General features: G+C 38.3%; 2 protein-coding genes across 2 annotated transcripts; both read right to left on the reverse strand.

The window, feature by feature from the left end:
* Positions 1-2348: 2348 nt before the first annotated feature.
* TRIT1 (tRNA isopentenyltransferase 1) lies at positions 2349-68577 on the reverse strand. Its single transcript, XM_023500212.2, is given in 12 exon segments — positions 2349-3377; positions 3379-3467; positions 6022-6139; positions 8113-8222; positions 14267-14344; positions 14681-14793; positions 15525-15636; positions 22241-22383; positions 28152-28318; positions 29398-29496; positions 32923-33063; positions 68329-68577. Coding segments are annotated over 12 exon segments (1485 nt in total). The 5' UTR covers positions 68563-68577; the 3' UTR covers positions 2349-3296.
* A 21928-nt stretch (positions 68578-90505) lies between these two features.
* On the reverse strand, positions 90506-99991 carry MYCL (MYCL proto-oncogene, bHLH transcription factor). Its single transcript, XM_031962238.1, has 3 exons — positions 99850-99991; positions 98739-99273; positions 90506-93526 (listed from the first exon to the last, which is right to left on the reverse strand). Exons 1-3 carry the CDS (start codon positions 99940-99942, stop codon positions 92913-92915), a joined length of 1242 nt encoding a protein of 413 aa, XP_031818098.1. The 5' UTR covers positions 99943-99991; the 3' UTR covers positions 90506-92912.
* Positions 99992-144179: the final 44188 nt, after the last annotated feature.

A 144179-nucleotide genomic window follows, 5' to 3' on the forward strand; every position in this document is an offset into this window, starting at 1 on the left:
AAACACATTTGAAAAAGAGCTCTAAAAAGACATTAGCAATTCAAGTTAAGTGAGTGTAGAAGCAGTGTGGGATAGCAGGCAGAACCCTGAGTTTGCTCAAGTACCCAAGGGATTCCAAAAAGTCAAGGATGACCTTGGACAAGTCTCATTTATAAAACATGTGGGCTGAACTAGCTGCACTCTGGAAGGAGCTGAGACTCTGGAAGGAGGCCCTGAAGCATTCTGGCCTGGACAGGGTGGGGACAAGCTAGAGATAACATTAGCTGGGGAAATGGAGAGCCCAGATGCTCAAGTGCAAGGATGGGGGCAGGGGGAAGAGGGGAGGGATGAGTGCCTGGACTCCATTTTATCACCTGACTCCCAAAGACAGAGATCTGGTTTAGCAGACAAGTAGAAATTGGGGGGATGCTGAACAAGGTATATGAATATGATGGAATAAGAAATGACGATCGTTTCAAAGACATCTGGGAAGACTTACATGAAATGAACCAGAGTGCAGTGAATATAACCAGAACAAGTTGTAGCAAAACGATTTTATAAAGATGAAGGCAACTTTGAAACTGACCAACACAATGATCAATCATAATTTGAACAGGCTGCAAGATGAAACATCCTATGCAACTCTAGCCCAAGAGCTGACAGACTCAAGAGAGTGACTGAAGCATTTTTTTTTTCATTCTTTTGCTGAGTGGATGGGAGAGGGTAGTAGCAGCAATTAAGTAAATACTATATTTGTAATGGATTTTGTTTTTTGTCTTCCCAATGAGTGGAAGGAGTGAAAAATTCAGAACTGAAAATAAAATTGGAATTTTGAAAAAAAAAAAAAGACCTGCCTGATCTGAAGCCAAAAGCTCCGAGTTCAAATGTTGATTTTGTCATTTAACAGTTGTGTGGGCTGGTGTAATCAAAAATTTTATTGGAGAGTCTTATTTTTCCTCTCTGTTAAAAAAGAATATTACTTTCAATATTGATCTCCCCAGAGGTTCAAAAGAAAAGATGCATCAAAGGCGCTTTAAGCTAAACTGCTACATAAATATCAGCAATATGAATTACACAGGAATCCCTGGAGATTCTAAAGTTAAATTACAATTCTTTTACTTCACTGTAAGTAACATAATACAATATAATAAATACCAGGGCTATGTACCTTACAGAATTGTTGGGAAGCAAGCATTTTGTAACCTTCAAGAATTAAAGGAATCAGAATAATTCTTCTTACTGTTCACCCCCAAAACAGGAGATAAGGGAGTATGCCCAGAGCTAAATTCCCAGCCCCAAAGGGCTCTTTTCTAGGTGTTCCATAAAATCCATGGGCTAGCAGTCATGATTTCACTTGGAGTAATCTTCACAATTTGGGAATCCTGAAATAGTTACCAAACTGGTTAGGAAAATTTAACCCATTTCTAACATGAAGAACAAGATGGGGCTGATCCAGTGATAAATTCTTCCCTCTTTCACAGAGCTTGGACTTGGCTTGTCCCTGACATTTAAATCTGCCACTGGAGCTGGAGGAGGCATGGAAGTCTGAAATCTAGTGTCATAGCTCAATACTTGACTTCTTTATTCTAACACCATCTCTCAAAAACCAAGGTGGATAAAGTACTGAAAATTTCTATCAGTCAGGCCCCATTTTCTTTTTCAGAATGTTAAGCAATGCATTGTTTTTCTCTTCTCTCCACCCTTCAACAAGCCTTTATTGAGCATCCATTGGGTGCCAAGATATTGTACTGGTTCCTACGGATACAAAGACTCAGCCTGCCTATACTCTTTATTCACCCAATGCCTTTGCATAGCCTATTTCCTGTGCCTTAAGACAATATACTGCATTTCCCAAATGTACTCAAGATGGGGAGGAGTTCAACACACTCCTGAAAGAGTTTTTAACTGGATATAATTTTGTACTTGAGCCAAACTACTGGTTCTCCTTTGCTTAAAACAAATAAAAGAAACCCCTAATCCCTAATCCTAGCATTCAAGACTCCAATGTATTACCCAGAGATCCTGTTCTCATCCTGCTCTCTCCCATCTTTCTGGCTTTACTCATACTACTCCCACATCTGAAATGAACTCCATTCTCCCAGATTCCATCAACTGGGTGTTGATGCCTTTCTTTTTCTTCAAGGCCCAATTTGGGTGCCATCTCTTCAGAAGCCTTCCTTCAGATACCACCCATTGTGCTGCTTATAGCACTTTGCCCAGACCTGTCCTTTGCATGTACCTCATTGTTCCTCATCACAAACTGCTAAGAATGGGCTTTGTGTCCTATGTGTATTCCCCAGTACCCTCAACAGCTGCTTAATAAATGTATGCTGGATGCATAAAACTTCCAATATCTGCATAATAGAAAGTCCAGTGAAAATTAATTTTATTCCTAAACCAACACAAACAAGAGGCTATCATATAAACTACAAACAGTTCACAACAGCAATGGAAATAAACATACATTTAAACAAAAAAGAGGATTTTGCATTATCTGTAGGGCTTCCTTTATTCAATTTGTGGAACCAGACTCTCAGTGTGATAATGAGACAACTTTTATTGGGCTACATCTCACATGCACACATATTTGTATTTCAAGTCTTTATAATCAAGGATCTAGGTCCTTCCCATCTAAATAATGAAACAGCTTTTAATAGCCAAAGTTTCATAAATATAAATAGCCCTATTTCCTGGCCTTTGCTTAATTTTCTTGATTGCACTGATTCCAGTCTGATTTCCATAACCATGGTCAATCAAATGTTCCCAGTTAAAATACTAGAAACTGGTTCAGATAACTCTACAATTGACTATAAGACACCATAGGGCCCTGGATATATATAATATATATAGTAAGCACTCAAATGTTGAATGAATGAATGTTTAAACACCTCTGATTAGGAAGACTGAGTGTCCCAATCACTTTCCTGACCAAACCTTTGATTTGTAGGTATTCAGTCTTTGTCTGGTAAAAACCAGATGCAGCTTCACAGGAGTTTCTGAAAAGTGAAGAAAACATTCTCTGTATCTTTTCAAAAAGAGAATCTCTATAAAAACAAAAACCCTTCTTCAGTCATAATTGCACCTATACCCTTCTGCCCCTAACCCCAAGCCCTCCATTACCAGCCCCCCTGTGGAGGGGCCAACATGAACAGCCAGGGTTAGCAAGCCAGTCCATCTGAAGCTTTCTGACCAAAGGGGCCCATCAGTTCTGGAAGGACATGCTCTTGACAGCCCCTCCCGCCTTCCTCTCTCATAGTAGGCACTGCTTTCTGGCTGCTGAGGTCAATCAGCCTGTGACCTGGCTGGCCACCTGCTTCTCAAATGGGAAATATAATCCCTTGATCCCTCTGCCCTGGGGAACCCTTCTCATGGAGTTCTTTCATCAGGTTTGGGGAAATGGCTTTGACTTGTCGAGGTGGTAACAGCATCAGGATCCAATTTTCTTCTTTTCTTCAGCTGGTGCAGGTGTGACTTGGACTTTGTATGTGCTGGGGACAATAGAAAGAAAAATAAAAGGACCTCAATAAAACTTTCTAAGGGGTTGGAACATCCCCATCCATGTTTCCCTCTAGAAGCAACAGGGCTAACTCGAGACTTGGGGGGGGGAAGAGGGGGAGAGAGGAAGGGAAGGAGATCTGGACTCATTACCTAACACAAACAAGAAAAAAAAGTATCTTTCCCTATTTGTTATTCTGCTTCGTGTGGCTCCGTCAAGCCTCTTCTGAAAGAGACAGGGCTCTGCTCCACCTCCTTCTTCCAGGAACATTTCAACCCTTCAGAAGGCAGGACTGCAAACTGTAGAAACCCTACCAGCTACCAAACACAGTACTTTTCAACAATGAAAAGAGGTCATCTGTTTATGCTGGGAGGACTGCAGATCGTCTTTTCTACTCAGCCATCCTAGAACCCTCTGGCAACTATGCTGCCCCTTCTGTGTCTCTCAGACTGCTTCCTGGGTCTGTCCCCAATCCAGATTTGTAGTTCAGGCTATCAAAAGCCAAAAGTATAGTCCTTCTTCCTGTGTCCAGCAAGCTGACCATTTAGGGCTGGAGTTTTCCAAATAAACAAAGCATCCTGGAATACACCGCAAGTATGAATCTCCTTCTAAGGAAAAAATAGCAGGGATCTGAAATCCCACTGAAAGCCTCAAATGCAAAAGTCTCAATCACCTGGTCTTATTTCAGGCCACTATACTGAATTAGTTCAAGGAGCCACATTTTTAACTGCTTGTGTATTAGCAAAGAAAGACGATCTGAGAAGGACAGAGACATATGTTCCAGTGATCAATTTTCCTGTGCAGGTACCACAAACTGATCATTAGCAATGGTTTGAAAGAAATCCATAATGTTTAAAAAAAAAAAAAAAGATTAGGAAGTTCAGTTATCATCATTCTCAATCCAGGCCTTGTGGAAAAGCAGGGTTCTGGCTTCTCTTTCCACTGGCAACAAGAGAAGAAAGAAGGGGATCGACAGATGGTGCTATAGAATGTCTTACACAACCCACCCTCACAAAGCCTCACAAGTATGTTTCTATAAGAGGAATGGAGACAATCCCAGAAGCACTTTTTGCAGGTGGTACAACTGAGTTTCTCTTTATCAGCTACATTCTCCTCTCTTCCTCCCCCCCCCCCCTCCCCCCCATATGGCTTGTGTAAAACCTGAATACAGCCTGTAACTGGTGATATTTTTAAGTGTAAATGTACAGATTTGGAGACCTCACTTTCAGAGGGTGGTCTGTATTCAGGAGCTACTTCTATTAGCACCAATACGATATTCTCTTTTCCCCATCAACACCACAGACCAATTACAATTGGGACTGCTACTGGCAACAGAATACCCTGCTAGACAGTAGAGGGTCTGACCCCATATGGCAATTCCTGTATCTTGACAATAGAGTGATTTATTAAATTACCACTTAGGAGAACAAGCAACTTAGTCAAGTCAACATGAGCAAAACAATCTAAATTTCACTATTCTCACATTTTAATAGTGGTTGTAATAGAAGGATTTCCTGGGGGGGGAGAGGAGGGGAAGAAGGAACAGTTTCTAGTAACCTTACCTATCAAAGTTCAGTATAAAAGAAACTGCTGTGAATCTGGAAGATTAGAGTTCAAGTCTCAGCTTTGTCTGCTGCTGTGGAGCTGTGTGAGCTTTGGCAATTACAGAATGTGTGTTCCTAGAAAGATTCATCTACTTCATTCCTCTTATTTTACAGAGAAAAAACTGAGACCCACAGGGGGGTCAAATGGCTTTTCCACAATCCAAAACAGCAAAAAGACCCATAGTGACTTTAAATGAATTTAAGTCTTCTGGAAAGATAATAATTTGGGGTAGTACCCAGTCACACAGTATCTGTGCTAGAAGATAAGTTCTAAAGGGCATCAACACCAAAGGACATCTCCAACTAAACAGTAATTCTCTCTAAAACAAGTTTTGAATGTTCATCCAGGGTCCAAGTGAACACTCAAATATTGGAAAACTCATTACTCCTCTCTGGATACTCAGTTTCTCCAAATGTAAATGAGATGTTTACATTAACTTCTCTTGTTTAAATTAACTTCTCTCTTCTGGCTTTGATATACCTATGATTATAATTTCTTTAAACTTAAAAGTCCATCTTCTTGTAGAGAGGTGGGACTTAAAGTACATATGGACAGTCTGGTTCAATGAGTTCAAAATGAAATTACTGCCGGTTTATAGAGTAGAATTAACTGTCCAATAAGTCTCTGTGATCTTGTCCAGAAGCTCTTCGTGAAATTACATAGAGGAAATTATTAGAAGCTATTCTCTGCTTTCTTCTCTATTATCTACTTCATCTCAAACCTGAAGTGACTTTTGAGTTTTTTGAAATTCCAGATAAATTAGTAGCTCTCCCAAGAAAGACTCCTTTTAATTAAATCATGTATCATTAGAACCAAAGTACAATTTTCAGAAAAGATTTCAATGAGCAAAAACTATTGTTTTACCAAAAGTCTTGAAAAAAGACCCAAATTAAAAACTCTTCCAAACCCTCTGCACCCTTCAATTCTTTCACTAGATTTACCTGCCCATTCTCGGTCCCCAATGATGATTCTATCACACAGTTCACATCTGTGATGACTCCTTTTATTCTCAGTTATATCACATTGCAACCTTATGGGAGCGGCTACAGGTTGCTTGCCCTGGGGAAAGCAAATCAATTAAAAAAAATTTGACAGAAATTTCTATTTTATTCTCATTTCTCTGAGATAAAGCTTTGATTTCTATAGTGCTTTACAGATTATAGAACATCTTCACAACTAGTCTGTTAAAAAGGTGGTAATCAATCTGCATATTAATTATTATCCCCATTTTACAGGTAAAGTAACAGGCTCAGAGAAAAATAAATTACCCCTAATTACACAAGCCAGTTTGCTACTAAGAGGCAGCCTAGTAGAATAGAAAGGATACCAGGTATTGAGTCATAGCCCAATGCATTACTGAAGACAGGTCTCTCTGTCTCTCTCTTCCTTTTCTCTCCCTTTCTCCCTCTCTTTTTCTTAATCTTTAAAATGGGGATAATACTTGAATTTTAGTCTTCTTGTGAACAAATCATTTTTAATCACCTTTTGAAATTAAGTTATTAATAAGTCTTACAAGTTCTACATAAATGTGAAGTCACTGTTCATTTATTATCCTGGGTCAGAGACATGGTGAGAGCACTGGTTCTGGCAATATTTTTACAAGTATGAAAAGTAGGCAAAACCTAAAACAAGTCTGTTCAGAGGAAAGACAGAGGAATCTCCAAAGTAATGTTTTGTTTCCTTATTAAATAAGAGACTGATATGATCATAAAAAATAAAATGGACAATTTTAATTACATGAAATTAAAAAGCTTTTAAACAAACAGAATTGACACAGATGTAATAAGAGAAATGATCAGTTAAGGGACAGAACTTCAGCACATGTATCTGGTAAAACACAGGAAATTTGTAATATAGAAGAAAAAGAGCTGCTATCCAATTGATAAGTGAACAAAGGTTAAGAACCAACACCTTTCCAAAGAGAAAAACAAAGGAAGGCTCTAAAACATTAATGGAGGAAAGCAAATGAAGACACTTTAAGGTTTCTTCTCAAAACAACCCGACTTCTAAAGATGATGGAAGACAGAGATGAGCCACCTGAGAAAGGCTTAAGGAAAACAATCGAGGACTATCAGTCTCCATTGATGGAACTACGAATGAATTCAAATGTTCTGAAAAACCATTTGGAACAATACTAGAAAAGTCTCTGATCATTTCCTTGCTGCAGTGACACCATTAGTGGGCACACCTTGCAGTAAGATCAAAGATGGAAACAAAGACCCAATCACTACCAGAATATTCACAGCAATACCTTTTTGCAGTAGCAAAGAAACTGAAGAAGTGGGTTTTTATCCTGGGAAAATGACTGAACAAATTGTGTTATAGGACAGTCACAAAACATTAAGAAAGAGTGTAAGAAACAATGACTGTGAAGAATGCAGAGAAATTTTTATGAACTTTATGCGCTGATGCAGAGCGAAGCAAGCAGAATCAAAAGAATAATTTAGATAAGGTTCACAATAACATAAAGAAAAACAATCTTGAATTCTGATTAATAGAATGACTAATCTTGATCTCAGAGAACTGAATTAGAAACATACCTCTCCTCCAATGACAGATTTAAAATGCTAAATGATACAAACATTTTCTGAGCATGGCCAATGTTTAAGAATTTGTTTTACTGTTTTAATTTTTTACCATTCAATTTGGGGTAGGGGAAAAATTGAGAGGGAGAGGAAATAAGTACTTGTTAACGTTAAAAACAAAATTAAATTTTCCTTTCCCCAAAAAACTTTTAAATATAAAGATCTTTTTTGTCTCAATGAAAATGTATGCATCAATTTTTTTTAATTAAAAAAGAAACATGCCTCCTTTTTCCAAGCAAAGAAGTGACACGATTACAGATGCAGAATAAGATACAGCCATAGACTGTGTTTAACAATATACTTTTTGGTTATGAGAAAAGGCTGAGAAAGACCCTGGAAAGTAAAAACAAGTAAACAAAGTTTGGTGCCTCAGAGGCAGGTTCAAGGCAACAAACATCTCTCCTGAGGAAAGAACCTTATCCAGACAGTACAGCACCTGGAAGGTACCTGGATGAAGCTTCCCACAATCTGCAGAGCAGGTCCCAGAACTGACTCATCCCATTTTAAGGCATCAGTTACCTCCAAACCATAAATCGGGGGCACATTGGGTCCAGGGCCTAACAAAAAAGAGAAACTATTAGTTGACAGAATCTAAGCCCAAACTAAATTTGCTTCAAATATTCTGTAGCTTGATAACGCTAAAACTTCAAAGACACCACATTCACTGTTTAGAATCCAATTCTCACCTGATGATAAACATGCTACCTTGTCTCTAGGCCAAAAGGATAGTCCCAAGTGTTTTTGGTCTACTTTGGCAATCTTGACAGCAATAACAATGATTGTAAAAATTCAAAACAGTCTGACTGACAGTAGCCCCAGCTGCCTAACTCTTAAAAGATGAAGAAGCAACTGAACAAGAAATGGGTACTGGAATTCCTCAAGAAATCTGTGACTAATATATGCACACATAGGAAGCAATGCCAACCCACCATAGCAGGAAACCCAGCATTAGCTTTTCTTTCTTTTTTTTTTTGGCCAAAAGCAGTGTCTGGCAGAGGAAAAAAAAACAGACTCGGAATAAGAAGATATGGTTTGAATTCTAGATCCATCACTTACTATATACCCAACTCTATACCAGTCCCTTTCCTTTGATTTGCCCCTGTTTATCTCACAAAGGCTACTGTGGAGCCAATGAAATAATGTATGTATGTATGTGTAGGTATCATATCAGTGTGAGCTATTGTAATAAAGTAGGTGTTTTTCCTGTAGCCTTAAACCAGAACATATATAAGAAATAGTCCCTGGAAAACACCTGCAAATGCCTTTTACCATCATTTCTAAGCAGATGATTCCCAAATGTAAATCTTCTGTCCTGAACTCTTCCAAGTTCTAGAGTTGAGTAACTTAATTGCAGATAGGATGCTTTTGTCTCACTGGCACCTCAAATTCAGGATATCCCCAACCACCTTATTATTCATTCTCCTAAACCTATTTCTTTTAGACACCATTCTGTCTGTAACACCACCAATGCCCCTCTATGCCCTGGCGTTAGCCTTGACTTCCTCTCTATTGACAAAAGTCCTACTGACTCCACCATGGCAATCCCTTGCATGAATTGCAGCCACTGTCTCAACCACAGTAAAGAGGTGCTCATCACCACCCTTACAAGTAACAGAAAGTATCATTACATTATTAAAGAATCTTCCTATCTTAAGGTATAGCCCTTCCATTTATCTTTCCTATTTTTTGTCAAAGGTAATCGTCTGCATAGATCTAGATCATGTCACTTCTGGTCAGAAACTTCTTGTCTTTTCCTACTGTCCATGAAACAAAACTCATTCTCTCTGATATTTAAAGCCCTCCAGAATGTGACCTTTCTAATCTCATCTCACATTATTCTCTCTATATAGTTTAGGTACCAATTAGAATGGACCACAATTTTCCCTAGTGCCTTGAATTTTTTTATATCAGCATCTTTATATTTCCATTTCGCTTAGTGCCTGGGGACATAGTTTGCTGTTATTCACTTGTTTCCAACTCTTTGTGACTTCATTTTGTAGTTTTCTTGCAAAAGCACTTGAGTTTTTGCCATTTCCTTTAGTTGGTTGTGAAGATAAGGAAACAGAGGCAAACTGGGTTAAGTGACTTGCCCAGGGTCACATAACAAGTAACTGCTTCATTTTATCTACTTACACACACACACTCCCAACTCCCCCCCTCCAATCAGAGTTAGTGCTTAATAAATGCTTACTGAGTGACGGACTACCTTTCTGTTAGGTACTTCCCCAGGCCTGGAATGTCCTCCCTCTCTTTTCTTCTGTTAAATCCCTACCAATACTTTAAATCTTGAAATCTTAAATGTCACCACTAACATGTCCTTCAACATAACCTCGCAGTTATTTCTAATGCACCCACTACTACCCTGTAATTCTCATAAGAAAGGTCTTTAAATATCCCCTTGCACTATCACTTAATAAAAAAGGCAAACGGGACTTGGAGTGGCAGAAAGTATGCTTCCATTTTTATGATGTTAAAACCCCCTATGCCCAGTAACGAGCAAAAGTTTAGTGCTAATGAAGACTGAAGCACCCAGCTACATTAGGAGAGGTGGAGGCGGGCATCCTAGCACAATGCAGCTAAAGACAGGTAAAGAGCATCAAGCCCTGGACAAAAACATCAAAGGCCACAGCATGCCAACGGCTGGCAGGTGCTGGCCTTTTTACTGTGCCCACCACAAAATGAGCTTCTTCAGAGAGAAGTCTGAGCTGCACCTGCCCTCCACCTGCCCTTCCAGGGAAAGGTGAGACTGGGAGGTATGGGCAGTGCCCACAGTCCACCTGGCTTGGTGGTAAGCTCTGCACCTGTTTCAGGGCCACTCTACACTCTGCTCTCCTCCAAGGCCTTTGTTCGGTTTCTGTGTCTGCCCTCAGCCCCTTTCCACAAGTGCTCAGCTCCCAGCTGCTTTCGATGGCTTAGATCCAAGGCTGAGCTCGGCTGGGGAAGTCCCTCTGGCTTCTTGCCAAAGCGATGTCTCCCCAGCAGAAGAGGCCCAGGCCAATCGGATAGGCTCCTGATGGGGAAGGCGGCCGTGCCTCTCACTCGAGCACTGCATGTGTTTGTGTGCAGGAGAAGCAGACATATGACATGCTACGCCATCAGTTCCATATGCTTCTGGAGGGGGCAGGCAGTGCCAGAACTCTGTGGCAAGATTACCAAGTTCCAACAATGAAAAGTGTTGTCTGTTAGAAAATACTTATTTCGGGAAGGCAAGGGGGAAGAGAAACAACATCAAGGGTTTGTGGCACACCCAGTCTTCATCTTGGCTGAGGATCAAATTTCTCTTAAGTGGACAAGCAATGAAAGAGAGTGCCCAGTTGTGCTGCTAGGGCCAAAGACCCCCTAACTCCAGTCTACAAAGATGGCCTCACTCACCTGGGCAGCCTCAAGGAGTGCCTCCAAGAGTGTGAGGCTCAGGTGCTCAGAGAGAAGATGCTCTGGCACCACAGCCCTGTAGCCCAAAAGAATACATTTGTTTTGCTAGCGTTTATGAAGATGAGGGACTCAAGCAGAGGAAGGAAGGCCCCGTGCTCATTGGCAGAGTTCCTGGAGTCCAGAAGCCTGTGATCTAAGGGAGAGGTTTGTGGAGAGAGAGGGTAATGACAAGGAGGTGTGCTATGAGGGAGGATGTGGCAGGGCAAAGAACATTCAGGCTCAAGCTCCAAGAAAGTCCAAGGGGGGAAAGCTAATGAAAGCCATGCCTGCTGGGCTGGGCCTCTAAGGAAAAGAAAGGTTGTCAAGAGATAAAAATGTATTCCCTCAGCTGTCCTTTTCTGCAAAAGAAAACTCACTGCCCAAAGCCACAGAGGTTCTTTACCCAGAAACAATCCCAGCACACCCACCCCCACTTTTTCAGGTGTCTCTTGACGAGCTGCACTTCTTTTGGCCCCCAGCCATATTCGTTGCTCCTTCTACCGCCACACAGATGCTGCTCAGGTAACTGAGTGCTTGGCAGGGTGCAACTACAATCTGTTACCTGAACACCAGACAGACTCAAAAGGCCTAGTGTCGGCGTGAATGGGGAAGGGGAAACCTATAGCAGATTCCAAAGGCTAGACAGCTTAAATTTATATTTTATAATCTTACTAAGGACTGTTTCCTCTTGACTTTGGAAAGGAATTCCTCAGCAAAGAGGAAATGCTATTGGGTAAGAATGAGATATCAAGTTGTGGTTTTTTTAAGCTTAAGCTGATAACCAGGTACATGTTTTCCTATGTCTTTCCTACACCTTTCTGCAGAATGCTCATATCTGTATCACGATGAGGCAGACCTCACCTATGAGATAGTTTTTCCAGAGACAACAAAGGGGAGAGAATGCCAGAGAGTGAAAATGTTTCACTTATGTATATGTCGTCTCACCTGGTCCTCAGCTACCTTATCCATGTGATGGCTGAGGAGACAATCTCAGAGAGGTAAAGAACTGGAATGTAACATGGCTGGTAAGCCTTTGTTCCTTCCTCTCTCGGTCACCTCTGGTGAGCCATCCAATTGCCTTGGATCTCAGGCTCCTCATCTATGAAATGAGAGGGTTGGATTAGATGGCCATTATGATCCCTTCAGTTTTTGATCTGATTTTGATTTCAATCCAGTTCTTCTGACTCCAAATGATATCACATTTGTCTTAACTACTTCAACAATGGCTTTCCCATCTAACTCAGGAGACAATGTGGTACAATGGAATGATTGGCCTCCATTCCCATTCTTTCACCCAAAATTCCAATCAAATCCCAACCAGCCCTTTCACTAATTCCATTAGGATGCCTATTCCACAGGCAATAAAGTTCTCTTCATCCTAAGTATTTTTCTCTTCCATACCTTAAATTTCCTAGCTAGCCTGGTTCTCTCCTGATGACAAACCTTCAATATTTTCACCCTTTCCAGCACTGGCTCCCCTTGACTCACTGGTCAAGGAATAATCCTTGTTTCCCACTACCATTTCCAAGTTCTCTTCCTACCTCAACCACTCTATAACGTTTCCTCATTTGAGAATGACGCAATTTATTACTATTACCCAGTCAAAATCTTCACTTAAACTTTCCATTCCTGCTATTATCCTATATATCTTCTACCATTTGTTGCTAAACTCCTTAAAAAGACCATCTATATAAAGCACTTTTTTCTCTCTTACTCTTACAATATGACTTCTGAGTCATTATTCTACCAAAACTGTTTTTCAGAGGTACCAATGCTCTTTTAATTGCCAAATCTAATGGCCTTTTCTCAATCATCACTGTACTCAACTTCTTTGCAGCCTTCTTCTTGATTCTTCTCTAAGTTTTTGGGACATAGTTATCTTCTGGTTTTCTTCCTACTAACTGCTCTTTCCCTGTCTTCCTCTTCAGATCATGCCCTTTTAACTGTGGGTATTTGATACAGGGCTCTGCGCTGGGAGTTTTTTCCTTCTCCCACTATACAACTTGTTAAGCTCATCAGCAAGCATAGATTTAATTACCATCTGATGCCAATGTTTCTCAAATCTATTTATCCTAACCCAACCTCTCTGCTAACCAATCTCACCCCCTTTCAGACATGTCAAGCAAGATGTTTAGTTGATATCCTAAACTCAACATATCCAAAACAGATTATTTCCTCCACTTCACCTTCCTCTCCCCAATCAATGCCTGGACTATTGCAATAGCCTACTGGTGGGTCTACTTATCTCAATTCAAGCCTCTCCACTCTCACATCTTCCCTTCAGTCATCAAAGTGATGTTCCTAAAGCACAGGTAAAATACCTTCCTTTCCCTTCCCCCTCAATAAATTTTGCATCTCACTGCAACTAGGATCAAAAGCAAAACACCGCCTAACCTTCAAAAACTTTACAACCTATCCTTGCTCATACCTTTCCAGGCTTTTTATACTTCACTCCCCATTATGTACTCCGATTCAGTGACACTGACCTCTTTTGACATTCTATTCAATCTCTCCACTCTGGTCATTTTCACTGGCTGTCCCCAGGCTTGGAATGCTCTCCAACCTCACATCCCCCTAAGTGACTTCCCTGGCTTCCTTTAAGCTCCAACTAAAATTCCATATTCCACAATATACCTTTTCCAAGCCTTCTTAATTTTATTGCCTTTCCTCTTTTAATTATTTATCCTATACATAGGTCACTTTGTACATATTTGCTTGCATGTTGTCTTCTCCATTATTCTGTAAGTTCCCTGAGAGGAAGGATTGTATTTTTGCCTCTTTTTGAATCCTCAGAACTTTGCAGTATCTACTGTATAGAAGGTTCTAAATAAATGCTCACTAAATGACTGATTGACAGCAGGAATCAGGAGACTCAAGATTTAGATTCAAATACCAGCTCTAACACTTAGTACCTACTGACTACAGAAAATCACTAATCTCTCTGAGCCTCAGTTTTACCATCAATAAATTCAAGATAACACTTATATATCTACATATGTGATACACACATCTCACAGGATTGTTGTGAGGAAAACACATAAATCTTAATGTGCTTTAGAAGCAAGTTGTTACATTTCACAAAAAATTGCAGAAACCAAATTTCATTTACTAGGGTCCCCTAAAATTAGGGAAAACTAATTTTTCAGTATGAAAGAAAAGATTATAGGAAAGGCTGATCTAGGGAACTTACGACTTAAGAAGCGGTTTTTAATCCACTTGTTTTGTTTCCGAGCATATCTCTTGGTCACTTGTTTTAGCGCTTCAATACCTGAAAACAAAGAAGGCATAATAAACCAAATGATTAGCATCAATGTCCTCAGATCCTGTTAAACAGAGTCTTAAAACTTGAGATTGGAGAGCAGACAGTCCATGGACAGCAGAAAAGAACATCTGAGCTTTGCTATGAACCCACAGGTCCAAGGACATGACTGCTTTGACAGATTAGAGAAATGTCAAGGGCAATGAGTCACAGACTTTGAGGAAAGGACTTAGTTCAAAACAGGAGGGAATTATTACTATTAATGTCTCACCCTGGGCTATCAAGTTTGTACTTGTACTATCAATTGTACTATCAATCCCTAGGAATGAATAAAAAATTTCATACCTTTTGTAAGGAGAAGGTTACTGGCTTCTGGACTGCACTGATCATTACTTATCAGGTATTCATGGAACTCTTTGAAGCCAATGGACTGAAAAATGCCATGCTGATAGTTCTGACTGGTTTAAAAAAAAAAAAAAGCAAAAAACAAAAGATGAGCCATCCAATTCTCTGAACTGAGATTCCCACCCCCCAACCCCTACTTTAAAAAAAAACAACATTCCTTAGAATCTCTTTCATTAGTATCACAGAAGCTTAAGAATTGAAAAAGAGCTAAGAGACCATCTGGTTGGACAACTGTATAGGGGATGGCCTCTAAAGCAGCCTGAGAAGTAGCCAGGTAGTCACTGCTGTACCTAATGATAAGGACCCCACTATTTCTGGTATTTGTACATTTGACTTCTGTACAGCATTGTCAGCATATTATTCCCTAAATCTGCCTCTCTGCAATTTCCCTTCATTGCTCTTGGAACACACACAAAAAAGAAGAACAAGTCTAATCCCTCTTTAAATATTTAAAGGCAGCTAGCATGTCTCTCTCCCCCTCAAACCTCCAAGTATCCCCTTCTTCTGGCTGAATACCCTCAGATTCATTCAAGGAATCTTTAAATGGCAGAGTCTCCAATTCATTCATTAAACTGGTCACCCTTCACTCAGTCAATACTCTTCTCAAATGTGGTACCAGAACTGAAAATAATAATCCAGATATGGTCTGAAGAGGAAGGCTATATGCCATAACCCTCTTCCAGCAGACAACAGAGTAAGACTGACAGAAACTAGTTTTCAGTCTATTAACTGAGACACAATTGAAAGAGACTGAAGAGCAAAGTTAATGAGCCTAAATACTCACCAATTCTCGGCAACTTTCTCCTGATTGTAGCGTCTATGAAACTCTTTTAGCTCCTCCAAAAGTCCAGAAGCTATCATTTCATCCACCCTCTTATCCAGGCGCTGGTCTAGCACTTGAATTGAAATCAATCAATCAATAAGGCTATATTGACTTGGGATCTTCCTTTATATGATCAGTATTAAATTCATACAAAATCAATTACATAAAATTAGAACTACTAACAAGGCAGTAAAATGGCCAATGAATACCATGCTGGGCCTGGAGTCTGGAAGCTTAAATTTAATTTCAGATATTTATTAGCTGTACGACCCTGAACAAGTCACTTAATCCTTTTGGCTACTGCTTTCTCATCTATAAAATGAGGATGTTAAAAGCACCTACCTCCCACGGTTGTTATGAGGACAAAATGAGGTAATATTTATAAAATGCTTTGCAAATCTTAAAACAATATAAAATGCTAGCTGTTATTATTATTACTTCACATTGCCACACCAGACCAAAACAGGAGAGCATAAATGCAAAAAAACGATGTGCTGCTGGCATACAGCTCTAATCATGTCAGGTGAAGAATTTCAAACAGCATATTTTTAATTTACTGGAAGCCAAATGCATTAGTCTAAAAATTAAACTTTTTTTTTCTGAGATTTTTAGACTCTCAGAAACCATATAATCCAACTCCTACACTGCATATAAAGGGAAACAGTAACTTCTATTTCTGAAGTGTATCAAGCATTTTCCTAACAATACTTTAATGGGATAACACAAATATCATTAATTCCCTCTTACAAGTAAAGACATTAAGGTACAAAAAGGTTCAATGCTTTTTCCACCACACAACTAGAAGGTCTGGATTCCAAGTCTAGTGGTAAGAAGCTAAAGCCCAGATGTTAAAATAAATCATCCCAGAATACAAAAGAACAAATGAAAGAGCTGGTATTCTTTGGGGACAAGTAGTCTATTCTAATTCTAAGTAAATCTATCATCCTATAACTATTTATTCGTCTAATTCAAGTTATACTTCTTTTCTCCTATGATGTATTCACTCTTTTGTCATTTATTTCATTTGCCATTCTCACCTAGATAAATTATCTCAAGAGTTTCAGGATTTGTCACCTTGAGGAAGAAAGTAGTGTTAAATATCTACTATTCTATCTGATAATGGCATGATGAATAGGCAAGCCTCCATAAAGTCTTAATGAGACAACTCAATCTAGTGCAGAAGTGACTCTGGACCCAAATGCAAAATATAAGTTTTAGCACATTCTCTCCTGTTGGAAAAACTTCTGAGTATAGTTCAGGCAAAAGACAATGTCTGATTTTTCTAGGCCAACCTACCTAAATACAGAAAAACTCTTTTATCTTTGGCCACTTTGTGAAAAATTCTTTGACCACAGCAACTCAAGAAATAAAAAAAAAAAAAGATTTTAAAACTTCTGCAGAGAAGGAAGTCTAGAGGTCGACACAGAAAAGCAAGACAATTTTTAAAACACACACTGTGTATAGATGTCCATGGATTAGGGAAGGCACAAACATCATGGTACCCGAATGTAATGAAATAATATTGTGCTGTAAAAATCAACAGACATGATGAATGCTGAAATTTGGATGCTGTATTTGGAAAAATAAAATACTACTAAAAATTTTTTTAAAAGAAAAAAAAAGAACCAACAAATATTACAGCTGCTCTCTTTGTGGTAGCAAAGAACTGGAAATTGAGGGAATGCCCATTAATTGAGGAATAACTGAATAAATTATGGTATATGAATGTAATGAAATACTACTGTTCTATAAGAAATGAGGAGCAGGTGGATTTCAGAAAAACTTGAAAAGACATGTAAACTAATGTTGAGTGAATTGAGCAGAACTAGGAAAACATTATGCAGCAACACTGTGCAATGATCAAGTTTCAGAGACTTTGCTCTTCTGAGCAATACAATGATCCAATACAATTCCAAAAGATTTACAATGGGAAAATGCTGTCCACATCCAGAAAAAGAACTATGGAATCTGAGCGCAGATTGAAGAATACTATTTTCACTTTTTTTGTTTTGCTTTTTCTTTTTTGTGGTTTTTCCCCTTTTGTTCTGATTTTTCTTTCACTACATGACTAATGTGGAAATGTATTTAATATGACTGACTGAACATATATAACTAGTATCAGATTGTTTGCCACCTTGAGGAGGGAAGAAAAAAAGAAAATCAAAAGCTTATAAAAGTAAATACTAAAAATTAAAAATATATACAAAAAAGACTAATATGGAAATAGGTTTAACACGATTGCACAGGTATAGCCATCACATTGCTTGCTATCTTTGGAAGGGGAAAGGGAAAAGAAGGAGAGAGAAAAACCTAAAACTCAAAATCTTACAAAAATTAATGTTGAAACCTATCTAGGTGTAAAATTTTATTTGAAATAAAATCTGTAGATGACATAAAGCTGAGAGGAATACTCAATATTCAGGATGACAGAATCAGGATTCAAAAAGACTGATCAGCAGGTATGTCACAAAATGAGATTTAATAAGCATTGCTAAATTTAAGGTTCAAAAAATAAAAAGACTAAATACAGAAGACATGACTAGAGGGCAACTTAAGTAAAAGACTTAAAGTTAGTAATTCCAGCTTCAACATCAATCAGCATAATTAGGTAGCTGCCAAAAAAGCTGATCCATTCTTATTCTGCATTAAGGGACAAATGTCCAAGAAGAGGGAAGTGACAGTCCCTACTGTATTCTGCATCAATCAGATTACAATTGGGGTACTAGAGGGACACTGACCCTTACTCTATGCCCCAGGACACAGTCCTTTCTGCTGGGACACAATTTCCTGACTGGGAGCATTTCCATTGGCTGTTGATAATTGCCTTGAATGCTCTCCCTTCTGGTCTCTCTCTCTACTGGCTTCCTTCCAATCCCAGCTACCTTCTGCAACAATCCATTTTTGGTCTCCCTTGATGTTAGTGCCTTATACCTCCAATTTATCCTGTACGTATTTTGAAGTCCAGTCAATAAGCATTTATTAAGCACTTACTATATGCCAAACACTCTGTTAAGCAATGAATGCAAATACAAGCAGACAGTCCTGTTCTCAAGGAGCTGCCATTAGTCTAAGAGGAGAAGTAAGCTAAAAGGAGCAAGGAGATTTGGGGGTGGGGGAGGAGAGGGAAGGAAAAGACTCAGAGCAAGGCACTGCAGAGGAAGCCCGGGAAGGTAAGGAGAGCAACCTGGAGAGGAATGAAAAATGGTTGGCCTGGGGGACAGCTAGATAGCACAGTGGATAAAGCACCAGCCCTGAAGTCAGGAGGACCTGAGTTCAAATCTGGCCTCAGACACTTAATACTTCCTAGCTGTGTGACCCTAGCTAGCAAGTCACTTAACCCAAACTGCCTCAGGAAAAAAAGAGAGAGAGAAAGAAATGGTTGGCCTGGGCACCTTCCTTAAATGGAGATTCTGCAAAAACCCAACCAAGCAAAGAAGAGACTGCAGAGGTAATGTTGAAAGATATTCTCCATCACTAGAATACAAATTCCTTGAGGGTAAGGTCTGTTTTTGCCTCTTTGTATCCCCAGTGCTAGCACAGCATAAAGACTTAATATGAGCCTCCTGACTTAAATGTGACAAATCAGAGCACATTTAGAAGACAAGTATGGTGAAAAGAATAGAAATCATGTTATAAAAGGATCTGTTGAAAAGAATTATCTTGATGATCACAAATCAAGAGCAAAGGGCAGCTGATGGACAGACAGACTCTACATACATATTATCTACGGATATAGAGGCAGGCCCCACAGAGTCAGGATCTCATCAGGGAGATCCCACCAAATTCTTCAGTCTCAGTAATGTACTCTTAACTTTCCATAACTTCTGCCTAGTCAATTGCTAAATCTTGTCAATTCTGCCTTATTAGCATTTCTCACATCCTTTCTTTGGAGGCAATCAGGTGAGGTGCAGAGGACAGAGAGTTGAGTCTAGAGTCAAGAAAGGCCTGAGTTCAAATCCAGACTCAGATACTTATTAGCTCTGGGCAAGTCACTATACTTCTGGCTGCCTGTTTCTTCATCTGTAAAATGGAGATAATTATAGCACTGACCTTCCAGCATTGTTATGAGGATCAAATGAGATAATAACTCTGCTTAGCACAGTCCCTGGCACACAAGAGATGCTTAATAAATAATATTTCTTCCCTACTCACACAGCCACTATTCAAAGTCAGATTGCACGCCCTCTCAGCTGAACTATTGGATGCCTTCCTAACTGGCTTTCCAGTCCCATTCTCCCCCTTTTCAGTCTCTCAGGCACATTAATTTTTAATTTTTCTATAGTCCAAATTGGACCATATCACTCCTTTGCCATGGTTTCCCCCCCCCCAAAAAAAAATACATAGTTTTCAATATTCACCCTTGCAAAACCTTGTGTTCCAAATTTTTTTCTCCCTCCCTTCCCCCACCTCCTCCCCTAAACAGCAAGAAATCCAATATATGTTAAACATGTGCAGTCCTTCTATACATATTTCCAAATTATGCTTCTGCCATGAACTTTCAGTGATTATGCATTTCTACTGGGATAAATGAAGAATTTCTCAATTTGGCATTTTATACTGTGGCTTGAGTTTGCCTTTTTAGGAATCATGCAAATTATGCTTATTAACAAATTCTCTTTTCCAGCCAAACTAACACTTGCCATTTCATGAACTCACCCTGGCCTCTCTTCTTTGTGCCTTTGCCTAAGCAACACCCCAAGTCTAGAATGTACTTCCTCTCAGTTCTGCCTTTTAGAATTGCTCACTTCTTTCAATACTCAGGTCTTCTGCAATCCATAGTTTTTGGATCTTTCCAAACACTCTCTTCATCTTCAAATTATTACACACAATCATCTCTTTATGTGTTTTAACAACAGAATGTAAGCTCCTTGTGGACAGGAACTTCTTTCTTTTTATATCCTTAGGGCAAGGTTCTGCACCTATTTTTATATACATATAAAAATAATAAATGCTTAACTCTCTTTAAACATATAAGTTGGTAGGGAAGAATTGGCTATCTTTATTCTCTTTTGCTGCAGAGGGCAGAACTAGGATCAGTAGTTAAAAGATTACAGGAAGCTAAATTCCAGCTCATATAGACATGTGTGAAGTAGTGGATTCAGAAACCCATGTCTGAATAGTGAGTCTAGCACTTACTACTTAACCTTGGCAAGTAACAGCCTTTATAGATCTCATTATAGATCATTATAGATCTTCTTGTTTGTGAAAAATCAGAGGGTTGAACCAGATGATTTTGAGTTCTAAATTCTAAATAAACTTTTCTGATAATTAGAACTATCAACAAGTGTTCTGAGCTGCCTGATGAGGTTCTGTATAACTTTTCACTGAAGCTGGTCAAAGAGAAACTATATCATCTCTTGTAAAGAATAATGTAGAAGGAAATGTATGATTCAGGAGTAGATTGGCCAAGACAACCTTCCAAAGTCCCTTCCTTCCACCTCTGAGATTCTCTGATTCCTATCTGGCAGTCAGACACAAAACTACCTGGTGAGCCTGGCATCATAATCTAATGTTGCCATTTGGGCCTTAAGTTTTTTTAGAATGTTCACCATTAGAGAGCTACTTCTTTCCAAACAAGGACATAATTGACATCAATTTGAAAACAGCTTTTCCTAATATCTTCTACATTTTTCCTTTTGTATGGCAACTATATTTCTGGATGAGATAAATTTGGGAATTTTCTTCTGGAAGGATCTGTACTGTCTCTCAAGCTATACTATGTCTTATCTTTATCATGTTCTAGCAATTTCCTCATAGCATTTCCTTAATGTATTCTGGGCATCATGGTGAAAGAATACTAGATTTGGTATAAGATGATCTGGGATGCCTACTAGCCTCTTGCTTCTTTTTGACCAGAGCCACTGATGTGGAAATGAGGTGGCATGGTATATGTAGTGCTGAGGTATCAAATTTGGCTCCCAATAGTGTCCCAATTGATTAAAATTAGGAAACATTTAACTAAAAATACAATTCAACAAAGATAGTGTTAATTTGTGTTTCATACTACAGGTACAGCTGATAGAGAGGTCTGAGAGCCAGAGTCCTGCCTCTGATATATGCTGGCTGAGAGACAATCATGTCATCCTCTCAGTGCTCCAGGGGACTCTTTAAGACTATCAGCTGTAAAGAAGACACTTAATTGTATTGATAGAGGGCATTTTCTCAGCAATGATACCACAGATCTATTCCCTTCACTTATCTAGTGAAGTGAAGCCCATAACCTTAAGGTCCTTTCCAGTTCTAAATATACAGCCCTACAATCTTTTCCCTCTGTAAGGCCTAACTATGGTATCTGAGTTTCCATTGTGCCCTCACAATTTCAAAGTCTGCTAGCAGGTATTCACCAAGTAAGTTATCTAATCCATCTTGACTCTAACCCTTCCAGATTAACTGAAGATCCAACTAGTCTGTTGTCATTTTCCACCAAGACCCTCCCCTCTCTGTACCTTTATCACATCTTTCACAGGCCCCATTCTGTCTTCCTCTCCTCTTTTCATATAAAGCTGATGACTTGAACTTACTTCCCTATCACCTGGAAAATGGATTCTCTAGAATAGGGACAGAATTATTTTTCTTTTGGTCAATGGATACTGGACATATGGAAACCATGTGATATGGAGTCTATATATCTCAGAACAACACATTTTAAGAAAAATCTTTAGGAACTATTTGCTTACCTGCTTGATCTGCATGTAACCAGAAGATACAAGGGTTAGGGAACTTCAAGGGACCCCCTAGAGGGCCCCCACCCTCTTCTGCATGTTGACGACTGAGAAGTTCACTATGTGAGATTCCCGTTTCTTCAAACACTTGTAAACTCCTAAAACATTCAAAAAAAAAGATGGACACTTCCTGAAAGACCAATAGGAAACAGATGTTTAGTCTGTGTTAATGGGCCCAGCCAAGAGGGAAGCTGTTAGAAAACAGGCAAACTTGTTCTCACAATATAATTATGACTAAATGTCTTGTTGGTACAGAAACTCAAAGCTAATCCAAAACTGCCTAGTTTCTCAAAAAGCAGAGAAAAATGGTCAGAGATATGACTAAGCTTTTAAATCTATTATCTCTCTCTTCCCCCTTCCTTCCTCCCTCTCTTTCTACCCCTTTCTTCTCCCTCCCTTCCCTTGACTCCCCTCTCTCCTTTTATTTATAGATAGGCACAATTATTTATAAATCTCCTATTCTCCCTTCTCTAAAATATCCCTTCAGATTGCTATCCCCCAAATCTTCCTAATCCACAAGTCTACTGCTCAAAAACCTTCCATGGCTCCCTCCCTGTTGCCTGTAGTATAAATTTATAAGTAGAAATTGGAGTAGACCTCCAATTACCTTTCCTGTCTTCTTATACCTTACTCCCCCAATACACTCTTCCATTTATTAACACTGGTCTCTTGGTTGTTGCATGAACAAGAGCCTCCATCTCTCCACTCCAACCATTTGTTCTGGCTATCCTCCATGCCTAGGACATTCTCCCTTTTCCTCTCCAACTAAGGATGTCTTTTAGCTTCCTTTAAGTTCCAATTAAAATACCATTTTCTAAAGAAAGCCTCCCCCCCCCCCCCCCCAGTCTAGTGCCTTCCCTCAGTTACTTCCTATTTATCCTGCTTTGCATTATCTGTTTGCACACTGTCTTTCCCATTACACTATAAGCTTCTTGAAGGCAGGGGCTATCTTTTGCTTCTTTTTTGTATTCCCATTGGCTTAATATGCCTGACATAAAGTAGGTGCTTTATAAAAGTTTAATAATTGATTATTCAAAAAACTCCAGTGATTCAGTATTATCTTTAGGGTCAAATACAAGTATGCTCTGGAATATTTACAACGTGAGTCTAATGTAAACTTTTAGGCTTAGACTACTTGCAAACAATTCCTAGCACATAGTATATGCTTAATCAATGTTTTTTCATTCATTCCTTCAGTCAAACAGAATTGCCTTTTTGTTATTCTTTATATCCATCATTCTATTTCCTCCTTCTTTAGTCCTCACTCTTCTGATGTTACCAGCACTCACTCTGGTAACAAGGAAGTCTGCAGATCCCTCCTCCTATTGAGGAATACCTAGTGGGACCTTCATTTGTGAAAGCAACAGGTGAGCCAAACTTCATTCCTCTCTTGGTTCTGCCCTAAAACTTTGGATTTTACTACCGTCCTCTCACAAGATTCCTTCCCCCTCAACCCCTTGTTATGTTCTTTTTAGTGTTGTCTTCCTGCATAAAAATGTAAACTCCCGGGCAGCTAGGTAATACAGCAGATAGAGCACCAGCCCTGAATCCAGGAGGATCTGAGTTGAAATGTGACCTTCAGACACTTAACACTTCCTAATAACCCTAGGCAGGTCACTTCACCCCAATTGTCTCCGGAAAAAAAAAAAGTAAGCTCCTTGAGGTACTAGCTTAAGACAGTGCCTAATACAAGACAAGGACTTAATAAGTGCTACTAGATTTGACTGATTGCACTGATTGCATTCTTTTGTACACATTGTCCCAGATCCCCAGAATAGAGACTGCTCATTGATTGTCTGAAAGTTTATAAAGCTTTTATCATAGAAAACCTTATTTGAGTTAAGAATGAGAAATACTTCTTTGACACTTTCAATCTGACTGATGTTTAAGATCTCATACCTTTTCATCACCTCAGACCTGTTTCCATGACATTCTGTAAATCCCATTGAAGGGGTCTAGACACTGACCAAGCGTTCCTCTGGGTCCCTTGATATTGTAGAGATACCAGTGTTGCACAGAGGCTAGTCACTGGTTCATTTTGCTCTTGTTAAAGGAGGGAATACAGTGTAGTGGAGAAGACAGTAGATTTAAGAGGTGGGAAAACCTGCATTCAAATCCCAAGTACTTACTGGGTATTTGATCCAGAGCACTCACTTTAACTCTCGAGTCTGTTTACTACTCTGTAAATGAGGTCAAGACCTTCAGGGATCCTTCCAACTTCAAATCTATGATTCTGGGATCATAGATTCTGTGATTCCTTTTCCCACCCCAAGGTATTATGCTCTTCAGAGCAAAGAGGCATAGAAAATAGAGTGCTGGGCCTAGTCAGGAAGATCTGAATTCAAATCTGGCCTCAGATACTTACTAAGCTATGTGAACCTGGGTAAGTCACTTAATCCTGTATGCCTCAGTTCCTCATATATAAAAATGAGCTGGAGAAGGAGATGGCAAATGACACTAGTATCTTTGCCAAAAAAAACCCTCCAAATTAGGTCATGAAGAATCACACACAACAATTATAACCTTCATTTTTCTAAATGTAGAAACTAGATTCAGAGAGCTAAGTAAATTGGTCATTCTTATGCAGTTAAGTGTCAGAAGCCATTTCTTTCTGACTGCAAGTCCACTGCCCTCTACCCACCATACCATGTTACAGCCCTTTGTCACACAAAAACACAAATTTCTTCATTAGTTTGCAGACTCTTCATGATCTGTTTCCACCCAGTCCCTCATCCCTCTGAAGATTATAGCACCTCATGTTGAAAAGAGTCTGTATCAGAACCAAGCCATTACTGACAAGTAGTCATCAAGCCTACTACTTGAAGAACACTAGTGAATGAGAACCATTCCATTAAACCTATTGAGGCAGCATATTTCACTTTCAAAAAGCTTTATTACAAATTGTTTTCTTAAATGAAGTCAAAATATTTCTATTTATTCTCTCTTTTCCGCCCTTTATCCACGCTACATTTTAGGCAAACTGAACTCTTAAGTATACCATGATCTTATCTTGTACTCTCCCACCTCATACATTTTAACAAGTTGTTTTGTATACCTAGAACATACTATTTCCTCACCACCACCATTGGAATCCTCCTCTTTCTTTAAAGCTGAAAGACCATCTCCTCTAACATGCAGCTCTTCCTGGTGTTCCCTAACAGAAAGCCCTGTTTTTGTACCTAATCAGTTATCATGCTCATCTGTATGTGTACCTGTCATCTTATTTCTCCTTTAGATTTTAAGTTCCTTGAGAACAGGAACTGACTTTTTTCATATTTTAATCTCAAGTGACATGGTAGTCACTTAATACATTTGTTAAAAATACATTTTGGAAAGTTTATTCTAAAACCAAGTTATGTCTTTCTAGATTACTTTTTCCATAGCCCAAAGGTGTATTCATATGTCCACCAAACTTCAAAAATATTTGAATGAATAAAGGATATGGTTGGACTGTGTATATACATGCTCTTATATTATCATCTTCTGAAGGCATTATCTGCCTTCATTAATGAAGTCAGAATCAGAAAATTCAACTTCTATAGCCATACTCAAATCATTTAGGTAACTACATTTTTGGGGCTTAAATAAAATTCTCCCTCATCCTCTCTTTCCATTTCCTGAACCTAGTTTATTAAAAGATCTCTTATTATTTATTATTTGTTTTCCTAGTTTCATTTAATTATTTGTTTTATTAAAAGATCTTTTCAAATTAGCGATAACTGATCGAAATGACAAAATAATACAGCACCTACCACCTCACTTGCAAAGAGATCACAATTGTTCAGATCTCCTCATAGAGCCTTCTACCTTGAAAACAATGAAAATGAAAACAAAACAAAAAACCTCTGAGCATACTTAGCACTACCTATATTTAATACATTCTATATTAAGCCAACCAATTTTCTCCACATAAGAGAGGCTCTAAGACCAGTTTCTGGCACAGAGCTTTAGTAAATTAAGCACACAATTCAAGTAGACCTAGTTTTCAGATTAACACCAACAAACTAGAAGTGATGGGTAGACATCAAAAGCAACTATTTATGCATACAGTAGATCAAACAATCCTCCAGTAAAAAAAAAAAAAGTTTCAATATGAAAGGAAATAAATTCTAGATTTGCCATGTATATGCATAAAAGGAAGAAAGATTTTTTTTCCACAAAGAAAGCTTGTATTCTGCATAACTTTTCTTCTTCTTTTTTAAACTACTGCTATATTTGGAATATTTTAATAGGACAGCAATTACTTACCAAACATGCCCCATACTCTGTGGACAGGCTCCACATAGCCAGTGCCCAGGTTAAGAATCTCTGTTCTGGCCAATGAAAACTACTCACTGTGCCCCAAATGTGAATTGCACTTTTCACCTTTCTTAATTGTTCCTTATGCTCACTTCCATCAGGAATGATCTCCCTGCAACTTATTTTCTTCAAGTACTAGATTCCTAGGCACTTTCTGAATATTATCAATGTTATCTCTTCCTTCCTTAAAGCCCCACACAAAACCTTTTCTTATACAACCCTTATAAAATTCATATCACTCTAACCATCATCTATACATTCTAAGAGGGTGGGCACTGTAGTTATCTAAAATTTGTTGTATCTTTCCCAGCAGCTAACACAGTGTTACTTCTATTAGTATGATGCTTAATTAAACATTTACTGAATTGAATTCCGCCAGTAAAAAGTGGTAGGTAGAACTTTAGTACAAGAAAATCTAAAAATAAGCAGTATGCATATAGTAAAGTTATCTATTATTTCAACAATTACTTAATACAAAACTAATATATATATATTTTTTTGCTCAAGAAGGGAAGGAAAGATTTTTGAAAGATTTCTGTCCCAATTAAAAGTCACAATTGTGATCTCAGAAGTGGTCATTGTCTTTTAGTTAGTATATTCACTTATATAGAATAAAAACACAATGCCTGAAGAGACTGCTATGTGAGGCAACTCTCCAGTAATAAGAATATAAAATAGTCAATCTTTCCTTTTCTACCATGATGATAATTTGCTATCACCTATAGTTAGCGTGGTCACATACCAAAATGTCACACTGACTCTTAGTCTTCAGTTTCTAGTTGAACCTGACTTTAGTTCATAGTGTCCAAGGAAGTTGTGGAATTTGCCACTATGTATGAGACCTTGCCTGGTCACCCCAATATTAGGAAGAAGATTCCCCTAAGATTCCAAATCCAACTCATTCACCACTAATACACTGCTGCCTCATCCCTTAGGGAGAATTTGAATATAGAAGATGAGCAGGCAGAAGGTTTTAAAAATTCACCTCCCACACACCCTTCTGATGTGAAAGATGTTTAGTATAGAACCTGGTATTGCACAAATGATTAAGGAAAACAAATAAAATTCCAATGTAAATGGACTAGATGCCAGAAAGAAAAAGACATGAAAACTGTTATTCAAGCAAAGATCAAATAGAAAATGAACCAAGATTACAGAGGCCCTAGGGAATTGTGCTATAGTGTACCAATAAAATAGGGCGCAGCTTTTTATGGGGGAGTGGTATTGAGACAATAGCCCAGGGCTCCCTAACAGGTCTATCAGGATCAACCAGTCAATCTTGAAGCATCAATTTGAACAGCTTCCATGCAATCTTCCCACTGGTCCATGGGGATTTCCACAATTCTTTCTATCCCATCCCCCAAATGACTTGCACTGTCAGCATCCCCTACTCCTGCCCCATTCTCCCCCAAAAGAGCTGTCAAAATCCGGCAAATCTCTTGCAATCTTTTTTCTTCACCCTCCCCCAACTTCTACACCTGAATTTCTCTTTTGGAAAAAGTTAAGAACTGCCACAAAAATTTTCCCAAGAACCTGAAATCAGCTGGTCTTGGTCAGGACATCTCACCTGGCTACTTTGCGTTTATCATGTGGGTGCAACTTGGCTGCCATCTCTGGGTCCACCTGGCTTAGCCGGTGATGCAATTCAAAGCCATCCATTTTCTCCAATTCCATTTTCCTGTCGATCACTTTCTCTTCCTTACACATTTCCTCTGAAGAATGAAGAGCTTTTCCCTGGGGTCACCAAAAAATAGTTTTAAAGTGAAGACAGCCTGCTTTCTGGTCCAAAAAAAAAAAAAAGAGAGAGACCTAGGACTACCCCCATCATGCCAAGGGCTTTAATCTTGACAGCACTACCTATAAACAACAGAGCTGCTATTATATTAGAACATTTAGAAAAGCCTCACATTAATCAAGTCCCCCCCTAAGAAAGAAAAGATTGAAATAGTTTAATAGCATCCACAGCTCCAGATTTCTAAGGCCAGCTATCAAGTGATGATTAAGCCTTTCTTATTCAGAAATCTGGTAATATCTACTCTGCTAAAGAAAATACTTAAAGGCTCCCTAAATACTTACAATATATTGTTCAAATTCCTCAGCCTGGCATTTAAGGCTGAAGTCATTCTATCCATCTAGTCCTAATTCTTACTAGTCTCCCTCACTGTATATTACTCTCCAGGCAAACTGGTCTATGTGTTGTTTGTTGAATGCTCCATTCCCTCCCAACTCTATATTTTTTTATTTATGGCTATATCTCATACACAGAAGGTGTCTCTTCTCCTATCAAAATTCTACCAATCTATTAAAGCCAAACTCAAATGCTACTTCTTTCAGGAGGCCTTTCTAAAGAGCTAGTTTATCATGACTTTGCCTCACTTAGAACACAGTACTTTCTGAAGTGCTTCTCTAAAGCACTTATCATATAATATTTTGTTCAAGCTATTTATATATGTGCTATATCTCCCAATAAACCATTAGAGCCACAAAGGAAGTTTCATCTAAAGATCTTCTTAATCACTACCCAAAGTTCCACGCTTTATACAGTAGGCATTATTTATTGAATTGCATTATAAAAACTATAGTAAACTTATACAAGATGCTAATCTAACCTTAGGAAAGACAGTTTGCCCCCACATGTCCTGCCCTTAGGTCAGCCAGGAGAAACTGCACACATGCAGCTGGTATTTCCTTCAGAATATTAAATGGGAAAATGACAGCTGCTATTAATAACAAAAAAAAGACTTGTAAAGGGTATACTTCCTCCTAATAAAATTCACTGTGGGAGAAAGAAGAAATCTTTAAACCACCATTACCTTGGTATTGATCAGAACTTTCCAAAGCAAGGATTCAATATAATAATTAGTACCTCCCACAACAATTGGGATCTTTTCTCGAGCAAATATATCTTCAATGTTAACATTAAGAAATATAGCACCAAACTGTATTATCAGAAAGTTTTTTTTTTAAGTCGGAGACAATCCCTACTTTTACAGAAGAGGACACAGTGGATCAAAGCTTTTTGTTATTGTTTGCTTGCATTTTATTTTCTTTCTTTTTTTTTCCTTTTTCAATCTGATTTTTCTTGTGCAACAATATAATTGTGTAAATATGTATGCATATATTGGATTTAATATTTATTTTTACCATGCTTCACATATATTGGATTACCTGCCATCTAGGGGAGGGAGTGAGGATGATATGGATGTAGTCCCTTTAAGATTCCTTTCTTTCCCACTCACAACCCACCCCCCCACCCCCACCCCCAGTTAATGTAATTACCCTTTGACTCACAAATCCTGGTCCCTTTGTATTCCAATAGAAGATCTGGACCTGTCCCAGACCCCACCGGAATCTGAGCCAACTCGGGGCTACATCCAAAGGCCCCTCTAGCTAAATCTCCCATTATAAAAGGGCCACACGGGGACCCCCTCTTTGCAGAGGTCCCAAACATTCTAGCCATGTCAGGACTCTCTGTCCACTGGACCCTCTGTATGGTGCCCTCCTTATTTCTACCTTCGCCTATTTCCTTAACTATGCTTTAAACTTGCTTTCAAACCTCATAATAAACCTTTTTTATCAATCTAGCTTTTCGGGCCGATAAATGCTTTTATTGGGGACTTGTGCTGTTACTTAGACCTCATTTACTGCCATATCCTTGCACCGAATCCAGGGGGGTTTCAGAGGAGCTCCATTTGACTCCCTGTACTCCGAATCTGCCACTAGACCTCAACTAAACCCTAATTTCATTTAGGTACCCCATATCTAAACCTCATAGGGGGAAGAAGGGGAAAACTCAAGGTTTTGCAAGGGTCAATGTTGAAAAGTTATCCATTTTATTTTGAAAATAAAATGCTTTAATTAAAAAATAAATGAATTAAAATTAAAAAAAAAAAAAAAAAGAAGAAGAAGAGGACACAAGTCAAGAACCAGACAAATTTTAAGGTCACACCAGTTAGTAGCAGAACTTGAATTAGAATCCAGACGTCTTGACCTTGTGTCTAAGGCTTCTCCATTAAATCCTGCATCAGTATACTCTCTCTTCTTGTCTTATCTGGGAATGATGATAATTAAAAAAACCCATATTCTTCTGCTCAGGAGGCTGGAGGGAAAAGGTAAAGTACAGAGACCTTGTTCTACCAGAAGACCACAGGGGAAGTTAATCAACCTAGAACAACATATATATTTAAGAAAGGAGTTTGAACTTCAGGACAACTACTTTGTAAACATCTTCCAGTTCCCTACTATGTAGTCAGCCTTTGCTGCCTAAACATATGCAGCTTGGACCACTCTTTTCAAAAAAAAAAAAAAAAAAAAAAAAAAAAAAAAAAAAAAGGACAAAAACAGATCTATTTCTTATAGAACAACAAACATCTGCTACTTGGAGTCACAGATTATTAGATTGGAAGAAGAATTTAGAGAGCATTTAAGAAGATTCATTTTAAGACCTTATTTTAAGAGGAAAATGAAAAACCTACAAGAAAACGTGACTTGCTTCAAGTCATACATGAAATCAGTATTTGGCCAAGGCTTAAAGCCAGTTCTTGCCACTCTGATTTCTACCATCCTTATACCATACCAAGATGGAAGCATAAGGGATAACATATTAAATGTTACTAAGCAATCAGTTACTTTTAGAATACCTCATCCAAATGAACACAAATGTGTTCTAATCCACAGAGAAAAAACTAGATCTACCTGGGATATTTGAATTGCTATCTCCACAATGACTATGGAACAGGTCATTTGCTCTACAGAGTGCCTTATACCCAAAGGCACTAGATAAAGAAGTCTTTCAACACCCAGATAAAGGATTATTTATAAAGTCTTCCCAGGAATCCCTGGATAGCAAAGCCTAGAGGGCAGGGGTAGAAATTCTTTTTTCTTTTGGAGGACCACAGAGGGAAATAAGCAATCTAAAACCACACAAATGTTAAAAAGAAACAAAGACCTCACCCAAATAAAAAGTTGTTTGTTCCAAGAGAAATGTTCCAACAGCATGTATCATAAGAAAGATTAAAAAACGAAAAACAAAAACCCCTTGTGAACAACTAAAATTCTTAAAATGTTCTGCTTTTAAAATTCTGAGACTAAAAAAGGAGATGGAGAAGAATGCTAAATAGGCTGCTGGTGAGACCTGTCAGACTCTCCATGACCCCTTTTGGTGTTTACTTGGCAGAGACAGTTGAGCATTTTGCCATTCCCTTCTTCAGTTCATTTTACAGATGAGGACCTGAGCCAAACAGGGTTAGGTGATTTGCCCAAAGTCACTTAGCTGCTAAGTATGTGAGGATGCATTTGATTCCTGGACAGGTGCTGTTTTCTACCTCAGTGGAATGCTCACCTTCAATGCCCAATGCTCAGGTTGGTCAGTGACTAAATTATTCCTCCTATTGTGTTCACTAAAGTGTGTGTGTGTGTGTGTGTGTCCCCATATAAATAACCAATTGTCCAAAAAAGAGTTGACCATGCTTTTGATTTCTTGTTACAACTCCTGTTTGAAATATCTTTCTTCACTAAAAATCCTCTGCTTAACAATATATTAGATTTTAAAAATACTTCATAGTTAATGAAGTGCTTTCACAGATATAAACTCATCTTATTTTTAATAGATACCATCATTCCTATATTATGGTCCAAAGAAACAGCTTTCCAGGTGAGAAAGACTTAAGAGATTATTTAGTCTAACTCCCTAATTTTGTAAATGAGGAAAGGGGGAAGGGGGAAGGAGAGGCAGGAAATGACAACTCTAAAGCCACATCACAATAGAGGATATTAATGTTTCTGCTCGGTTCAGCTTTTTTCCATTTTATTACTTTTGGTACTTTGAAAGATAAACCCTATTTCATCAATAATTTTATTTCAGAAAAGAAAGTTTGAAAAAGACATTTAATTCATTGCGTTATATTTACCTTTTCCAAACAATTCAAAACCATTTTGTTTTGTCTGGGACTGCGGGTGTAGAAGGGGTTAATGGGTCCTGCTAAGGGTGGTATGAAGTAAAAACAATCTTCATGAATAAATGGCTTATTTACTATTCACAACTCTGTAATTGCTCTTCTTAAAGCTTTGGGGATCTGAATGGAATCTGAAGGGGTAGCCTGCCGAGGAGGGTAAAAGGATTGCACACTGTGTTTGCATCTAAGAAATATCAATTCTTGCTTTTAGTCAAAGAATTTAGAATCAGAAGGGTCTTTCAAATCTTCTAGTCCAAGACCCTATGTCCTCTTGGTTCGAGATACAAGGAACCAGGAGACATTTTTTCCTGTGTCTGGTTATTGTTACCCTGCCCCCCCCTTCTCCTTCCTCCAAAACCAGCTGTCTGCTTTCTCGAAGGATATTAGGGCAGTTGCTTTGTTCCTGAAGTCCACCACAGTGTAATTCATCACAAGAGGATCCACAAAGCTGATCATATGGTGTTGGCAGAGTCTCTGTTCTTGGGGGGAGACCTTGTTGGTGATGATATTTAGACCCTCATACACCTACAGAACAGAAAATTAAAAACAGAAAATTAAATTGTCCTCTCATAATCAAATAATATAGATCAAACACCAATGAGGTGGGGGAGAAAGGGAAAGGAGGAAGCTAGAGCAGATTGGGCCTTTCTGGGCACTAAAGACTTCCACTTATATAAGACTTAGGACCAGGGATTCTTAACAGTTTTTATATCAGCAACCTTTTTGGCAAAGTTGTGAAGCCAATGGACCCTTTCTCAAAAGGTTTTTAAATATAAAAGAAAACCAATTACACTGAAATAGTTATCAAAATAGTTTTAAAAAACAACTTTATAGATTTTCAAGTTAAGAAATTCTGTTCTAATCAGGCCATCCTCAGCAACAAGATCAACCAAATCATTTCTAATGGAGCAGTAATGAACTGAACTAGCTATACCCAGAAAAAGAACTCTGGGAGATGACTAAAAACCATTACATTGAATTCCCAATCTCTATATTTATACACACCTGCATTTTTGATTTCCTTCACAAGCTAATTGTACAATAATTCAGAGTCTGATTCTTTTTGTACAGCAAAATAATGTTTTGGTCATGTATACTTATTGTGTATCTAAGTTATATTTTAATATATTTAACATCTACTGGTCATCCTGCCATTTAGGGGAGGGGGTGGGGGGGGTAAGAGGTGAAAAATTGGAACAAGAGGTTTGGCAATTGTTAATGCTGTAAAGTTACCCATGTATATATCCTGTAAATAAAAGGCTATTAAATAAAAAAAAAAAAAAGAAATTCTGTTCTAGTCAGACTGGAAGTAGACACAAATAAGGATTTTTCTATGAAAGACCATTAGCTCTAACGATATAAGCAGAAATGAGTTTTTAAAAGGTTCTCAAAGATAGTATTTAAAAGTACCTGATAATGAATTCTTTGTTTTGTTTATTCAGTTTATCATAAGGCAAACTTAAGGTGAAATTCTGCATTGCTAATAACTCTCCTTCAAAAATGTTGACATTTCAATTGTTTGTTAATGGTAGTAAAAATTTAGTCAATTTTCAGATACATCTGCTTCTCTGATCTATCACTCACTTGCCTACATTATCCCCTATATATTACTGAATCTACTAATCTGATGCTGAAATCCCAAATAATAACAATTCATAACTCTACAATTCCTTACAATGTACTGCTTTCACCAAAAACCAATAATCTCTCAGTTTTGCTAAATCTGATGGCCTATATTCTCAGTCCTTTTCCTGTTTCACATCTCAAAAGCATTAAAGCAAAGGCATAATGGGGAGATGCTTAGGAAGGGAAGGGGACGAAATAAGTATTTATCTAGCACTTATAATGAATGTAATAAATAATCTCATTTGCTCCTCATAACTAGTGAAAGTAGGCGTTATTACTACCAGGCTCAGTTTACAGATGAGGAACTTTAAACAAATAAAGGTCAAGTGACTTGCCCAAGGTGACACAGCTGTCTGAAGCTGACTCTAAGATCCTTCTATCGTGCAACTAGCTGTATTAGACATGCTGAATCACTCTTTCTTACATTCTCATGACACTGTTCTCTCCTAGCTGTCTGACCACTACTGAGACTCATAATGGGTACCCACTCCCACACCCCCTCCTGGATCCTTGTTTCTGTCTCTCTCTGACCTGTTTTTTGTGTGTGTGTGTGTGATTCTATCTGTTCTAATGGGATAAATAATCAATCACCTTAAGTCAGATGATTCCTATATCTATAGTCTCAATTCCTCTATTGAACCCCAGTCCCCTTATCAGCAGCTGCCCACTAGGCATCTCTAAATGAATGTCCTAAAAACTTTTCAAATACAACAAGCCCAATCAGTTTTTATTTTTTCCCTCTAAACCCTCTTCCTCATCAAAAAATTTGTATTTCTTCTGAGAGTACCACCATCCTCACAACTACATAAATTTGCAACCTTAGAATTATACTGCCCTCTTTACTTTGCATCATCTCTCTTCCTATATCCAGGTGATTCTCCAGTCTTGTCCATTTACTCCATCAACATCTTTGGCATCAATCTCTTTCCATTCACAAAGTTAATCAGTAACCCTACTTTGACTCCTCACATTCTCACCTTTCAGTCTCTTCTCTCTCCAATTCTTCAAAGAACTGCCAAAACAATTCTCATAAAGCACAAGACTGATACAATATTAGTTCTGCTTCAGAACCTTTAGTGGCTCCTTCCTGCCCCGGAAACTCAATTTGACATTTAATAATTATCACAAAATCTACCTCCAGCTTACATTATCAGGCTCATTTCATATTACTTACTCCTATTCACACTAGTTTATTATTATTACACTATTTCCTTACAAAATCACCTCACTTCCTACCTATGTGAAATGAGACCTTTTCATTAGTGGTCCTCTGTGCCCGAAATGCACTCCCTCCTCACCTCTTCCTAGCTCCCTTCTATGCTCAATTCATATGCCATCTGTTTTTGGAAACTTTCCCTGATCATCTTAGTGCTCTGTCCTTTTTCCTCAATTTATCCATTATTTACTTAAATTTGTTCACATAGAACGAATCCAACCATTTTGGAGAGTAGTTTGGAACTATGCTCAAAAAGTTATCAAACTGTGCATACCCTTTGATCCAGCAGTGTTACTACTGGGATTATATCCCAAAGAGATTATAAAGAAGGGAAAGGGACCTGTATGTGCACGAATGTTTGTGGCAGCCCTTTTTGTTGTGGCTAGAAACTGGAAACTGAATGGATGTCCATCAGTTGGAGAATGGCTGAATAAATTGTGGTATATGAAAATTATGGAATATTACTGTTCTGTAAGAAATGATCAACAGGATGATTTCAGAAAGGCCTGGAGAGACTTACACGAACTGATGCTGAGTGAAACGAGCAGGACCAGGAGATCATTATATACTTCAACAACAATACTAGATGATGACCAGTTCTGATGGATCAGGCTATCCTCAGCAACGAGATCAACCAAATCATTTCTAATGGAGCAGTAATGAACTGAACTAGCTATGCCCAGAAAAAGAACTCTGGGAGATGACTAAAAACCATTACATTGAATTCCCAATCCCTATATTTATGCACACATGCATTTTCGATTTCCTTCACAAGCTAATTGTACAATAATTCAGAGTCTGATTCTTTTTGTACAGCAAAATAATGTTTTGGTCATGTATACTTATTGTGTATCTAAGTTATATTTTAATATATTTAACATCTACTGGTCATCCTGCCATCTAGGGGAGGGGGTGGGGGGGGTAAGAGGTGAAAAATTGGAACAAGAGGTTTGGCAATTGTTAATCCTGTAAAGTTACCCATGTATATATCCTGTAAATAAAAGGCTATTAAATAAAAAATTAAAAAAAAAAAAAATTTGTTCACATATCATATCCCTCCCACCCAGCCCCTTCCCAGCAACCTCAGGCAAGAGCTTTGGAGGGCCAGGAATGATATTCCATTTTGTCTTATCACTAGGACCTAGCACAGTACGTTGAATAAAATAACAATTAGTACTTTTTAGACTGGGGCACAAAGTGCTTTCTTCACAACCACTCAGCCAGGTAAGTAGTATGGTATCATTATCCCTATTTTTACAGCTAAGGAAACTGAGGCTAAGAAAGACTAACTTACTTACCCATTATCATATAGGTTAGTAGTATAGTCAGGCCTTGAAACCATAGCATTCCGCACCAATACAAAAAGAAATGTTTGATTTTCATAAACTCTACTTTGAAGGTCACTTAAGCAAAAGTCTGACTACCCAAACAGGAACATCTTGTCTGCAGGCTCTTTACCTGTCATTCTGACTAGTAAAAGTTCAGGTCACCCTTTTCCAGACACAGGAAAAGACATGCCTGAAAATATTTGTTAGAAAACGATTAATCCTTCAAGATACATAGTTACCTGCCAATAGTAAAAGCTTTTCTTACTCTATATTTTTCTTTGCTTCTAAATTTTCTAGTAACCAAAGAAGAAGAAAAGACTGAAAACATCACTGAGATCACTCCGGTGACATCAATCGCAAGAAGAACATCAACCAAGATTTATGTCCTAAATGTTAAGAGGTGAAAAACAAAAAGATGAATAACAAATTGTACTTGCAAGGAAGTGACTATTAGGATAATCCAAATGGAGAAGACAAGTACACATAAGTAAATAGAGATTAAATACAAATAAATACAGGATAGTTTGGAGAAGGGGTCCTAGCAGTTGGGGAAATCAAGGAAAGGCTTTATGCAGAAGATGTTTGGACTTCATTGGAAAGGAAAGAGAGGGATCCTCTGAGAAGTGAGAAGGGAGAACATACTAAAGACATGAAGGATGGACAATTAATTTATTTATGCAATTTATTTTTTTAATAATTTTTTAAATTTTTAAAAAATTTTTAATTTTTAATAACTTTTTATTTACACGTTATATGCATGGGTAATTTTACAGCATTGACAATTGCCAAACCTTTTGTTACAATTTTCCCCTCCTTCCCCCGTCCCCTCCCCTAAATGGCAGGATGACCAATACATGTTAAATATGTTAAAGTATAAATTAAATACAAAATAAGTATACAGGTCCAAACTGTTATTTTGCTGTACAAAAAGAATCGGACTCTGAAATAGTGTACAATTAGCTTGTGAAGGAAATAAAAAATGCAGGCGGGCAAAAATATAGGGATTGGGAATTCTATGTAATGGTTCTTTGTCATCTCTCATAGTTCTTTCGCTGGGTGTAGCTGGTTCAGTTCATTACTGCTCCATTGGAACTGATTTGGTTCATCTCATTGCTGAAGATGATCAGGTCCAAGGGATGGACAATTTAAAGGCACAGAGAAGGGAGAGTAAATGTTAAGAGAGAAAGAAAGAAACCAAACTGAGATGGCTAACAATGAAGATAACAAAGGGAGTGATGTTCACTGAGGCTAGAAAAAGCCAGAAGCCAGATTATGAAGGTTTAGAAAACTAAACAAAAGTTTATAGTTTATTCTAGGGGCAATAAGGGACCACTGGAATTGAATGAGTACATAAGTGACAGGGTAAAATCTGCAGTAAGGAAAATCACTTGGATAGCAGTGTGGGATGGACTGGAGAGGAGAGGGACTTGAAGCAGAGAGCATTCACAAGACCATTAAGAATAATGCTGGTGGCATATATACCAAAGAAATACTAAAAAAAGGAAAGGGACCTGTATGTGCCAAAATGTTTGTGGCGGCCCTTTTTGTAGTGAATAGAAACTGGAAAATGAATACCCATCAATTGGAGAATGATTGGGTAAATTGTGGTATATGAATGTTATGGAATATTATTGTTCTGTAAGAAATGACCAGCAGGATGAATACCGAGAGGCTTGGAGAGACTTACATGAACTGATGTTAAGTGAAATGAGCAGAACCAGGAGATCATTATATATTTCAACAACGATACTGTATGAGGATGTATTCTGATGGAAGTGGATATCTTCGACAAAGAGATCTAACTCGGTTCCAATTGATCAATGATGGACAGAAGCAGCTACATCCAAAGAAAGAACACTGGGAAATGAATGTAAACTGTTTGCATTTTGGTTTTTCTTCCCGGGTTATTTTTACCTTCTGAATCCAATTCTCCCTGTGCAACAAGAGAACTGTACGGTTCTGCACACATATATTGTATCTAGGATATACTATAACATATTTAACATGTATAAGACTGCCTTCCATCTACAGGAGGGGTTGAAGGAGGGAAGGGAAAAGTCAAAACAGAATTGAGTGCAAGGGATAATGTTGTAAAAAATTACCCAGACATATGTTCTGTCAATAAAAAGTTATTTAAAAAAAAAAAAGAAGAATCCAGGTGGGGAGTACACCCTGAGCTAAGTAGAGAGAAGGGAGTTAGTGATGAAAGATATTAGAGAGATAGAAATGGCATGATTTGACAAACGACAGATTATGTGAAGTGAGAAAGGCGGAAAAGTTGAACATACTATGAAGATTACAAACCTGGGATACTAGAAAGGTGACCTCTCTGGAAATACAGAAGTTTAGAATAGGGGTGAGGGTTTGGAGGGAAGGCATAATGGGGTTTTATTCTGGACACTCTGATCTTTAGGTGCCTTGAAGACATTCAGTTAGGAATGTCTAACAGGCAATTGGTAACAGGATTAAAGCATATGGGAAAGTGATTGTTGATGAATACACAGTGGATGTGTGAGTCACCTTAATATTGTTCCTTGTTTGTTTCAAAGAAAACCAATGACATCACAGGGTGATGTCCTGACTTGTGTATGAACTGGATTTAAGTGAAGCAATGTTGTGCAAAGTCATCAGCCTCATCTTCTCTTCCATAATCATCAAAGTCCAATGACAGAACAAACATCAGGATGACTAGCAATGACCCTAGATGAAATAGATGACCTTGGTGTCTTTGATTTCTGACAAAGCTCTAAGGGCTCCACAGAGCATGCTTCATGGCTGCTGAAACAAACTGTTCTCATCTGCTCATTCTGTCTGGGGAAATTTTCACATGCTTGGGATAGACATCCCCAGAACTCACCAATGGGGGCCGGCCCTCAATACATTCTATCCTATCTGTCAAGATAATTGTACCACATACCAAGATGAGGTCAAAATGGATACATGCTTTAGACATAAAGGTATCATACTTTATGTCATATGCACAGAGAAAAGTACTAAATTCCTGGGACTTGATGCAGTTTTAAAAAGTGTCTCAGGAAGAGGAGAGGGTGCACAATAGAACTTAGAACATTCAATTCAGCAACTATTAGTCTCCAGTTCTACAATCTCCAAGGAGAATTTGAAAGCTACCAAATAAAGGAAGGGTTTTAATTACAGAATAATAGGGGCAAAAAAGAGCTTGGAGGACATCCATTTCAGGTATAGAGCATGCTCTAAAGAAGACAAGGAGATTATAGAGGGAAGGACAATATTAGATATAAAAGAGTCTACTTTGGCTGGAACAAAAGAGAATAGAATGACATAATGCTGGATAGATCAGCTAGAATCCTAGACACAAAATCAGGAGTTAATGTTTTATTTGGTAGGTAACAGGTAATCTGAAGTTTTTGGAAGAGTAATGACATGATGACAGCAGGGAACTGGTTAAGATTTTCTGGGCAGAAAATGTTTGTGGTTTCTAGCTCATCAAGTGGAGAATGGTTAGGTAAATTGTGGTATATGAATGTTATGGAATATTACTGTTCTGTAAGAAATGACCAGCAGGATGAATACAGAGAGGCTTGGAGAGACTTACATGAACTGATGCTAAGTGAAATGAGCAGAACCAGGAGATCATTATATACCTCAACAATAATACTGTATGAGGATGTATGCTGATGGAAGTGGATTTCTTTGACAAAGAGATCTAACTCAGTTTCAACTGATCAAGGATGAACAGAAGCAGCTACACCCAAAGAAACATTGGGAAATGAATGTAAACTGTTTGCATTTTTGTTTTTCTTCCCAGGTTATTCTTTATCTTCTGAATCCAATTCTTCCTGTGCAACAAGAGAACTGTACGGTTCTGCACATATATATTGTATCTAGGATATATGGTGACATATTCAACATGTATAGGACTGCTTGCCATCTGGGAAAGGGGGTGAAGGGATGGAGGGGAAAAGTCGGAACAGAAGTGAGTGCAAGGGATAATGTTGTAAAAAAATTACCCAGGCATGGGTTCTGTCAATAAAAAGTTATAATAATAACAATAATAATAATAATAAAATAAAAAAAGAGAGAGAAAAAAAAAGATTATCTGGGCAGGCTATGGGTAATAGACTGGATAGACATGTGGGGCAGTCTTATTAGAATATTCCCAAAATGTTGGTAAGAAAAGATGAAGGCATTACCTAGATTTCAATAGTGCTATTTCTAAAAGCAGCAGAAAAACAATAAAATAAATTATTGCTGGATTTAAAATAATAAAAAGAACAAACTTCTCCAACAGAAATAAAGTAAGAAAATGGGAAAATAAGAAATACAATAAATAAAAATAGAGACAAAGTTTCAATAAGAAAAAGATCAGATTCCAACAAGTTATCTTGTGCTTGATAGTGTTATTGCATCTCACCATAGTGAACTATGGTATTATTTTTTTTCTATTGTTGTTGGGCATAGTCTTTTTTTCCCATTTACTTATTTGTTTTTAATTTTCAATAGTATTTTATTTCCCAAATACATGTAAAAATAGTTTTCAATATTCATTCTTATAAGATCTTGTGTTCCAATTTTTTCTCCTTCTATCTCTTACTTCCCCTTTCCCCAAGACAGCAAGCAATCCAACATAGGTTAAATTCGTTTTAAACACAGTTCCATATTTGTCATGTTGTGCCCCCCCCCCAAAAAAAAAGACCAAAAGGAAAAAACCATGAGAAAGAAAATTATTTTCTCTTTGGATGCAGATGCCATTTTCCATCCAGAATCTATTGGAACTGCTTTGAATCACTGCATTGTTGAAAAGTCAAATCCATCAGAGTAAATCATGACATAATGCTGTTATTACTGTATACAATGTTCTCCTGGTTCTACTTGCTTCACCTAGCACCAGTTCATACTATAAAACTTTCCAGACTTTTCTGAAATCAAGCTGCTCATCATTCCTTACCAAACAATAGTATTCCATTACATTTATGTACCATAACTTAATTCCCCAAATGATGGGCATCTCAGTTATATCTCTTTTAATAGACTTCAACAACTGTTCAAAAAATGCTAACTATGCTAAATGAACTATATGGCTCTTTGAAAACTTTCAAAGCAAAAAATGGTCGGATGAAAGACAAGTACACTCAAGAGAGCTGGGAATCAGGCTACTTATTAGCCATATGATCTTGGATATTCTGCTTTTCTAAGAGTCTTGGTTTTCTCTTCTGTAACAAGAATGGCTTAAATTTAAAAAGATCCCACTCATTTTTGACATTGTTTGACTTTATCTGGAAGTCAAAAAGAAAAAGTAAACACAGTTAGAATCTCATTCTCTTTTTTCTTGTCTCTCCTCTTCCTTCAACAATAACTATTCCTATCTTTTTTTTTTATTTAACAAAAATCTTTTTCTCTCCCTTATACTTTTCCCTACTGGGGGTTAAAAAGGATAACAAACATCCCTGCAGAAAACAGGCATAACCAACTAAAGAAATTCCCATGCTGATTATGTCCAAAAACCTTATGTCTCATTCTGCAACTGAGTCTATCACTTCTATAAAGTGAATGGAATTTTTTATCAGTCCTCTAGAACAGGGGGCAGCAAACTAAGGCTCTAGGGTCAACTCTCACAAATCCCACCAAGCTGTTTGTTTACTGTATGTGAGCCAAGAATGTACCTATTCCTGTTTTAGAATGCTGGTTGGTCAGAGTTCTTCAATCTTTCAAGGCAACTAGGTGGCACAGTGAACAGAGCAATTAGGAAATGCTGATCTCAAATCCAGCCTCAGACCCTTGGTAGCTACATAATCCCAGGCAAATCAATGAGCTTCCATTTGCCTCCATTTCCTCAGCTTTAAAATAGTAATAATAACAATATCTACCTCAAAGTAACTATAAAATCTTAGCACAGAGCCGTACACATTGCACTTGATATAAATACTTATTCCCTTCTCTTTCCCTTCTTCCTCATTACTTCTTACAACCCAAAGTAGGACATGCATTCACTATAGTTTGGTCATCACTCAATGCATGAGTACAATTCTTTTCTACTACAAAACAAGCTGCTATAAATATTTTTGTATCTATAGGTCCTCTTCCTCTTTCTGTGATCTCTTTAAGATATAGGCCTAGTAGGAGATATAGCCAGGAGATAATACAATTTAGCAATTTTGGTGACACAGCTCCAAAATGCTTTCCCAAACAGCTGGACCAATTCAAAGCTCCACCAACATTGCATTTAGTTTGCCTGTTTTCCTGCAGCATACCTTCAACACTTTCTTTATTTGTTAACTTCACCAAAAGTCCAGTGCATTCTTTAACTACACCATGATGTCAAGCTGAAAGATTTTTACTTTAAGCTCATTTAAGCTCATTTGGCTTCTTCATTTTCCTGATGAGAAACATGTCAGATTCAGACTTGTTGGGACTACTTAGTATTAAATTCTGAGCTAGTCATTTCATCTCTCTAGACCTCAGCTTCTTCATTTATAAAAATAGATGTAATATCTGAACTAATAAAATTCAAAGGAAAGTAGTTCATAAACACAAAAATGTAGATTATTTTTCACATACCTTCTAATGTCTATATGCTATCTCATCTTGGCATGAAGGTTTTGTGGATGTTCAAAGGCTACATCAACAGTATAGGATCTGACAAGTTTTCCCAAGCAAGAAATCAAAGGAACCTTCTAATAAAGTTTGGTAACTTTCTGTGGTTCAAAATTTCAAATGATACCATAATCTAAATTACAGAAATTTGAACAGGCAATTTAACTGAACTAACTAGTGACTGACTAGAAGTCATCAATTTCCCAGGGAAACAAGACTTTCCTATAAGGACATTTCTCCACTCCAACAGCACATTCAAAAGGAAATATGAGCTACAAATGTCTATCTAGTTATACCAAATGCTCCTAGAAGAGAGAGCAGCTAGAAAACATGTAACTTTCTTTATGTCTATTATCAGATGGCTTTTTAGAGTTAGGTTAAATTTCCATATGAACTGACTTGTCTATAGGTTTAATATTTAACTGATTATGAAAATGCAGGGGGAAAAAATTAAAGTTAAAAAAAATGTAGGGTAGATAAGTAGATTCAGGAAGAGAAAAATGGCTAAACTATTTTCACTCCCACCCCCAATAATCCTAATTGTTTAATAAAAGGAAGGAATGGTTTCAATTTTCCCTGGTCTCCAAAATGTTCAAGTAATTCACAGATCGATGCAAAGAATTTGTCAGCTCAAAAAAAAAAAAAAAAAAAAAAAAAAAAAAAGCAGAAATTCACAGCTTATTTCTGAAACTGTCAAACTAAAAGCTTTACAACAATACAACAAACAACAACAACAACAACAAAAATTTCTCAAACCTTACTTAGATGTAAAGCTAAATAAATGCCTGATGCTGTATTCCTAGTCTCACTGAGAAGACTAGAAATCAGATTCCATGTGAATTAAAGAAAAAAAACGAACAAACAAACAAACAAACAAAAAAAACACCTCGGCTCTTCAGATATATGATAACTATTGGCAATAAAGGAACTTTATAAAACCAACCCATAGATTTAGAACTGAGAATGGGCTTAGAGGCCATCTAATTCAATAACCTCATTCTATAAAGGAAGAGGTGAAGTTTTACTCAGGTTGTAAGAAAATCAATTTCCAAGTACAATATGGGAGAAACAGTTCTACAAAAATTTAAACAAGATTTGGAAGTATTAGGGAGCTTTCAGCTCAGTGAATTTGTGGCGAGCTGATAAGACTTAGTCCTGCATTAACAGCAGCACAACTTTCAAGCTCTAAAGAAACCACAGTGTTTGCAGTTTACTCTGGTCACACCACATCTAAAGAATGAATTTAGCTGTAAGGGCCACAGCTCAGCAAGGACAAGGATAAGTTGGAGATCATCCAGAAGAGCAACCCAGATGCTGAAAGGGCCTTGAGTCTCAACTATATGAAAATTAGTTAAAGGAATAGGCTGAAAAGGTAGCTCAGGGGGATATGACAGCTGTTTTAAAGTATTTGAAGAGTTGTTATGATGAGGACAAATTAGACTGGTCTGTTTGGTTCCAAAGAACAGAAACAGGATAAGGTTCAAAGCCAAATTGCAGACTTTAAAGAATTTTTTAAAAAAAGTTTTTTGGTTTGTTTTGTTTTGTTTTTGCTTAATAGCATATTATTTTTCCAATTATATGTAAAGATAGTTGTCAACATTAGTTTTTATAAGATGTAAGATTTTGTGTTTCAAATTTTTTTTTCCCTCTATCTCTTCCTTCCCCCCTCCCCAAAACAGCAGGCAATTTGATATTGGTTATACATGTACAATCACTTTAAATATATAGGATAAAGGAGAGGGGAGAAAGGAGAGAGAAAAATTTTGGAACACAAGATTTTACAAGGGTAAAATGTTAAAAACTGCATATATTTTGAAAATAAAAAGCTAAAAAAAAATGAAAACAAACAAACAAACATACAGAAAAAGTTTTTCCCACAGAGGGATGTTTTGTAGATGGCCTTCATGGGGGCCTCAAAAGAGATGAGAGATGAGGAATCATCAGATCATGTATTATGTTTTGTTTTGTTTTAATGGGGAAGACACAGATAACTTTCTAGACAGAAGGAAGTAGTCCACTGACAGATGAATAAGCAGATACAAAAGAGAAGCCAACCTTTTGGAGAAGATGAAATGGAATGGGATCACTTGTACCAGAAGGGTGAGCCTTACCGAGGAGAAAGGGCACTTCTTTATGCGAAACAGGTGAAAAAGGAGATAACAGCAGAAGGCATCTAAGTGAAATGAAAAGAGAGGAGAATAACCTTTCTGAGAATAATCCAATTTATTCAACAAAATATGAGACAAGGCTCTCTCAGTTGAGAAGAGGAAGGAACTGTGTAAAGTTTGAGAAGGGATGAAAAGGTATAGAAAAGTTACTGTGCTGAATGGATAGTGTATCTACTAGAAAGGTATAAAAAAATAGCCTTGCAGCAGTGAGGGCCCAATTGAAGTTATGTAACATCAACTTATAACGTGTAGAGATTCATGATTTTTTTCCCTACTTTGTTTAGCAGCCCAGAAACAAGAGGAAAAGGAATAGATTGTGGGAATAATCTAAGGCTGGGATCTGGAAGGGCAAGATAGAAAGGGCCTGGGAAAGAACTGAGAGGATAAGTGATTAGAGAAATATCAGTATGAACAAAGAGTTTAGAGTTGTAGGAAATGGAGAGGTAGAAAGACAAAGAGATTAAAGGTTGTCAAATTAGATCAATAAGATTTTAGAGCTGGAAGGGACTGACCAAATTAATCTAGTTCAACTCTTCTGGGTTTTACAGCTATGCAAATCGAGTCTCAGCTCAGAAAGTTCTATGCCTTGCCCATGGACATACAGCTACTCCAAGGAGCACCAGTGAGATCTGAACCCCCAGGCCCTGACTCCCATGCCAGGGCTATTTTTTTGAATCTGTCACTCAGCATCTTTATAAGTAAGCAGGTCATCAAGAGCAGATTTTTTTTTTTTTTTTTTAAGGAAGAAGTTAAGAACTATTTCCAGCACCCACAGAATGAAATCACAATTCTGTGAAGTTTTATAATAAAAGTCTCTGCTTTTCCTCACCTATTCCAAGAAAAAGAAACACATATGCAAATACCAAGCATTTATGAAGGGAACTTTTTGCACTAACTGCAGCTGTTTCAGAGAGCCATTTGCCTTGATCCAAGGAACACAAAAAGATAAGTCTCTGAATATGAAGAAACCAACAAATTGAGTAAATATCAGAACTAAGCCCAGATCTATATGCTGGGGCAGTAAACAGCAGAAGCAATTTTGCTGTTTTAATATTTTGTAGAACACTCAGTTCTACCAAGACAAAGAGTTTCCTAAAGCAAATTATGTTCACCCTACTTTAATAACCTCAATCCAAACAAGTGATCCCATTCCATTATTACTTTCCCTCTCCATGAGTCCCATAATCTAGACCAGGGCTTCTTAAACTTTTTCCATTCCCGACCCCTTTTTTGCCCAAGAAATTCTTAAAGGATGCCAAGTATGTAGGTATATAAAACAGGTATACAAACAAAACAATTATTGATGACAAATCATAATTCTGTGATCCCCATATGGGATGGGTAAACCACAGTTTAAGAAGCTGGGTTCCAGACAAATTGGGGTAGATAGTGAACTACTATGACCTAGTCTCATCATGAGCTTTCCCACCTTGTGTAGTCTCACAGGCTGCCCGCCCCTCAAACACTCCTTTTTACTACATTTTTCAGAATCACACATAGTGCCATAAGTGTCATACTTCAAACAGCCCAATTATATAATACAGATATAGTACAGATTATAGAGAAACTACTGCTTCCCTCAATCAAGACACTCTACCTCTTTTAATGTGGTAGAAGGGAACACAATCTTTATTATCAAGTCAAATAATCAATGTATAACCCCAAACAGCCTGTGAAAACCCTCCAACTTCCCCAAAAGACTCTACTCTCCTGGTTCTATCTAGAGTCAGCCTCATGTTATATTTATGAAGCTAATTTTTTGGAATTTAATAGAAATTCATTTTTCCAATTAATTTCTCTAATGCAGCTCTATGTTTGTTTCTAACTATTCTGGTAAGCATTGTGTCAACTATCCAACTCAAAAACAAACATTTTGAACAGCAAAGGGTTATGAAGGAGAGAACCCTAGGCACATCAGTAAAAAGCCCTTCAACAATTCATTAAGGACAACTTTCCAGATCTACCAACCAATCTAGAACCAACCCAACAACCATACTATCAGTTAACCCAATGGTGTCAAAAACAATTAGAAAGAGCCGCCTGTTTGCCACATATTGACTTAGAAATCCATAAATTAACATTATCTCTGTTGTACTATATTACTTCTTGCTGTCTCGTGGTCTTTAGCTTTCACTTGCCCAATTCTAACTTTTAAAGAGTTGTTTTTCCTCAGTTAGCTTCTGCACTTCCTTTATCATTTGGCCAACTGTTCTTTTTATGGATTTGTTTTCTTCAGTGGATTATTCTATCTCCTTTCTCATTTGGCCAATTCTACTTTATAAAGTAATTGTTTTTCTTTTTCTAGGCTGTAGACTGTCTTATTAATTCTCTTGAATCACTCATTTCTTTTCCCAATTTTTCTTCTATTTTTTTATATGAAACGAACAATTCTTAAAGCTCTAAGTTGCAGTACAGTCACATAGGTATTAAGCAGAGGCAGGCTTCAAACTCAGATCATCAGATTTCAAAGCCAGCATCCTATAAATGTAGCCTGCTGCCCTTCAAACATGTATGCAGTGGACAATAATGAACAAAAGACAGACCCAAATAAGTGCTTTATAAAAATGTGAGCAAGAAACAGAAAACTTAAAGGGAAAGCACAAGTAATATTACCCCATTTTACAGATGAAAACACTGATATTTTCCAGGGACAACATATACAATGATAGTAATTATCAGATTTGGGGGATAAGAAGCAAAGGGTAAAGAAGAGAAGAAATCTGAATCTCTGGTTTCATCTGTACACAAAATTCCCAGTTCAAAAACATTTTATAGCAATGAAGTTCTGTGAGTATACTACAACTTATAGTCTTAAAGACTTGTTCAGACAATGAAAAATTCAGTAACTTGCTCAGGATCACATAAGTATATATCACTAGGAGGACTTGAATATAAGCCTTTCTAAATCCAAGTTCTTTTCCCTTATCAACTATTCAATCATCTCCAGAAAGGGCATGTTAGAAATGCCATGAATATGGAAACCCTGAGTTACTTACAACTTAGGTCTTATCCAATATCAAATAATTCATACTGCTGAGAAACCCTTAAAAATGCAAGGAATGTGAGAAAGTCTTAAATCAGATTAATATTCCATGCTAAACATAAACTCAACCAAGGAAAAATCCTTGAACTAAAAGGTTTGGGTGGTATAGCTAGCCCCTTGCTCCCAAGCAAAGGGAGGATCTTGAGAACTCTGTTCATGTACATCCTAGATCCAGATAGTCTGCTTCTAAAACACTGCTGCCACTCAATCAACCCAGAATGTACATCCTTAAAAATTTTTTTAATCTTTCTAAATGTCTTGTGCTCTGCCCTTCTGGCCAATGGTCACTTCCTTTTCTGTGATCTGTTCATGTAGCACCAGTGCGGGATAGCACTAAGATCAGTGTACTGTAAGTCTGTAGACCTGGATTCTTGTATCAGCTCTATCTCTGGCTGGCTATTTTATCTTGATCCCTTCACTCTCAAATTCTATAATTCAAAGAAGTAGCTCTCAAACGGCTTTTATTACCAACTGAATGCTTCTCCCCAATTTTATCATAAAATATCAGAGACAGTGAAAGAGTTTAGAGGAAGTGGAACCCCAGCATGAGCAGAAGAGAAGTCACAACCCTCCTTCAAAATTCTCCTAGGAACACTTGTTCTGTGATCCTGAGAGGCCCTTCCCCCAAAATTAGAAACCTGGAAAAAGAATGCTGTGTCAGTACGCTGCTGAGAGTAAAACAAAGGGGTCCTTTGAAGACAGTGAAATAAAATGAACAATTAAGTTTCATTCTGTGGCCATCGCCTGTGCCTCAAGTTTGAAACATCTTTGATAATATTTGTGGCAGCTTGCCTTCTCTCCACCCCACCATGTGCCAAGTGTGATAACAATAGGATATAATTATGCTGATGTTTGTATATTTATGCTTAAAAATAAAGCTGTGCAACTCACTGGTAGTGGATAAACAGAATAGCTCTCAGACTTTCCCAATGGGACCCCTGGGCTACCCCACCTGAGTGAAAAGGATCACAAAAACAAAGAACATGAGAACTGGAAGTAACCTTAGATTCTATTGAGTGGAAATGGGGTGGAGATTTGGTTCTAACTCATTTTTGGAGGGAGACAGGAGGTGTCAAGCACAATTCCTACGCCAGGCTTTTGAAATCTCTGGTTCCTTTTTATGACTGTTTTTAAATAATTAAAAGACATTTCACTTAGGAGGTCAGGAAAAATAAAGATGTAATTTTTTCTTCATCCAATTTCACAGACTCTTGAAATCTATCCAACTCCTTGGAGGTCCTTAGAGCCCAGGTTCTAGTTCACTATCACTTTAAGAGAAGAAAACCCAAGATCCAGAAAAGGGACAAAATTTCCCCAAAGTCACATAGTGAAGGGATGAAAGAGCTGGGCCTATAACAAGATCTGTTGATTGCTAAATTACATGCTATTTCTACAACACAATATACTGATCAAAAGTTCATGAGATAAGGAATATGTTTCATGGGAGGCAGACAGGAAGAAGGAATCTGGCATATTCCAGATCAGCAGCAGATCTGCAGCAGAAAAACATACTTCAAAAGTTAGCAGGCAAAATCAATTAATCAACATATTTATTAACAGAGAATTTCATACTTATTGAGGGACTTTTAATAACAGTCTAAATAATAACTTCCTTTTTACTGGCATCAGTTTCCTCACCTGTAAAACAGAAGGAGAGAGGAAGGTTGATTAAAGAAGCCATGCAGGCTCTAAATCTTACAATCACATTAAGAATGGTTAATGCATGGATGCAAGTATACCTTGTTAAGTCCAAATACAGACTGTACCCCTAAAGTTAGGTCTCTTTGAAAGGGGAGAATCCCAACTTTGCAGGCATATCGAACAGTCAGGTTTTATAAACCAGATTTGGAGGGAAAAAATGTGGCTTATATTCCAACTAATACCACTGTCTGTGGCCTCAAATAACCCTGGCATCATCAGTAATTTTTGTTGAACTCTATGAGTGGTCTGAGAGTATATGCAGCTGTTCTGAAAACCACCAAGGAGTCTAGGAGATAAGGAGGAAGGCTCTGTTCCCAAGGTCATAACTGAAAGCAAGAGCCCCAAACCCTTAGGTGGTGGCTGAGCTGCAAGCAAGCTATGGGCTTATTTCCATCTCATCAAAGATTCTAAACTTCAAATTATGTTAAGAAAAATTTTTAGATTTTAAAAAGTTTATTTTAAAATGTAAAAACCATTCTCAACTCAATAGCCAGTACAAACCAGTGGCATTGGAGTCTGCTGACAGGAGAATACTTTTTACAACATTCTAGACAAATCAACATCCAGTAATCAAACTGAAGATTTCCAATTTCCACTATCCTAGAAAGTGTCCCCCTGCATGTGCTCTCCCCCCCCCCTTTTCTTCCCCCTCTTTCCCTCCCTCTCTCTCTGTCTCTGTCTCTCTCTCTCTCTCCCTCCCTCTCTTCCTTTCTCCCTCCCCTTCTCCTTCTCCCTCTCCCTCTCATTTTACATACTAATTCTACATATGCCTTCTAATGCCAAGCAGAGTAAGTTTTCGCTCTTTCCCATGATAAACCTTTCAATTGCCTGAGGAGAATGAACAGTCTTCTTCAAGAAAATAATTCTTCAAGAAAAATACAGCATAGTTTCAGGCCTTGATAAGTGGGACTCTGGACCCAATCCAATTTGTTAAGGTCTTTCCTAAAACATGACACTCAGATTTCTACACAATACCTCTAGATGTGGTCTAACCAGGAAGGAGAACAATAAGATCATTACCTCTCTGGCTTGGGATTCTATATTTCTATTAATGCAGCCTAAGATCAGGCTTTAGTTTCCAAACCCTCTGAAAAATGAGAGGATGAGACTAGACAATCTCTCTGATCTTATAATTAATTTCTTCACCAGCCAAGTCTCAGAGACTCTTCCTGCCTACACTGAATAGATCAAACCAAATCTGATTGGATTTCACTTTAGCACATATAGAATACCATGTACAAGTTTCCAGACACCTAAAATAAATTGTATACAACTAATCCAACTAATCCTAGATCCAGATAGTCTGCTTCTAAAACACTGCTGCCACTCAATCAACCCAGAATGTACATCCTTAAAAATTTTTTTAATCTTTCTAAATGTCTTGTGCTCTGCCCTTCTGACCAACGGTCACTTCCTTTTCCAAAGAAACTATAGTACTTGAGATCTATCTCTAATTCCCTTTCTTTAAAGTACTAAAAGGAGAGTCACAGAATACAGGCACCCCATTCCACACAATCCAGGAACCTCAGAGCTCACACATTTTTCACACAGCAGAAGGGGCCCAAAGAGCTCAGAAGCTCAGTAAAGATTAGGCTAGTCAAACATGTTGTTTTTTCTCTCACTTTGTCAAGCTGCTAAAAACTCAGTCCTTTGAACAGGACTGTCTCTACTACCTGTGGCATATGTCCCCATCACACTGTAGATGATGAGGGTCTTTACTCGTGCCTTTTGTTTTCCATCCGACTTATGGGATTCTGTATTTTCACATTCCCTTTCTCTTTCCTGGAACAACATAGGATAGACCTGCTTCTGATACAAAATCCTGCTTCTAGAGGATGAATCCAAGCAGACACAAAGAAAACCTAGCTTTATGATTACATCCATGATACCCAGTCAGACTGCAGTGAGGAGCACAGAACTTATCTGATATTCTCTCCAATGCTTTATTCAAAAACAAAGCAGACTATGCCCCAATGCAGAATGGGCTAAAAACATTGATGCTTCCTCTCTGTAGAAATCACAATGCTGCACTTGTTTATTTTCCTTAACTTACAGTTGAGAATCTGTAATATTACACTATCTTTGGATGTCTTTTGCCAAGTGCCTTCAAGTTTCTCAGTGCAGCACTTCATCTAGTTACTAAGGCCTTGAACATATACAGAGAACATGCTCAGGATTCTTCCTGAAATACCTCAGGCATTACAAAATACCCTGAAAACCCGATTTAGTTCCAAACTCTGCCATTTGACCAATTGTACAACCTCTCATTTTTCTGTGCTTCAGTTTTTCCATCTGGAAAAAAGGGGAGGGGGGAGAAATAACATTAACTGCTTACTATAGAAATATCAGGATGAACGAGCACATCCATGATTCACTGATTTAATGTGAAGCATTTGGGGTTTGAGGGAAAAAAAATTAAAGCAAAGCAACAATAGTACAATAGAAACACCAATGTTTCCCGTGCAAGGCTTTGAGAACAGATTAGAGGGCCCTTACATTTGCCCTGTCAGCTGTGCAGGAATCCACAGCTCAGCCTTGCAGGGGACCATCTGTCTTCACCCGAAAATGAGCAATGCCTCATAGACAGAGGATGTCAACTCCCCATAGAGACTGCTTATGCTGAACAAGCAGGAGACTGAAAGCCTAAATCAGAATAATTGGGTATCTGAGCTACAGTGGGGAGGGTTAGTCCAGTACTCTCTGGGCTCTGTGACTCTACTGCTTAGCTACAGAAGGATTCCATTAATAAAGGGGTCACTGTGTACCAGGCCTCATGCCTACATTATCACAACAGGTGGTCTCTGGAACCCCCTCACCCTCACATACTCCCCACCCCACCATGATTTCTACTCCAACAGCTGCCCAAACACTGCCAGCATTTGTCTGATGTTTGCAAAACCAGGACCAGGCATTTCCCATGAATGGACAGAGGGTTGGAACTTAGCCTCTGTCAAATGGTACAGAATGATAAGCTGACAGAGCAAATTGTAAGGGCATTATACTCTATAAACACTCACAGAATCACAGGATATCAGAACTGGGAGGGACCTTTGAGTCCTCATCTAAACCAATCTCATTTTACAAAGAAGTAAACGAGGGTTCAGAGAAAAGGGACTAATCCAAGGTCAAACCACTAGCAAGGAGTAGAGACAAAACAAAAACAAGTCTTCTGACTCAATCCCAGGACTCTTAGTCTTGTGCTTTTTACACTATCCCCAATCTGCCTATTCAAATCCCTGTAGGGAAAAAAAAAAAAAGACAACAAATCTCTGTAGATATAATGCACATCGTTAATATGAACTTGATTAATTTGAGTGTCCTCTTAATAAAGGGAAAGAAATATTGAGAAAAGAGGAAACAAGGAATCCCAGATTTTTTTGAGGGCAAGGATTGTGTCATTTTCATTTCTGTAAACCTAGCTCTTAGCAACAAACTGAAAACAGGAAAATAAAACTTTTTGAGACATACATCTGGTAGATTACATAGTTCTGTTCTACATTTTTCCAGTATCTGCTAAATTTCATTGAAGATGCTAGAATAGATTTATAATGACCTGAATGTAAATCCGGCTTCCAATTGTAATGACAGTGGGAATCTAAACCAATCACTTAATCACACAGCCTCAATTTCCTCATGTGTAAAATGAAACTAATAACAGCACCTACTTCACATGGGTGCTGTGATAATCGAGTGAGAGAACATGAAATGTTTTACAAACTTTCAAGCACTGTATGAAATGTTAACTATTATAATTTTGAGTAAGACAACAATTCAAATGCCAGTAAATGTTAAGTATTAAATAAGTACATTTTGGGAGCTCTTTCACCTCCATTTAAAGCTGAACAACACTTCACCAAAGCAAATCACAATTAAGATCCAAGAACAAAGAAAAAAGAACCAAGCCTCTTCTGAATCAAAATAGATGTCACAGTAAGCACTAAGACTGTACACACAGAATACTTTATTCATAGGGGACCCTTTCAAATTCTTAAGATCCAGCTTACTCTTACTTTACATATATTCCTAATGGACTTCATTAGCTGGTTCCTAAACCCACAACAGGATTATACACAGCAACTAAGGGGAAGTGAGGAAGAGAAAGAACCAAAGTTTCCAGGTATGTTTGAGAGAACATTGGGCCTGGTTGGCAGTGTAGAGTACAGCTGAAGAGCTAATTTTTTAATACAAATGGAAGTTTGAGAGTCAATGACTGAAGTCAATAAAAATGGATATAAGTGAAGAAGATTTATGACCAGGAGGGAACAAGAAAAAGCTTAAGGGCAGAATCTTGGAGGGTATTTACACAGAGGGGGTGGAAAGAAAGGGGACAAGTGAAAGAAATCAAAGAATGATCAAGGAAGAGAAATAACCAAGAAAGAAGTGTTTCAGAAATCAAAGGAGAAAACGTCAATAACAGATTACATTTCCCAAATAAATAAATTTCATACTTCTATTTGGCCTTTAACTCAATCTAAATTCAATTTAAGCATAACTATACTTACTAAAAACATACAATTTGCAAATGGGATGGGGGAATCAAAGCATGTTCATAGTATATAGCCTATTAGAACTCAGAAGTGATTTTGTTAAAGATGATTAGCAGAAATTACTTGTCACTATACAGTATATAGCCACAGCTAACCTGCCTGGAATGGAATGCTGATTATTGATTACATTAATATGCTAATTTGGTTTTTTTTTGGGGGGATTCAACACTTAAGGTAAAGCATGGCACAAAAGACCTGGATTTGGAGTTAAGACAAAGATTAGCATCCTGGCTCTGCCTTTTATTATCCTGTGTGACCTTAAACAAGTCTCTTAACATCTCTTGACTCTCAGTTTCCTCATCTGTATAATGAAAAGACTGGAAGAAAAGACCTCTGGAGTCCCTTCCAACTCTATATGTATGTTCCTAAGATCAGTCAGTTATACTTGATATAATATGGATAAACAAGGAGCTCATGAACTCTGATAGGGGAAAAAAATTCTAATTGAAAATTAATATTTCCAAAAAATAAAAAAGTAATATTTCCTTCAGTTATGAATGAAAAACCCAAATAATAGTACCTGTGATTTAACAAGAGAAATCAAATAATTTTATCACATTACATTATCTTTGTTGCAAATAGTTCAAAATGTTTCTATTCTTCAGTACTTCAGGTCTTCCCTTCCCTCCTATCGACTGTATGTAATCTTCTCAATCTTCCCATCTACAGAATGGATTTCAATACAACTGGCTTCCAGATTTTATTCATTTAAAACAACCTGAGAAGGGATTCATACGCTTGAGCAGAATGTAAAAGGGGTCCATGACAAAAAAAAAGGTAAAGAACTTCTGATCTGAATCGGAAGTAGGCAAACTATAGGCAAATTAAGGATGGTTTTTAAATTTTTTAAGTTTTATTGTATTTTTAAAATATAAATATCACTCAATTTAGAGTTATAGAAAATTTACAATTAGCAGGTTGTAGCTTGCAGACCTTGGTTCTAAAGATTTCAGGACTTAAAGTTCTTTTTAAAATCTTTAACTAGAGAAAATCAGGTGGCTCTTTAAAGGATAAAGCACTGGCTAAGGGTCAGGAATTTAAATCTAGCTTCGGATACTACCTGTGTCTCTGGGCAAGTCCATTAACTCCTCAATTTCTCAACTGAAAAATGGGGGCACTGAATTCCTAGACTTGTGAAAATCAAATGAGATAGTATTTGCACAGTGCTTATTTCATTTTCTTCCTCTTCCCTTCTTTGGAATGGATAAAAAGGGAAAGGTTAGGAAAACTGTGTTCCATAGTCAAGAAAAAAAAAAAAGAATGAGGAAGGAAAAAAGATATGTTAACTTTCAATTCATAAGCTCTCCCTAATAACAATAGCTGACATTTATTTACTCAAGGTAGTTTAAGGTTTACAGCACTTGACATAAACTGTCTAATTTGAGCCTCTCAAGATGAGGAAACTTAGGTTCATAAAAGGTTAAATAAAGAGTTTGTGGTCAGAGGAATTTTTCTAAAAATATCTTATTTTCCCCCAATTATATGTAAAAATTATTTTAAATACCTTTTGTTTATCTTTTTTTAAAGTTTTCAGTACTAAAGTCTATCCCTTCCTCCCTCCCCACCCCTTTCCTTGAGAGAGTAAGCAATCTGATATAGGTTATACATGTACAGTCGTGTAAAACATTTCCATATTAGTCATTTTGTGTAAGAAGACTTAAAAAGAAAAACAATATGCTTCAATCTGTATTCAGACAACATCTGTTCTTTCTCTGGAAGGAATAGCATTCTTCATCATGAATCCTCTGGGACTGTCTTGGGTAACTATTACTGAGAATAGCTAAGTCATTTACAGTTGTTTGCTGGATGATATTGCTATTATTGTTTACAATGTTCTCCTGGTTCTACTCACTTCACTTTGTATCAGTTCATATAAGTCTTTCCAGATTTTTCCAAAACTATCCTGTCCTTCATTTCTTACATCAAAATAATATTCCATTATAATCCTATACCACAACTTGGTCTGCCATTCTCCAATTTATGGGCATCCTCTCCATTTACAATTCTTAGCTACCATAAAAAGAACTGCTGTAAACATTTTTGTATAAATAGGTTCTTTCTCCTTTTTAAAAAAATCTCTTTGGGATGCAGATCTAGCAGAGAGGAGGGAAAAACAGTCACTGTGGGATTGGGAAGTGTAATTTCATTCAGTCAATAAGCATTTTTTAAAGATTTACTGTCAGTCAGTTGGTCCATGAGCTGAAAGTACTAAAGATAAGTAAGGCTACAGAGAAGGGCAGAGAAGACAGTGATACTGTGCCCCAAAGGCAGAATTCAAACATAAAATGTTTTAGGCCTTACAAAATGTTTCACACACCAGAGGTGTAAAATGAGACAGTTTTTGACCTTGGACAATGCAAGAATTTGTTTTGCTTGACTATGAATATTTGTTACAATTGTTTGGGGGCAGCGAGGTGGTGTAGTGGATATAACACTAGCCCTGAGGTCAGGAGGACTTGAGTTCAAATGTGGCCTCAGATATTTAACACTTCCTAGCTATGGCCTGGGCAAGTCATTTAACCCCATTGCCTCAGCCAAAAAAAAAAAAAAAAAAAAAAAAAAAGTTTGTCTAATGAGAAGCAGAAGTAGGGAAAAATAAAATAATTTTCTGTAATTGAAAAAAATTAAATTAAAAAATTTCCCCCAAAAAAATCCAAAGTGTTTTGCATAGCACAAATGATCTTGACAATAGCTCCATCCATGAGGTGAGCAGCAGAGATATCATTAGCTACATTTACAAATGAGGAAAAGAGGTGACTTGCCATAGTCACATAGTTTATAAATAGAGAATTTGAATCTGAGCCTTTTAAACACAGAATTCTCTGTCCACTACATCATACTGCCTCCCAAATTCTGGAACTGTTCAATAGCTTAATCCAATTCTTATTAAGCCATTTTTCAGTCCTGTCTGATTCTTTATGACCTCATTTGGGGTTTACTTGGCAAAGATATTGGAGTGATTTGCTATTTCCTTCTCCCAGCACATTTTTAGAGATTAAGAAACTAAGGCAAAAAGAGTTAATGACTTGCCCAGGGTCAAACAACTAGTAAACTTTTGAAGGCAGATTTGAAACCCGAAAATAAGTCTTCTTGACTCCAGACCCAGCACTCTAACCACTCTAACACAAAGCTGCTTAATCCAGTAACTCTAATCAATTTATATTCAAATTAACCAGATATAAATGATTTTCATACTGGGAAAAAGCAATCTTTTGACCAAAATGCCATTTTGGTTTAAAGTTACACAACAGAATGTTAGCAGAAAGCGTTAAGAATTAAAAACATGTTCTCTCAGTGGTCTAAAATAAGACAAGAGTAGCACAAGATGAAGTTTGGAAAGTAGAAATACAAAAAACAGCAGAGTTCCCCTGCTCTAGATGGCCCCAGTGAATCAGACCAAATTATTTTCACTGAGTTGAAAAATTACACGACACTCAAGGTATTATTAAGAATAAATGCCAACTAGCAAGTCCAAAAGTTTAATAATCTTTAAAGAACATATATATATATGTGTGTGTGTGTGTATATATATGTATATATATATATTAATCTCTGGCATAGGAAAGAACCCTAACTTTGCTTTCCATATTGTTCATGGTTTCCTCATTTTTAAAAACTCTTGTTCAAACTCTAACTACCTCCCTATATCTTTCTTCTCTTTTATACTTAAATTCCCGTTTCCCTTCAAAACTAAATGCACCTTCAAAATTTAGGTACAAGGCTTCTGCATGAAGCACTTCCTGATCTTCTGCTACCAGTAGTCTAGTCTCCCCCAAAATCTTTTTTTTAATGTGTCATTATATTATATTTTACTATATTTGTATAATATAATATAATATTTTGTAAGAACTTGTATAAATATTATCTCCCATGGCAGTGAATTTCAGTTCACTGACTACAAGGGAGAAGTCTTGCTAAACTATGTGTGGATGGACATTAATACCTTAATATAATAATTGAAACTGTAACAGTAACACAAATGGGTTCTAAACGTCACTGCAATATTTGAAAAAGGCCTCCTTCACCTACTCTGTTAGCTTTTCCCCATGACTTTGTGGTCAATTACCTCAACCCTCCCTGGATATTATAAACTCTCACACCAACTATCATGCCCCCTGCTGTACCAATTCCCAGAGACATATCATTCCCAGTGTATCTTTTATTCTTCTTTTAGGCTAAATAACACAGCTGAAGAAAAACTACAAGAATTTCTTCCAGACAAGTGGTAAAAGGATAAGAATATGCAGTTTTCAAAGCAATCCAAGCTATCAATAACAATAGTTAACACATACCATTTGCTATATGCCAGGACATGTGCTAAGTGCTTTACATTCATCTATTTTGATCCTTCTGAGAGGTCAATGCTATTATTACAGATTAAATCCCATTTTACAGATGAGGAAACTGAGTTGAACAGAAAATTCTGATCTTCCTGACTCCAAGTCCAGAGTTCTATGCATTGAACCATGAAAAATGCTCCAAAACATAAAGAGAATAAATTAAAGCAACTCTGGGGACCTACCTTAAATCCATCAGACTGATAAAATGATAAAAAGAAAAATGACAAATGTTGCAAAGGGTTTCTAGGAAATAAGCACATTGTTGCACTCTTGATGAGGATATGAACTGGACCAATATTCTGGAAAACAATTTGAAACCATAAACAAAAATTCACTAAACTATGCAAACCCTTTGACCCAAGACAAAACTCTTTATAGCTTTTCCTTTTGAAGTGGCAGAGAACTGAAAACTAAAAGGGTGTCCATCAATTGGGGAAGAGACCAATTTGTACATATGAATATCAAAAAATTATTACAGCTACATAAATAATGATGGAATGGACTGTTTCAGAGAAAACCAGGAAGACATATAAAGCCATAAAGTACAGTGAATGCAATGAAAACAATTTATACAAAAGACAAAAAAACCCTGAAAAACTTAACTAAGATAAATGTAGTGACTAACCCCTATTCCAACTAACTCACTAATGAAAAACGTTATCCCTTCTCTCAGAGAAATAATGGAACAAAGATGTAAAATAAGACAGACATTTTTGGATGTGGTTAATGTGGGGATGTTTTGCTTGATTGTGCATATTCATTTTTCTTTTTCAAAGGGAGAAAACGGGAGGGAAAGAGAAGAAAGGATTAGGTTCCTCTTCCCCCAACTAAGAAGTGAATGGAGGAAAGGGAAATCCAGAAGGAATAATGCCTGGCACATAGTAGGTTCTTAATAAACGCCTGCTGCCTTGATTTGGCAGACAAACAGGACAGCTCTGAAAGTTACATACTGAATTTATTAAAGAAAGAAAAGCAAGTGCTACCTAACAGATTTGCGGTTTCATGAATAATCTTCTGTCATTCTATATATATACGGAAATGCTCATTTTATTTGGTACTTAAAGCAACTAAGAGATTGCATTCCAACCATAAATTTAAGTTTGGTATGAAACATATATAAGTATATACATAAATATATATATTTATAATATATATGGACATATATATTTATAAATATATATATAAAATAGTCCATTACTATTGCATCCTGGCCAACTTCAGCTGAGCCCTTGCCACTACACAACAATACTTTTATTCATCTTTCGTTGATTTCCCAAGATATACAGGTCTTCATAGTTTAAAAAAAAAAAAGAAAGTAAGAAAAAGAAAAGAAAGTACATCTTATTTCAGACTACAGCCCTCTTTTTCTAAAATTCAATTTTCCTCAATTCTCTCAAGGGAAAATTTCTAATACAAGTATTTACAACCAAGTACCACATCTGTTACCTTCTAGTTACTATTAGAAATAAAAATGTTCTTTTCAAAGGCCTTTGAAATTGCCAAAATCCAATGATTTGTTTATCTTTTCTCAGGACTTATTCTTCTTGGCTTCTTTGATACTGTTAATCAGTCCAATTCATTCGCCTGTTGCTTCCCAGCTATGAGTGTTCTCCAAAGGATAGTCCTTGCACTCCTTCCTTTCTCTTTCCTTACATTCTCTCCTAAGAAAAGCTCATCCAATCTTTTCTATGATGATGATTTCCAAATATTTATTACCAGACTCATTAACCAAAATCTAGTACATACCTCCAAATAACAATAAAATATTTCTTATGGCCAAAAACTAGGTCCCTAAAAACTAAATTCCACCTCTTTATTCCCCTGTGTATACCAATTTGATTCAAATTCAATAGACGTTTATAATAATCATCTATTGTTTGCAAAACACCACACAAGTTGCTGGAAGAGATGAAAGGTTTAGATAATGGAGTTTAGAGTTTAGATGAGAGATAATGACAAAAACATGGATACACAACACAAAATATCATGAAAGATCAGCATGTCTCAAACTGTTTAAAACCAAGTGCTTTTCAAGATACAAAAGAAAAGATAATTACTGAAAGGGAGATCATGGAAGAGACTTCATGTAGTAAATGTCATTTGGATTGGGCTTTAAAGGAAAGCTAGGAATTAAGTAGACTACCTTTAAGCTCTATTAGAATCTCAGGGAAAAGTATAAAAAGAGACCACTGATCAAAGATCACCTTTAAGAAAACTCAAAAGGAAAACTTCCAGAAAGCAGAGTTCATACATCAAAGAAAAAATACAGTAAGCATCCAGAAAAAAGCAGTTCAAGTGCTCAAGGAATCACAGATTGTCAAGATCACATTAAGACCTAGCAGCTTCTACTAAAAAGGAAAGCTCTTAAAATATGGTATTTCAAAAGGAAAAAAAAAAAAGCACAGAAGAATGAAGGGAAGTTTTGAAAGTAATGTGGAGTGTATGTGTGTGTGTGTATATATATTTAAACAAAAGCAAACACATGAAATGTAGATTCAGTTTCAAAAGCAATCCTATTTTTATGTTTTTATATATATAAGAAAAAATTAGAAAAAGATATTTAAGTTCAGAATTTTTTTTTAGAAAAAATTAAAAAACATTCAAGCAGGAGGAACAGCAGGAGCAAAAGATAAATAGATGCAGCAAAAAAAAAAAAAAAAAAAAAAAAAAAGCTTGCTTGGAAAACAGAATATTTGTAAAAGAACAAAATGAAATAAAACTGGAAAGGAAAGTTGGCATCAGACATGCAAGGGCCTTGACTATTAGGATAAAAAATTTAAACTTAACTTGCCAGGCAATAAGGAGCAATTAAAGATCAATTTAGAGAGGGATGACATGTCTAGATCAAAGCACAAGGAGAATTAATTTAGTGGGGCTAGAGATGTGAGGATAAAAAAGAAAAAGCCCTGGCCCCCAGGGAGCTTGCATTCTAAAGGGGGAGACAACATGTATATAAACAGTACAGGACAATTAGAGCGAGGAACACATTTACTAACTAAGGATATGGTAAAAGCTTCTTGTAGATGGAATTCTTGATCACTGAGCTGAGTCCTGAAGGGAATGAAGGATTCTAAGATAGAAAAGGGAGGAGAGAAGCCATTCCAGATACAAAGGTCAGTCAGTACAAAGGCACAAGGACAGAAGGAAAAATGTCACATATGAAGAAAAGTAAGAAGGCCAATGGGCTGAACCACAGAATGCACATAGGGAAGTAACATATAATAAAGGTACCTACCAGGTATGAGGCCAGGTATTAAAGGGTTTTAAAGAATAAAGTGAGAATGAGCCACTAGAGCAAGGTTTTTAACCTTCTCTGTAACAATCCCCTGGAAGTTTGGTGAAGTTTATGAACTCCTTCTTTGAATGTTTTTAACTGCATAAAATGAAATGCCTAAGATTACAAAAGAAATCAATTGTAGTGAAATACAGTTATCACTTCCAAATGAAAACTCTGAAGAACATCTTAGTCAAAATTTGGACCCTACATGTCAAAAACAAAACAAAACATACAAAGACCCCCCCAAACTCCTAAAATTGCAATCTTCCAGAAAGAAATTCAAATACCAAGGAAGCCACAGTCAGGATTACATATGAATTAGCAATCACCACTTCAAAGGAGTGGAAAGATTGGAAAGTGATATTTAAAAGAAAAAAGAAGCCTACAGCCAAGATTAACTTATCTAGCAAAACTGGGCATAATCCTAAAGGGGGAAAAAAAAAGAATCTTTAATGAAATAAAGAACTTTCAAGCATTTCTGATGAAAAGACCAGAATTTAATAGATACTTTTTTGCTCAAACATAGGAATTAGGAATTCAGAAAAACATAAAAATATACAATTGTAAAGAAATAAGAATAAACTATTTACATTCAAATACAGAAGGATGATACACGTGTTCTCTCAACACTATCAACTGGTGACAGAAAGGAAGTCCAATTAAGCAAGGTCTGAGAATGTTTCTATTATACCTTGATCATCTTATGAGAAAAATGGAAAGAGAAAGAAAGAGGAATACTCTAGGAATGAAAGGGAAGGAAGGTTAGGAATATTATCCCACATAAGCAGGATGAGCAAATAAGCATCTATAACAAATAAGGAAAAAGAGAATAAGGGGAAATGGTTGATGCTTGGTCCTCATCCTCAACTGAAATGTTCAAAAGAAAAAAGAATACATATAAACAAAACTCATTCAAAAGGGAAAATAAGAGGATAGATATGAAAGAAGATTTAATTAGAGAGAAGGTAGATTAAGGCATAGATTAGTCCTAAGCAAAACCAACACTTTACTAAGGTCATACAAAAATATGTACAGCTCTTTTTGAGGTAGAAAAGGATCAGAATCTGAGAGGGTATCCATAAATTGAGGAATGTATGAACAAGTTATAATATTGTGATGGGATTGTTACTGTGCTGTATGAAATGATGATAGGGTGGTTTCAGAGACCACTGTTAAGACTTGTATGAAGTGATGCAGTAAAGAGAACAAAACCAAAAAAAAATAATAATAATAATAATTTATACAAAGGCAACATTATGAGAAAGACAAACAAGTTCAAAAAAATTAGGGACCCTCAAAGGATAGAGAGACAACTTTCAGTTGAAGAAATTAAAGCCTTTTATAGTCATGAAAAAATGCTCTAAATCACTATTGATTACAGAAATGCAAATTAAGACAACTCTGAGGAATCACTTCACATCTCTCAGATTAGCTAAAATGAAAGGAAAAAATAATGATAAATGTTAGAGGGATTAGGAAAATTGGAACACTAATGCATTGTTGGTGGAGTTGTGAAATAACTCAACTATTCTGGAGAGCAATTTGGAACTATGCTCAAAAGGCTACAAAACTGTATGCTTTTTGATGCAGTCTCACTACTGAGTATGTATCCCAAAGAGATCACAAAAGAAGGAAAAGAACCCACAGGTGCAAAAATGCTTGTAGGAGCCCTTTTTGTGAAAGAAACTAGAGGGTACAGCTAGGTGGCCCAATGGATAGAGCATCAGCCCTGAAATCAGAAGGACCTGAGTGACCCGAGTTCAAATCTGGCCTCAGACATTTAACACTTCCTAGCTGTATGACCCTGGGCAAGTCACTTAACCCCAATTACTTCAGGAAAAAAAAAAACCTAGAAATTGGGTGGATGCCCATCATTTGGGGAATGGCTAAATAAGTTATGGCATATTAATGTAATGGAATACTTTGTCCTATAAGAACTGATAAGCAGGCTGATTTCATGATTTCAGAAAAATCTGTAAAGATTTATATGAGCTGATGCTAAGTAAACTGAGCAGAACCAGGAGAACATTACACGCAATAAAAACAACATTATATGATGATCAATAAATGTTAAAAACTACCTTAACATGTATTTGGAAAAATATTATTGAGGGAAAAAAAGAAAATAACAGTTATCAAATATAGGAAACTAGGTCAATAGTAACCAAAGCACATAAAAAGAAGGCAGTCTGCAGTGGATAGACCAACGACCTGAAGTCAAAAGGACCCGAGTTCAAATTTGACCTCAGACACTTAATACTTCCAACTGTGTGACCCTGGCAAGTCACTTAACCCCAACCACCTTAGCCAAAAAAAAAGAAAGAAAGAAAGAAAAAGAAAGCAGCCAAGGGGAGCAATTAGGAGGAAATATAAAAAACCTGTTTTAGACAGGTTGAGTCTGAAGTTGTCAGGTAGGATGTCCTGAGAGTAATGGAGTTGTAGGCCAGGAGAAAATCATCAATAAGTCATGTGCACAGAGGAAACAGTTAAAGGCCACCTCAGGAAACAGAAGAGCAAGTCAGCTTACTTCCCTGCACCAGTTTCCTTATCTATATAAGGAGAGAGTAAGACTAAGTGATCTCAAAGATCTCTTTCAGCTCTATGCCTAAGAATTTCTTTATGATCTTAAGGCTAAGTTATATGCAGTGTGTTGGCTGAGAGGAGAGGAAAAAGGGAAGACAGTCAACAAGAACAGAAAAGCTGATAATCAGCAGCAAATATGAGGTTGCGTACCATCAATTTATAGTGGGTAAAATCAGCTCAATTTCTTGCCTTTCTTCAGCAATAATCTGCAACCCAGAATTAAGAAGTAGTAGAAAAATCATACAGTTATGTAAAGGGCTGAAACTCTTAAAAGATGTGCTTGAATCAGACAACCAAGCACTTAAAGCTAATTACCCATTGGACAATAACTCTATTAGCATATCTTGGAAAAATGGCCCTTCTCACTATTTCATACTGGCTAGATCTTTTGGTGTATACAGATAATCATAGGAGGGATAAGAGGGTGGAGTGAGATGGGCCAGACTCACTTGGTGGCAGGACCGACAGGAGAAAAGTATGGAAATTCTGAACTCTAGATCTTTCGCAAAACTCCTGGCAGTTTTGTCCATCTCCTTCACTCCTCCCTCTAATGACCAAGGACTTACTTATCCTGACTCTGGCTGACCCTGAGGCCTCCAGGGAGCTAGTCCAGATTTTACATAGTATTATTTAATCAGGAATGAGGTTTACCTGTAATACTGAAAAATCTGGCGATTAAGTACAAAGGACGCTAGGACAGCAGTCCATGAAATGTTAAAATGACAGACCATGGGATCAAAGCTGAAAACGAAAGAAAAGGTAAAACAGGATAAAAAAAAAAAAAAGTCTAAGATAAGATAGGTCAAAGCCCTGATATAGTGACGGGGGCAAAGAATAAGTTTAGTATAAAGGAACAGAAGAGATAAAAAGAGATCAAGCTGCAGTTGGAGAAATTTCAATCCTTAAACTCTTGGGACATATGACTTCATGTGTAATCTTGCCTTCTCTATAGGTAAGGAGGAGAGGAAAGGGCAGAGAATTTGGATCTGAAAATAAAAATACAACTTAGAGGGGAAAAAAAAACTTGGGCATAGTGAAATTACAAGAAGTTTTAATCATGAGTATAACAGAGTACAGCTGAAATTGGGTTGAGTAAGTCACTGGAATCAAAGCATTATGTGGTCAGGGATGTGAGAGAAGTCTTCAGTATGAACTATGAAGTCTATGAGGATGATAACAAGGAATTAGATAGATATTAAAGTCACTGAGAAAAGCTCAAAAAGTTACCTGGAAACTGACAAAGACATGGATGGGGAGAAGGAAAGGTAGACAGATTGAGTGGACCTGAAAAGAGAAGTCATAGAAGTATGGTAATAGAACAATATGGAAGCAGCAATGGAAAGAAGAGGAAAAGAACTGAACTACACAAACTCTGCTTTCTATTCATGAATCCAAGTAATAGGAACAACATTCTCCAATGGAATGTTTTAGTTATGTCTTTAAGAAAGAATAAGCTTTCCTTATTTTATCTTCCTACTTTCTAGGTCAGTCAATGAGCATTTATTAAGTACCTACTATGTTTCAAGCACTAAAGAGCTAGGATATAAAGAAAAGCAAAAAATAATCCTTGTTCTCCAAAAGATCAGTCTAATGGGGGTGGTGGGGGGTGGTTACAATATGCAAATAACTATGTATAAAAAAACTATCTGCAGAATAAATTGGAAATCGTCAAGAGGGAAGGCACTAGAATGAATGAGGAAATCAAACTTCATACTCTGTACCTTCTACCAAGGCTTTTCAGAATTTATCCCTCTAAATCTACTGTAGGGTTAATCTAAATCTCTCCACACATAAAATGGTTTTTGTCCTCTTTCTTACAAAATAAAGTCTCTTCTCTACTCATTCAAACATTACAAGTTCATATTTTTTCTTCAAGCTTTTACTCCCCATAATCTCCAAACCTGTCCTCCTTTACATGGCCTTTCCTTTTCCTATTCTAATGGTACAACCCAAATTCTACTTCCCATATGAAACTTCCTTAACTTACTTTTCACTTCTCCGACTTGGACAGAACTCAGTTTCCCCTTTAAAATTTAGCATAATTCTACATTGTCATAGTCTTTGGTCAGGATCTCTTGTCTAGTCTGCCCACTTAATGATCTTTGTGAGGTTCCAAATCATAGCTTTTAATTCTTCTCTAATCCCCATTTTAGCATCAGGCATATCCCAACATTCACCCGTCAACAGACTACTTCAAAATCAGTAATAGTTTACTTTCATCCTTCTATCATTTCTCACTTTTAAAAGAACACTCAAATAAGAAAACACTCCCCTAAGAAAAGCAATCTAAAGTAATTCTCCACATTCTACCAGATCTAAAGGATAGGTTCCTTCCCAATAAAAAAGAAATTTAAATATCTGTTTGCTCTCTATCACCAAAAGATTTTTAAAATACAGGTCTACGTGTCCATTCCCCTTCCACCCCAACAGTTGCACCTAACATGCAGCGGGTATAGAGGAGTCATTTAATATTTACTGAATGCTTGTAGAATGCTCTTTCTAAAAACACCCCAGAACCTAGCGTTCCTGTCCTGTATAGGGAGAAGAAAGAGATATGAATGCCTATAATCTTGGGTAAGGAGGAAAAAGGAAAGGGGGAGAGATAAGGAGCAGAAAGAATCACTGATTTAGAGCTGGAAAAGAACTTTGGAGAGCATGTGGTCCAATTCCTTCAGGATAACTCAACGAATACCTACTATATGTAAGGCACGATGTTACGTGCTTGATTTACCGACAGAAACAAATGACTTCGGGAAGATACTTTCCGGCTAGTCCGAGGTCACAAAGGTACTAAGTAGACAACCACTATTTTAACTCGGGTTCTTTTAAGGCTCTTTGCAATCTATCATTATCTTGGATGAGGAAACTAGAGGGGGCATGGTGGGTAGAAAAAGAAAAGAAAGGGGATATCTGGGAAAGAATGACAGAAAAGTAAGGGAAGGCTGGAAGGAAGAGAAACTCACAGGAGAGAAGGAGAAAATGAAGATTCGGGGAGAGAGGAAGGAAGAGAGTGATCGAGGGAGGGAAGGAGAAAGGAAGGAAGAAATAGGAGAAAGGGGGAAGGGAAATAGAAGAGGAGAGGGGAGAAAGGGGAAAGAGAGAGAGGAAGAATGGGAAGGGGATAAGGGAAGGCAACGGGGCAAAGAACAGGGAAGGGCACGCAGAGAAGGCTGACTTGGGCTGGGGGACGCCGGCTGCGGCTGCTGGGAAGAGGCTGAAGGACGGGGCGCGCGCCGCGCAAGGTGCCCAGCGTGGACACCTCAGGGAGGGCCATACGGAGCAGGCCTCCTTCCTCTCTCCGGCCCCCCCGCCGTCCTATTTCGGCCTCCCGCCTCCCGGGCCTCCCTCGCCCTCTCCTCATCCCCGGCGCCGGCGCGGGCCGAGTTACCTGCATGGAATCGGCGCTGACAATCTCGCCGCCAAGCCGCTGACCCAGCTGCAGCGCCAGCTTGGACTTGCCGGTGCCCGTGGCCCCCAGAATCACCACGAGCGGCAGAGACCCCCGCAGGCCTCGGGCCCCGGGCCCGGCCCGCGCCGCGCTAGCAGCCGCCATGACCGCGGCCGCCATCCACACCGGAACCACCGCCGCGGCCGCTGGGGGAAGAGGGCTTGTCGCAAGCATCGCGAGAGCACGCTGGCAGCGCGCGCGCGCAGGGCGGCATTCCGTCCCGCCTGCTGTAAGCCGTCCCCATGGTGACCACGGTGGGGGAGGGAGAGGGGGCGGAGCCTGAGGAGCCCAATCCTGGGGCGGGGCGTGCCAGGCAGGTGGAGAAAAAAAGGAAGGGAGAAGTAGCTGCAGAAGGCAAAGGTAAAAAAAAGGAAAGAGAGAACCCACATAATCACCGAAGGTCAAAGCTGGAAGGGACGCTACAGATGCCCGAATGGGGAAGGGAGGGCAATAAATGCTTTTATTTTTTTTTTTAAAAAAGCACTTATTAAGCGCCTACTGTGTACCAGGGACTGTACTAAACCCTTTACGATCATCTCATTTGATTTTCACAATGACCCTGGGAGATAGGTGTTCTTTAAATTATTCCCATTTCTCAGGCGAGAAAACTGAGGCAGAAGTGAAGTAACACACAGCTAGGAAATGTCTGAAGCTGGATTTGAACTCAAGTCCTCTAGGCTCCAGGTTCATCGACCTTATTTACAACTCTTCCTAATCTCCCATCTAGCAGATGAGGAAAGAAAGGTATAAACACTGACCACTAGTTAATAATCTCTACCCAGGTCTTCTGAATCCATTCGGGGACTTTCTCCCCAGTAGATCTGCTGCCTCAGAAAAATTAAGAGATATTCTCAAAAGTTAATAAGGTCTGAGTCTATCGGCGGTTAGACAAGTCCCTTTGGACCTCATTTTCCTCATCTATCAAGTGATGGTTTCACTATGAAGCATTATAGTAAACTGCTGTGTCAGGTGAGAGAGTATGCATAAAGCACTTAGCACACTGCCTGGCGCAGAATAGGCGCTTAATAAATGTTGTTTCATTCCCCTTCCCTGTAGGATCACCAAGTACTGCACTAGAGACAAGAAGGCATCAGCATTATCCCTTAATATCTGCTGAGGAAAAAAAAAAAATTCTTCAGGACTGGGAGCTGTCCAACAGGGTGTTTAAGAAGGTCTTCCTGGCAGATACTGTAGCACTCACAGGATACATCTCCAAGAGCATCTAATCTTCCTTGCTTTCCAGATGAAGAAACTGAGGGCCAGAGAGCCTCAGTCACCTACAACCTGCCTTCTGGAACCTCCTACTATCAACCACTCCCACCCCGACAATTGCCCACTGTGCTGTGCTGCCTCACACAAGAGACTGGAGAAAATAGCAGTATCAGATCATTCTGTAGTAGTGACTCGTTCCTAAGGAAGAAAGAGGTGGCCCAATCAGCACTATACGCCTCTCAGATTGGCTAAGATGACAGTAAAGGATAATTATGAATGTTGGCAGGGATGTGGGAAAACTGGGACACTGATACGGTGTTGGTAGAGTTGTGAACTGATCCAACCGTTCTGAAGAGCAATTTGGAACTATGCCCAAAGGGTTACCAAACTGTATATAACCCTTGATCCAGCAGTGTCTCTACTGGGTCTATATCCCAAAGAGATAATTAAGAAGGAAAGAGAACCCCATATGTGCAAAAATTTTGTGGCAGCCCTTTTGTAGTGGCAAGGAACTAGAAACTGAGAAACCCATTAGTTGGGGAATAACTGAACAAGTTATGGTGTATGAAAGTAATGGAATATTATTGTTCTATAAGAAACAATCAGCAGGATGATTTCAGAAAGGCCCTGGAGAGACTTACATAAACTGACACTAAGTGAAGTGAGTAGAACTAAGAGAAGATCGTACACAGCGACAAGGACTTGTACTTTCTTCTCCTTCATTCTTGATATTACCTATGTAGATATTCCCTAGGATAAAGGAAGATTCCAAATTACCCACAGCTCATCCTATGGTACTGTCCATATCATTATACAAATTATTCAAAGAAGAGCTTGGAAACCTGTATCTGGTCCAGGAATTTTAAATTATTTTTGGTTTGACCCTTTAGCAACCTATCTAGCAAAACTTATGAAATATTTCTCAGAATAATGTTTTTAGCTGTATAAAATGAATTACATGGGATCAAAAAAGGAAACTAATTTGTTGAATACAGTTATCAAAATATTTGTTTTTAAAAGCACATCCCATGATTTCAGAAAAACCTGGGAAATCATTTATGAACTGATATAAAATGAAGTGAGTAGAACCAGAAAATTGTACGTAATGATGGCAATATTGTATGATGATCAATTGAGAAAGACTTAGCTAATCTGATTAGGACAGTGATCCAAGACAACTAGAAAGGACACATGATAAAAAATGTTATTCAATTGCAGAGAGAGAACAGATGAACTCTTGAATATAGATCAAAGAATAATTTTTTCACTTTATATTTCTTGGATTTTTTTTGTATAAGTTTTCTTTTACAACATGGCTAATATGGTAATATGTTTTGTATGACTTAACATACATAATATCATATTACTTGCTTTCTCAAAGGGGTGAGGGAGGGGTAGGAGGGAGAAAGAGAATTTGGAACTCAATTTTTAAAAATGAATGTTAACTATGAAGACTGAATGTAAATCAAAAGCATAGTGCTTTCATCTTTTGTTGTTGTTTGCTTGTTTTTTACCTTGTGATTTTTTGCTTTTTACCTAGTTTTTTTTTCACAATATGACAAATATAGAAATATGTTTAAAAGAATTTCATGGGGCAGCTAGGTGGTGCAGTGGATAGGGTACCAGCCCTGAAGTTAGGAGGATCTGAGTTCAAATCAGACCTCAGATACTTAACATTTCCTAGCTGTGTAACCCTGGGCAAGTCACTTAATCCCAATTGCCTCAAGGGCAAAAAATTTCACATATTTAAACCTATATTAGATTGCTTGCTGTCTTGGGGATGCAGGGGAAAAAAATTCACAAAGTTTTGCAAAAATGAATGTTGAAAACTATCTTTGCATGTATTTGGAAAAATACAATACTATTGAAAAAATGTTAACTATATCAAATTGCTTTAAGTCTTAGGGAGAGAGGAGCATAGGGAGGAAGAGAATTTCAAACTTAAAAAATTTTAACTGAATATTAAAATTGTTTTTATATACAGTTGAGAAAAATAAACATTTTTAAACTCAATGTTAAAATTTCATGTTATTAAGAAATGTTTTATTAAATAAATTAAAATATCTTAAATAATTTTAAAAGAACTCAGATAATAAAACATATACATATACATCCTGGATTAAAAATCCTTCTTCTGGATCACTCAACATTTTGCTGGAACCATTACAGCACTAGAGCCGTCCATGTGGAGCTACTTCTTGTTGTCATGTGAATGGCTCACTTTCTTATCTAATTTCCTCCTGCTGAATGGTTCTGTCCTGTTTTGGTGAATGCTACCTCCCTAAATCCTTTTGGTGAGTCAACACAGTGCAATAGAGATCTGGGATGGGGTGGGTGGGGGTGGAGGGAATGATGGTGGGGGTGACAATGGAAGGAAGTACAAGACAAGTTCATACTCATCATGTTTATACTGATACTGGCACTGATTCAATTTCAATTCAATTCAAATTCAAATGAATGCCCACCTTTTTTTTTTTAATCATCCCTTTCCAGTTTTTATAATGACTTTTCTTTTGCCAAAAATCTTATTCAGATGCCTCATTATGGAGATACTTGAGGACTATGTTAGAGTAGCATGGGCTTTAGAAGGTTCTTTCATGCTGGACTGGCTTCATGTGTAATCCCAAAGATGGACATTGTCTTTTATCTGATGTTCAGCAGACAAATTTATGGAAAGACTCAGCAGCAGAAAGTTGGTCATTTGGTGATGAACAGTTTGGCCATGGCAACTCATGAAACAAAGAGAAATATAAAATGGCCCACACTCCTGTGTAGCTCCTTTCCCACTCCTGCAATATCAGTGGTAAAATTGAAGAAAGAGGACAGAAGGGGCTAAGAATGCAGCTGCTTTTAGACCAATCATGACAATTTATGTTCTTGGTATTCTGAGTGTGAGATACTTTCCCAATGACCAATGATTCTATGTATTCACAGAAGAAGCAAATTGTATCATTATTGACCATTTTGCCAAAAATAGAAGCAGAATATATAAGTTGCACACAAAATGAAGGACAGTTCAAATATTCTCTTTAGAGAGGCAATTATTTCACAATTTTTAGTTTTATTAGATATTCAAAGGCAAAATAAAACATCATTTCCAAAATCACCATAAATTATAAGGAAATCCTACTGAGGACTCAATAAGACTGTCCAAATTAAACATATTCATTAATGCTCAGTGACTTAAGCACAATGATGGACATAGAGGAAGACTGAAAAATATATTAGGGAAAAATACCAAAGATTAGGAGGACATAGTATTGTAGGTTATATGGTTCCTTCACACCTATATATTTTGGATCCTTTTAAAGAAAACAAAGAGAGAGACATGCAGAGAGACAAAGAGAGAGACAGAGACCTAAAGAGAAACACAGAGAAACAGAAACACACAGAGAGAGAGAAAGAGGGGAGAGAGAGACACACACACACAGAAAGACAGAGACAGAGACAGTCAGACAGACAGAGACAGAGAGAATATTATCAGAAGGCATTAGGCGTTGCAAATACCAGTATCATCAAGAAAGGGCATGATTCTCCTTTTACAGATGGGAAAAGACTAGTTAACCCTTTGGGAATATTTTCCGATTTTTTGTATATACCTACCATTAAATTGTTAGAACAAAGATAAAAATCAGCACCGAATCAGACAAATCTGCTTCTGTCTGATATATTTAGGTAAAGTGTTGACCCTGAAAAATGGGAAACTGATAAAGGAACAAACATCAATAAAGACTCTTTATTTCTTATAGAGATTGAATTGATCTAAAGCAAACACAATTGGAATGCTCAAAGAGCCTAAAAACTACCTCAGCCAGGCAAATATTTCATCTCTTTATCAAAAAGAAAGAAGCAAAAGAAACACCTGTTTGGAATATAAACTATTTTATAATCATTTATGGAGGAAAATGGCACAAGGTTATGAACTCATAAAACAGTGAAAAGTAGCAGCCAGAAATATGAATTTTTTACCCAGGTTGGCAGGAGACATAAAATCAAAAAAGCATTTGAAGACAAAATTAGATATAACAAAACAAACAGGCAAAAAATGACTACTATCTGTCAGTACTTATATAATAAATTATTTTCTTCATCAGTGACAATGGAGGTACTGCATAAGGATTATAATATCGTAATCCCCAATGAGAAGCATGGGGAATTGGAAATAGCATTAAAGATACAAAGATCAGAAAAGCAGCTAGACTAAACAAAACATAGACAAAGGAGATGGGGACAGCCCAATTTTGAAGGCAATTAAAGGGGGCAATTCCCAATGTATTTGAATGAGATACTGAACAACTGATGGGAAAAAAAAAAAAAAAAAACCAGATAGTATTATTAGGGGAGAAAGGGAAGGCAATCAAGAGAACATTATTCAATACTGCTCCATATGCCTGATTTCTCACCTCTACAGCATCTTTATGAGAATGCTCTGTATACACATCAAATATATCCTTGTTCCAAGCATGAGAAAGAAACAAGCAGGCTTTTGCAAATGATATTCTACAATCTTTACAATCACACAATTGACCAACAGATGCTATGAATTTAAGATCCTTGCTCTTTGTGAATTGACAATGTGATTCAATAAAGCAAAATATACCCTTAAAAGTTCTCCTTCAACAAGATACTTCCCATGGATATGTTAAAATCACACAAGATGCCTTGATTAAAACAACCAAGATCATTTTGTTTAATGATCCTCTGTTGATATCAAGTGAAGCCCAGAATAATGTTTGCCACTATGATGGTGGATGTATAGCACAAAATTAAGGTGGAAGAAGAATCTGTTATAGGTGGTGAGGTCCTTCATATTTTCCTATTTGTGGATGATGTTATATTGATTTCAAAAAGCTTTACAGTAAGGCAAATATTCTCAGCAATACTATTATCCACAACAACTCTGAAGGACTTATAATGAAAAATCCTAAGCACACCCCGAGAAAGAACTCCTTGTGTCTGACTACAGATTGCAACTTTCTCTGTCTCTCTCTGGGTCTATGTATGTATGGTGTGTGTGTGTATGTGTGTGTGTGTTTGTCTGTCTGTCTGTCTCTCTCTCTTTCTCTCTTTTTTTCCTTTATTTTTCTTGAGGGATTTTTAAGGGAGGAGATCCATGTTTTCTTTCACAACATGATTTTTATGGAAATGCTTTGCATAACTTCACATGTAGTTACTTCATAGGAAGTGAATGTAGGGATAAAGGAGAGAATCTGGAACTCAAGTTAAAAAAAAATTAAAATTGTCTTAAATATAACTGAGGGAAAATAAAAATATTTAAAAATTTTTAAAAATCGGGAATAGAATGAGTCAGAGTCTGCTAAATGAGATTCACAACAAGACAGATGAAATCAGCTTTGCAAGCCATACAGGAAAAACCAAGTGGATAAAGAACTCTTGCTGCCCAGAATGTAATATGCAGGTGTATAGACTAGGACTGTTGAGTCCACCCTTTCACCATATAGCTCATAGACAGATTCTGCAAATGGACTGTGGGCTGGACCCAGAATTAAATGGGAAAAGGATAGCAGACTGGGATGTATTCGAAAAAAATGTGCAGATCTTTTAACAATCCTGTTCTCCTTGAACAAAGCCCTATCTTTTTAATATCAGCAATTTTCTAGTGATAAGATTGCAAATCATGGAAAAGTACAACCAATCTCTCAAGTTCTTTTGGGGGGGGAGGAATATAGATATATTTGTATGTGTGTATACAATCTATATTTTGTGCATATATTATGTATGTATACACAGATATCTTTATATATCTATATCCATATATACTTATGAACTAGCTCTATAGACTGACCATCTAACTGAATGTCCTAGTTTGACAATAACCATTCTTCATTTGTTTTTTCTACCATAGAAAGTTAAGTTTAACTCTTTTGAGGCATAGTACATCATATTAAGAGCTTAAGAAAGCTCTAGTATTTTGGGATTAGATATGGTTTGCATAGTATTATCTGCAAAAAGGAAGCTTTATAGAACTTCATTAATAGAGAATCTCTCCTCCATTGGGCTCTGCACCTAATTTTTTTTAATAATAGCTTTTTTATTTTCAAAATATATGCAAAGATAATTTTCAACATCACCCTTGCACAACTTTGTGTTCCAAATTTTTCTCCCTCCTTTCCTTCTACCCCCTCTTCTAAATAGCAAGTAATCTAATATAAGTTAAATATGTGCAGTTCTTCTATACATATTTCCACATTTATCATGCTGTACAAGAAAAATCTGACCAAAAGGGGGGAAAATGAGAAAGAAAAAAAAAGCAGGCAAACAACAAAAAAGATGAAAATATGTTGTTGTGGTATACTTTCAGTCTCCACAGTCCTCTTTCTGGATACAGATGGCTCTCTCCAAAATTGTCTGCAGCTAATTGTTAAAAAAAAAAAAAAAAAATCACAAAATCTCAGATTTGAAAGGGATTTAGAATCAGTCAATCAGCATTTATTAAGCACCTAGGTGCCTAGGCACTGAAGATACAAAGAAAAGGAAAAGAGTTCTCATTCTCAAGGAGCTCACAGTGTAAAGGGAAAGATATCATGCCGACATCTATGTATACAAGATAAATTGGGAGCAGTCTCCCAGAGGGAGGACTAGGAAAGGTTTGGGGTCTTTAGCTGAGACTTGAAAAAATCCACGGAAGCCAGGAGGCAGAGATGAGAAGGGAAAGTGTTCCAGATCTGGAGAACAGCCAGTGAAAATGCTCCAAGTTGAGAGATGACTTTTGCAAATGATATTCTACAACAGATCACATCCTTATAATCACACAATTGACCAAAAGATGCCATGAATTCAAGATCTTTTTTCTTTGAGAATTGGCGATGTAAATATATGTGAATCAGTAGAGCAAAATGCACCCTTAAAAGGAGGCCACTGGCCCTCCCTGGCTTACAGAACATATGAAGAGACTAAGAAGGTAGAAGACCAGGAAGGAGATGGGCAAAATTTTGTAGGGCTTTAAAAGGCAAACAGAGGATTTTATATTTGATTCTGGAGGCAAAGGAGAGATACTAGAGATTAGTGAAAGGGAGGATAATTGGACATTCGAGGATTGATCAACTTGAATAGAAAGGACTTGAGGTTAGATATATCAACGATTAGGCTACTGTAATAACCAAAGCATAAGAGAATAAGGGCTTGTTCCAGGGTGCTTGTAGGGTCTGAGGAGAAAAGAAGGCATTTAACTTTTCTTATACCTGATTAGTAGTCTCTGGGGGAGATGATATTTGTTAATGGCTGTACCTCTAATGTGCAATGTGCTTGAAGACTCCCCAATAAGAGAAACTCTTAGAGTTTCTTAGCAGCCTGTTTCACTTTGGGACGGCCCCAATTGTTTGAAGGTCTTTCCAGACATAAAGCCAAAATATGCATTTCTGTAGCTTCCACTCCTCCTCATTCTGTTTTTTGGCCAGAACAAAACAAACATAATCTCCTTCCCCCAAGAGAACCCTTCAAATAACTGAGGTCTTCCGACTTTTATTCTTTTCCAATTTAAATCTTCCCACTTCCTTCAACCAATCTTCCTTTTGCACTGATCTCGTGTCTTTCCCATCCTGACCCCTAACCATCACTGTCACTTTCCATTTTGTCAATGCCATTCCTAAAATGTGGGACCTCTAAACTGATTACAATACTCTGGAGATGGTCTGACAAGAGAGAAGAGTGGAAAGACTTCCCGTGACCTTCCTTGTCCTGGACATTGTGGCCCCATCTGCATTGCCTTAGATCGTGCTACCTTCTGGGCCACCAAGGATACAGAAGGATTCAGAGGAAAAGAAGAGGAGGGGGTGGAGGAGGAGTGCCCGGATGGATGGATTTCCAGGAGCACAGGCAGAATCGCAGACACTCAGAGATGAATGAGAGCCTTTCCAAGCCACTTTGATAAACACTGGAGTAATGGCCCTAATTAACACGTAGGGACTCAGCCTAAGGCATCCTGCTGCCTGTCTCCACTTGCACTGAAAAGCATTATTTGAAGAACAGACGTTTTGCTGGCCCCTTGTCCCTTCAATATCTTTTTCCTCACTACAGTTCTTCCCACAAGCTTCTATCCAGCCACAATTTCTCATGTTAGTGGCACATGCCTGGGGCTGAATTTAAAATGGAGACCTGAACTTTTCTGAGGGTATTGTCACTATGACAACCGCTCAGGAAGACAGAAGGGCCCGAGGAAATAATGCAGATGGGGAGAATGGGGAACAAGGGGGGCTATTTTCATAATGACAATTTGACCAGGACAACAGAGGACCCTCCCTCATCGAAGGGAGGGGGAAGAGAAAAACTAGAGATGGAAAGGGATTGCCCAGGCAACAGAGCAGGTGACTGTTGCCATAGGAACCAGAGGGGAGGGGGACACAGAAAGGATGGGAAAACTGTTACCACCGAGCCTGAGAGAGAGAGAGGATGGTTACCAAGGCAACTAGGCAGGGAGGAATGCAAAAGGGGGACTCCTACCACAGCAACAGAAACAGAAATTGCTTTTACCCAGGCAACACAAGACTGTCGCTATAGCAACAGAGAGAGCTCAGATCCTAGAGACCATGGGGAGAATTTATCACTGACTGCTTAGCAGAGAGACTCTGCAATCAGCGCAGAGCATGTGGTTTAAGGGATGTTGTACACGAACCAGGAGAATAGAGGGAGACCGCAGAGCTTTTGTTACTTGTCCTTCCAAAATGTAGCGTAATGGAGAATTAAGGTCAAAGCCAGAAGACATAGGTTCGAATTCTGGGACTGTCTGCCACTAATTAGCTATTCATCTTGCCCTCTCTGGGCTTTCTTTTCTTCATCTATAAAACGAAGGGGTTGGATTTGATGATCTCTAAGACCTCTTTGACAGTCAAGTTTTTTTTAAGGTTTTTCCCAAAACTAACATTTTATGTTCTAAGTCCTTCCCTGCTCTAATATTCTGGCTTCTAAGGGCCCTCCCAGCTCTGATATTCTGTGTTCTAAGGGTCCTCCCAGCTCTGACATTCTGTGTTCTAAGGTCTCTTCCAACTCTGATATTCTGTGTTCTAAGGGCCCTCTCTCTCTGATATTCGGGATTCTAAGGGCCCTCCCAGCTCTGACATTCTGGATTCTAAGGGCCCTCCCAGCTCTGACATTCTGTGTTCTAAGGGCCCTCCCAGCTATGATATTCTGGGTTCTAAAGCTCCTCCCGATTCTGACATTCTGTGTTTTAAGATCTCTCCCATCTCTGATATCCCGTGTTCTAAGGCTTCTTATTGTTCTGATATTTTATGTTCTAAAATCTCTCTCAGCTTTGACATTCAGTGTTCCAAGTGCTCTCCCAGCTGTGACATTCTCTGTGCTGAGGGCCCTCTCAGCTCTGACATTCTGGATTCTCTCTACTAGCTCTGTTCTATGTTCTAAGTCCTGCCCTGCTCTAATATTCTTGTTCTATTATTCTCTGTTCTAGGAGCCCTCAAACATTTTATGTTCTAAGGTCCTTCCAGCCCTGACAGTCTATGTTCAAATGTCCTTCTCAGTTCTGACTTCCCTTACAACTCTGACATTCTGTGAAAAGGAACAAGATGTTCTGAGAAAAATCACTTGGAGCAGTTCAACCTGTATCCTCAATTTTACACATTTCCCCTAAGTGACATTCTGGGAATTAAACAATCTAACTCGGAGTTACATAGAAGATAAATTTGTAAATACTAATACCTTGAAATAGTGTATCTGGGAGTATTGTTTATAGAAAATGGGGGAATAGGGACATCCCATCCACCGTTGGTAACTTTTTAAAAAGATATTTAAACACAAAGTAGAAAGTAGGCCTTGATACTTTGTTTTCCAAAGTATCTATAGGAGGGAATCTGTGCTTTGGGGTGGGGGGGAGCAGAAAGAGAAGGGAAGGGAAAGTCAACTTTGCTGTTTTGCTCAAAGGACATCCTGTCTCTATTTCTTCTTGCAAGAGTGAAATCAGGTACAAAGGTGTTTCCTGGCTCAAATCCTATGGACCAAGCTTTTCTATTTAGGAAAATGAAGACTGGGGCAGATGGTGCAGTGGTTAGAACATTGACCCTGGTGTCAGGAAAACCTGAATTCAAATCCAGCCTCAGACACTTAATATTTCCTAGCTATGTGATTTTGGGTAAGTCACTTAATTCCAGTTGCCTTACACACACAAAGAAAATAAAGAGCACAGGAGAGAAAAGTTACACAGAAATCAGAAGGCCTAGGTGTGAATTCTGGAACTACCCTTTTCTAACAGTAGGTGAACCTGGACACATCACTTCCCATACTTGGGCCTCAGTTTCCACAGATATAAAATGAGGGAATTAGATAAGGTCCATTCTAGAAATAAATCCTATGACCCTAAGGTAGAGTGAGGGATATAGGAAGGAGAGGGAGTAGAGACATTAATTAGAATAATAACTCACAGTTACAATATGTTAAAGTTTGTTCTCTTTGATCTTCACCACTCTGTGAGATAGGTGCTGATTATTTCTATTTTGTAGATGAGGAGACTGAAGTTTAAAGAGGTCAACTGACCTGAATCACACACCTAATAAGTGACTGAGCTAGGATTTGAATCCTGATTCCAAGTCTGAAATTCTACCTATTAGCCTGCTTGCTGAGGTCCTGGTATTGTCTCCTAGGTACACACATTCTATAAATGAGAAGTGGATTGGTGTTAACATTCTCTCTGGGTATCATTCATTTTATGTTTACTGTAAAAAGACAATGCTGTTACCTGGGTCTAAGGATTCACTAACCTAGGAGAATGGGAGGGGTATTTGGGAGTGAGGAAGGGATACTCTTTTCTCCACCAGTAAAAATCATAATTCATCTATATGATTCTTATGCCTGCCTTCCATTGAGCCTTCACAGAAGATCCACCAGCTGTTGTGTCCCCCTGGCTTATTGACTATTTCATGGAAACCAGTGAGGCAATCTGGCTAGCCTTCTGTTCCTTTTCTCTTCCAATAGGAGCATCCCATCATCCCCTTTTCCAATCATACCTGTGCTTTGAAGATGTCCTTTATGCTATCCTTCGTCAAATAACAGAATCTCAGAGCTGGGAGGGAGTTTGGAGAGCATCCAGTATTGCATTTCTCTGAATAAGAGACCCCTGTAACCATAATATCCACAACCCACTCCCCATTCTGGGACCAGCTCTTACTGTTAGGAAGTTTTCCCATTATGCTAAGCCCAAATTTATTTCAATATAAATACTACCCATTACTCTTCATCCTATCTTTAGGGTCCAAACAGAATAAGTCTGTCTGATTTAAGGGTTCTTAACCTTTCTGTCTGTCCTAGACTGCTCTGGCAAACTGGTAAAGCCTAGAGATCCTTTGAAAATAAGATATTTAAATGACTAAAATAAAATGCATAAGATTACAAAAGAAAGCAATTATATGGAGATGGGTATTTTTTTTTAAGTTCACAGATCCCTGGTTAATAACATGGCCTAATCCCTATCCCACAGGGCAGCTCTTAAAATACTTTAGTGACAGTTATATCTTCCCTACATTTTCTATTGTTGAGAATAAGCAATCCCAGTCCCTTCAGACAATCCTCATGTGGCATGATGTCTCAGCCTCTTGCTTTCCTTGTTCTGAATTCTCTCCAGTTCATTAATATCCTTTCTAAAAAAACACAAAAACTGAGTACAGCACTTGAAATGGGGTCCTAATAGAGTAGAAATAGTAATTCTGCAGTCCAGAGGATAGTATAAGGTTTGTCACCTCCACAGTCCTGGACAGAGGACAGTGTTAGTCTTGTCACCTCCCTAGACCTGGGCAAGATAAAGCAGAGTTGTTACTTCCTTCACTGTAAAAACATAGTGATTCATTTTGTTGATTGTCTAGCTTTAAGACCCAATTGTTAAACATTCACCCAGGCATTCCTGTCCTTAAGACTTGACCCTTTGCCCAGTTAACTCATTGAACTAGATTTAACCCAGAGATCTAGACTGCCAAGATCTTTTTGAATTCTAACTCTATTATCCATTGCATGGATCATCACAGTTTGGAGTCATCTGCAAATTGGATTAGAATGAATTAAAATTCAGGTCAAATATGATGAACTATGCAATTGGAGGCAGTTGGGGTTGAGTGACTTGCCCAGGGTCACACAGCTAGGAAGTGTTAAGTGTCTGAGGCAGAGTTGCACAAAATCACCAGCCTCACTCTCTCTTCTAGAGCCATAGAGAAATCCAGAGACAGGACAAAAGTCAAGATGACTGTCCATGGCCTGGGATGCGGGGAATAGCCCTCGCATCTTCAATGTCTGACCAAGCTCTAAGCGTGGCACAGCAGCACAGCACCTGCTTCAGTGGCCTTCATGGCCAATGGAACAAATTGTTCTCATCCGTCTATTCACATGCTTGGGACAGACACCTCCCTAATTCACCTATGGGTTTGAGGCATGTTGGTTACCCTCAATCTGGCTTAGAACATCTGCGAACAGTTTGCTAAAGGATAGCGGCTGCACATGCTTCAACTTCTTGGAGCTAGAGAGTCAGACAGACATGTCTTATATAGTAACATATTAATCTCTATTAGTTTAAAAATGGAGTATGCTAAAAAAAAATTGGGAAGTGTAAATCTATCATAAAATCACTCTATTAGGCTGCTTTACACCACTGTTTTAGGATAGGTTTCTTGGGAAGAATATGTTGTATCAAAACAGAATGTATTGATACATTTTTAAAAAATGTACTTTCCTTTGCAGAGATGGGGGACTGTGGGTATAGAATACTGCATTTACATCCAGAAGCAATTGATGGATTGGTTGGTTTTATAGGAATGTTTTTTTTTCCTCTTAATCTTTGATATAGGTATGGATAGAATGAGAAGAGATACATTTGAATAATATATAGAAATAACAAGCAGCAAAAATATCAAAGGGAACCCATACAGATAAGATTTTTAAAGATATATAGTAAAGTTTTTTAAGTCACTTTATGCTGAACAGATGTTGTTAAATTATTTGCCTATACTGATATAAGATGTTTTTTTAATACAAATGTGTATAATTTCACACACACACACACACATACACACACACACACACACACACACAAACCTTAAGTAAATATACCATCTATCTCTGTATTCATGTCACTGACAACATTGTGAGCTAGCCCAAAACCAGGCACAGATCCCTGGGGAACTCCACTAGGGACTTCTTTCCAAGTTTGCACTGAATCCTTATTTTCGGTTGGGGAAGGGGTGAGAGAGAGACAAATGGCTAAATATATTGTTTCCTTTCTCACTTGTCTCTGTCTTGTGTAAAGAATAGCATAGGAGAGTTTTTGTCAGTTGTTTCACCAAAAGCTGTTCTTTGGTACTCTTCCTCTTCCCACTGAACTCCAACTCCCCCTCCTGGGATTCTGGATTCTGAGAGATGAACTTTCTATTCATCTCACCTGGAATCAGGCCACCATGCTATTTCCCAGACATCTCCAAACCATGCAGCCCACGACTGGCCAGACTTTCAACACTAGTAATCTATACATATTTTCTTCCCTTATTAAAATGTAAAACTCTCACAGAGTTTGTATTTGTAGCAATGTACCATTCTTACCACATAGTAAATGCTTAATGAATTTTTTTCATTCATTTATTCATGAAACATATATCTACAACATGTCCCTTGTTGCATCATCTTAGCCCCCTGTGTCCAGAAAAATGACATCAGATAGCCTGGTGTGAACTTCATGAAGACGTATGGCCTCTTGTAAGCACCTACCTTTTTTTTTCTCTATATGTTCACTAACCATCCCTTTCATTAATGATTTCTACAATTTTGCCAGGATCAGGAACTGAAGTCAAGGTTACTGACCTTAAATTTTCAGGTTGTACTTTCTTCCTATTTTTGAAAACCAGGACACCATCCTAGCTTCTTCAGGCCCATGGATGGCACCTCTCCCATTCTCTAAGATCTTTCCATGATTACTGACAGTGGCTCAGTAATCACATCCTCCAGCTCTTTCAGCATCTGAGATATAGTTCATCTGGATCTGGTGACTTGAATTTATCATGGACAGCAAGTGTTCTCTTACAGTCTCTCTACTTAACTTGAATTTCAACCTCCTAGTAACCATTTTTATACTGTTTTTTCCAGTCAAAGGACCATTTTCTTTGGAAAACAGAAGCAGAGTATGAGTTCTGCCTTTTCTCATCCGCCCCATATGAGATCTGGTCATTTCACGTCTTTTCTTTTTTTTGATGCAGCTTAAAACAACTATTTGTTAGCCTGGTTTATCTTTCTTATGTTTTTTTTTTCCCATTTTGGTCTGATTTTTCTTGCACAGCATGACAAATGTGAAAATGTGTTTACAAAAATTGTACATGTATAGCCTACACTTGATTGCTTGCTGTCACATTGTAGATAAAGGAGGTGGAGGAGAGAAAAAAATTGGAAAACAAAATCTTGCAGAAATGAATGTTGAGAATGATCTTTCTATGTATTTGGAAAAATAAAATACTATTGAGAAAAAAATACCACCAAGTACCCTTCACTGTTGACCTCAGCTTTCCCCAGCCACCTCCTCAGTTCAGTGTCAGAACCTTCCTAGGGTTCTTATGGGACCATTTCTTTTGTCCTCTGAGTCATATCCAAATTGTAGCTTTCTTAAGTCATAGTATCAAGGGCTAAAAGGATAATTTGAAAAAAATTAGAGCACAAAGGAGGCAAAGTCTGAGGAGTAATGCAGTGAGAACTTTCGAATAGTCAGGAAGAGAATAGGAGCAAGAGAGGCTGCAATGGTACTAAGGTCCATTTTGTCTACTTTGCAACTTCCCATATGCCCCTGAAAACCATCTGCTGCTACCTTTAGCTTGTGGATGGTTGGAACACACTCTAATAATGTACTTGAATCAGTGAAACTGGAACCTATGTAGCTGGCTGGGGAGAATGTATTCCCTCCCTTCCCTATCTTTTTTTCCCAGCACAACGCTGCTACATGACTTCATTTGGCCACTTACTAGAAATCAGTTTAGATTTAAGCAATAGTGATTAAGCACCTGCTGTGTACAAATCCCTCTGCTAAGCAGCAGGTAGAGAGGGATGAAAAGTTTCTGTGAGATTCAGTCCTTTCTAGAGGAGCTTAAGCTAACAGGGAGAGAGAGGAAGAGTATGGAGGCTCTACTTAACATAAAGTTATCAGGCATTTTATCCTAATCATTTGTTAAATATTAAATTGTACCACTACACCAATATTTGGCCTCCTTCTCTTCCCTCCTAAATGAGGCATCATAGGATTTAGAGCTAGAAAGAGACCTTAGAGATCATGTCATTCCTTCGCTTGTAAAATCAGAATAAAACTGCTACTTCTCAGCAATGATCAGAAGTGCACTTGGTATACCTTCAAAAAAAAGCAAGTAATTAATATTCTTAGCCCATCCCCTAATTTTACATATGGGGAAACTGAGTCCCATAAAATGAGAATGGGTACGATGGCGTTTCTGAGCCACAGTCTGCAGATTCCAAACCTGGCACTCTTTCCACACCACAAAGATTGAGGCGGTTCCTTTCCTGTAATTTTTTCATCTGGGATCTGTGAACTTTATTAAAAATATTTTTTGATAACTGTATTTCAATAGAATTGATTTTCTTTATAATACTATGTTTTATTTTTTGCACTTAAAAACATTATTCTGAGAAAGGGTACATGGGTTTAACAGATTGCTCAAGATTCCCATGACATAGAAAAGATAATCCATGCTCAATACTGGTGATTTCTATGAAGCTTTGCTCTACTGAGTTTCCTTCCCTGTGGGTTTTAGTCCATTTTCATGGTTTTAGCTCTCATTGCTAGCTGATGAACTGAGTCTCTTGTTCCTAAACTTTTGGTCTCTATCTCCATCTCCCTGCTGGGCATTGCCACCTGGATATCTCACTATCCGCTCATGGATCTGTGTCAGGATTGATGGTTCTTCCAGAAGGGCAGCTCATAGCCCATCCACATTTCATCCTCTGTGAATCTTGTTTACTTCTCCATCAATTCCCTAAGGGGGGTCTCCACTGGACCGGGTTTGAAAGAGCTTCCTCTAAATCTCTGGACATTGTTTGCTGGGACAGTTTATCTCAGTATATAAACAGCTTAATCCTTTCACAGTAATGATGACATCTGATATGGAGGCCTAATTACAACCCAATCTAAGTTCAAATCCAGTCTCAGATACCTACTGGCCCTTGCCTCAGTTCCTCACCAAAAAAATGGGAACACATTTTAGAATGAAATGACAAACCACTCCAGTATCTTTGCCAAGAAAACTCCATGAAGAAGTCCAAGTGGAGACAATGAGTGAAACAGGACTGAACAACAATTACATCAAGCACAAGCACTTAACTAATAATGTGGCTCTGGATAAATCCCTTAATGTCTCCTGAGTCTTTTTCTTTCCCTGTAAAATAGTGATGATAATAATGATAATACCTGTAACATCAGGGTGTTGTGAAAATCAAGTGAGATAATGCATGTCAAGTACTATATAAAGGTGAGCTATTATTAATTCTTAGGTTAGGAAATGTGATATTACATGACTCAAAGCCATGTGTTGTCTCCTCACTGGCCTTGGTGAAAGGGAGAGAAAACACTGAGTATGGTCTCAGAGAGTGAAGTGGCCTGCATTTCATCCACTTCCTGGCTTTCACCAAGATTTTATGCCAGTGTTTACTGTTCTTAACCTACTAGTTTATTTACCTTTTCCTCTTTATGGAGGAATAGCACATCAAAGAGTCGTTACAAGAACAAAAATTAGCTTGTGGCCAGAAATACAATTGATTGCTTTTCCTGGACTCTCCTAAACAAAGTGATCATTGAAATAAAAAGGCACTGGTGCCTAGAACTGTACTCTGGGGCCAAAGCAACTAATTTTCTGATTGTAAATGGACTTTTGTCTTGACATTGATAGCGCTTTCCAGGCTGTTTAGAAGGGACCTTTAAACTCCAACTCTTTATCATGAGAGAGAGGAATGTCCTTCCCCCTCCCTCCTACTACCTTTTGAACACAAGGTCTGGCATCAATTACCCCAGTCTTTTCGAGGCCATTTTTAGTTTTTTGACCTCAGAGGATGTGCCTGAGATAAGTGAAATGTATTCCCTTCCCAAAGAATAACTGCAAAGGACACCCCCCCCCCCCAACAAAAAGCATAACCCAAGCCCTTTTCTTCATAAAGAATTCCTTCTTCCTTTGGCTGCAGTTTCTTAAAATGTTCCTCTAATAATTCTACTGCTCCAGGCAAAACTGGGTCTGCAGTCACTTGGATGTATCAGCCAGAAAATCAGACGCAAACTTTATTTTTAGTGATTCCGCAAAAGTCCCAGGAGTACAGACGGGCTTACCTGGCTCTTTTAAGACAAAAGTGCAAGAAGAAATCTGCAGAAACGAGTTCATAGGACAATAATGACACTGTACACTTATGACAAAGCTGACTTTGAGAATGAGATCTCATTGGCTTCTCACAGCAGTCCAGGGAGGTGAGTGCCTCACTTAAAGGCATTAAATTAGCATCCCCTTTTTAGAGAAGAGGAATCAGCATCGGAAAAATGAGGTGATTCCTTTCTCAAAGTCCAAGTAAGGTGCTTATAAGGATGGCCGAATTGAACTGCCCACACCGACATCACCACTGTGGGACTTGGGGGACAGAAATCAGACACAAGATCCAGTGTGGTTCTTTTCAGAGGAAGGTGGGGAGGAATTTGTACAAACCAGTTCACGAGACAATAATAACACCTGACATGAATGTAGCCCTTCAAGGATGAGAAAGCCTTACTTACTTTTACCTTAGCTGACCTCATTTGCTTTTCACAATTCAGGGAGGTGGATACTAGATAGAATTATGCTCAGGGTTCAGTTTTCTTTTGTTTGGGTCTGAATTTGTGATTTCAAATGGTGTAAAAATTCCATTCACCAGTACAAACTGGCAACTGGATTGCAATTTCTGGTCTCCAGACCAGAGGATCATACAGCCAGTATATATCAGAGACAGATATTTATTGATTACTAGATGACCCTCAAACTCAATGTACCCAAAAGAGAACTCATCTGTTTCCCTAAACTCACCCATCTTTCAGTTACTGAGCTTTGAATCTTCATAACATCTTTGATCCTCCCATTCATTTGCTCATTTCCAACCAGTTGCCAAATGCTGTTGTTTCCATGCCCCACACCTCTCTCCATAGCACGTCTCCTCTCCATTCACACAGCCACCACCCTGGGTCACACTGTCATCACTTGTCCTGGTCTAACCCCTGGACTACTGGTATCAGCCTTCTGCTAGGTCTCCTAGCCTCAAACCTATTTTAATCCTTGTCTATACAGTCCTAGTCCTAAAGCACAGGTCTAACCCACATCCCCATCCCCCTCCCCCTCCTCCTTTTCCCCTCAGACAATAAACTGCAGTAGCTCCCTATCACCTCTGGTATCAAATATAAACAACTATGTTTGGAATTTAAAGCTCTTCAATATCTAGCCCCATCTTCTCTTTCCAGACTTATTACATAGTGCATCTCGGAGCTTCTTACTTGCTATTGCTCACAGACAGTATTCTCTCTAGTCAAGGTGCTTCCTCTGATATCTGGAATATCCCTCTTCCTACCTGGTATCTAGGAATCCCTAACTTCCTTACGATTCAGCTCAAGCACCACCTTCGGCAGGGAGATTTCCCCCTCAACTGTCTGCTTTGACTAGATTTCTTTATATCTCTCTAGGTATACATGTCAACATTTCCCTCAGTAGAACCTAAGTTTCTTAGAGGCAGGAACTGTCGTGCTTGTCTTGTTACCACCCCTCATCTCTGCATCTCTAGCCCTGGCAAATAGTAGTAAGTGTTAACTGAGGCTGGAACTCTTAACCCCCAGAGTCAAGCTGCCTCTCATTCCCATCTTCTGGATGAGAAAACAGGCCACCAGGAGTTAAGAGCCTTGTTCTCTGAAGGAGGATGTTGAATTGAATTGTCCATAGCTTCAGCTAGGGTGGGCTGAGTGTAGTGTTAGAACCAAGTCTCTCAAGACACCATCCACTGTAACTCTGTGCTCTTTCCTTTGTATCACACACAGGCTGTCACTGCTCACCTAGATACTTGGGGCATTCCCCAAACACCTTCTCCATTCCCTTGGGAGATCAGTTCTTTCCCATTAGGCAAAGTCTGTGTTCTCAACTCTCTCCCCTCACATGAACTTGGCAAGCCCTAAGGGCTGGACTGTCCACTGTGGGGCCTAGAAAATGGCAAAGAACTTTGAGCTCCAAGGTCTCCACTGGGAACTGTGATTCAAGAGAGAAAAGTGATAAGGGGAGAGCCCCCAACAATCCCAGCCTTATTTCACGAAGGGCTGGCTGATAAACAGCAGCTGGATCGAGTGGCAGCAGTAGCCTTGGCTCAGGTTCTGTTCTCCCCCCATTCCCTTGGGTCCCTGCGCCCTGCTCAGGGTAGAGGCTTAGCCATGGCAACAGGGAGATTCCTATCAATGGTTGCAGAGTGGGAAGAGAAGGCCGGGAGAATCAGGTTTCTAGCACAGTGCTTCACTTCAGACCTTTCTCAGCCAGAACTGCCTCTGTTGAGTTGTCTCCCAGCTTGGATGGGGCCAGTTTGGGGCCAGCCAATCTTGTCCAGTCGATGATATGCGCTAGGCTGACCAGGGGACGGCAGCTCTGTGAACATTTGCTGCACTTCTTCCCAAGATGCAACAAGCTTCCATGGAGGAAGGGCCACTGAAGTGGGTGAAAAAGCCTGGGTTCTCATATCTTTCCCCCACCAGACCCAACTTCTACTGCTGTGTGACACAGGACAAACCACCCTTTCTTGGTAAAATGAGAGGATCAGGGAATGAGCTAAATGATCTCTAAATTTCCCTTTACTCTTTTTTGGCATAGATTTCTTTGGCTGAGTTCATCTATAGATCCCTTCTCTAAACCCTGTTTTAAAATGCAAAAAAAAAAGAAAGAAAAAAAATTTCATAGGACTACAAAGGAAATCAAATACATTAAAATTCAACTATAAAAGTACTACTAATAAAAAAAACTTCATGGGATTTATTGCCAGGAGGGGGAAAAAAAAGCCTCTACTACTCACATTTAACTTCAAATATATGCCCTCTACCACTACCTTGTCCCCATGGCTGGGGGAAGGAGCTGTGCAGTTTCCATCGCCTTAATGCCTGACAGCTTGTACATGGGATAGCAGCGAACTAGCCATCTCCTTTCCTGAAACAAGTGGGAAAATCACTTATGTTCCAGAAAGAACAATAGCCAATCCCTTTCAGTATAAGCACACCCTCCTCCACCCCAGCCAGCACAGCCCCTCCAATTGTTGTGGCAGTCCTTCCATAAGGCCTCCAAAGAAGAACTACCAATGTGCTGGAAGGCCCTCTTGTATTCTTAATAAATATTTCATGGGCACCAATGTAAGACTAAAGCTGCCCATCTGTTACTCCTTGTTAGTGCTATGCAACTAGCCCCAGCTCTCCTGAGAAATGACTCAAGAGACACACATTTTCAGGGCCTTAAAAAAAAAAAAAAAAAAAAAAAAAGCAACACAGGAACACAGAACTAGTGTTAATCTAGTCCAAGCCCCTTCATTTTATAGATGGGGAAACTGAGGCCCAGAGAAGAAAAGATTTGTCCAAAGTCTCCTAGTAACAAGTCAGGTACCATGATTAGTGTTCCCTTTGTTATGTTAGATAAATCACTTATCCTTTCTGGATTTCAATTTCCCCAGCTGTAAAATGCCGGCATTGGTTTAGATGGCCTCAGAGGTGCTTTCAGAAGTCCTACTCCCCATTAAGCAGCAGTATGAGAATCACTAATTGTTACCTGCCTCAACTAGAACTTTGTAACCTCTTGAAGTGGGACCTGAACCATTAGCACAAGTCAGCTTAAATGCTTTTTCTCACCTGCCCCCTTGTATTGGGGTCTTGGAGAGAGCATGCATTGCCAACCACTTTGAGAAATCTTTTATTAAGTGTTGATGATGTTTCGGGGTTAGAGGTATAGGGAACAGTTCTTAATTGGGAAGTTAACCACAACTAAAGAATTGAAATACAAAAATTCAGGCATATTTGCCCTTCAGAAATAAATCAAACCCTTGTAACAGGGGTATGAGCTGGGAGGTCTTTCTTGTACAAAAACAATTAACAATACTTTGCAAAAGTCATACAAAAATACAGTATAGAAACCAGTCTCCCCAACCCGACACCCAACAGCAGCTTCTGGTATAAACCCAAACCCGAGCAACCCAACCAACCCTGACCCAGCCCAAACCTTCCCATAGACAATAAAGTTAGCAACCTTGGTTCCACAGGCCACAGAATAATCCATGGAAGTCATATCATTCAGGATGGGCCCCTTATTCTTAGGGTATGCCCACTGGATATCAGAAGGACTTCAACCCTTTGGCCCTGTTGGTGTCAGGGGTCCAGGATCACCATCTGCTTGAAAGAACTCTGGAAGCAGATATCAAAGCTTCCAGCCCCTCTTTATACCCAGAGTCAGGTGTCAATCAGAACCACATTGGGGGTTTTGGGGGAGGTAGGAAGGGGTTGCGATAGGGGCAATCCAAAACCTATGGCCTAATAAAAGGCACCGGAGTGTCAAGTTGTCAAGTGGCTATAGGAGGCTGACATATTAATCCCTCTCACTACCCAGTCAGGTGGTTCCTGAAATTGGAATCATAGGATCTTTTAGCAGGGAGGACCCTTAGGGTTCACCTAGTTCAAGCCTCTGCCCAAGAGATGGATGGGTAGATGGTCTCTACAATAGGTAGTCACTAGCACAGAATAGTAGGTAGTGCACGGGGATTGGGGAATCAGAGGTCCTAGGTCTGAATTCCTGCCTTTGTCTCATGATCTCTGTGACCTCTGAGGCCTTTTCTCACCTGTAAAACGAACAGATTGTACTAAATTGCCCTTCCAGTTCTAAAATCCTATGATCTCATAGCCTGGCATGAGTTAAATTCAAACTCATCCCTAGAATTAGCATTGCACCAGAACTGGCTGTCGTTTGCCCAGATAGGGCATGAGCTCATGTGATAAAGCAACCAGAATTTTGTCTTGGTCTGGGATTGTACTCTGGGGACCTGCCACTGGACTCATCTTCCATATCTAGCACTCTGAGTTATTTCAGCAGGTCTATTCTGGAATGAAAGCCAGATTCCCAGAGGGCCCAGCCAAGCAGCTGAGCCCCTGAGCTCTCTAAGGAAACTCTAAGGAAGAATGTCAGTCATGCCAGACAGAGGAACAGGGACGACTGGAGGGGCCATTGATGCTGTGGGAAAGAGAGGCGGGCAAGACTGGGCCAGCTCTTCAGAACCCACTGCCTCCTGGGGCTACAGGGAGAAGAAAGAAGGGAGAAGAATTTTCTAACTCCAATCCTCCCCCCGCCCAGGTACCACCCCCTAGCTCCCCACTCCCTGCCTCCATTTAGGCCCTAAGTGCCATTGGTTGGGGGAGTGCACATCAAGGCGGGATCTATTCTAGGAACTAGGTCCTACCCAAAGCCTTGCTGCTACGACCAACTTAAACAGGATTTGAAGAGTGCTCCCAGTCACTAGGGTGATGGAGGGGACATAGCAACAGGATCTCACCTCAGATCTCAAACCCACCCACCAGAAGCCTCGGGTGAAAGAAAACAAGAGGTGCAGTTCTGGTGGCCAAGTTAACCCTTCTCCCTCTGCGGCAGGCCTGCAGTTCCATAGACAGCTCTGTTTGCAAGTTTGTAGCATCATCAAAAAGTTGCCAATTCCTTGGCTACTGTTAAAGGGTTTAGCAGAGAGGTGAGGGTCTCCATAGTGAGTAACACTCCAGGCTCCTCTCCAGTGAAAACAGCTCATGTATCCACTGGGAAAAGTATCTTGAGTCGTCAGCCTCAGAGCCCAGCTGTCCTCGGCTAACCCCACAGGGACGGCCCCAGCAGGAGCATCCCTCACCATGACCAACCCCTGAGCTCCGGGAGGGTGTGATTTCAGGGAGGGCAACATCACTGGAGGATACCACCTGTCGCTCAGCATCTGTCACGCCTTGCCCTTCTCCCAGAGCTGCCCCCCAAAGCTCCACCCTCAGGCAGCTGCTTTGCTGGACACAGAGACTGTCCCCCCAAACGAGGCAGAGGATCTGGGGAACAAGGGGGCGGGGGATGCAACATGCCAAGATAGTCTCTCAAAGGTTCCAAGAATGCAAGCCGTGTGTGTGTGTGAGCGTGAGTGCGTGCATTTGGCCGCAGTGCATTCTGGGATTGATAGTCCAGTTAGTCCCACGGGACCCAAAATGTGCAAATTACCAAAGGGGGAGGGGGAGAAAAGTAGAGATCTGTTTTCCACAAAGAGAGCCCCATCTCTGTCTTTTTGGTAGGTTAGTGGCCTGTGAGCTGAGCGAGTCTCTTCTGTAGCTGCTGCTGCCGTGCCCTGAGATGCCTCTTCTCTAAGGCCATGGTCTTCTCAGCACTCACCAATGTCTGCAGATACTCAAGGGCCTTGCTGAGGATGACCACCTTAGGAGTCTTGGTGCAGCTGCCCAGGGCAGGCACCTGATCCCGTAGTGCCAGGAAGCGAGAGCGGAGGTCGTTCCGCCTTTTCCGTTCCAAGAAGTTGTGGTTTTTCCTCTTGGTCACATCCTCGGTGTCAGAAGAGACTGGCCTGGCCTGGCTGGGACCCATTTCTGAGGATGGGGGGCTGGCCGGCCCTGGGGGACCCACCAGCTCCTCAACTTCTTCTTGCTCTTCCTCCTCTTCTTCCTCTTCCTCTTCCTCCCCCTCCTCCTCTTTGGCCTCCTTCTCTGGAGTCTCCTCCTGAGGACAGCTGTCTGGAGGGAATCGGGCAGCGTAATTGTGCTGCTGTTGGTGGATGGAGATGTGGAAATGTTTCATGCAGGGATCCAGGGGGTCAGCTCGAACTGTGATAGTGACTGGCTTCCGGACACTGAGGGATTGCCTCCTCTCCACTGTCACCACATCAATCTCTTCACCCTCTGTCCAAGGAGAGAGAAGCAGAGAAAATGACTACAATGTCTACTACACATATATATGTACCATCTGAGGATACAAAGATAAAAGCAAAAAAAAAAAAAAAAAAAAGTTCACAATCAAAGATGGGACAAACTAAATGTGGTGGCTATACAGGACCACAGATGTGGAGCTTGAGGTAGCTAATTCAACCCACTCATTTGACAGATAAGGAAACTGAGGTTTGGAGAAGTAAAATGGGCTAAGGTCCCATGGAGGCAAGGCACTGGAATGGTGGAGTATCTGCTTCTGGAATTTGAACCAGGGGTTCAAATTTCACCCTTGAGGCTTATTACTCTATTATGCACAACTTAGCCTTGTCCAAGCCTCAGTTTCCCCATCTGTCAAATGAAGGAGTTGGCCTACTGGTTGCTGAGGTCCCTTCCAGCTCTGGTTCTATGATCCTAAGTTGGCATGGTTTAGGTCCTCTGACTCCAGACCTTTGAAAACTTCAAGTTCAAATAAAGAAATGGAAACCAAGGACTTTGCCCAAGATATCCGGTAGTATCTGCAAACTGCTTCAGAGGATTTCAAGTGCTATATAAATGCCATATAGTGTACTATAAAAATGCCATCTTTATTATTAGAATGAGAATTTAAACTTAGGCCCTCAAAAATTCAAACAATAGAGTTCAGAAAGATCCTGTCTGCCTGGCAGTACAGAATGATCACCAGGTTGTGTCTGAATCCTGGCTCTAGCATCTACTACCTAAGAGGTGGACAGTTAGTTAGATGGCACAGTGGATAAAGCACCAGTCTTAGAGTCAAGAGAACCGGAGTTCAACTCTAACTCCAGATACTTATTAGCTGCATGACCCTCGACAATTTACTTAACCCTTTTTACCTCAGTTTCCCCAACTTAAAATGAAAAGGAAATAGCAAGCCACTTCCATATCTTTGTCAAGAAAACTCCAAACACAATCACAAAGAGTCAGACATAATTAAAAGACAACAGTTATACAAGAGTGTGACCTAGTCTGACACCTACTACTCTCCTGTGATTTGGGGCAAAAGCAATCGGCAAGTATTAAATACCTACTATGTTCCAGGTACTAAGGTTATAAAGACCAAAATAAAAATATATTTACAATGCTTATATTTTTCTATGATTAGTTTAAAAGGAGAATCCTACATGAAGGACTAGAAGGGGCCTTGAAGGACACCCCTTCTACTTCCCCTTATTCTTCCTGAACTAAGGACCACTGAGATAAAGATGATCCAAATCACACAGATAATAGTTATCTGAGGCAAGACTTCAATCTAGCTCCCTTTAGATTGCTTCTAGGACAAATCATTTTCTCAGCTATCAACTTCATCATTCAAAAAACTGGAGTATTAATAATAATGCTCATTATGCATTTTTTTAGGCTTTAAAAAGTGCCACAGAAGTCGCTTTTATTAGAGGCAGGAATCAATAGCATTATACAAAGAAATCTGGGTTCAGATCCCTGTTCTACCCTATACTAAGCTCTATAACCTAGAGACCATGTACCTCGGTTTCCCCCATCTGTAAAATAGCCCTGGTTACCTCACCTGCAAATAGAGACTTTGAAGATCTCTTGCTGTTCCAAAAGCCTGTGAGTCTAAGGGACATTTATAGATAGAAGTGACCAGAGAAGGCCTGACTCTAGCTGGACACTGAAGGTGGGGAGTTCAATAATCTATGTATTTGGCTATCCCAGAACCTTCTGCTTTGGTATCTTGCTCTGGGGGCTGAGAGCTAAGAGGCAGATGGATGTCACTTTCCAAGCCAGGCACCAATAGCTCCCAAGCGACAGGGGATCTGAAAGCCAGCTGATTTGCTCCCTACAAAGTGGTGGAAGAAGGAAAATATTCTCCAATTTCCTTTTGCACAGCAAGGTTTAGATAAGAACAAAAGAGTCCCCGGCCTAGCCAGGCCCTCCCCTCCCCCATGGAAGGGAGGGGAAGAGGAGAGGGTGCCCCACAAGCCTGGGACAAAGTTGAGCTATAAAGATCTTCCCCTGGTCGGACTCTTTCATGCGCAATCAGAATTGTAAATGAGGGGTCTAGGGGCCGAGCGGGGCCCTTTGTTCGTGCCCAGCACAGCCCGCACTCTGGGCCATTGTTACTTTTCACAAGTTATAAATCCTATTATCCCCCCACCTCGCTATTCGGGCGTCCCATTCAGCCGAAGACTTTCAGAGACAGACAGAGGGGCTGCAATGTGCCCCTGCTCTCCCCGGGGGAGGGAAGGGGCTGTCTTTAAAAACATTTCACCCTTGGGCTCAATGGGCTTCAGGAACATTCATCACCCACAGGTGGTCTCCCTCCACCCCCAGGCTCCCAAAGATAAGCCCCCAAAAGAAGTTTTCTAGTTTTTGGAAGACTACAGGTTTCCAAATAGAAGGGAAAAGCTTGGGGTACTGGACAGATGTATCACTAGCAATGTCCTAAACTCTCTGTGAGGATCTGTCAACAGTCCCATTGCCCCAATAGAAGAGGCTCACCAAGTGGTTAACAAGAGAAAGCACTAGTTAAGAGTACAGTGTTCGAATCCTGCCCCGATCCTAGCTATGCCAATTACTTAACAAAAGTGTGTTTCAGATTTCTCATCTGTGACCTTTTCCTCGATTCACAAAGGGTCCTGGGAGACTATCCAGGCCAATCTTGTCATTCTGCTTTCCCAAGGTAGCAAGCAGACAGAACTGCTCCTAAAAACCAGGTCTTCTAATCCTCAAATCTAGTTCTCTAGCTACTTACAACACCTCACCTCCCTACAAGCACTTTGTAACCGTTTGGGAGTTATATGAGTGTTGTGTAAACCACTGGGGTAAGGCAAGGCTCCTAGGAGTGGTACCTGACTCACTCTTTGCTTCCTGGGAAGGTCACTCCCCCAAATTCTTCTGAAGCCAGAGGGAGGCTCCCAGAGGTAGAATGGGGAGCTGAGAAATCTGGCTCATTCAGCCTCCCTCTCCTTCCCACATTTTTAACAACACCAAAGCTAGGTCTTTGAACTCATTTCCTAGGCACTTTGCATATCAAGATACTTAAGCCCCTTTGTGACTCAAACTTGCTTTGTGGGAACAATTGCATTATTTCTCCATTAATAAAACTGGCCCATTCAGCTCTTCTTAGCCTAGGCTGGAGATTGGCTAGCTCGCTGCTGTTTGGAATGCTGCTTCAGCCAGTCCTCAGCCTCTCATTGGCTGATTTTCGATGTCAGTCATTGTTCCCACCCCCCTCATTGTTTGCAATCTGTTGCTTTTTGTTCGCAGGCCATGTGGCCAGTCCCAGAGCCAGGGGCCCTGGAAACAGGTTCAGGTGAAAGGCCAGGTCAGTAAGTAAAGCTTTGAGGAAAGTAACATTAAAAAAAAAAAAAAAAAAGTCACATTGAACACACCCACAAAGGGAGGTTGATTTGCAACCCTTAGGGTGTCAAGCCTCCAGCTTTAGAAAAGATTCTGCTAGGAGCAACCTGAGAAAAAAGTAATTCCTTTCATTGTTAAGGTTTAAAAGAGTACATTCAAGGCTCGGGCTTAGAGCAGTGCCAGCCGCATTGGCTCCCCAGGGCATTCCAAAAGCAGGGCTGTTGGAGAGAAAGCCAGCTCCTTCCCCTTCCAACAACCACCACAGCCTCCAGCTCAAACCAGTAAACACGAGCTTCAGAGTATAGAGTAGTGGTAGGATCCCTGGAGTTAAAAATCCCAGAGTTGCAATCCAGGATCTGTCATTTACTCAAGTATCCTTGGGGCTGAGTACCTGAGTACCTTAGTATAAAATGAGGGAGTCTGACCCTTCTAGCTGACATTCTCGGCTTTAAGGTCCCTTTCCACCCCTGCTATCTGGGTTGCTGTAGATGGAAAGCAGTTTGCCAACCACCCCAGCATAATCTCCCCTCAGGACACCACATTGTGTAGGAAAAAAGGGATCTAAGTTATTTGGTGTGCCTCTGTCTGTCCTTTGGATGAGATTCCCCATTTGCCTTCATGTTCCAAGGGCCCCTCCTTTGCTGCTAGTCAACCAGGAGCTCTGAGATTGGGAGGCAGGGGTGATGGTGCTCCATTCATTTCCAAGTTAAACATGAGCCAGGTCCCTAGCAAAGATCTGTCAGTTTTCAAACATGGAAAAGATTGTGATGGGCAAAGGCTGAGGTGCCAGAGGCACCAGCAGAATCCACTTTAACAGAAGCTAACTTGGCATTCTCAGATCAATTCCCCAAAGTCCCCAAGGTAAGAAGAGACAAAACTGGGACAAAGAATATTCTGCTATATCAATGCAGCAAGGCAATTGAAAAAAAGTGCTGATTTGAGAAGCAAGAGCCAGACTTACTACCTGCAAGTAACACTGATTCTCTCTGGGTCTGAGTTCCTTCCTCTGTAAAACTGTAGGTGTCGGGAGACTGAGTACGGGGGAGGGGGAATAGATGCTTCCTAAGGTTTCATCTTTTTGTTCCCAGGCAAGTTATAATCCCATGAAGAACAAACTGAACAGATACACTGCTGGCAGAATATAGAATGGGTTATACCCCTCACCCTCAAGAGCTGGCAGAGTTTTTTTCAGAGTAGGAATTAAATGTTTACAGAATTCAGCACCTAAAGAGACTGAGGGGCTTCCAAGAAAGAAGTGAACAATATTGGCCCCAAGAATTCCTTTGCTGCACCCCACTGAGATATCCCAAGAGAAAAATCCGGGAGTCAGGGAACCTGGGCTTGAAGCCCCATCACTAAGCTAGCTGTGGGACTACAAAGTTGGGGGTTAGAATAATTGACCTCCAAAATCCTAAAATGCCATGAAACAGGACAACAGAAACCCTGGCATTGGGGCCCTATCGACACCTCCTCCTCAGGCTCAGTGGGGTCACTCCCTCCCCCCAACTCTCAGGAAGGAGCATTTAACTCCCACCCCCTTTTGTTCCTTTGGGGCTTCAGTCTATTTACCAACACACCCACGTGTATGAGAGAAGCGGCTAGAGGGCTCTGTGCCCCAAGAGGCAAGGTGGAGAGGGCAGTCTGCAGGTTTTCGCCCGGATGGATCCCGGAGAAGCCAGCTGATCCAACCTCCGGGCTCCAGACAGCACTAACACTTGTCTGGGAGGGACAGGGAGAGGTGACCCGAGTTCTCCCCACACAGTGGAGGCCCCGGACCGGGCAGCCACCCTAAGGTCCGCTCTACCCCCTCCCCCTATCCCCAAGGGTCCCGGACAGGCGGAGTCCTTACCGGAATCGCTCTGGCTCTCGGAGCCCGAGAAAGCTTGAGGCTTGGGTTCGCCCGGGGCGCAGGGGAACACGGCAGTGGGATCCACGCCCTCGGGCCCCGGGTGGCCGCAGCCCGGGTCTGCGGAAGCCGTCGGCTTGGCTGGAGTCCCCTTGGGTGTCGCGGCGGCCACGGCGGCCGCCGAGAGTTTGTCGTTCATCACTTTCTCCAGCCGCTCCCGGGCGGAGAAGCCGCTCCACATGCAGTCACTGCGGATGATGGAGGCGTAGTTCCTGGCCAGCGCCTTGGAGTAGCCCCGGCCCTCCGCCTCGTCCACCCCGCAGCCCCCAGGCCACGGCTCGGGAGGGCCATTCGCGGCTGACGAGCAACAGGCACCCGGGCTGGAGCCCGAGCCCCACGGGGGCGACATGGGGGGCGAGGGAACCAGCTCGAATTTCTTCCAGATGTCCTCGCTGGGCGCCGTGGAGCGGTAGAAATCTTCCTCGTAGTCACAGTCGTAGAAATAATGTTGGTACGAGTCGAAGTCCATCTCCGCTCCCTGCAGGAAGGGGGGGATGGGGGCACCGGTGGGCTGGGGGGCCGTGGCTCCAGGAAGAAGACCCGTCGCCCCTCCCTCCCACTCCTCTCTCCGCCGGCCTGCCAGCCTGCCTCCCTCCCCCTTCCTTCCTTCCCTCTCCGCCTGCCTCCAGCCTCCCTCCCACAGGCGCCGAGAGTGAATCCCCCAGCCCCAAACAGATAACCCAAGCGCCTCCCTCTTGGGATCCACGCCCCCCCTCGGGGCGACCGATCAGAACCCCCACCCCTAGCCGGTTCGGGCTCCTTCCCCCGAGAGCTGACCCCATTCCTCCCTCGGGCAGCAGAGTCCCGAGGCATGGCAGGGCAGGGCAGGGCACTGGGGCCACTCCCCCCTCGCAGAGCCCGCAGCCAGAGCAAAGGGCCGCGGGGAGCAGGAGGCTAAAAATGAGGAAGGGAGAGTTAAAAGCAAACTTTCCCAAGCTCGGTCAAAGTCGAGCTACTTAGGGGCGAGGAGGTGCAAGGGGATTGGTACCTCGGTCCCAGGAGTGCCCCCCAACCCCCCCCCAGCCTTCCAGGCTTGACCAGCCCAATATCTCACCTGGCTCCGACGGCCCCACACCTGGAGGGAGCCGGCTCCCCCGCGTGCTCCGGGCCGCCTGCACACATGCACCCCCCGCGCGCACGCACACATGCACACACACACATGCACACACTCACTCACTGGCGTGCGCGCGCGGACACACACAAACACACACACTCCCTCCCTCCCTCCCACACCAGCGGAGCTCCGGGGATCAAAGACGAGAGCCGGGAGCCGGACGTATTGTTCCCAAGCCGCCTTATATCCAGCCCTGCGCGGCCCCAGCCACCCCAACCAGGAGGCGCCGATTTGCATAGTGGGCGGGGGCCGAGCCCCCTCCTTCTCCCCCCTCTCGCTCCCCGCCCCAGTCTGCGCGCCGGGAGCCCCTCCCCTTTGCGCGGCTTCCCCCCCCTCCTATCTCTGGCGGATGGGCTGCACTCCCCCTCTCCGCCCCCTCCCACCTCCCCTCTCCTTCCCTGCTGCGGCCCCGCAACGAAGGGCCGACCTGGGCGGCGGCGGCTCCCGCCTCCCGGAAGGGTATGGGACAGGTTTGGCGAGCTTCGAGGCCCGGCGCTCCCGCCCCCACCCGCCGCCGGGGAAGCCCCGCAGCCCCGGGAGCCGGAGCCGGAGCGGGAGCGGGGGCGGGGGCGGGGATCCCGCAGCGCGGGCCGCGCTCTGGGACAACCTGGCGCCGCAGTGGCAGAGGTGACGCAACCTTGTTGCAGACCCACGGAGGAGACACCCCCGCCTCCCGCCCCCCGCCCCCCGCCCCCCGCGCATTACTTCAATCGCCTCCCTCACAACCCGAGCCCCCAGCTCCCCGGGGCACGCCCCCCTGCCCGGTGGTAGCTGGGCTGGGGGGCCCCTTCCTTCCCCCCACTCCCCACTCCGATTCCGCTCCCTGGAGGGCCTCTTCCACCCCGGGAAACTCCCTCTCCGGAGCCCCCAACACCCCAAAGCACGCACTGCTATAGGCCTGGCGCAGCCCTGGGCTGGCTGGTGAGTGTCCTGAAAGACCCGGTCTCAGATCCTTCCGCACCCCTTTCCCCAGGGCCGCCCCGAAGACAGGGACAAGCAGCCCGACTTCCGCCCCTTCCCCAGACACTCAGGAATGGTCTCTCTCCCCCAAACCCCCCAGTATTGACTGCCTGGTTCGACCCAGTCTTTGACCGCAGTCTAGTGCCACCTTGTGGCTATGGTTTGGCCTGATCATTAGGGTGTGTGGGGGTCGGGGGGAGGGGGGAACAACCTGCAAGATAATTTAGAAGTCTTCTCAACCAATCCTCTTCTTTGACAAAAGAACATTCGGAGGCCTGTAGACCTCTCCCGGCTTACTCTGGAGAGAGTGGCTGGGATTCGAACTGAAATCTGAAGCCAGATTCAGGCTCTCTCCCTTACACCGCACAGTTGGCCTGTAGGTGGTGCTTACTCAGTATCAGACAAAATCGATTTCTTTCTCCTAAATCCTGGCACGGATAGAGAGAAGGGTTTGGAGGAAAAGCTAAAGAGTTCAGTTTTTGGACGTTTTGAAATTAAGATATCTTATGGCACACCCAATTCGAGTAGGCGCAGGTAGAGAGGTGGAACTGGAAGTCGGCAGATAGATTAAGATAAATATATAGGTTTGAGAATCATCGGTATAGACACGATAATTGAATCATGCTATTGAGCTATTGAGATTGCCAAGTGAAATCTACGAGGGAGAAGAGAAAAGGGGCCAGAATAAAACCAGGGCTGGGGGAGAGAGACACTTGCTGTTAGAGAGCATGACTTTGGATGCAGATTCAGGAAAGGAACAGTGAGACAGGAGGAGAATTTAGGGAGATCGGGTTCATGGAAATCTAGAGAGAAGATTATCAAGGGAAAGAAAAGAATCAAAAGCATCAAGTAGGACGACGTTGAGAAATGACCATTAGATCTGGCATGTAAGAGATCATGGGAAGTTTGGGAAGAGTAATTTCAATTGTATGAAAATAATGAGAGAGAAGACAGACTAGAGAGATGAAAAGAGATGGAGAGGAAAGGAAATGGAGGGACTGATTATAAAAAGGCTTCTCAAGGATTTTTACCTGGAGAAGTGAGAGATAGGTTTGTTTGGGACGGATGGATTTTTGAAAGTGGAAGAGACATGGGGATGTTTATTGGCAGGGAAGCACCCAGCAGCCAGGGAGTGATTAAAGTTAAGTAAGAGAGAGGATAATAGTGGGGGGTGAGAGGGAGGCAATCTGCTAAAGAATAAGGGATAGAATGGATTTACTTGTGCATATAAAAGGAGTTTGCCTTGACAACCAAAAGGGCCACAGTCACTTCTTGGAATGAAAGGGACATCTCTCACAGGGTAAAGGTAAGGAATAAGAGATGGGTAGTGCTATTATTAGAAGAAATCAAAGAAAGCCTCCAACAGCTTGAGTGTCGAATAAGAGATGGGTGGCGCGAATATTAGGAGAAATCAAGGAAAGCCTCCAGCAGCTTGAGTGTCAAATTTTTGGGAAATGTGGAATCAGAATGGAAAGATAGAGATGAATTAATGAATAAATGAGTGAATGAATAAAAAGCATTTATTCACTTCTTAATATGTACCAAGCCCTGTGCTAAGTGCTGAAGATACAATTACAGAAGCAAATACAGTTCCTGCCATGCTCTTTACAGCTTATGTTACATCTTGTTAGCACTCAGGCTATAATAGTGCCCTCCACATACAGAACACTGGATTCTGTACCTAGGACACTCAGCTCCGATAGGTGAGCTTTCATTTCATTTTATCTCAAATTAGGCCTTCACATCAGATGCATACTTCCATGTTATCTACTTACCTTCCCTCCCTTTTTGTGTCCCCAATTAGAATATAAATTCCTTGAAGTTAGGAACTGTCTTTCTTGCTTATATTTGGATGCTTTGTCTTTAGTTATATTCTGGTGGGAAAAGCCATGTACATTGTGTCGTGGTGGCCATAGAGGGATACTTTTCTCTGAAAAGTTCCAGAGATGGTGAGTGGGATCATAGGAGAGTAGACTGATGAATCTTATAGGCTTCTATCTACTCTGCATAGATTTTTGTGCATGTTTTTGTTTTCCCCCAAAACAGAGTAATCTCCTTAGGAACAGGAGCTATTTGTATCTTTATTTTGTATCTCTAGCCTTTATTTGTATCTTTCCCACTTAGCAAAATTCCTGACACATAGTAAATATTTTTTAAAAATTCATATTACTGACAAACTGATTCCATCTTTGACTTGATTTAACTACAATTCATTTCCAGAAGTGGGAGGGGGTGGGGCCAGATGAGGAGGAAATGCTTTCTGGTCTCTGGTATGGGCTGAGGGATGGGCAGTGAGCAGGCTATGGTGGAAGTAGTGGGGGATGTGAGTTCACAAGAGGAAACATCACTTCCTCAATTCAATGTAATGCAAAGGAATATGAAGCACTTTCCCTGTGCAAGTTTCTGTACCCCTTTGGGGGTTAGAAATACAGGAAATAAAGCCACTTTCATTTATATAGTGTTTTAGTCTTAGTAAATGACTTTACTTACATTATTTTATTTGATCCTGACATCAATTCTGTAATGTTGGCACAGATTTTCCCACTTTACTGATGAGAAATTGAGGTTCAGATTTCATGAGTTGCCCAAAATCACAGTGTCAGAAGCAGTACTTGAACCCAGGCTACTCTACTTAGTCAACACTATATTTGGCTTGCATTGAGTCTGCTTGTCTGCAACTTAGAACCTAATTGGATGGAGGGGAGGAAAACAGACAAGTATACGAATAATTATGATACAAGAGAAAGCTATATCAGGGTAAAAGAGAGGATTCTGGGAATATACTAGGAGAAATTTCAAAGATGACATTCATTGGGGTAGGGGGTATGTCTAGAAAGGCTTCCTGGAGGAAGGAGCATCAGAATCAGCCTTGAAGACAGAGGGGTTGGAAAGAAAGGAGACAGAAAGGGTAGGAGGATCCCTTGCAGTCATGGACAAAGCTCAAGCTTTACCTCCCACCATGCCAGGAATTCACACTCTTTTTACCTCATGCTTGGCAAGTCATCTTCCTTTAAGATGCAGTCAGGCACCATCTTCAATCAGGCATCTGCTAAATGTTTTCTTCATGAAGTCTTTCCTTATTTCCCTGAGTATTTACCCTTTGTATAGGTAGATAGGTATGTATGTACACATATGGATGCATACTTTATGCTCAATATATTTGTGTGTACTTTGTATTCTCTTCTATTAGAAAGTAAGGTCATTTCATGTAAAGATTGTTTCATTGTGCATGTATCCTAGTACCTGATGTATAGTAGACATTCAATAAATATTTGATTGAAAATGTAGGTGTTTTTATATGAAAATATAAATATTTCTCTGGTTCCCCCATGTCCTAGTCCTCTATTGTCAAACTACCTTTCATTTATTTTGTATTTGTTTCATATACTGCATATATATGTATGTATTTTTGTTGTTGTTCAATCATGTCTGACTGCCACATTTTTCTTGGCAAAGATACTACAGTGGGTTGCCATGTCCTTCCCCAGCTCATTTTACAGATGAGAATACGAAGACAAACAGGATTAAGTGACTTGCCCAGGGTCACATAGCTAGTAAGTGTCTAAGGCCAGATTGGAATTGTTGAAGATGAGTTTTCCTGATTCTGGGTCCAGGACTTTTATCCACTGTACCAATAATCAATGGGTAAAGGGCATTCCCAACATGGTTGGATAACATAGAATGTCCACTAATAGTATAGTTCTCCACTCACTCAGAAGCAGATCCTCAGCATCTTCCACATGGATGATATCTCTGGTGATTTAACTCCCAATACACTTATATATGTACATGTTTTCAACCAAGTGGTTAATAAATTATTGTTCATCGTTTCTTGACTAATTGGAGTTAGAGATTAGAAATCAGTTTGGCTGAAATGGATATTACATAGAAAGGAGAAGCATGAGATAAAGCTAACAATCAAATTATAGAGGATTCTGAATGCCAGCATAAAGAAATGGATAAAGAATTTTCCTACATCCCTACAGCAAGTTGAGAAGAAGATCCTTAACCAGTTTGAGAGGATTATTGGTCCTGGTCTTTAGGTAAAAGGGACAATACAGAGAAACTATCTATATAGCCCAAGAGTTCTTAATTTTGGGGTGTGTTCTTGACCCCTTTGGCTATCTGGTAAAGCCCTTGGACCCATTCTCAGAATGATGTTTTTAAACACAAAAAATAAAACATTATTACAAAGAAAGTCAATTATATTGGAATATAATTATCAAAATATTTTTTTTAAAAGACGAGCTCATGGGATGCCAGGTTAAGAATCCCTAAACTAGTCATTATTTAAGAGAATTAGCCATGCCTCTAAGAACTATATAACAATGCCAACCATTCATCTCTAGTTGGAGTGAGATCTGCTACTTCTGGGTCTACATTTGAGTTTTTTTTCTCTTTGTTCTGTTATTGATCATTCCTGGTAATCTCAACAGTGGATACTCACACCATTCCCCCCTCCCTTCGCTATTATTCCTGTGCTGCTGAATAGAAATGGAGAAAATCACAAAACTCTGCTGAGTCAATTACAGATTTGTGTTATGCAATTTCAGTTGGGCCCTCAATGCTGCACGGCAATCTTTTTACACTTTCCTAAGTGACTTATTATCACAATCACCACTGTGGCTTTTTCATACCCTTTTATCCCTTCTCAAATCATCCAGGGGTCCCTCTTTTTCATTCCTTTCAGCCAAGAACTTTGCCTCATATTTAATTGAAAAAAAATGAGACCATTCTATCTAGTGTTATATTTTCTCTTATATTGCCTATAGATGTTCTCCCACCATCTTCTTCACTATTGTTTCAAATGAAAATGGCCCTTCTTGCCAAGGCAAAATCTTCTATATGCATCTCTGGTCCCAAATTTTTGCTGTCTTCTCTGTTAGCTTGCTCCCTCTATTATCCCCACTCTTGTTATTGTTCAAACTTTTTTTTTTAATCTACTGGTTCTTTCTTTGATGCTTACAGACACACCTGTGTCTTCCTTCTCTTTAAAAAAACGTTCATCTACTGAAGACTGAGTGGATGTCCATCAGTTGGGGAATGGCTAAATAAGTTGGGGTATATGAATGTTATGGAATATTAGTGTTCTATAAGAAAGGATCAGCAGGATGATTTCAGAAAAGCCTGGAGAAACTTATATGAACTGATGCTATATGAAGTGAGTAGAACAAAGAGATCATTATAAACAACAACAAGATTATGTGATAAATCAACTCTGATGAACTTGGCTCTTTTCAACAATGAAGAAATTCAGGGCAATTCCAGTTATGATGGAGAGAGCCATCTGCATCCAGAGAAAGGACTGTGGGGACTAAATATGTGAGATATATGTATGTATTTGTTGTGGTTTGCTTGTTTTTGTTTTCTTTCTCATTTTTTCCCCTTTTTGATCTGATTTGTCTTGGGCAACATGATAAATGTGGAAATATGTATAGAAGAATTATACATATTTAACATATATTGGATTACTTGCTGTCTAGGGAAGGGGTGGGAGAAAGGAAGGGCAAAAAATTTTTTGGAACACAAGGTTTTGCAAGGGTGAATGTTAAAAACTATCTTTGTATATATTTTGAAAATAAAAAGCTATTATTTAAAACATTAAAAAAAAAAAGTTCACTTGACTGAGCCATCCCTTCTAACTATCATCTTATTTCTTTCAAATTCCTTGAGAAAGCTATCTATAGTAGGTGCCTTTTCTTCTCTCTGTTGCTTCTAAACCTGTGATCTGCCTTTCATCCTCCTCAATCAATTGAAACTGTTCTTTCCAAAGTTATCAGTGATCTTTTAATTGACAGATTTTAATGATCTTTTCTCAATCTTTCTCATTCCTTTTTTAAAAAATTATTTATATTTTAACACACATTAGCTTTTGAATCATGTTGGGAGAGAAAAATTAGAGCAAAAGTGAAAAACCATGGGAGAGAAAAAAAATTTAAGAGAAGTGAACATAGCATGTGTTGATTTACATTTAATCTCCATACTTCTTTTTCCTGATGCAGATGGCATTTTCTGTCCAAAGTGTATTGGGATTGCTTCAGATCACCGAACCACTGAGAAGAACCAAATCTTTCATAGTTGATCATTACACATTCTTGCTGTTATTGTGTACAATATATTCCTGGTTTTGTTTGTTTCCCTCAGCATCTTCTAGGCTTTTCTAAAATCAGCTTATTCATCAGTTTTATAGAACAATAATATTCCATTATCTTCATATACCACAGCTTATTCAGCCATTCCCCAACTGATGGGCATCTATTCATTTTCCAATTCTTTGCTACCACTAAAAGAGCTACTACAACTATTTTTGCACATGTGGGTCCTTTTCCCTTCTTTATGATTTCCTTGGGATACAGATCCAGTAGTGGCATAGCTGGGTCAAAGGGTATGCATAGTTTGATAGTCCTTTGGGAATAGTTCCAGATTGCTCTCCAGAATGGTCAGATCACTTCACAACTCCCCCAAAAATGCATTAGTATAATCCTTCTCATTATTAACTTCTTTGAAGTCTTGTACAATCTTTCTTGATAATCTTCTTCTTCTGGATAATCTCTCCTCTCTAAAATTTATTACTTCTTTCTAGGTTCTTCTCCTATCTCTCTGACAGCATCTTCTTGATCTACTCTACTGGATGTTCTTCCGTGTCATATCCATTTATCTTGGGTTTCCCCAAGGTTCTGTTCTGGATCTTTTTCTCTTCTTCTGCACTTTTCACTTGATAATCTACTCAGTTTCCTTAGATTTAATTTTCATCTTTATCAAGATCTGTAAAACTAATCTCTTTCCTCAACCCCAGTCTCATAACATCAACTACCTTTCTGGAAATCTGAAATTGGATGTCCTGGATACAGCTCAATATACTTCAAAAAAAAGTAATTACTTTTCTCTCAAGCCCTCTCTTGTAGACTTCCTTATTACTATTGAGGGAAACACTATATTTTTATATCTTTATATCACTCAACACAGCTTTATATCTTTAGTATCATTCTCAACTCCTCACCCTACATTTCTAATCTGCTGCAAATTTTTTTCTATTTGATCTTTGAGGCATCTCTTATAAATATATCCTTTCTCCAATGTAGAGGCCATTGTCACTTCTTACCTAAGATGAGATAAAGTGATTTTAAAATTCTTCCAACTATTCCCCCTGTTTCAACTTTCTTTCCATCCTCTATTCAACTACTGGAGTGATTTTCCTAAAGCATTAGTTTGACTATGTACTTCCCTCCTCAATCTCCTAGCTTCTTCTTATTTTCTGGATCAGTATCTTGTTTTGAAAAAATAGCAGAAGATTTTGTTATGGGGTTGCAGAATAAATAGGGGTAAGTAAAATATTAAAAGACTGGAAAAGTAGTGAGAGGGTGAGGATTTTGAAGGCCAAGAAAATAATTTTATATTTGTCTTTTTTGTCTTTTTTTGTAACCCAAGAATTTAGCACAATGTTATGTGCAGTTGGGAAAGAAATCAGCTTTTCATCTCTTGCTGTGGAGGAAGGGATTTTCTTTCCTTTTCCCCCATTGAACATGGCACTACTTGCTCAGGAGCCAGCTCATTCAGAAATTGGAGAGTAATGTTGAAAAGGTTTAAAGCCCAGGTGAGAGAACAGAAACTTACAGTCAAGGCAGACAAATATACATAGAGGCTGTCCTTCAAGGCTGAAAACAGTTGCAAGGAATATAACTCCTGGCAGCAGAGAAAAGAGCTGACTTTAGAGTTAAGAGAAAGCTAGTCCTGACATTCAAGATTTGAGCTTTCTGAGCACTTCACTTTGATAGAAAAGACTTTGAGACCCAGAAATACCAGAAGAGTGATTAACTGTGGCCACATATGTCTTGCATATATATTGGGCTATATGCTGAGTATTTGATACTTCTAGTCTCTAGTGCAAGGATAAGACAACTTTTTACGTAAAGCACCTTATGGTAAATTTTTAAGCTTTCTGGGCCAAAGGACAAAATCAAGGATATTGTGTAGGTACTTATATAACACAGGCAGCTAGTGGCAGAACAGATAGAACACTGGACTTAGAATCAGGAATGCTAATCTTCATGAGCTGGGTGACCCTAAGCAAGTCACTTAATCTTGTTTGCCTTAGTTCCTCATCTGTAAAATGGGCTGGATATGGAAATGGCAAAAAACTCCAGTACCTTACTAAGCAAACCCCAAATTAGTGTCACAAGGATTCAGACACAGTTGAACAACAATTGCAACTTACATGACAAGAAAGAAAACAAAGTTCCATAAATTTTCAGTTCATGAAATCTGAAATACAATGATTATAATAGAATGTACATGTATATGTATATACATATATATGTAAGACAATTATGCAAATGAGAATGGAATTGAGGAGGATGTCATTTCACTTAATTGAAGTCCAAAGTTGTATTTCTTATCATCAAAATTGATTGCAGATGTTTATTTGTTCTATAATGTGATTTCATGGTTTATCTTTGAAAATGTCTTCATGCAGATAAATGCTGCCATACTGATATATCAATCCTAGTATATGATTTTAATTGAGTATCTTCATTTCTTAGAAGGTATTTGTAGAATTATATTAGGTCCTTCTCTTGATATTTGCCTTTCTGCAGATCAACCATTTCCAGTTGAAAAATTGGTAGAAGTTTTTCAATTGAACAGTTAAATGGATTTTTAAAATATTGAAATTTCCTTTGTATTTGCATCGAGATCTGAAAAACGTTGCTGAAACTGTAGTTTGAACTTAGACAATACTTCTGAAAATTTGTGGAAAAATGGAGATCTTGCTTCTTGTTTTAACTTTTGATAGCATGGGAAATATATAAGCCACTTTAATGTTACTTGTGCTCCCAACTACATTATTTGTCTAATTCATCTTACTTCAGTAGAAGTTTCACATCTAAGAGCTACTTTGTCTTTGATTTTTCGGTCGAGTTCATTAAGGAATATTGTCAATTCTATAGCAAAAGCTGAATTATTCAGTGTTCAAAAATAGCAATTGAGAGGCGTTCTAATTCAGAAAAATTTCAATTTTACCCCGAGTTTTTAAATCATATTAAACCTTCCCCTCCCTTCTTTCTTGTTTTGACATATTGCTTTTGTTGTGTTCAACTCTTGATTACCCATTTGTCAGAGTTACTGGAGTGGTTTGCCATTTCCTTTGCCAGCTTATTTAACAGATGAGGAAACTGAGGCAAACAGGGTGAAGTGACTTGTCAAAGGTCACACCTGTCAGACCAGATTTATACTCTGCAAACTGAATCTTTCCGACTTCAGGCCTGATGATCTCTATGCACTGTCCCACCTAACTGTACTATTTTGATATGATGGAGATACAATGGTTACAAAATAATTTTTTAAAATTGTGGTAAGTGATACATATAGCATTCTAAATTCTGTGAAGTTATAACTGTGTTACTGTACTTTGTAGTGTACTAAGCATTATGAGAAGCAGTGAGACCTCCCCTACATAAAGTTTCATACAACTACTCACTTCTGCTGTTGTAGAGAGAATTAGACCATAGACAAAACAAATTAAGTAGTTGAAATAAATGAACAAATATGACTACATTCTAGAAAAACTTAATTTATGAACACTAGAATTTGAATTTCTTATCATTTTCATTTCATTTTATTTTTTATTAAAGCTTTTTACAAAACATGCATGGGTAATTTTTCAACATTGACCCTTGCAAAGCCTACTGTTCCAAATTATCTCCTCCTTCCCCCTACCCCCTCCCCTAGATGGCAGGTAGTCTAATACATGTTAAATATGTTTAAATATATGTTTAATTCAATATATGTATACATATTTATACAGTTACCTTGCTGCACAAGAAAAATTGGATCAAGAAGGAAAAAAAATACAAGTAAACAACAACAGAAAGAGTGAGAATGCTATGTTGTGGTCCACACTCAGCTCCCACGGTCCTCTCTTTGAGTATAGATGGCTCTCTTCACCACTGCACAAGTGGAACTGGTTTGAATCATCTCAATGTTGAAGAGAGCCATGTCCATCAGAATTGATTGTCATATAGTCTTGTTGTTGTCATGTATAATGATCTCCTGCTTCTGGTCATTTCACTCAGTATAAGTTCATATAAGTCTCTCCAAGTATCTCTGAAATCATCCTGGTGGTTATTTCTTACAGAACAATATTTGAAAACATTCATATACCATAATTTATTAAGCCATTCTCCAATTGATGGGCATTCACTCAATTTCCAGTTTCTCGCCACTACAAAGAGAGCTGCCACAAACATTTTTGTCCCTTTCCCTTCTTTAAGATCTCTTTGGGATATAAACCCAGTAGGAACACTGCCCAGTAGGCACAGCTTGATAATTTCTTGAGCATAGTTCTAAACTGCTCTCCAGAATGGTTGGATCCATTCATAGTATCACCAGCAATGTACCAGTATCCCAGTTTTCCCACACCCCCTCTAAAATTCATCATTATCTTTTCCTGTCACCTTAGCCAATCTGAGATATGTGTAGTGGTATTCAGAGTTATCTTAATTTGCATTTCTCTGATCAGTAGTGATTTAGAGCACATTTTCATTATGACTAGAAATAGTTTCAATTTCTTCATCTGAAAATTGTCTGTCCATATCCTTTGAGCATTTATCAATTGGAGACTGGCTTGAATTCTTATAGAGTTGAGCCAATTCTCTATATATTTTGGAAATGAGGCCTTTATCAGAACCTTTGAATGTAAAAATGTTTTCCCAGTTTATTGCTTCCCTTCTAATCTTGTTTGCATTAGTTTTGTTTGTACAAAAACTTTAACTTAATATAAGCAAAATTGTCTATTTTGTGATCAATAATAATCTCTAGTTCTTCTTTGGTCACAAATTCCTTCCTCTTCTACAGATCTGATAGGTAAACTATCCTATATTCTTCTGATTTGTTTATAATATCATCCTTTATGTCTAGATCATGAACTCATTTCGACCTTATCTTGGTATATGGTGTTATGTGTGGGTCAATGCCTGGTTTCTGCCATACTAGTTTCCAATTTTCCCAGCAGTTTTTGTCAAATTGTGAATTCTTATCCCAAAAGCTGGGGTCTTTGGGTTTGTCAAACACTAGATTGCTATGGTTGTTGACTATTTTGTTCTGTGAATGTAATCTATTCCACTGATCAACTGCTCTATTTCTTAGCCAATATCAAATGGTTTTGATGACCACTGCTTTATAATATAGTTTTAGATCTGGTGCAGCTAGGCTGCCTTCATTTGCTGTTTATTTTTTTTTTTTCATTAATTCCCTTGAAATTCTTGACCTCTTGTTCTTCCAGATGAATTTTGTTGTTATTTTTTCTAGGTCAGTAAAATAGTTTCTTGGGAGTTTGATTGGTATAGCACTAAATAAGTAGATTAGTTTAGGTAGTATTGTCATCTTCATTGTATTCACTTGACCTATCCAAGAGCACTTAATATTTTTTCCAATTGTTTAGATCTGACTTTATTTGTGTGGAAAGTGTTTTGTAGTTTTGCTCATATAGTTTCTGATTTCCCCTTGGCAGATAAGATTCCCAAATATTTTATACTATCAACAGTTATTTTAAATGGAATTTCTATTTGTATCTCTTGCTGTTGGGTTTTATTAGTGATGTATAAAAATGCTGATGATTTATGTGGATTTATTTTGTATCCTGCAACTTTGCTAAAGTTGTGGATTATTTCTAATAATTTTTTAATTAATTCTCTAGGGTTCTCTAAGTATACCATAATATTATCTGCAAAGAGTGATAATTTCCTTATAATCTACTTTAATTCCTTTAATTTCTTTTTCTTCTCTTATTGCCAAAGCTAGCATTTCTAATACAATATTGAATAGTAATGGCTTATCCCCCTTACATCTGATGCTTGCTGATGGTTTTAAATAAATGCTACTTTTTAAAGGAAAAGTCAATTTATTACTCTACTTTCTATTGTTTTTAATAAGAATGGGTCATTTTCATTTTGTAAAGTATTTTTTTTCAGTCACTTAAAAATGTAAAAACCAATCTCAGTTCACAAAACAGATTTTTTTGGTCTTTTGTCACTCCCTTAAAAGAAATTTCTCTCCCCCTCTCTTTCCCTTTCCCTCTCCCTCTTTCTCTTCCTCTCTCTCTCCTTTTCCTTCTCCCTTTTCCTCTCTCTCCTTCCCTCCCTCTCTCTCCCTTCCCCTCCCCCTGTCTTTCCCTGTCTCTCTGTCTCTTCTTCTCTCTCTCTCTCTCCCTCTCTCTCTCTCTCTCTTTCTTTCTCTCTCTCTCTCTCTGTCTCTCTCTCTCTTCCTCTCTCCTTCTCTCTCTTTCTCATAGTAATAATAGCCTTTTATTTTTCAAAATACTTGCAAAAATAGTTTTCAACATTCACTCCAGAAAATCCTTATGTTCCATTTTCCCCCCTTCCTCCCCACCTCTCCTTTCCCTAGACAGCAAGCGATCCAATATAGTTAAACATGTGCAATTTTCCTAAACACATTTCCACATTTATCATGTTACACAAGAAAAATCAGTTCAAAGGGAAAAAATGAGAAAGAAAAATAAACAAACAAACTAGTAAGAACAACAAAATGGTACAAATACTATGTTGTGATCCACATTCAGTCCCCATAGTCCTCTTTCTGGATGCAGATGACTCTCTCCATCACAAATATACTAGAATTGGCCTGAATCACACCATTGTTGTAAAGAGCCACATCCATCAGAGTTGAGCATCACATAATCTTGTTGCTGTATATGATGTTCTGCTCATTTCACTCAGCATCAGTTTATGTAAGTCTCTTCAGGCTTTTCTGAAATCATCCTGCTGATCGTTTCTTATAGAACAATAATATTACATTACATTCATATATCATAACTTATTCAGTCATTCCCCAACTGATGGGCATCCACTCAGTTTCCAGTTTCTTTCCATTACAAAAAGGGCTGCTACAAACATTTTTGCATGTGGGTCTTTTTCCCTTGCTTATGATTTCTTTGAAATACAGATCCAGTAAAGACACTGCTGGATCAAAGGGTATGTACAGTATTATAGCCCTTTGGACATAATTCCAAATTAGCTTTTTATTTTTCAAAATACCTGCAAAGATAGTTTTCAGCATTCACCCTTGTGATACTTTGATTCTTCTTTTCTCCCCTCCCCCTTCCCCAGGATAGCAAGTAATCCAATCGAAGTTAAACATATGCAATTCTTCTAAACACATTTCCTTATTTGTCATGCTAAGAAAAATCAGATCAAAAGGGAAAAAATGAGAAAGAAAAAAACAAGCGAGCATACAACAACAAAAGGTGAAAATACTATATCGTGATCCACATTCAATCCCCATAGTCCTCTCTCAGGATGCAGATGATTCTCTCCGTTATAAATTTATTGGAATTGGCTTGAGTCACCTCATTGTTGAAAAGAGTCAAGTCCAAAAAGATCACTCTCTTAAAAAAAAAAACAAACAAAAAAAAAACTCTGCTTTTCTTCCAGTTACACAGAAAAACATTTTAAAAACATTTTTTCTAAGTTTTGAGTTCCAAATTTTATCCCTTCTTCTCTTCCCCTCCCTGACACAATAAGCAATCTGATATAGATTGTACATGTGTAATAATATAAAACATATTTTTATATTGGTCATTTTAAAGAAGAAAACTCAAACAAAAAAAGAAAGAGAAAGCAAGGAAAGATAAGAAAATAAAGAAGAAATAAAGAAAGAAAAATAAAGGAAAAAAGGAAGAAAGGAAGGAAGACGTATGCTTCAGTTTGTATTCAGATGGCATCAGTTCATTCTCTGCAGGTGGATAGTATTTTTCATCATGAATCTTTTGGTATTGTCTTAGACTATTGTGTAGCTGAGAATAACTGAGTCATTCACATGACCATTAGTTGATATTGTTGTTACTGTGTACGATGTTCTTCTGCCTTTGTTCACTTTACTATGCATCAGTTCATGTAAGTCATTTCAGGTTTTCCTGAGATCAATCTGTCATTTTTTTTATAGCACTAGTATTCTGTTACATTCCTATATCATAACTTGTTCAGTTATTCCTCAGTTGATGGGCATCCCTTCCCTTTTCAATTCTTTGTCACCACAAAAAGATCTTCTATAAATATTTTTGTACAAATAGATCCTTTCTTCTCCTCACTTTAAAAAAATTTCTTAGGGACACAGACATAACAGTGGTATTGTTGGATGAGAGTATGCACCATTTTTAGTCCTTTGTAGCCCTTCGGATTTTGGAAGGCAATTATCACATCCTTTATTTAGTCTTATCTTCATCAAGTTAGATATCTTTGGATTTTGCGCCCAATTTTTCCATGGACTTAGTCTTCAGTTCTTTCCCCATATAAGATCCTTCCTTTTGACACCCTTCAGCTTATCAGTTCTTTTCCTAAAATCAGAAATGAGTGGAACACTGAGAATTCACATAATCCATGGAGTCATAAAGAGCTGGATGTGACTGAATGACAACAACAACAGCAGCAAGAACAATCTTACAGTGAAAAGCAGTGTAGCAAAGCGGATAGAAAGTTGTTCTCAAGGTCAGGAGGAATTGGGCTCCAGTCCTACCTCTGATACATGATGAGCAGGTCACTTAACTTCTTGATATTCTATGCAACTCTCAAAGCAATATCCCTAAGGTATAGAAAAATAGGATTTCCTTATCAGACAGTTCTGTATACTAATGAAATCCCAGATCTAATCCCAATCCCTTGAGTTCACAATTAGTTTTTTTTTTTTTTTTTTTTGGTTTTTTTTTGGATGCCCTCTTGTCAGTTAAGTTGTAGAAAGGATTCATGCTCAGGTCCAGGGTGGATTTGATGGCTTCTGATTCCCTTCCAACTCTTACATCTCATGATTTTTCAAGTTTCCATCAAGCATCTTTTAGATCTCTAAAGTACTGGATGTGTTGAGTAGGAGAGGAAAGAGCAAGAGTGGGGGGAAAGAGCAAGAATGGAGGTTAAGGCAGATTACCAATTTAAATTTTCTTTTTCAGTTAACAATTGATTTTCTCCTTTTCACGTCTTATCTATCACCCCACTTAAAAAAAAACACACATACAATCAAAATCTTTGTAAGAACTATGCAGAATCAAATAAAATAAATTCCCCTGTTGGCCATATCTGGGAAAATATGTATGTCTCATTCTTCAACCTGAAGCCATCATAGAGAAGTCCTCCATCAAGTAGTATGTTTCATCATCTATAATCATGACTGAATATCATAATTTTTTCTAAATAACTTTCAGAGTTGTCTTAATGCTGCTGTTATAGTAGCAGTTGTTCTGCTAGTTCTGCTTACTTTACTGTTACATTCAGTTCATCTAAGTCTTATCTTGTTTCTCTGAAATTTCATTATTTTTTAAGGTACAATAGTATATGTGCCCAAAGGGCTATAAAACTGTGCACATCCTTCTATCCAGAAGTGTCAGTACTGTGTTTGTATCCCAAAGATATAATAAAAGAGGGGAAAGGACCTATATGTGCAAAAATATTTGTAGCAGCTCTTTTCTGTAGTGGCAAGGAAATGGAAATTGAATGGATTCCCATTAGTTGGGGAATTGCTGAATAAGTTATGGTATATGGATGTAATGGAATATTATTGTTCTATAAGGGATAATGAGCAGGCTGATTTAGAAAAACCTGGAAAGACTTACATGAACTAAATGAGTTGCATAGGAATTGATACAGAATGAAGTGAACAGACCCAGAAGAACAATTTGTACAATAATAACAACATTGTAAAAAAAAAACCCAACCAAACAAAAAACCTTTGAAAGACTTAGAAACACTTATCAGTATAATGACCAACTGTGATTCCAGAAGACTCAAGGTGAAACCTTCTCTTCACCTCCTGATAGAGAGGTGATAGGTTCACAATGCAAACTGAGACTTTTTTTTGAACATGACCAATTTGGGGAATTTGTTTTATTTGACTATATGTGTTTGTAATAGGGGTTTTATTTTTTTATCTTTCTTGATGGCAACATAGGAAGGAGAAGGCAGAATTTCATTAAATGTCATTTATTGAAATTTTTAAAATTTAATTTAAAGAAGAGAAAAATAGTTAATGAGATTATGTCCTCCTTAGCATACCATCAGAGCATTTGGGTAAGTCCTTATCCTCTCAACTTCACCCAGTATAAGTTATGAAATTTCCTGGATAAGATAAAATGATTTGGTAAACTATGAACATGGGAACTAAGTTCACTGCTAAGGAGTAATAGTGACTACTTGGATCAATGTGTTAGCATTATAGATGATTAGGTTCATTCAGCATACTTGAGCTTGGGATGGTCCTTGAAAACGAGACCTGGATCAAAGGATTCAAATAGACACTTTTCAGAGGAAGAAAACCAAACTATTAATAGTTATGTGGGGGAAATGCTCTAAATCATTAGTAATTAAAAAAATAAAAATTAAAACAACTTTGAGATACCACCTCATTCCCATTAGATTGATGAAAATGACCAAAACAAATAAACAAATGAAAAAAAGAAAGTGACTAGAGGGAATGGAAAAACAAATCTATTAATGCATCGTTGGGGAAATTGTGAATTAATCCAACTATATGGAAATCAATTTGGAACTATGCACAAAAAGCTATAAAGCAGTACTGTTAAATCCTTTGACTCAGTGATTCTGCTACTATGTTTATATTCCAGAGAGCAAAGATAAAGGGAAAAAACTCATGAGTATAAAACTATTTATAGCATCTCTTTTTGTGGTGGGAAAAAAATGGAAAGTGAGGGGATGTCCCTCAATTGGGGAACGGATGGATGTTATGATATATGAATGTGACGGAATACTATTGTGCTGTAAGAAATGATGAAAGGAATGGTTTTAGAAAAATGTGGGAAGGCTTATATAAACTGATACAGAGTGAATTAAGCAGAAGCAGACAAACAATTTCTATAATAACAGCATTATTACAAATAAAATCAACTTTGAAAGATTTAGTAACTGACGGAAACAATCACAGTTCCAAAGAATTCATCATGAAGAATGCTATCCACCTTCAGATAGAGAATTGATGGGACTCAGAATGCAAATTGAAACATTTTATATTCATTCTTTCTTTTGAATATGGCTAATATAGGAGTTTATTTTGCATGATTATACATATTTGCAATGGTTTTGTTTTTCTTGACTTACCAGCGAGTAGAGAAGGAGAAGGAAGATAATTCAGGACTTAAATAAAATAAATCTGAATTTTAAAAACAGGAGACCGGAGACCTGAGACCTTTTGTGAAAAAATACGGAGAGAAGAAAAGCAGATACCACCATCACTTCCATTCCCCTTCCATTGATATACCAGACATAGTTCTGATGGATTATGTTTCTTGGAAACAATTTTATCCATCTAGTACTCCTATCATACTCCCTGCTGCCAAAAGAGAAGGAGTTGAAGCCTAAAGGAGAAGATTTCTGGATATGACCTTTTGCTAGTATAGTAAGCCATGTATATGATAAGTCCCTGGGCAAGGTGGAATCTAGAGAACAAGTGTTTCATGTTTTACAAATTCAAATATGAGTCAGTTGCATTCTTATTGTACTCCATTTTTCCATCTGATACTTGTTAATCTAGCTACTTGCTTGGAAGTTAAGGGCTTTTTTCTCTTTTGAGTGAAACCTACAAAGGGTCTAAATTCTGATTTTCTCAAAAGAAAGATTGAATAAGGAGTATATGACATATACTTACTTGTAGGAAATCTCTACGATCCTGTAAAAAACCTGGCAGTCCATGATTCACATTTTAAAATTTCCTCAGCTCATTTCATAATTCAGAAATTCCATTAGTTTTATGTGAAGACCGAGTTAGCACACTGGATGCCTTAGAATCAGCCAGAGTCAGGGTAAGCAAAAGTCCTTGGTCTTTATTCTTGGTCTTTAGGGGTAGAAGTGAACAGGATTGACACAGGATCTCCACGACCTTCCTTCTCTTTGTCTACTGCCAAAGTAACTCTGGCTTGTCTTACTCCACCCCCTAAAACTTCCCACAATTCTCTGTATACACCAAAAGATTGAACCAGCACAGAATAGTGGGAAGGGCCATTTTCCAAGCATATGCTAATAGAGTATTAGCCAATCAGTAATTAGCTTTAAGTATTCGGTTGTCCAACATCAGTGCATTAACTCAGAGTTTCAGCCCTTTACATCTCCTGCTTTCTTTTGTTTTAGAACACAGGTGGTCACGCCATCCCTGACTTCTCAGGAAGAGAGATGAAAAACACCAAAGAGAAATGGAGAGTCAATATCTGGCCAGATATTGCTAGCAGGTTTCTGGGCTGAAGGGTATTACTAGAAATAGGTATGCATAAACCCATCAGCATGGGAGGTATTACATAAACCCATAGCAATAATGCACAGGCTATTAGTCATGACTCTCCCCACAGCCGGTGCAGGCTCAATATGATGTAAGAAACATGAATTGTACATGCAAGTAGTGATATAACAAACAATATAAATCAACATGGTTTTGTAAAAGATTTCCAGAAATCCTAGAAGGAGGATATGTAAACAACAGTAACACATATGCCTCCTTCAGCAGCCAAGAGATAGTCAAAAACCAATCTATTGTCCATTGCTTCATGTGTCAGGGAATCCAATGATCCCTGGAAGTTTTTGAAGTCCTGCAACAATTTTTTTATGTGTTAGGGAATCCAATGATTCCTGAGAGTTTTCAAGTCCTACAACAGTCTTATCATGTCTTAGAGAATCCAGTGATTCCTAAGGGTTTTCAAGTCCTACAGCAGTCTTATCGTGTCTCAGAGAATCCAGTGATTCATGAGGGTTTTCAAGTCCTACAATAGTCTTATCCTATCTCAGAGAATCCAGTGATTCCTGAGGGTTTTCAAGTCCTAGAACAATCTTTTCATGTCTCAGGAGTTCCAATGATTCCTGAGGGTTTTGAAGTCCAAAAATTTTTGATGTCCATGAATCAAATGCCATAACTGCCATGCTCTTTCAGTGGTGGGCACAGTCAGCGACAGAACCACCCAATGTTTCTTGAGTTTTCCCCTTCGTTTCAAGGGTCTGCTCTGTCTCTCTCCAATGGACAAGGTGAATATGGCTCATTGGCACCCATCTGATTCCTTCTCCATCTGTGGAGATAAAAGCAAACTCTCTCCCCCAAGCAATTAACCTATCTGGTCCCTTCCACTCACCACTTTCTGGGTCTCTCCACATTACTTGGCAATTATCTAAAGATAGTGGAGCTGCTCGCACTGGACACTACCCTTCCAGTGGGTTATAAAACTTATCTGCTGGAGTCAGTGCATCTTTATCAAAAATCAAGAAATTAATAGTATAAAGAGCTAGATTTAGACGTTCTCTAGGGTTACCTATGGCTCCCCCTTTCTTTTGCTTTTGGAGGAACATCTTAATGTCTCTGTTTCTCCTCTCTACTATTGCCTGTCCTTGAGGATTAAAGGGTATGCCAGTCATGTGTAAAATTTTATACTGTGCACAAAAGTGTGCAAAATGTTTAGAAGTATATGCAGGTCCATTATCTGTTTTTATTGCTTGTGGCACACCCATAATGTTAAATGTTTGTATAAAGAATTCAGTGACCACTCAGGCTGTCTCTTTTGTTGCTGCTATTGCAAAAGTGAATCCTGAAAAGGTGTCTACCACAACATGGATAAAAGACAGATAACCAATATATGGGTTTTATATAATGGGGTTATAATGGGTCCCATCCATTTGCCAAATTTCATTAGGTCTCAAACCATGAGGGTTCTTCCCTGGAAGCAGTGTTGGAGCGTGGAAAGGAATGCAAGCTGTACAGCTTTTACTATACTTCTAGCTTTCTCTCTTGTTATTCCAAATTGTAAACGTAAAGCTCGAGCAGCCTGATGATATTTAGAATGAGATTCTTGGGCTTCCTGAAATAAAGAAGTATTGGCCAAAATGGTTAGAAGGCTATCTGACTTTGAATTACCATCAAAAATAGGACCTGGAAGTCCACTATGAGAGTGGACATGCAAGATATAAATCTTCCCTGGATGCTTTCTCACTTGCTCTTGAAGTTCCTTAAAGAGCTGATATATATTAGAGGCTACAAATTTTATTTGGGCTGTGGCAATTCTTTGTACCACATCTACTGAATAGGCCGAATCAGATATTATATTTATATCTCCTGGATAATAAGTAAGAGCTAGAATGATTGCACACAATTTATTCTGCTGAGTGGACTGAAAAGGAGTTCTGACTACTCTCTTTATAGATAAGTCATGAGAGTATACAGCACAAATATTATGTTTTGATGCATCTGTAAAGATAGTTGGTCCTTTAAGAGGAATTTTAGAAACTTTTTCTTTAAGAATCCATCACCATTATGTAATAGGCTGGTTATTGGAGCCGTGGCCAATAAATTTGCCATTCTAGGATGATTTCACAGCTTACATTAATTTGTGCATTAGTATAAAAGGTGTATGTCTTGTTAGATTTCCAGTCCCTAGGGGTTAAGACTTCATAAGCCAAATTCTGTAATAACATCTTAACATAAGATGATGTAGCCCCATAAAGAGTGCAAGCCTTTTTCAGGTCTTTGAGGATTTCTAGATCAAAAGGAGTGTATCTTCTACTTTCTTGACCTGAAGAGTTGAATCACAGGACACATTCCTATTCTCAAATCAGTTATATCCTGCCCTTCTGTGGCTTTAAGTAGTGCCTTTTGCAATCTAGTCATAGGAGAGGGAGATTGCTGGGGAGGGAGGTGCTGGTGGTATCACTGCCCCTCCCTCTACTCCTCCTCCCTCCATCCAGAAAGATGAAGTTGGGGGCGTGTCAAAAACCAGTTCATGTTTAGGCAGACTTGAAGCTGCCTTGTGAGATTGAGAATCACCGGGCCCTTCACCCTCACTTAACTCCTCATGCCCTCTGGTGATATTGCCATTAATCTGTCTTTTGTCTTCTTTTTCCTCATACTTCCTCATCTGGCTGTTCTTAAAACTTTTCTTTTTTCTATAACTTGTAGGAATCTTTAAGGCCAATTGTATTATGTTGTGTATATACAATGTTTCCTTGGAAATTGAACCAGGACCTGTTTCATTCTATTATTCACATATTACAATGGGAATCAATGGGAAAAGGGAATCAAACTGCGTGTACTCTTTGATCCAGCAGTGTTTTTATGAGGTTTATATCCCAAAGAGATCTTAAAGGAGGGAAGGGGACTCACATGTGCAAAAATATTTATGGCAGCCTTCTTTGTAGTGGTGAGAAACTGGAAACTGAGTGGATGTCCATCAGTTGGAGAATGGTTGAATAAGTTATACTATATGAATGTTATGAAACATTATTGTTCTATAAGAAATTATCAGCAGGATGATTTTAGAGAGGCCTTACATGAGAGACTTACATGAACTGATGCTGAGTGAAATGAGCAGGACCAGGAGATCATAATATACGGCAACAAGAAGATTATATGATGATCAATTCTGATGGATGTGGCTCTTTTCAACATTGAGATGATTCATTCCAATGATCTTGTAATGATGAGAGCCACTACCCCCAGAGAGGACTGTGGGAACGGAGAGTGAATCACAACTTAGCATTTTCACTTTTTTGTTGTGGTTTGCTTACATTTTATTTTCTCTCATTTTTTTAGCTCTTTGATCTGATTTTTCTTGTACAGCAAGATAATTGCATAAATATGTTTACATATATTAGATTTAACATATAATTTAACATGTATAACATATTGGATTACTTTCCATCTAGGGGAGAAGGTAGGGGGAAGAAGGGGAAAATTTGGAGCACAAGGTATTACAAGGATCGATGTTGAAAATTTATCCACATATATGTTTTGAAAATAGAAAGCTTTAATTAAAAAAAAAATCTTGTGTTGTTTGGCCCTTTTCAACAATGTGTTGATTCAAGGCAATTCGAATAGACTTGGGACAGAAAATGTCATTCACATCTAGAGAGAGAACTATGGAGACTGAATATGGATTGCAAAATTGTATTTTTACCTTTTGTTGTTGTTATTGGTTGTTTGTTTTTTCTTTTTTCTTTGTTCATGATTTTTTCCCTTTTGATCTGATTTTTCTTGTGCAAGATAACAAATATAGAATTATGTTTTTAAAATTTTCACAAATTTAACATATATCAGACTGCTTACTGTCTTGGGAAGGGGGAAGTTAAGAGAGGAAGAGAGAAAAGTTTGGAACATAAAGTTTTGCAAAAATTAGTGCTGATAGTGCTACTACTGGGCTTATATCCCAAAGAGATACTAAAGAAGGGAAAGGGACCTGTATGCGTCAAAATGTTTGTGGCAGCCCTGTTTGTAGTGGCTAGAAACTGGAAAATGAATGGATGCCCATCAATTGGAGAATGGTTGGGTAAATTGTGGTATATGAATGTTATGGAATATTATTGTTCTGTAAGAAACAACTAGCAGGATGAATACAGAGAGGCTTGGAGAGACTTGCATGAACTGATGCTAAGTGAAATGAGCAGAACCAAGAGATCATTATACACTTCAACAACGATACTATATGAGGATGTATTCTGATGGAAGTGGATTTCTTTGACAAAGAGATCTAATTCCATTTCAGTTGATCAATGATGGACAGAAGCAGCTACACCCAAAGAAAGAACACTGGGAAATGAATGTAAACTGTTTACATTTTTGTTTTTCTTCCCGAGTTATTTCTACCTTCTGTATCTAGGATATACTATGACATATTTAACATGTATAGGACTGCTTGCCATCTGGGGGAGGAGGGGAGGGAGGGAGGGGAAAAATCATAACAGAAGTGAGTGCAAGGGATAATGTTGTAAAAGATTACCCTGGTATGGGTTCTGTCAATAAAAAGTTATTTTTAAAAATTAGTGCTGAAAACTATCTTTAAATGAATTTGGAAAAATAAAGCACGATTTTAAAAAAAGAATATATCTCCTAGAGCAGTTTGGAACTATGACCAAATAGTTATAAAACTGTGCATAGTCTTTGATTCAGCAGTGTTACTACTGGATCTGTATACCAAAGAGATCATAAAGGAGGGAAATGGACCCATATATGCAAAATTATCTGTGACAGCTCTTTTTGTAGTAGTATGGAAATTTAGTGGATACCCATCATTTGGGGAATGGATGAATAACTTATAGTATTTGAATTTAGGGAATATTATTATTCTATAAGAAATAATGAGAGGCTGATTTCAGAAAAACCTGGAAAGACCTATATAAACTGATGCTGAATGAAGTAAGCAGAACCAGAAAAACATTGTACACACAGTAATAGCAAGATTGTGTTATGATCAACTATGATTGACTTAGCTTTTATTCAGTAATGCAGTGATTCTAGATAATTCCAATAGACTTGGATTGAAAAAATCCAGAGAAAGAACTATGGAAACTGAATGTGGATCAAAGAAGACTATTTTTACCTTTTTTGTTTGTTTAATTTTTCTTTCTTATAGTTTTCTCCCTTTATTCTGATTTTTTCTTTCACAACATGACGAATGTAGAAATATGTTTAAAATGATTATATATGTATAACCTATAATAGATTGCTTGCTGTCTTGGGTGGGAAGAAAAAAATTTGGAACCAAAGTTAACATCTTACAAAAATGAATACTGAAAAACTATTTTTACATGTAATTAGAAAAATAAAATATTATTCAAATAAAATAAAGTAAAATGCCAAAAAACAAAGAATATGTCTCCTACCCATAGCATATGATCTGTTTCTCTTCTATTTTTTTTGTTCTGTAATTTCAATCATGTCCAGATCTTCATGACCAACTTTTTATTGGAGTGATTTGCCATTTCCTTTTTCAATTCATTTTATAGATGAGGAAACTGACACAAATAGGCTTAAGTGACTTGCCCAGGGTCATACAGGGTCATACAAGTATCTAAAGCTGAATTTGAACTCTAGTTTTCTTGACTGATACATAGTCCGATTTTTAAAATTAAGGTCATGCATTCACTTAGAATGTTTTCTGGAATATTGAATAAAGTATTGGTCTTTCCAGTTTTCCCAGTTTTTTTTTATTAAACAAGAGTTTTTCCCTTGCTAATTTATGCTCTCTACTTTATCAAACACTGGGGTTATTGAGTTCTACTGTTTCTGAATCTCCTTTGTCTATTCTATTTCACTCATCTATGTCTATATTCTTAACCAAAACCAGATAACTGCTACTTTATAATATAGTCCGAGGTCTGGAAGTGCAATTCTTCTTTTATTCTCACTTATTTTCATCATTTTCCTTTATATTCTAGATCTTTTATTTTTCCAAATAAATTACTGTTTTATCAAGTTTGGTAACATATTTCCTTGGTAATTTGATTGACATTCATTAAAAGTACACATTGATTTTGGTAATAATGTCATTTTTATCATATTGTTCTGGCCTTTTGCTAACATTTATATATCACTTTAAGGTTTGCAAAGCACTTTACAAATATTATCTCATTTGATCCCCATAACAACTCTGAGAGGCAGGTGCTATCACAACTCTCATTGTTATAAATGAGGAAACTGATGCAGAGATGAAGGGACTTGGTCAGGGTTGTAGAGCTAATAAATGACTAAAATTAGATATGAATCCAGGTCTTTTTGATTTCAAGTCCCATGCTCTATTGTTGAACCACTTCGTTGGTAATTCTACTTCAGTTAGATACAAATTAAGATTTGTTTCCCCAAAACCTGCTTGTACATTTTTTGACTAAAAGCAGATTTGATTTTGCATTTCATGTTAACAATGCAAGATATTCTTTCCAATGTGTTCTATTCTGTTCTCTATATTTTCTCCTTTGGGAAACTAGAATTCTTTTGCAATTTGTCTACCTTCTATTATTTTTATATGTTTTCTCAAATAGGATACAAATAATAAAAAAATAAAATAAAATACATTTGGGAGAGGTGGATATTTGACACTATGAATTCTTCATTTTTCAAAGAGTAAGTCAGAAAGATAAATCCACTGCTTGTTTTGACTTCACTCCCCTGATGTAAGAGTCTAAGCAGTCATTGAATTCCCTTTTTAAAATGATTCCTTTAATTTCTATGATTCTTTTGCAAAGAGACCCTCTTTGTCCACTAGAGGGAAACACCTGTTAAGAAGGGAATGCTACATGGACAGATTCAAAGCAATAAGAAATCTGCATTTATCTAGAGCTAAAAGAGATCTCAATTAACTACAGATTACTAGTGATATTTACCCTGTCCTTCCTAGAAAGCTTTCCTTGATAGTCATGGACAATTATGATGGCCTTCCCTCTGTGATTCTCTAATGCACTGATCATAAACTATTATATCTTATAGTTATCTTCCTTAGTGTCTCCACCATTTACTAGACTGCGAGCACCATTGGGGTAGGGCCTGTGTCCTTTTTAATTTATATAGCTTAACTATGTGTATGGAGTGTTCAGGGAAGATTAGCACCTCTAGTGCTATGAGCCACTTGGGGGCTGTTTATCTGTTTTGGTGTCCACTTGGTACTCAACCTTCATCTGTGGCCCTAAGAAGCTGGAACATGTGCAGTAGCCACACCCTGTAAAACCGTCTCAGCAGATGGACTGAACCAAGTAATTGACAGTCCTCAGACCCATCAGCGAGTTAGGGGCTATCTATCCTCAAGCATGTGACAACTATCCCTGGCAGAATAGGCAAATGAGAACAATCTGTTCCACTAGTCATGAATCAGATGCTGTGGAGCACTTAGAGCTTGTCAGACGATGATGACAAGGTCATCCACTGCTTCCCAAGTCATAGCCAGTTGTCCTGACTTTTGTCCTGCTACTAGACTTTGATGATTCAAGAAGAGAGAGTGAGGCTGATGACTTTGTGCAACTCTGCCTTACTTAAACCCAGTTCACAAATGAATCAAGATATTGTGATATCAATGGTCCCCTTCAAGAAATGAAGATTAAATAACATCTATATGAAAAAGGAAAGAAAAGCTGGATCCTTTAACTTTAATAACTTGGTACCCACATGGTTCACTGTTTCTGACCTGAGTCAAACAACAGTTTCTCCACTATCAGTTAGCCACCAAATACAAGTACATGTTTAACGAATCCCACTCATTGTAGAGATGGTCAACCAAGGCCAAAAGAGGGCCAGACTAGAGAGGCAGGGGAATAAGAAATAATCAAAAGAACAGATCCAGAGAAAACTGGGAAGACTTGTATGAACTAATACTGAGTCAAGCGAGCAGAACCAGAAGTACAATTTATCCCATAATTACAAACAAAAACTTTGAAAGACTTAAGAACTCTGATCAATGGAGTAATGAGCCAGGACTCCAGAAAACCAATGATGAATCATACCTCCTACCTCTTGGCAGACAGCTAAAGGATTAAAGGCAGGAGCCATACATTTTCAGACATGACCAATGTGTGATTCACTTTTGCTTGACTAGAAGAATTTGTTACAAGGGAGAGCTTTTATTCTTATTTTTTGGAGAGGAGGTATTTTGTGAGGGGGAATGGGAGAATAGTGATTATGATGCAGCTCCCCAAAGAAGAAAAACTATCATTTATTATATATAAATATTATGAAATATATATTTCCCATGAAATGAAATATTAAAAATACACACATGGAGAAGAAAACACAAGAAAGTACAGAAAGAGATGCAAATAAGAAAGGTAGCATTGATACTGAATTATTACATTTAATACCTACTTTTAAAAATTGTATGTAATAATATTAGACTATATGCTATCTAGAGGAGGGGGTAGGGGAAGGCGGGGGGAAATTGCAACATAAGGTTTTGCAAGGGCTAATGTTGAAGAATTATCCATGCATATGTTTTGAAAAATAAAAAGATTTAATAAATAAAAAATTTAAAAATTGTATGCAATAGAGATTCAGGATTTATAAGTGATCCTTTTTCTGTATTTTTACATATTTGGAAATGTTTGTCATTTGTCAAGTTCAGAATATTTTAAAAAAGAAAGTTGTGGAGTTTTTTGCACTTAATAGTATTTTATTTTTTCCTATTGCACGTAAATATAGTTTTCAACATTAGTTTTTTAAGATTTTAAGATCCAAATTTTTCTTCTTCCCTTCCTTCCCACCCCCATTGCCAAGACAGCAAGCTATTCGATATAGGCTATTATGTACAATCATGTTAAACATATTTCCACAGTAGTCATGCTGTGGAAAAAGAATCAGAACAAAAGAGGAAAACCACGAGAAAGAAAGAAAAACTTGAAAAAAGTGAAAACAGTATGCTTCAGTCTGCATGCTCCAGACATAGACCAGACTCCATAGTTATTTCTCTAGATGTGAATGGCATTTTTCCATCACAAATCTTTTAGAATTATTTTGTATCATTGTATTGCTTAGGAGTTGTCAGTCATAGTTGATCACCACATAATATAGCTGCTACTGTGCACAATGTTCCCTCTGATTCTCTGCTTATTTCACTCAGTATTAGTAGTTTACATAAGTCCAGGTTTTTCTGAAATCAACTTTCTCATCATCTCTTATAAAACAATAGTATTCCATAATAATCATATATCACAATATGAATGCAATGGAATATTACTATTCTATAAAAATCTATCACCAGACTGATTTCAAAAAGGCCTAGAGAGACTTACATGAACTGATGCTAAGTAAAGTGAATAGAAAGAACCAAGAGAACATTGTACACAGAAATAGCAAGATTATGTGATGATCAACTGATAGATTTGACTCTTTTCAACAATGAGGTGATTCAGGCCAATTTCAAAAGACTTGTGATGGAGAGAGCCATTTGCATCCAGAGAGAGGAATATAGGAACTGAATGTAAATCACAACATAGTATTTTCACCTTTTTTATTGTTATTGTTTGCTTATTTTTTCTTTCTCATTTTTTCCCCTTTTGATTTGGATTGTTTTATGCAGCATGTTAAATGTGAAAACATGTTTAAAAGAATTACACATGTTTAACTTATATTGGATTACTTGCTATCTAGAGGAGGAGAGAGGGGAGGATGAAGGGAGAAAAATTTGGAACACAAGGTATCATAAGGGTGAATATTAAAAACTATCTATGTGTATTTTAAAAAGTAAAAAGTTGTTATTATAAAAAATGAACAAAATTTTAAAAATTAGCTATTCTTTCTTTGATGGGCATCCCCTCAATTTTCAATTCTTTGTCACCACAAAGAGACCTGTTATAAATATTTTTATGCAATAGGTATTTCCCTTTTTTTAAAAAAAAAAATCTCTTTGGGATATAGACCTAGAAGTGGTATTGCTGGATCAGAATATGCAGTTTTTATTGTCCTTTGGGCATACTTCCAAATTGTTCTCCAGAATGGTTGGATCAGTTTACAACTACACCCACAAAGTGTCCCAGTTTTCCCATATCCCTTCCAACATTTATAATTTCCTTTCTCTATCATTTTAGTTAATCTAATAGGTACTTCAGAGTTGTTTTAATTTGTATTTCTCTAATCAATAATGTTAGAACTTTTTTTCATATAACTATCTATAGCTTTATTTTTTTCATGTGAAAACTGATTGTTCATATCCTTTGACCATTTATCAATTGGGGAATGATTTGTATTCTTATAAATTTGACTCAATAATCCATATATTTTAGAATTGAGGCCTTTATCAGAACACTGCTATAAAATTTGTTTCCCATCTTTCTGCTTTCCACTTAATCTTGGTTGCATTGGGGTCTTTTGTGTAAAAGACTTTTTAATTTAATGTAATAAAAATTATTCATTTTGCATTTTATAATGTTCTCTATTTCTTACTTGGTCATAAATTCTTACCTTCTAATTACAATAGATTTATTATCCAAAATGCCATTCATATCTAGAGAGAAAACTGTGAAAACTGAATGTGGATCAAAGCATAGTATGTTCACTTTGTTTAGCTGTTTATGCTTGCTTACTTGTTTTTATTCCTTTCTTGTGTTTTTTCCCTTTTCATCTGATTTTTCTTTTTGTGCAGCATGAAATATGGAAATATGTTTAAAAGAATTGCACATATTTAACCTATATTTGATTGCTTTCTGTTTTGGGAAGGGGGAAAGGGGGAAAGGAGAAAAATTCAGAACACAAGGTTTTGCAAAAGTGAATGTTAAAAATTATTTTTGCATGTATTTGGAAAAATAAAAAAATACTATTAAAAATAAATAAATTTCTCTCTTCTCCAAAGATCTGACAGGTTCATTTTTTTCATTCACAATTCCTTGCTCTTGTAATTTGTTTATAGTATCATCCTTTATGTCTAAATCATGTACCCATTTAGACTTTATCTTGGTATAGGATGTGAAGTGTTGGTCTGTTCCTCATTTCTGCATACTATTTTCCAGTTTTCCCAGAAGTTTTTGTCAATGAGTTCTTATCCCAGATGCTGTACTCTTTGGATTTATCAAACATAGATTACTATAGTCATTTACTATATGTTGTCTTGTGTAACTAATCTATTCCATTAATTCATCATTCTATTTCTTAGCCAGTACTAGATGGTTTTGATAACCACTGCTTTATAGTATAGTTTTAGATCTGGTATTACTAGGCCACCTTTGTTTGCCTTTTTTCATTAATTCCCTTGATATTCTTAACCTTTTGTTCTTCCAGATTAATTTAATTTTTTTCTAGCCTATATTTTTGGAAATTGGATTGGTATGGCACTAAACAAGTAGGTTAATTTAGATAGAATTATCGTTTTTATTATTTTATTATATTAATTTTTCCTACTCGTGAGCAATTGATCTTTTTTCCCATTTGTTTAGATTTGATTTCGTTTGTGTGAAAAGTGTTTTGTAATTATGTTCATATAGTCCCTGTGTTTGTCTTGGCACATAGATTCCCAAGTATTTTATATTATTTATAGTTACTTTAAATGGAATTTCTCTTTCTCTCTCCTGTTGCTGAGTTTTGTTGGTAATATATAGAAATGCTGATGATTTTTTCTCAATAGTATTTTTTCCCAAATACATGTAGAGATAGTTTAGACATTCATTTTTGTAAAACTCAGTGCTCCAAATTTTTTCTTTCTTCCTCCCTTATCTCCCCAATACTGCAAACAATCTCATATAGGTGAAACATGTGCAATCCTTTTAAACATATTTCTATATTTGTCATGTTGTGCAAGAAAAATCAGACCAAAAGAAAAAAAAGCCATGAGAAAGAAAAAATAAATAAACAAAAGTTGAAAATACTATGCTTCAATGCACATTCAGTCTTTATAGTTCTCTCTCTAGGTGCAAATGGCATTTTCCATCCCAAGTCTATTGGATTCATCATTCAACTCACATTGTTGAGATGAGCCAAGTCTATCACAATTGATCAATGCTGATGATTTATGTGGGTTTATTTTATATCCTATAACTTTGCTAAAGTTGTTAATAATTTCAACTAGTTTTTAGTTGATTCCCTAGGATTCTCTAGTTATATCATCATTTCATCTGCAATCAATGATAGTTTTGTCATTTCATTGCTAATTCTTTAATTTCTTTTCCTCCTCTTATTGCTATAGCTAGTATTTCTAAATAATAGTGAATAATAATGGTGATAATGGGCATTGAAGAAGAAATTTTTTTAAAAGTCAGTGCCATGAGGAATGATAGAATTTGGAATTTAACATTTGAAAGTTGAAATTTTAAATTATTTTATCTTTTTATTTACAAGACAGAAGCATGGGTAATTTTTCAATATTGACCCTTGCAAAACCTTCTGTTCCAACTTGAATTTCTAATAAGTAAATAGGAAAAAAAAGTCAGTGGCAAAGCTGAAATAAAATACCAAATCTTCTGTCTCTCAGTCCAGAGCTCCTTGTGTCACTTGCAGAGTTGTGTCCAACTGTCCATTAGATTGTAAGTTTCTTGAGACTAAGAACTGTCTTTTGACTCTTTTTATATCCCTAGCACTTAGCTCAGTCTCTGACATATAGCAGGTGTTTAATAATTTTTTATTGAGTTAAATTGAACTGATCTGCTCTTTTTATTTCTGTACTAACTTGCTAGTTAATTTTAAATCCCAAGATCAGGCCTTTCTTGATCATGAATAAAGGAATTAAATCACTGTATTCTTGATCATTTTCATTGAGTAATAAGCAGTTTCCTCTTCACTGGTGGTGAATTCACCCTTTTCATTTTTGATACTATAAAATAGTTTTCGTCTACCTTTTTAAAATCAAATTAATTAATCATTTTCCTGTTTTATTGGTTTTTCCATTAAAAAAGCTCAATGTTTTTCTTACTTTCAATTTTATCAATCTCTCCTTTGATTTTCAGAATGTTCAACTTGGTATTTAACTGGGGATTTTTAATGTGTTCTTTTTCTAGTTTTTATGGCTGCACTCCCAGTTCATTGATCTGCTCTTTATTTTATTGATGTTAGTATTTAAAGATATAAATTTTTCCCTAAGTACTTCTTTGGCCACATCCTATAAATTTTGGCTAGTTGTCTAATTGTTGTCATGCTCTGTAATAAAATTCTTTTTTCAAGCTTAAACTATTTACATTTATTTTTTATTATAACTTTTTACTTAAAAGATATATGCATGGGTAAATTTTCAGCAATGACAACTGCAAAACATTTTATTCCAATTTTCCACTCCTTCCCTGTAAAGGGCTGAAATTCTGAGTAGGTGTACTGGGGTCAGACAACCGAGCACTTAAGGCTAATTACTGATTGGACAATACTCTATTAACATATGCTTGGAAAATAGCCTTCCCACTATTCTATGCTGGCTCGATCTTTTGTTGTACACAGAGAATTGTAGGAGGAATTAGGGGGTGGAGTAAGACAAGCCAGAGTCACTTTGGCTGTAAACAAGAAGAAGGGAGGGTGTGGAGAGCTTGCGTCCATTCCCTTCACTTCTACCCCTAAAGACCAAGAATAAAGACCAAAGACTTTTGCTTATCCTGACTCTGGCTGATTCTAAGACAGCCAGGGTGCTAACTTGGTCTTCACATTTGATGCCCAATGTGTGGACCAAGGACTCTAATTTCACTGAAGAAGTCCCCAGTGACCAGGAAATAAGAGTGAGTATTTTAATAGACAAACAGGGAACTTACTTTGTTAAGGGCTAAACTAGTAACCTTTTCTAGCTGAAATGGGGCAGACATTAGGAAAAGATTCTCCCCCATCCCAGCTCCACCCCCACTCCCACCAAGGGGGCGCTATAGAAAGCATACTTAAGTTGATCAAGGGACAAAGCTTAATTGTAACTTGGGAGCAGATTGCTGGACTCTTGGGTACATTAGAACGCACGTCTCCTTGGTTCTTAAAGGAAGAAGATATAGGGCCAGATAATTGGAAACTAGTAAGAGATCAAATATGTGAATACTACAGTGATAAATGTCCTGGTTCAATTTCCAAGGAAACATTGTATATATACAATATAATACAATTGGTGTTAAAGAATCCTGCAAGTTATAGAAAAAAGAAAAGTTTTAAGAACAGGCAGATGAGGAAGTATGAGGAAAAAGAAGACAAAAGACAGATTAATGGCAATATCACCAGAGGGCATAAGGAGTTAAGTGAAGTTGAAGGGTGTGGTGAAGGGCATGGTGATTCTGAATTTCACAAGGCAGGTTCAACCCCGCCTAAACTGGAATTGGTTTTTGACATGCTACCATCAACTTCACTTTCCGGGATGGAGGGAGGAGGAGTAGTGGGAGGGGCAGTGATACCACCAGCACCTCCCCCCAGCAATCATCCCCTCCTATGACTAGATTCCAAAAAGTTAAAGCCACAGAAGAAGGGCAGGATATAGCTGATTTGAAAATAGGAATGTAGCCTGTGATTCAACAGTTTAACTCTTCAGGTCAAGAAAGTAGAAGATAACACTCTTTTTGATCTAGAAATCCTCAAAGACCTGAAAAAGGCTTGCACTCTTTATGGGGCTACATCAACTTATGTTAAGATGTTATTACAGAATTTGGCTTATGAAATCTTAACCCCTAGGGACTAGAAATCTATAGCAAGGACATGCTTAGAACCTGGACAAAACTTGTTGTGGCTTTCTGAATATAGTGAGCTCTGTAGGATACAAACCCAACAAAATAGTCATAGTGGAATTAATCCTCCAATCGCCTATGACCAACAACAGGGGTAGGTTCTTATGGAGACATTTCAGTATAGATTAATTACCCCATAGCAGCATATGATCAAATTGCTGCTACTGCTATCAAAACATAGGATTTTCTCCCTGGTAAAAATGACAAGGGTGAAGCCTTCACAAAAACTGCACAAGGGCCAAATGAACCCTCTGCTGATTTTGTGTGAAATTTGCAGACGGCTGTCATACAAACTAATGGTGAAAATGCAGTAACAGAAATTATGATAAGGCAACTTGCTAAAGAAAATGCTAATGAGGTTTGTAGAAAAATTATACTAGGACTATGCAAAGATACTCCTTTAGAGGAGATCATAAGATGCTGTGCCTCAGTGGTCACAAATACCTTTTATAGCCAGGCTATGATGCAGATTTTCCAAGATCCAAATATGGGAAGACAGGGTCCCTTTGGCAAGGGACTTCCAGAGAGACTTTGAAAATGTTTTCAAAGTGGTAAAGTAGGGGATCTGAAAGCTCAATGTTAGCATAGAGACATTGGAGATATCCAATGGATGTGTGCAATGTTAGGCTTGACTACCTATCAATTGCAACCAGTAAATAACATTTTAATGGGAGAAAGTGCTTTAAACTCACCATGCCAGCTTACAAAACAAGCTCAAGACGTTTTGAGAGAAGTTGAACTGTCTTTATCCAATGTGGATGAAAGAGTCACTCAAAAACCCTTGGAAATATCAGTTTTTGCTACACAAGAGGCAACCACAGCAGTCCTTCATCAAGGAGACAGTGTGATAGAGAGGGTGAACCTCCCAGCAAAACCAGAACAAAGCCTTACTCCTTACCCAGTGCTTGTGGCTAGAATTTTATTAAAGGCCATTAAGCTAGCAGTACAATTATCTGGGATAAGACCTAACAAGATATACACTTTTTATACTAATGCACAAATTAATGTATGGTGTGAAATCATCCCAGAGTGGCAAATTTTATTGGCCATGGCTCCAATAACCAGCCTATTACATAATGGTGATGGATTCTTAAAGAAAAAGTTTCTAAAGTTCCTCTTAAAGGACCAACTATCTTTACAGATGCATCAAAACATAATATTTGTGCTGTATACTCTCATGACTTAACTATAAAGAGAGTAGTCAGAACTCCTTTTCAGTCCACTCAGCAGAATAAATTGTGTATAATCATTCTAGCTCTTACTTATTATCCAGGAGATATAAATATAATATCTGATTCGGCCTATTCAGTAAGTGTGGTACAAAGAATTGCCACAGCCTGAATAAAATTTGTAGCCTCTAATATATATCAGCTCTTTAAGAAACTTCAAGAGCAAGTGAGAAAGCATCCAGGGAAGATTTATATCTTGCATGTCCACTCTCATAGTGGACTTCCAGGTCCTATTTTTGATGGTAATTCAAAGGTAGGTAGCCTTCTAACCATTTTGGCCAATACTTCTTTATTTCAGGAAGCCCAAGAATCTCATTCTAAATATCATCAGGCTGCTTGAGCTTTACGTTTACAATTTGGAATAACAAGAGAGGAAGCTAGGAGCATAGTAAAAGCTGTACAGATTGCATTCCTTTCCACGCTCCTACACTGCTTCCAGGGAAGAACTCTCATGGTTTGAGACCTAATGAAATTTGGCAAATGGATGGGAACCATTATAAATCTTTTGGTTGTCTGTCTTTTATACAAGCATTTGCAATTATGGGTGTGCCACCAGCAATAAAAACAGATAATGGACCTGCATATACTTCTAAACATTTTGCACACTTTTGTGCACAGTATAAAATTTTACACATGACTGGCATACCCTTTAATCCTCAAGGACAGGCAATAGTAGAGAGGAGAAACAGAGACATTAAGACGTTCCTCCAAAAACAAAAGAAAGGGAGAGCCACAGGTAACCCTATAGAACGTCTAAATCTAGCTCTTTGTACTATTAATTTCTTGATTTTAAATAAAGATGCACTGGCTCCAGCAGATAGGTTTTATAACCCACTGGAAGGGTAGTGTCCAGTACAAGCAGCTCCACTATCTTTAGATAATTGCCAAGTAATGTGGAGAGACCCAGAAAGTGGTGAGTGGAAGGGACCAGATAGGTTAATTGCTTGGGGGAGAGAGTTTGCTTTTATCTCCACAGATGGAGAAGGAATCAGATGGGTGCCAATGAGCCATATTCACCTTGTCCATTGGAGAGAGACAGAGCAGACCCTTGAAACGAAGGGGAAAACTCAAGAAACCTTGGGTGGTTCTGTCGCTGACTGTGCCCACCACTGAAAGAGCATGGCAGTTATAGCATTTGACTCATGGATATCAAAAATTTTTGGACTTCAAAACCCTCAGGAATCACTGGAATCCCTGAGACATGAAAAGATTGTTGTAGGACTTGAAAACCCTCAGGAATCATTGGATTCTCTGAGACATGATAAGACTGTTGTAGGACTTGAAAACCCTCAGGAATCATTGGATTCCCTAACACATAAAAAGACTGTTGCAGGACTTCAAAAACTTCCAGGGATTATTGGATTCCCTGACACATGAAGCAATGGACAATAGATTGGTTTTGGACTATTTCTTGGTTGCTGAAAGAGGCGTATGTGTGATTGTTGTTTACATACCCTCCTTCTAGGACTTCTGGAAATCTTTTACAACACCATGTTGACTTATACTGTTTGTTATATCACTACTTGCATGTACAATTCATGTTTCTTACACCACATTGAGCCTGCACTGGCTGTGGGGAGAGTCATGACTAATAGCCTGTGTGTTATTGCTATGTGATTGTGTAATACCTCCCATGCTGATGGGTTTGTGCATACCTGTTTCTAGTAAGACCCTTCAGCCCAGAAACCTGCTAGCAATATCTGGCCAGATATTGACTCTCCATTTCTCTTTGGTGTTTTTCATCTCTCTTCCTGAGAAGTCAGGGATGGCATGACCACCTGTGTTCTAAAACAAAAGAAAGCAGGAGATGTAAAGGGCTGAAACTCTGAGTTGATGCACTGATGTTGGACAACCGAATACTTAAAGCTAATTACTGATTGGCTAATACTCTATTAGCATATGCTTGGAAAATGGCCCTTCCCACTATTCTGTGCTGGTTCAATCTTTTGGTGTATACAAGTAATTGTAGGAGGAAGTAGGGGGTGGAGTAAGACAAGCCAGAGTCACTTTAGAGGTAGAGGAGAAGGGAGGTCATGGAGAGCTTGCATCCATCCTCTTCACTTCTATCCCTAAAGACCAAGAATAAAGACCAAGGACTTTTTCTTATCCTGACTCCAGTTGACTCTAAGGCATCCAGGGTACCAACTCAGTCTTCACACTTTTCCTCACCCCCTCCCCCAAATGGCAGCTAGACCAATACATGTTAAATATGTTAAAGTATATGTTAAATACAATATATGTATACATATCCATACAGTTATTTTGCTGCTCGAGAAGAATCAGACTTTGAAATATTTGTACACTTAGTGTGTGAAGGAAATCAAAGATGCAGGCAGACAAAAATAGAGGGATTGGAAATGTTAAGTAGTGGTTCACACTTGTTCTGTAATAAAATTCTTTATTTTTTCCTATGATCTGTTTTTTTGACCCACTTATTTTTTAGATTTATATTGTTTATTATTTACTTTCCAGTTAATTATTAATCTATGTTTCCATGGCCCTTTGTTAAGTTCAATTTTTGTTGTATTATGATGTGAAATGGATACATTTAATATTTTTGGTTTTTTGCCTTTGGTTTTGAGATTTTTGTACCCTAGTCAATTTTTGTATAAGTGTCACATACCACTGTGAGACTGTATCCCAAGGAAGTCATGAAGGAGGGAAAAGGACCCACATATGTAAAAATCTTTGCAGCAGTTTTTTGTGTGTATGTGTGGTAACAAAAAACTGGAAAATATGTTGATTCCCATCAGTTGGGGAATGGTTGCATAAGCTGTGGTATATGAAGATAATGGAATATTATTTTTCATAAAAAAATGATGAACAGGATCATTGTAGAAAGACCTGAAAAGATTTACATGAACAGATGCTAAGCAAAATAAGCAGAATCAGGAATACATTGTACACAATAATAGCAAGAATGTGCAATAATCAATTATGAAAGACTGAGTTCTTCCCAGTGATTCAGTGAGCCAAAGCAATCCCAATAGACTTTGGATAGAAAATGCCATCTGCATCCAGAAAACAAACTGTGGAGATTGAATGTAAATCAACACATGCTACATTCACTTTTTTTTCAGCTTTCCCCCCCTCTCCTATGGTTTTTCCCTTTTGTTCTGATTTTTCTCTCTCAACGTGATTCATAAAGCAATTAAAATAAATAAATAAAATAAAATAAAAATAAAATAAATGGCATACTCTTTGATCCTGCAATGCCACTACTAGTTCTGTATCCCAAAGAAAAGAGCTACATGTACAAAAATATTTATAGCCACTCTTTTTTATGGTAACAAAGAATTGAAAATGGAGGGGATGCCTATCGTAAAATGACTGAACAAATTGTGACATACGAATATAATGGAATATTATTGTTTTATAAGAAATTAAGAGCAGGCTGGTTTCAGAAAAAACCTGGAAAAATTTATGTGAACTGATGCTGAGTGAAGTAAGCAGAACCAGGATAACATTGTATATACTAACAGCAACTTTGTATCATGATCAACTATGAATGTCTTAACTGATGCAATGATCTAAGAAAATTCCAAAGGACTCATGATGCAAAATTCTATCCATTTCCATAGAAAAAACTGATGAAATCTGAATACAAATTGAAGCATATTATTTTCAATTTATTTTTTCATATTTTTTTCTTTTGTGCTGTTTTTTCTTTCACGACATTACAAATATGAACATAGTTTTTTTTTTTTTAATTAAAAAAAGAATTTGGATGCTATACCATTTGGGATATAGATGTTTACTATTGCTATTACTTAATTGTCTGTGGTATCTTTTAACAAAAATGTATTTTCCTGGCTTATCTCTTTTCATTAGATCTATTTTTGCTTTAGTTTTGCTGAGATCATGATAGCTACCTCTGCACTTTTTCTTTTGTTTTTATTTCAGTTGAAGCATAATAGATTCTGCTTCATCTCCTTATATTTATTCTGTGTGTCTTTCTGCTTCAGGGGTATTTTTTATAAACAATATATTCTCAGTGTCTGGTTTTTAATCCACTCTGTTGTCTGCTTACATTTTGTATATGAGTTTATCTTATTCACATTCATGTTTATGATTACTACTTGTGCATTTCCCTATATCCTATTTCCCCTCTCCTTTTCTTTCTCTCACTCCCTTTCCTCCCTCCTTCCCTCCCTCCTTCCTTTTCTCCCTCTCTCTTTCCCCCCTCTCTCTCTTTTTCTTTTTCTCTCTAACCTTGTCTTGCCTCAACTGTCTTTTTTGATTCTCAGCCTTCCTCAATCTGTCCTGTCTTCTGTAATCTCCCCTTTCTTTTATTCCCTTCAAGATAGATTTCTATACCTAATTGAATTTATATATTCTCTTTGAGATAATTCCAATGAGAGTAAGGTTCAAGTATTGTCCACCCCATCCCCATGTTCTATTCCATTGTAAATGTTCTTCCTTTAAGTGAGATAATTTACACTCTCTCCAAGTATATCCCTCTTTCTCAACCCTTAATTTTAATTTTTAAAAATTATCTTATCATAGTCAATTCACACTTATGCCTTCTATGTATACTCTTTCTAACTGTCCTAATAATGATAAAATTCTTAGGAGTTGAAAGTATCATCTTACCTTACAAACATGTAAACAATTTTACTTTACTGAACCCTGTATGATTTCTCTTTCATGTTTACCTTTTTATACTTCTCTTGAATCTTGTACTTGAGAGTCAAATTTTCTATTCAGATTCAATCTTTTCCTCTGGAATGTGTAAAAATCCTCTATTTCACTGAATATCTATTTTTTTCTCCTGAAAGATTATAATTAGTTTTGCTGGGCTGGTGGTTCTTGGTTGCAATCCTAGCTTTTTAACTCTCTAGAATATCACATTTCAAGCCTTCTAATCCTTTAATGTAGAAGCTGCTAAATCTTGTGTGATCTTTACTATGGGTACATGATATTTGTATCTAATTTTTTGTCTATTTGCAATCTTTTCCCCTTGACTTGGGAGCTGTGAAATTTGGTTATGATGTAACTAAGAATTTTCATTTTGGAATCTCTTCAGTAAATGATAAGTGGGTTCTTTCGATCTTTATTTTACCTTTTGGTTCTAGATATTATTTTCTTTGACAATTTCTTGAAAGATGGTGTCTAATAGGGAAAGATAATGATAAATGTTGGAGGGTATGTGGGAAAACTAGGACACTAATGCATTGTTGGTATAGTTGTGAAATGATCAAACATTCTGGAGAACAGTTTGGAGCTATACCCAAAGAGCTACAAAACTGTGCATACCCTTTGATCCAGTAGTCTCACTATTGGGTCTGTATCCCAAAGAGATCATAAAAAAAGAAAAATTACCTATTTGTGCAAAAATGTTTGTAGTAGTTCTTTTTATAGTGGCAAGGAACTGGAAATTGAGTGAATTCTCATCATTTGGGAAATGGCTAAATAAGTTATGGTATTTGAATGTAATGGAATATTATTATTCTATAAGAAATGATGAACAGGTGGATTTCAGAAAAGCTTGGAAAGACTATATGAATGATGCTGAGTGAAGTGAGCAGAACCAAGAGAACACTGTACATAGTAACAAGATTATGTGATAATCAACTGTGATGAACTTGGTTCTTCTCAACAATACAGTATTTTAAGGCAATTCCAATAGACAGGATGGAAAATGCCATCTGCATCCAGAGACAGAACTATGGAGATAGTGGATCTATGTGGATCTATGCATAGTTTTTTAAATTTTTGTTTGTTTGTTTTTTCTTTCTTATGTTTTTCCCCTTTTTTCTTGAACAACATGACAAATATAAAAATATATTTTAAAGCATTGCACATATTTAGCCTATATCAGATTGTTTGCTGTATTAGGGAAGAAAGAGGTAAGGGAAGGAGGGAAAAAAATTAGAACACAAAATCTTATAAAGATGAATGCTGAAAAGTTTTTACACATATTTGGAAAAATAAAATATTATTTAAAGAAGAAATAGTATATCTAGTCTCTTTTTAAATCATGGATTCTTAAGTTATCTTTCCAGGTTCCCTTTTCCAGATCATTTTTTTTTCTAATGAGATATTTCACATTTTCATATATATATATATATATATATATATACATATATTTGTGACTGTTTTTATCATCTCTTGATGTCTCATAGAGACAGATATCCATTTCACTTAACTGATTCTAATTTTAAGGAATTATTTTCTTTGGTGAGCTTTTGTACCTCTCTTTTCACTTGGTAAATTCTGCTTCTTAAAGAGTTCTTCTCTTCAAGGAATTTTATGTCTCTTTTACCAAGCTGTTGACTTTCTTTTCAAAATTTTCTTTTATTATACTGATTCCCTCTCTCCAATTTTTCCTCTTCCTCTCTTGTTTGATCTTTTAAATCCTTTTTGAATTTTTCTAATAATTCTTTTTTGGGGCCTATAACCAATTCACATGTTTTCTTTGAAACTTTGCATGTTATTATTTTGACTTTGATGTTTTCTTTTGGGGTTTTATTTTGATTTTCCCTGTCACATAGTAACTTTCTATGGTCACGTTATTTTGTTGTTGTTATTGTTGTTTGTCCATTTTCCAGCCTATTTATAACCTTGTGTTAAAGTAGGGTTGTGCTGCCAGGATGGAGGGGACACAGGTCTCTCTTGCTGCTGTGTTCGGAACTGACTCTGGAGTCTGTAGATTTTCAATTATTTTAAGGTGATATGATCTATATTCTGGTCTGTGGGTGACCACAAGCATTCTTCTCTCCCCTGGAATTCCAATAGATTTGTGATACAAAGTGCCATCTGCTTCCAGAGAGGAATTATAATAATTGAATGTGAATCCATAGTAGTTTTATCTTTCTTTTTTGTTATTGTTATTTGTTTGGTTTTTTCCTTTCTCATGTTTTTCCCTTTTTGATCTGATTTTTCTTGCACAGCATGATAAATATGGAAATATGTTTAGAAGATTTGCTCATTTAATCTATATCCGATTGTTTTCTATCTAGGGAAAGGGGGTGGGGAGAGAGGATGAAAAATTTTGAACACAAGGTTTTGCAAAGGTGAATGTTGAAAACTGTCATTGCAAGTTTTTGAAAAAATAAAATACTTTTTTTTTAAAAGCATGTACCATGCACCAGGCAGTGTACTAAGCTTTGGCAAATCATGTAATTTCTCCAGGCTTCAGCTTCCTTCTTTATAAAATTAGAAGATTAGACTAGGTGGTCTCTAAATCTATGTTTCCCTGATTTGTTCCATAAATCATATTCCTGTGGTATTTCTTGTGGCTTCATAGCTTTAGTTCTGCAGACAAACTCAACTTTTCTAAGGATCTTATTCACAGTTCTAGTCCCAGCTTCTTAAACTGGGGATTGAGACCCCATAGGGACTCTCCTAACTGGATGTGAAGTTCTGGGAAAATCTGGCAACAGTAAAAGGTATCAAATATTCCACCAAGATTTAATTCTTTGTGTAAAAATAAATAAGCACATCCATTTCAATATTAAGTAAATTTGCTTTGTTTTTTAATAAATGGTAAAATTATATGTATACTAAAGAATTGTTTTAAAATAACTTTTTATGATTTGTTATCAGTAAATGTTTGACTTGTGCACTTATTTTTTGCACCTAGTTGGCATAAAAATTTCTCTGATGAAAAGGGGTCACAAGTGGAAAAAATTTAAGCAGCTGTGGAGCCGTAGTATAGAGCCACAGTTCAGGCACGCTGCCACCAGGTGGAGCTAGCATACTTTAACTTCAAGATGTGTGCAAGGGTGTAGAGATGCAGAACCTTTTGAAAGCTGGCAAGGACCTTAAGTCTAGTCAAAATTCTCCTACGCAGGAGGTAAACTGAGAAATGGCAGTGACTTGGCCAAATACACAAATAGTAAGGCAGAATCAAAGCCATGTCCTTCCATTCTTAGCCTAGAGTTCATTCTACTTATTAGATTATGGTGTATGGTGAGAAATGAGGGAATTTCAGGGGTTGGAGAGGGAGAAACAGTGCTGAGCACTATATTTAAATTTAGAAGACCAAGGAATCCTAAATTCACTACTTACTATCCAGGTCAATTTAGGAGAGTATCTTCCCCAAATCATGGACACCCAAAAGAGCTTGTTTTTATTGTTCAGTTATATCTGACTCTTTGGAGATCATTTTGGGCTTTTCTGGAGTAGTTGGCAAAGAGTAGTTGCCCATTTCCTTCTCCAGCTTATTTGAGAGAAGAAGAAACTCAGGCAAACAGCACTAAGTGACTTGCCCAGGGTCACACAGCCAATAAGTATCTGAAGTAAAATTTGAACTCAGGTCTTCCTCAAACACTCTATCCACTGCACCACCTGTTCTTGGCTTATTTATAGGATCATAGATTTGGAGCTGGAAGGAACCTTAGAAGTCATTTAGTCCTCAAGATAAGGTTAAATGAGCCATTCTACAACTGAAAAATGGTCAAAGGATATGAACAGACAATTCTCAGATGAAGAAATTGAAACTATTTCTAGTCATATGAAAAGATGCTCCAAGTCATTATTAATCAGAGAAATGCAAATTAAGACAACTCTAAGATACCACTACACACCTGTCAGATTGGCTAAGATGACAGGAAAAAATAATGATGATTGTTGGAGGGGATGTGGGAAAACTGGGACATTGATGTATTGTTGGTGGAGTTGTGAACGAATCCAACCATTTTGGAGAGTAGTTTGGAACTATGCTCAAAAAGTTATCAAACTGTGCATACCCTTTGATCCAGCAGTGTTAGTACTGGGCTTATATCCCAAAGAGATTATAAAGAAGGGAAAGCGACCTGTATGTGCACGAATGTTTGTGGCAGCCCTTTTTGTAGTGGCTACAAACTGGAAACTGAATGGAAGCCCATCGACTGGAGAATGGCTGAATAAATTGTGGTATATGAATATTATGGAATATTACTGTTCTGTAAGAAATGACCAACAGGATTATTTCAGAAAGGCCTGGAGAGACTTACACGAACTGATGCTGAGTGAAATGAGCAGGACCAGGAGATCATTATATACTTCAACAACAGTACTATATGATGACCAGTTCTGATGGACCTGGCCATCCTCAGCAAGGAGATCAACCAAATCATTTCCAATAGAGCAGTAATGAACTGAACCAGCTATGCCCAGAGAAAGAACTCTGGGAGATGACTAAAAACCATTACATTGAATTCCCAATCTCTATATTTTTGCCCACCTGCATTTTTGATTTCAT

The sequence above is a fragment of the Sarcophilus harrisii genome, chromosome 3 (genome assembly GCF_902635505.1).
Source record: "Sarcophilus harrisii chromosome 3, mSarHar1.11, whole genome shotgun sequence".
NCBI lineage: Eukaryota > Metazoa > Chordata > Mammalia > Dasyuromorphia > Dasyuridae > Sarcophilus > Sarcophilus harrisii.

Coding starts and splice junctions, on each gene's coding strand:
- MYCL (XM_031962238.1), bottom strand. CDS start 99,942: ATGTGTGCGTGCGCGCGGGGGGTGCATGTGTGCAGGCGGCCCGGAGCA. Junction 99,274..99,849: donor TGTGGGGCCGTCGGAGCCAG/GTGAGATATTGG, acceptor CCCTTCCTGCAG/GGAGCGGAGATGGACTTCGA. Junction 93,527..98,738: donor CGAGAGCCAGAGCGATTCCG/GTAAGGACTCCG, acceptor CTCCTTGGACAG/AGGGTGAAGAGATTGATGTG.